General features: G+C 41.4%; 3 protein-coding genes and 1 long non-coding RNA gene across 7 annotated transcripts; 1 reads left to right on the plus strand and 3 right to left on the minus strand.

Moving 5' to 3' along the window:
- Positions 1 to 6,790: 6,790 nt before the first annotated feature.
- Positions 6,791 to 15,265, minus strand: LOC144719473 (uncharacterized). Its single transcript, XR_013585600.1, has 3 exons — positions 15,097 to 15,265; positions 11,710 to 11,775; positions 6,791 to 9,437 (listed from the first exon to the last, which is right to left on the minus strand). It is a non-coding gene; the product is annotated as an uncharacterized LOC144719473 (long non-coding RNA).
- Positions 15,266 to 24,926: 9,661 nt separating this feature from the next.
- On the plus strand, positions 24,927 to 92,815 carry LOC144719476 (phosphatidylinositol 4-kinase alpha-like). The gene is made up of 57 exons (XM_078595427.1): positions 24,927 to 25,075; positions 27,418 to 27,534; positions 27,976 to 28,069; positions 28,389 to 28,477; positions 31,341 to 31,410; positions 31,665 to 31,780; positions 31,982 to 32,125; positions 32,500 to 32,575; positions 32,974 to 33,122; positions 33,626 to 33,691; positions 34,006 to 34,105; positions 34,819 to 35,010; positions 36,185 to 36,285; positions 36,737 to 36,878; positions 37,177 to 37,306; positions 37,924 to 38,019; positions 38,801 to 38,984; positions 39,379 to 39,482; positions 40,238 to 40,406; positions 42,286 to 42,336; positions 63,851 to 63,959; positions 65,449 to 65,585; positions 67,397 to 67,530; positions 68,722 to 68,804; positions 69,033 to 69,103; positions 69,537 to 69,661; positions 69,847 to 69,928; positions 70,794 to 70,877; positions 71,218 to 71,307; positions 71,741 to 71,860; positions 72,512 to 72,535; positions 72,834 to 72,926; positions 73,434 to 73,590; positions 74,636 to 74,763; positions 75,231 to 75,389; positions 76,737 to 76,888; positions 77,738 to 77,845; positions 78,235 to 78,362; positions 80,063 to 80,221; positions 80,437 to 80,516; positions 81,452 to 81,645; positions 82,335 to 82,425; positions 83,394 to 83,561; positions 84,272 to 84,325; positions 84,693 to 84,813; positions 85,115 to 85,244; positions 85,930 to 86,000; positions 86,159 to 86,231; positions 86,543 to 86,613; positions 86,787 to 86,899; positions 87,092 to 87,196; positions 88,129 to 88,254; positions 89,226 to 89,346; positions 90,035 to 90,194; positions 91,179 to 91,268; positions 91,594 to 91,677; positions 92,128 to 92,815. Exons 1-57 carry the CDS (start codon positions 24,965 to 24,967, stop codon positions 92,177 to 92,179), a joined length of 6,348 nt encoding a protein of 2,115 aa, XP_078451553.1. The 5' UTR covers positions 24,927 to 24,964; the 3' UTR covers positions 92,180 to 92,815.
- Positions 40,794 to 49,750, minus strand: LOC144719474 (heparin cofactor 2-like). 3 transcript variants are annotated; one of them, XM_078595421.1, is made up of 8 exons: positions 49,599 to 49,750; positions 48,641 to 48,786; positions 47,287 to 47,479; positions 46,219 to 46,464; positions 45,150 to 45,486; positions 44,199 to 44,475; positions 43,819 to 43,966; positions 40,794 to 43,293 (listed from the first exon to the last, which is right to left on the minus strand). In XM_078595421.1, exons 1-8 carry the CDS (start codon positions 49,617 to 49,619, stop codon positions 43,102 to 43,104), a joined length of 1,560 nt encoding a protein of 519 aa, XP_078451547.1. In that variant the 5' UTR covers positions 49,620 to 49,750; the 3' UTR covers positions 40,794 to 43,101. The 3 variants fall into 3 exon arrangements, with proteins under 3 accessions (XP_078451547.1, XP_078451548.1, XP_078451549.1); XM_078595422.1 differs by having other exon boundaries at positions 48,641 to 48,791; positions 49,599 to 49,747; XM_078595423.1 differs by lacking the exon at positions 49,599 to 49,750 and having other exon boundaries at positions 47,287 to 47,411; positions 48,641 to 48,779.
- On the minus strand, positions 54,784 to 63,157 carry LOC144719475 (pigment epithelium-derived factor-like). 2 transcript variants are annotated; one of them, XM_078595424.1, is made up of 8 exons: positions 63,089 to 63,157; positions 62,571 to 62,654; positions 62,254 to 62,434; positions 61,098 to 61,253; positions 60,220 to 60,423; positions 59,715 to 59,857; positions 57,555 to 57,768; positions 54,784 to 55,852 (listed from the first exon to the last, which is right to left on the minus strand). In XM_078595424.1, exons 2-8 carry the CDS (start codon positions 62,634 to 62,636, stop codon positions 55,494 to 55,496), a joined length of 1,323 nt encoding a protein of 440 aa, XP_078451550.1. In that variant the 5' UTR covers positions 62,637 to 62,654; positions 63,089 to 63,157; the 3' UTR covers positions 54,784 to 55,493. The 2 variants fall into 2 exon arrangements, with proteins under 2 accessions (XP_078451550.1, XP_078451551.1); XM_078595425.1 differs by lacking the exon at positions 63,089 to 63,157 and adding an exon at positions 62,979 to 63,072.
- Positions 92,816 to 144,179: the final 51,364 nt, after the last annotated feature.

The following is a 144,179-nucleotide window of genomic DNA, read 5'->3' on the forward strand; positions in this document are numbered from 1 at the left end:
ATTTTAAGCCAAGCTAATTTCGGAGTTGTACAATTCTATAGACCAACGGTCCGCAACTTTTTTAGCACCAGGGACCGGTTTCATGGAAGACAATTTTTTCACGGACCGGGGGAGGGGGTGGTCATCATTGGGTCTTTTCCCCCTTTTCAAAGAAGCTTTGCAGTGACGTTTGTTTTTTTTACTCATTTTGGCTAGGGGTTAGCAGCTTGTGGGCTTGCAGTGCGGGAAAGAGGCGCGGATGGAAGTGGTAAATAAAATAATTGGCGGGCCACGTGCCGAATCACCGCTCACCTCCTGCTGCTGTGCGGCCCAGTTCCTAACAGGCCACGGACCGGTACCGGTCCACGACCCAGCGGTTTGGGGACCCTTACTATAGACCTTTAACAAGGAGTGAGCGTCAAATATTTGAAAACTATAACGATGAACAGACCACATACTGAATCTTTAAACATTGTAAACCGCGTAATTAATGCACTTAAGTCATCCAATGGCCAATAGTTGTGTGAAGCCGAGGCATTTAAACAAGATAGATGCAGCCCGTTTATTCCTGTTTGACGTTCTCACCCTTGCCTATGATCTTCCTATATAATTAAAAAAAGCTAAGCAGGTATTTTGCCTGGTTTCGGACTTTACTGCCTGGAAATATCAGGTGCTGTAGGTTAGGACTACAAGGTGTCCAGAGGATGTCAGTGTACAGCAATGGATTCTTGAATCCAGCTTTCCAAAGCTTTGAGTGTTACCTTCTCGTATGGATTGAATCTTTAACCATATACCTCTGCTTTCCTACCATAAGCCCAGCCCTCAATAATGGAATTTTGCCAAACAACGTCATGCAGTACCCTCTATAAAAGCTGTGTTAAGACTGGATATATGAAGAACACAATTGTTATATATTTGCGTTTTGACAAAGTTGCAAGCCTATTGTCAAGTGACATGCCTCTTCAATGTGTTTTCAGGTTAGCCGTACTACGTTTTGTTTGGCACAATGTCTGATAAAATCGCTCTGTGTGCTGGGAGATTCATCAGATACTGGTTCACCAAAACATCGTGCCAAACAAGAACGTGGCATAACCAAAACACATTGGGGGAACTTTCCAGCACAACTGCAAAACCGACATACTATATATCTATATGTATAATGCATCCCACCACATTGTACTGACCACTAATATGCACGTGTCATTATCTCATGGCAAACTTATCGCTATCAAAATGCAATTCCATTTCTTGCAGCCAGAAAAAGTACAGCAATTAAAGCAATCGCCAACAGTCCCAAGATGCCTAAGACAATGGCTGCGATTTCACCAGCCGTCAGCGGACCCGCTTGTTGGTTCGTTGTTGGCACAACAGGTGTCGAAGGAGTAGAAGGGGCATTTGTCCCGTTGGCAGTTATTCTCATGTCGTAGATGGAACGGAGGAACCGCATCATTGGCCCAGAGTTATCAGGCAGCTTGGCATTCTGTGCCAGAGGCGAGCACAGCTGCCAGGCAGGGATGGAGAGAAGTTTCACTCCACTGAAGTCCGGTGGCTCAATGCAAACCGGCTCATCGAGTACAACACCGGGATGGCTCCCGAGCCAGTTCTGGAGATAAAGAAGTGAGCAGTCGCATACCCATGGGTTTCCATGCAGAGTTATCAAGCGCAGCTTCGAAAGCCTGTTGAAGAACCCACTCGGGATCTTGGTGAGCAAGTTGTTATCAAGATAAAGCTCTTCAATCGATTTCAAGTCAGCAGCACCAGCGGTTGAATCGATCTGCGATATTTGATTGTTGGACATGTCAATGACTTTAAGGCTCCCAGGCAGACCTTTCGGAAAATGGGATAAGCGATTTTGGCTGAGGTTAAGATAGAGTAACTTTTCATGGGTTTCCAGGTGGCCGTCGACATTATCCAGCAGGTTGTGTTCCATGTGGATGTTTTTTATATGTATAGGAATCCTCGAAGGCAACACTTGGAGGGATGTTTTAGCGCAGTCCATCGATGTTAAATTGCAGCGGCATGTGTATGGGCAAGAGGAAACGAGAGCTAGGTTGGTGCAGATTAAAATCGCCAATAGTCATCGGTTTGCCCATCTTTGTACTTCTTTTCCAGAAAACAAGAAAACAAGAGGGTAAGAAAAACGTCAAGCGATTACACAGCATTTAACCTCCACTTCGTGTTCAAGCCTGGACACCGAACACGTGACATCCCATTGTTGCACACTATCTGCTGCTAACGGAGTGATTGTGCTTTTACTCAACACTAAATGTACTTGTGGGATACAAGAAAATTACACCATCATCTGCCCTGTTATTTGCTTTGAGGAATTTACACCGTTTCCATAATTGTTTAATATTATTATTATAACATTATGCTCTTGTCTAAAAACTTTTTATAGGATTCTTAAAATATTCTACTTGCAGTAATGTCAATTAGTTTCTGCGATAAGTCTCAACACTCCTTTGTTCGGGAAGGTCTGGCATTGTGTGGCCAATACCATTCATAAGCGAGAAGAAACCAGGGAACTCCGAACAAAACCCACACATACGAGGGAATTTATACTCCAAAGCACTGCACAGATGGATTCGATCCACAGACAATCCAGTGAGTGGACCAGATTTATCTGTGGACTGCATCCAATGTTGCACTGCCATCTCTTGGCACCTCGCACCCATCACAGCCAAAAGGTAAACCATAAATTACGAATATGAAGCGTAAGATGCAAAATTATATCTTTTATTTACACTGCTATCATTCCAGCAGTATTAAATCAAATATCTTGCCAGAGACAGGGTGATCTCGAGCATCCTGTCGTGGTGGCCCTTCCACCCACAGTGGCATGGACAAGCAATTCCACCTTTATCTTTTACAATATATGCAGTCGTTTTGTTATTCGGCGGTAAGAACATGAAATCACACTTACTTTTGGCAAGCTTCCTCCGGGAAAGCACGCTTGGGTATTTCGTAGGTGACGTTGACAATTGTTCGCGTCGGTGTTTCGCGCTCCCTTTTAAAGCCACTGATCCATCATTTATGGATTAAGAGGCTCGGTGCATTTACGCCAATTACCTGAGAAAGAATGGACGTATTCCATCTAATGTACAGCAGGAAAATGTGTTCCCATTATCCGCAGCATATCAGATTAATCTAATTACTGTGAAATTACAGAGCTCATCTAATCACAATGGGTAACTGCCCCTGTGTGGTTTTTTTTTTGGGGGGGGGGGGGGGTGCCGCACGCATGTTGTTTGGCTTCGCGTCCAACGTTTTGCGGCCACGTGCTGGGATCTTGTTTAGGAATGCAGCAAGGAGTTCCCAGCACGTGTGCGGTGAAACGTGGGACGTCGGTGCCAAACAGCACGCGGTATACAGCCCGAAAGCACAACGCGCCTGGACAAGCTGTATTGGACAGCACAACTGCTAAAATCTACACGGCAGCAACTTGCATTAATTTCATCCAAGTCGTATAAATCAGTAAACTTCTTAAATGGTACAATGTTGCATCTCTCGTGTTTAAAGTCTATCCCCTCCCCAGATAGTTCTTATAGAAATTGCATTGCATAGTTTGAATAGTACACATGCAAAATCAATGGTTGACTTACCTGATGGTTCAATGAATTGTCACGATTCAGGGTCGTGATTCCAATTCAAGAATTTATTTTATTTTTTAACATCGTTGCGAATGTAGCGGCCTCTCGTGTCTGGAGGTATGATGTGAACCCAACCTATTTTAGATTTTTGAACAAACATGATTTAATGCAGGTATCGTTTCTGTCAATAATCTATCGCTTTTATGATTTTGGAGGGGTTTTTTTCTCTCACTTTATTACAATTGTGTTATTTCCACCATGTCACAACAGTTTTATATTCACCTGATTATTCTCCTAAAATTGTACGATTTTAAAGTTCTATGATAATGTATGTACGTGCGCCTTGGTTTAAGAAAGGCGCCTTTAAAGAAGTAAACTTTTGATTTCATTTGAGAAGTCAATGATTCCATTCACATCGAGAACCCCTCCCCCCCCGAAAGAGATGTTTACACAACTTCTCCTAAAAAGTCCCCCAAGTGGCCGAGTTATGGTGTACGCAACAGGGGGACGAGCTTTCGCACAGATTCTGCTGTAAGATTATCTGCCCGCGTGACGAATCAAACCAATTAGTTTAAACTCCCTTTTCGCTGGAATTCAGGCAAATTAAAAGCAAACGAAAATGTGTTACGGTTTATTTTGTTGTTGTGCAGTTATCAGCGACCAGACCGAGACCATTCCCGTGCCACTCCTAATAACCCAGCTTAATCGCGCGTGGTTGCCCAGATTCACATTTTGGGATCTCTGCACTGCCAGCTCATCACTCCAATCCCCGAGCCTCTGAGCCGCCGCTTCTGAAGAATCTATATCAGTGGTATAAATCGTTGAATCCCTATAGCTTTTAAACCGTACCTCACACCACCTTCCAACATTGTATCTTCCTTGAAACTGTCTCGGTGATTCGCGCTGATTTATCAAAAACCGAACATGTCCGTCGATAATTCTTCCCTAAAAGGGGAGACAAAGATATATAATATGGAATGTTTTTGACAATTGCCCTTATTTATAGCACTTGTGCTCTGAGAAAGGGCTATTGGGCAAAAAACATTCCGTAATATATACTTTTTTCCTTTAATGGCAGCGTTATTGACAAATGTATTGAGTTGTCATTTGTGAATACGTACCACTGCCAACGTAGTATCACAAAAGATCGTGTTATTTAATGCATTTCTGTTTTAACGTTCTGATCTTTCACGATTCCATTCACATTTTCCACGTGCACGTTGTGTCTGCGCTAGTTGACTGTATCTTCTTCTTCCTTATTCTCAGCCCAATTCCTCATTCTCAGCCCAGTTCCTCATTCTCATTCCTGTTCATCATGACACAAGCTGAGTGGGTGTGCGTGACTTTGGGGTGTTATGCAGTTTCTCCGTGAAACAAAACGAAAATACCATTGTTCTGTTATGGGGATTTAAATGCTGCGTGGCAGTGTTGCGATTGCACATGTGCTATGAAGAAAGATGATTGACACTTATTGACGCTTAATTCCCCTTCACTGGCTACAGTGGCTGTCAGGAATAAGCGCAAACTGTAGTAGATCGTGGTTGGCAGGGCATGCTGCTTTCTTACATGTTATTCAAAATCAGAATGTGTATATTTAGACTAGAGGAGGAATCCGATGAGCTATGAAGCTTTTTTCACGAATGTCCAGTATGGGCGGGTCAGCAAGTTAGAACAACAAACAACACGAAAATACGATAGGAGTGCAAAATATAGAAAAATGCAAGCAAGTCACTAAATATAAATAAATACTACATTTATTACAGAAGTCCGATTTATCAAGCTTGGGCAAGGTAGAAAAAACAACACAAAAACAGGCCCAGACCACACCAAGATAACACACAGTCCCTCAAAAGAAAGGTTGACTACGTATGGTGCGAAAGAAGTTCAACTTATCATGGGATCTTTCTTGCCAGTATTCAAATACGCAGACATGATTCCTTGCGGAAGGTTCCCGTTTGGTGTTTTGACATCTTAACACCTGTTTTATTGCCAGAAAGGGTAAAACCAATTATTAAGCTCAACATACATACATCGCTACACAGGTGAGGATCAAAGTTACAAATTACATTAGAAAATGTGACTGTATCCGGCACTAACCTTCTGCTTCATGATATTCTTTGGAGGCAGATTTAAAATATTAATGGGCCTAAAGACAATAATTTAGAAGGATTCGTCCTTATGGCATTGTGGCCATGGTTAGCCAATCTGTGTAAGTATTCACTTTATTTATTATTATTTTATTGTTATTTTTCTATCTTCGTGACTTTACCGAAAGAACCATATAATATGCAACAACAACAAAAACACCTAAAAGTGGCATGTCCTTTTTCATACAAGTGTACGGACCAAAACAGTGCATCGCTCTCTTTGTTGGAGAGTTTCCAACCCCTTTTGGCAATCTCACGCTGGATGAAGTTCCCCCCATATACCACGTGAGCAATGAGAGACGTTTGGACGGCGGGTGACCACGCTTGCCGGTGCAAGGTGGCAAACGGAGGGGCGCGCAGGACTCTTACTTGCAGGCAATACTCGCCAAATGTGCAATATTCATCGGGCGTCTTCAACTGGCAGCCCGCGGGCCAGACGTGGACCACAACGATTCTTGGAGTGACCCTCCCCCCCCCCCAGGGGGGGGGGCTATAGCCCGCTGAGAGTCGTGGTACGCCAACACATCAAGAGATTAACGAGATGACAGGGAGATAAACAACAGGTTATGGTTGCCATCCGTCCAGGTTTCCCCGGGATTGTCCTCATTTTGAGGAACCTGTCCTAAGCTGGGAAATCTGTAATTTATAAAAAAAAAATTAAAGTCGCGGTTGTTATAAGTTGTGCAATAATACACCACTCAAGATCACAACATTTACAAGTAATCATCTCCTCTGGCAGGAATGCGAGATAGTATTCTCCCCATTATGTCCTGGTCGTCAACAGAGGGAGAGATGGGGAGGCTCAAGGCACGAGATAAACATGAGCGAGACGCCCATGTGACTTCATTGCATGTGTATATTCGGCATGTGACCTCACGAGGCTTGCCCACACACGCTAATTTTATGTTATCTGCTGGAAAATATAGTTGAGGATGCCTGCTATACGTGAATCAAGAGATTGTATCTTAATGTGGTGGATATCCGAAGCTCTTAAGTGTACACGTGTAGCCAGTACATACTTTGGTAAATACTGAGAAGACTTGTGGCTGGTTTATCAGAAATTGAACAAGATAATATGGATATAAAACTTTATTAAAGAACATACTTTGCAACATAGCGAATAACAACATTTAAGCAGCAATGCTAATTTAGCACATTTTAAAGCAGCTTTCAACGTGACACATCACATATTTCTTGTTAATCGTATTAAAAAGTATAACATATGTTGTTGAATTCAAAAGGTATTTTTTAAAAATTAAATACGATGTTTACAGGAGGCGAATAATATTTTGCCCCATTTATAAAAGTTAATCTTAAAATATTTTGTATTTCAATTAACTTTACTGAGAGACGTATGGCATTAGGTTCAATGTGGCAACAACATCATCCACGAAAATATTGTACCGTATAAGCATTAGAACACGTGCATACATTCAAGCAAACACACTTTATTGATACTGTACGGAGCTTATATGTACATCGATATTTTTGGAAAAGAGGCTGCAACGAAGCAAAGCGGCCAGGTAGTGCAGTGGTAGAGTGAGCAGCTCGCAATCGGAAGGTTTGCAAGTTGGAGGTTGACTCAACCCACAATCCTTCCGAGGTCGATAAAATTAGTACCACTTTGTTGTGGGAAAGGCGCCAGTGATTACCCTATGAATAACCTTGCCATCTGCGATATGAATGCAGAATTTTCACCACTGGCTCAATGCTGTAGACGGGAGATGAGCAGCACCATTAATTATCATATGAGCAAGATAACCACTAAATGTTTGACTTGACAATAAAATAGCAATGGAAATGTTTCGATATAAAATACTTTGCATAAATTAAAGCAATATAAGCAATTCACTTCGAAACAACACCGATTTGGATATTGGATCGTTTAAACACAGTGGAACAGAGTTTTGATTTTGCATATAATTTTTTCAAATTTGCAGTAAAAACATGTTTTCCTAAAACAAACATTTAAACACTTTAAAAATACAGAGATTAAACTAGTTTTATTGCATAAAAATCCACATTTGTTTCTGAAAACAAAGCGTAATATTGTACTGAAACGTTGTGCCGTTCTCAGGTGATATTTCCCCCAGATCGAATACCGAAAACAAGCAACCCCAAATCACACATAAAGGGATTTTAAATAGTAGGGTGCTTTTGCGAAACAAAAACTGTGCATTTATAGCTGTATATGGGCAATCATTTCAACCGGAGATGTCCGGGGCTGAGCTTTGGAAATTATTTCTCTGCCCCCTTCCTCCACACCACATCCCTGCCCGATGCTGCTGGGAATTTCGGGAGATGGGTCTGGTGAGTTGGGGTTTAGGGGGCCTCTAAAGAGATTCCATAAGAAGTTAAGCCCTGGTTTTTCACATGAATTAAAATGTCCCAATGTGATGTCAAGTTAATCCAAAGGTTTTTGAAGAAACATGTTATTTCTTTACACTTTTCAATGTAAAAAAAAAGTATGTTTACAGTATCATTGGTTTGTTTTCCATGCACAGTATAAACGAGCATAATATATTCAGTATCGATTTTATGTTGGAATTCTCTACAGTAATTTGCAAATTAACCGCGACATTCCTGCATTACACACCATTTCCAAAATGTCAAAAGTTGTCTTAAGCCAGGAGTAGGCAACCTCCTGCCTACGGCTTCATTTGCTACAGTCCACAACCACACGAGGCCAACCATTTTAAAACAGCCCTCAAATGATCTTTATCCATCACTGCAAGCATCTTAGCGGCATCAAATTGGGACTTGGGGGTGATCTTTTCGACATGGCAAACACTGTTTATAGATTTAGCACGTTCATTCGCGTCTGTCACTGCAAGGGCCTCTTTGTACAAGGTGGAAAAAAGCCCATTGTATTCGGCCCCCAGCGAAAAAAAATAATGTTCACCACTGCTGACTTTAGCTCACACCAATGCACGCGTATTAATCAAGCTCATACGATGCATAGACCCACTCTGCTCTGGCAGAGCTGCACCTGTAACAAGGTCAAAAGCAAACGGTTGGGTCTCTCCGGTCATGGCAGAGATACAGATGAGATGATCTTGTTGCACTTCGCCTTGTTTCGTGTCGGCTGAGAGAGCCACCTTGCAGCCCAAGATGATTGTCGACACCATGAATGCAATGCATATGAAGGTCATCACAAGTATGACGATCGCGTACGTCTTTTTACCACATAGAACATTACATTTTTCCACATTTATCGTTGCAGTTGTGACCTGTTGTTTGTCTTTTTTGTGACCTATTGTTTCTTCCTCAGAAGTAATATCATCGTCGCCAATGCCGTTAATGTATTCATTGTTTGCTTCAGTGGCCAGGTCATTGTTAGGACCCTCAATCGTAGAATTTATCGTAGCAGTTGTGACCTGTCGTTTGTCTTTTTTGTGACCTATTGTTTCTTCCTCAGAAATATTTTCGGTAATGTATTCATAGTTTGCTTCAGTGGGGTCGTCATTGTTAGGACCCTCAGTCATAGAATGTATTTTTAATTTGGTCAAAGATGTCTGGTTGCTAAAATGAATATTTCTAGCATCAACTTGGCCGTGCTTGCTCATCACCGGCTGCACGTGTTGATGTTGGTCATCGACGAAAGTCGTGGGTGTTGCGTTCTTCTTCACACTCACATTCGTGGTGCTTGCAGTCACATGAAGCCAAACGCCCCAAAAAATGGCAACTGCGTACATTTGATGCATATTCCTTAGAGGTGCGCCTGTTAAAACAAGTCACATTTAAAGCACGTGTTAGCATTGTGTAAAGAGACAATGTCTGTTCAAGCATGCAACACGGCAATCTTGGCATGCGACGATGCGTGAATTGATTTTAAATGGATTCTTACATTCACAATGCAAGCGTTAAAAAAAATGTGTGTGTGTAAAATTTTAGTATTTTATATTCGTCGTGTTGGATGGGTAGAGCGGTAGAGCAGTGGTTAGTGCACTGCACTATAAACCAGGCAGCCTGAGTTCGATTCCCGGCTACGGTTAACATCAGTGGCGAGTGATACTTGAACTGGTCCTGCCTTCCACCCACCTTCACCAACCCGCACTGCCCAGCATGGTGAAGTATGATCAAATACTGCCATGGGGAGGCATTCATCCAGCAGTGAACGAACAAAAGGATACAAATTTCGATTTAAAGCTTTCGTGACTGCAGGGATTCATCTTCTTGGTTCTTTCGGTAAAGTCACGTAGAAGGGAAGTAATAAAATAATAAAAATAAAACATAATAAAATAATTCTCACGACGTTTCGGCTACAACGCAAGCAGCCGTCTTCAGGTGAAGAATGAGACACTGCCAAGCTTGGCGCTTATATATAAGCTGGGTTGGAGGTGGAAGAAGAGCGCCTTAACAAATTCCTCTTGATATGCACATTCTTTTGTTAAGGCGCTCTTCTTCCACATCCAACCCAGCTTATATATAAGCTCCAAGCTTGGCAGTGTCTCATTCTTCACCTGAAGACGGCTGCTTGCGTTGTAGCCGAAACGTCGTGAGAATTATTTTATTATGTTTTATTTTTATTATTTTATTACTTCCCTTCTACGTGACTTTACCGAAAGAACCAAGAAAAAGGATACAAGTCATGATATAAAGATGTAAGTAATGGTAAGTTGTATGTGATTGGTTCACATCAAAGCAAGCCGCAGCGATAGCCACTTCACGCACCACAGCAAATAACAAATGATACTTTGATCAATTCGTGACTGCCAAATTGTGACCATTCGTAAAATCGTGATGGGGGGAGGAAACTGCGACATGCCTCTGTGAAACGTGAGACAGAGTGCAGGCCGTCATTGCTCTTTATGTCGAGAGGTTGCGAGGAGTATTGAATCATTGTCAAGAACGACGACGAACAACCCGTTTCTTGAGTCGGGTGTATCGATGAGGCAAGCTCGGTGGATCACACAGATTTGTGAGACTCACAACGCTCCTGTGCTGCGAGGTGGCTCGGAGTTGGCAGTACTGGACGAGCAAATGATTGTGGAATCTGCCTGTGCGTGCGTGTGAGTGTGCTGCCCTCATATCGCTGGGGTTCTCTTGAGTATGCGAGTTTTTCTCCCGCATATAAAACACTCTTTTCACAGATATTGAACAAATATCCCATTGCAGGACTCTACCTGGAAAAGAGTCTTGAGACTCAGTGAGGCTCTCTCTGTTAAATAGATTGTATCAATATTATTATTACTGCATACCAGGATGAGAAAATGTTAACAATCAATTGCATATTTTGACGATATTGCATTGGCAGTGCTTCACAAACACAAATACTCAACAACTTCAATCGTCAACACCGATGTTTCTTTCTAGGCAATGGTCCCTCTTCAAAGCACGCAACATGTATACAGGGACTCCTCTACTTACGAACGAGTTAGGTTCCGGAGGTCTGTTCGTAAGTCTATTTGTTCGTAATTCCAACTTTACTCGCATCGATTCCAAACGTTGCTACGGCATGCACACTAGATGCCACTGGTTCTTCACGCTCTGCAGATGTAGATGCCACTACCGCCAGTTGAACTTTCCAGAGTTGAACTTATGACTCTCGGTCCGAACAGGCAACTGGACATACAGACCAGATTTGTTCGTATCTCTGAAAGTTCATAAGTCAAATGTTCGTAAGTAGAGAAGTCCCTGTACAATGATTGTGCATGGTGGTGGTGGTGGTTGTTTGTGGAGAGCGGTAGTGTAGCGATTAGCGTGCTGCGCTACGAACCTGGCGACCCAGGTTCGATTCCTGCTCACGGCCAACACCAGTGACGATTATCTGAACCGGTCCTGGGCCTCCCCTAGGTCGACTCAGCCTCAAATTACTACCCAGTGCGATGTGTAAACATCGCCACTAGGGAGACAACGGCGGGTGGGCGTGGTGTTGGCCACCCACCCCCTCGTATTCCGTGCCGGCCTTCACAGGTACTCATTAACAGCACTAGCCCCAACAGTCTGTTACAGGCTATAAATGATCGATATTTGTCTTTGGTGGTACGCACCTGTATTCCAGTGGTACAGAGGTGGGGTAGTTGTATCACGAAGCAATCACCTTCCAGGACAGCACGCTGCGTGTAAAGAGATAGTAAAACATAGAGATTGCTGAACTGCGTGTGCAGAGTTTGCGGTGTCCAACTCCGTGTGTGTCCGAGCACTCACATGCAACATTTCTCAACAAGCAGCTGGCCAAGTATAGCAGGCAGTGGCGGATTAAGCTAGTGCGGGGCCTGTAGCATATGTGTCGTGAGTTCTACTGAGTCGCAGACGTCGTTCATTTTAGAGGCATCACATTTATTTGTAACACCGTGACACAAAGGGGTAACTGCCCCTTCACCAGACACAGCCTAAGGTGGTGACCACCCAGCTAACTACAATATATAGAGGAGTTACTGCTACGAAGGGTCGGGCCCTCACTCGGGTCCGCGATCACGTGTTTGCCTCGTAGGACGTAGAGCTTCCAGCTTGAGACGTAGAGCTTCCAGCTTGTAGAATGCAGCTCTCCCCGTCCCTCTCAGGGACCCGCCTTATATCCCCCCACGGGTCGGGGCCGCTCCGCCCCTGGGCCCGCCCACCTTCTGGAGCCTTCTAGCTCCCCCTCGATCCCTCTCGAGAGCTCTCCCCGGACACGTGATCACCCCCTAGTCCCCCCACCTGGGGGCCTCTCTGTGGACACTCCAGATCACGTGTCTGCAGGGTCAACCAGAGTGTCATGGCCCTGGGCAACCCTGTCCTTGGGCTGACACTCTCCCGCTCCCCCTCGTGGGAGCCCGCACTACACGCCATGCGTGGTGCCCGCGTTATCCCAGCGCTCAACAAGCCCCGCGAGGGCTGGTACTACACCCGCCACGGGGTGTACGCGATGACGGTGCATCGCACGCCACGGCCCTTTTGGGCCGGCACCATACAGTGACATCCCCGATGTCACTACATATGTTATAAAGGGGCCCTAAATAACAAAAACGTATATATTAAAACAAAAATGTTTTACTTGCATAGTGAAGTAATTGGATTTGTTCATTTGCTATACAGCCAGACAATACAACAAATCGCTCACCTTAAACGCCCAGTTCATAAAAGTTGAAGGCAGTATAGTACTATAGGAATAGAGCAAGTGCAGAATCGCTGAACCGTAGCATATGTAGCTACTTTGGCTACGTGGATAATCCAGGCACTGATCGCAAGTGAAATATGGTCGTGATAAGAGTGGGCAAATAAAAACAGTACTTTGCACTATAATGCATTGTAGAATTGGAGTTAAAACGATTATGATGACTCATTTACCTTATTTTTATCCTGAATAAAATATATCCTGGAACATGGTTTGGTTCGTGCACTGTGCTACAATCTTAGCGACCTGCGTTTGATTCCCATTCACGGCTAATATCCGTGATGGACTGATGGGTGATATATGGACAGGTCCTGGGTCACATGCCCCATCTATTACCAACCCACACTGATCAGTGCAATTAAGTATGAAGAAGACGATCAAGCAGTAGACTGAGAAACAGTTATACATTATTATTATTTTGACAATTACAGTTCCGTATATTTCTTGTTAATTTTTATACAAATAACTCTCGTGAGGAAACACCATTCTGTGATCAATTCCAACTTGTATGACGACAACCACAAGACGACGACAACAATTTACAAAAACAGCAACCACGGCCACAACAATTGACTGCGGCCACAAATGGGACCACAATCAAAGCAGTGGCAACTACTACAAAACCGCCACAACAACAATGCGGCAATCGGCAATAGCCACCAACACGAGAACAAATAACAACAGCAAGCAAAAACACACGTGGGTCTTTACCAGGTGAGGCTCAGTATTTTCAGAAATATAGACGTGGAAAGATCGACAGACGAACGCTCCGTGCCGTTCAGTGGTCGATCCAGTCCCCATCCCCCCCCCCCCAAAACCTCTCCTCTCTATCCGATCATAGCGCAAGTAGGGAAGACAGCCATCAATGCCCCCAAATCACCAGGCGCCCCTCAACTCCCCTCTCGGTTGCGTTATGCGCAGTTGGGATTTTGTTATTCGGCGTGTCGCGAATATCGAGGAAGTTGCAAAGTGAGAGGCATGGAATGAAAAGTTGGGCGAGAAGCACTGAAACAATGCATGACATCAACAAGGACTACCTCATAGATGTCAACCCGTTATGAGTGCCTATCTTATTACAGACCAATTCAGACACCTTATTGGTCACCCCGTGCCCCTTATAAACCTCAACGTTCATCCTGCAAAGTCCCATCACAAGGGAGAAACACAAACAAATAGACAAATTTATGTTGCCCGTTTTCAAACGGCTGTACGCCGAATCGACCTGCAAAACTAAATTTCCCTGTACAAGAATACGGATAAACCGTATGGGTTGACACGGTATGCGACCACAACAGCAACAATCATCACCGCGACTACAGTACCTGCAAGGTAAGGTAAAAGGTAAAAACAACGAGCATACCTTTACCCTACCTTTTACCTTACCACAATACAATCACTCTACCCTTACCTTTGACCCTTTAGCAAGGTAAGGTAAAAGGTCAAAAGCAACGAGCCTACCTTTTACCCTTACCCCATACAAATTACCCGATTACAGGGTAATTACTGGGGTACTACACATGAAAAAGGTTTATAGCAGGTAAATGCTAGGTAGAGTGCTTTATTCATATAGAATAGTCTTGATGATTCCAATTTTAAATGGAGGCCATGGACTGCGCCACGGAGCTTTTAGCGAGCGCTAAACATGGTATTTACTTGGCAATACTTTGCGCTACCTTTACCCTACCGGGTAATTCTTCCACGCTACCTTTACCCTACCCTTTACCTTACTCTTGGCATGTCGTCACCTTTACCCTAAAAGGCGTACATCACAAAGAAACGCATTATCAGAGTAATGAGGGCTCGGGGTGAGCATCTACATCATGGGACCTAATTTCCCATGATGTATTCATAGTTGTAAACAAAAAAAAACATTCCAACAAACGCCAATTAAATTACACTACTCTAATAACAATTTCAGCATTTTACAAATGCTTGTTTTTTTAAATTCGATTAATAGGGTGGAAATAATGTTCAGCCCACTGTCAATCCACTGCTGGACGAATGAAGACCTCCCCAGACCTTTCGGTCATGAGTGTTGTATGACCACGCTTCAGCACGTTGCTGGTGAGTGGTGAAACGGGAGGGGAACCCAGGACCAACACTCAGATATCGCTCAACACAAGCTGCTGCTGCTGTTGTTATAACTGTGGCCTGCAGGAATCAAACCGCGTCCATAGTGCAGGACACCGACCACAGCATCACCTTCTCAACGCGTCCGATCCACCCCTGTTTGAGACCGCACACGTGTGTTCGTTACAATGTCCATGTGGCAAGCACTTACCTTGTAAGCTTCAATCTGCTTTTTTTTTACTTGAGTGGGTAACCCGCAAATATAAGACCCAAGTACGTTCGGTTAAAAGAAGAATGTGGAGCGGTGCAGCTTAAACAGGCGAGCATCCACATGCGAATATTGAGCGTTCTTCCGCGGAGTAGCGATTTATAGCAAAAAACCACGAAGGCAGCCGCAGGAAGTTGCGTCCGTATGTAGAGCGCGCGCGTGTTTCCATACGTTGGTTCAATGCACGACATTTGCTAAATATCATATAGTGACTGATATTTAAAGTGTTATTTTCTGCCTCGTTTTACATTACTTTTTCACATATACAGTGCTGTGTAACAAAAAAGCTAGCAATACTCATCTCTAACTACCAGTTTTTTCAGACGTTCACACATGCTACCGTTTCGTACATGTCTGTATACCTCAATCCCCCATTGAGTCGGATATGCGACGTTGTATTGATGTTATACTGATATATTTATTGTAATACAACGCAAGTGTTAAAATGTGAGTGATATTACATGCTCTTAGGTTTTTCGGTAAAGTCACGTAGGTAAAAATAATAATAATAATAATAAAATAAATAATAAACAATAGCATTAATAATAAAATAAATAAAATACTAATTTTAATAAATTAAATTAAATAATTGTATTTCTATTATTATTTCTATTATTTTTATTATTTGTTTTTATTATTTATTTTTATTTTTACCTACGTGACTTTACCGAAAAAACCTAAGAGTATGAATCCTTGCAGTCATGAAAGCTTCAAATCTAGAATTGATATTACAGGGATTGTGCTTAAAAGGACAGCGCAATCACACTGATTTTACACCACCCATCACTTTAATATCGCGCCAAAGGAATTACGAGATGGGTACAATTATTGGTTGCACAAACGTGGCCCGTTTAACGTCAGACACGTGATCTACAGTATAAGTGCTCTAAATAAGCCTGAATAAGAAAATGCTCATGAAGTGATTATTGGAAAATAAAATGACCCTTTAATAGCAAGATTACTCAGCACGAATAGTGTTACTAACTGCAGGTGACCGATTTAAATGGGCAAATAATACAGATTTATCTAACAACAATTTCTCAATGCCAATTGCTTCTCCTAAACAGATACAGACGTACAATATTTTAATAGCAATGCGTAAGTGAAACAGTACGCTACAAACGTTTTGGCAAATGTTTTCGAATAATCCATGGTTATTCACTCTGGGACTTAAGCGGACTTAGGAGATGACATGGTCCATTAAACCCCACGGACCACCCACACAACTAACTTTCATATGACCCCATGGGCAGTTTAGCATGTAAAAAAAAAGTACACAAGATTTTATTGATTCGGCAATTTTACTGTACGAAACGCATCCCTTTGCATTACAATGCTTCGATGCATAAGTGCGCACTCCATGTCTTTCCGACATGCGTTGTTGTCCCTGCATTCAAGGTTTCCAATTCCTTAATTTAATTTCATGGGACCCTTGCCTCTGTGTCCAAGGTTTCCCATGGCTTAAATCACTCTCAATCTGCTGAACGGTGTGAAGGACGCGCATTACCTTTCAGAGCAGACTGACCTTCGGTGTGGTTGTTAAACTCAAACGTGTATCCTGATAAATCCAGTGCTCCACATTATACTACAGCACACCTCACAGCATAATCCAGCTCAGTTCTATTTGGCAGTATGATGGAAATGGCTGGTACTAAGCCATTCATGGCCAAATATTGCCACTCACATAACATAAATATGCAAGTGGTGACATATTTCAAGGCCATATCCTTAATACACCCATCAAACACCAATGTCATACTGGCAACAAGATGAAAAATAGAGGAATAAGCTTCATGGAGAACACAATTTTCTTCACAACTGACTGGTGGGATTTTAGCCTTTACTGCACATTGCAACGAGAAGAATTGTCCCATGTTGTCATTTGTCATGCAACAATATCCATGGCCATAATGTCATTACAGATTGTGTAGAGAATGATAACTTCTTAACAGTTTGTGAAGAGAATTGGCTCCTTTCAAATGTGCAATTTTATTTAATCCGAAGTTAATGTTATACTATAAGTTGACTTCAACTTCTAAAGGGTAGACGCTGGAAAATGAACTTTAGCAGTCAACATAACCTTTCAATGGAAAATGTTCAGTTCTGTTTGCTTTATGACAGTAAGTTATGACCACGCAAGTGCAGATTGTGAGTGTCAATGTTTCACAATGAGAAATGTACAGCATTGGTCAGTTATTTAACAGAATGATTACTTATTTAAACGTAATAACATGCATGCTATTAGCAAGGAACAGTAATGGAATTAAGTGTGATCTTAAGTGTTAAATGTTTAACATTGCTACATATCAGCCAACCGCAACTACAATTCTGAGAATACAGTGTGATGCGGTTGAGAATGTATTTCCCCCTTTTGCAAGCTTAGCATTGCCAATTTAAAAATTTGCGAAACAATTTTTTTTCAGATTTAACATAGAAATTATTTTAATGCAGCTGCCATAAAATGGAGACACCATTTGGTCCGTTTCTAAAGCACCCTGATTAACTTCACTTAAGCTGTGTCACATTTTCACCCACGAGCTGATAATTGTGTATTGTTTGTATTTGGTAAATGCTCAGCTAATACGTTGTCCTCAGAGCCGTCGTTTGTGACGATTGCATTCTTCAGAGTGGGAAAAAATACACGCGGCAACTTCGTCGTAGCTGTCGGTCGAACTCATCACAGCAGCCCGACTCACAACCTCCTCAATCCTCCTGCTCTCAACACAAAGGAGCAGGACCACCGTCACTGCTAGGCGTCGTGTCTCCCGTAGCAGTCCCCCCCCTCCGTCTGGAACACAGCCATCACCTCTCTATTTGCGCGTTTGGCTACGTACGGTGCGAAAGAAGTTCAACGTACAGTACATCGTCGTCGTCTTCCCTCTGCCACCCATTCCCAACAGCAGCAGCAGCATTCCATCTGTACGCCCACGTTGGAGAGACACTCCAAAAGCCCGTACCGATGTATCGTGGCTTTCAAGAGGCACTGCATTGATGGGCTCCGTGCTATTAAAGTTACCGGTCATTCATGTCTGTGAAATATCGTAGCGCGTTACAAATTACGTTGGTTTAATTGCTCTGCAGTGACGTCAAAACGCAAGGATACCACGTTGCTGCAATTCAATTACATTAATTATTCGTGAAGTAATTTAAAAGAACACAAACCAGTTCATTTTCTCTATTTTTCAACGTAAGTTGAAAAATACGCCTGTGCTGCACTTTAATCAACGTATTAATTCTAGATTTGAAGTTTTCGTGACTGCAAGGATTCATACTCTTTGTTTTTTTCGGTAAAGTCACGTAGGTAAAAAAAATAAATTAAATCACGACGTTTCGGGCGCAAGGACGCTTGTGTTGCGCCCGAAACGTCGTGATTTGATTTATTTAAAATGTTTACCTACGTGACTTTACCGAAAAAACCAAAGAGTAATCGACGTATTATCAATTAATATTACGTCACGCATCGAATCACGTGTATAGGAATTTGCTTTTTAATTCATATTCCGTATAGTACTTTCTGTTGTATGTAATGGGATCACCTGACCCTTGCAACAACTCGAGCCCACGACATTCACCAAAATAAAAAAACGGATTCTGGACAACTCAAAATGCCTACCCGATCGCTTTCCTTGAACAGTTGGCGACTCAGTCTTGTTCTGTCAAGGGAGAAATATCAACGAGAGTTTCACAAGAGAAATATCAAGAAGAGCATACTGCGGCCCATTCTTTGCATTGCCCTATCTTTAAGAGTCACGAGAAAGGAGAATGGTAATGGTTAATTAATTTGGAATGAATATCGGTCCAATCACATTCCACCTACACATAGAAAAGGAGTGGGCGCTCTGACACTATATCTTTGTGGAAACTGGCAATTTGCCAGGTTAGCAGCTCACAAGCTGGGAGAGGGCAAATGGTGCCACCAATACAGTGTGATACAGCCTACAAATGGACAAGTCTTACGCGAAATGTGAGACTTGAGGATTTTAGTTCAGACGATTTACGCCTGTTGTAATGGCACTCAGCCAAAAACACGACACTCCTCCATTTGACATTCCTAACGCATTCAGCTAAATTGGTCCATTATACTATTAACTATGCCCTGCTGTTTTTATGGTAAACAGATATAAGTGTCTAGCTGTGTTCAAATAAAAGCATATTGTGTTATTTAATTGTTGAGGGGTTTTTGTCAACAACAGATCTTTAAATATCACGTTAATTGGAAGCCACATTTTTGAAGTAATAACACAGCAGCGGTGGTGTGCTTTTTTTTAAAGAAAGAGACATAACTGCGCTCTGTAAATAGGAGTTTAACATGTATTGCTGGACGATCAATTGAGTGTGAGAACTGTTTGATAAGGGTCAAGTTGGTGGCGGTGGTTTCCTGTGAACTGCAGACTTTTCCGTAAACCCTTGTCCAATGCGACCACGAAACTTATTTATTTTAAATCCCCCCCCCCCCCCACATCATGATTCATGCATTGTGAGTCAAAATGGAACACGACAGAATCCAAAATACCGTGTCTTATGAAATAAAAACTGTGACCGGTACAAAATAGAAATTTTTTATGATGAAAATATCAGAACGTATTCAGAATACCATGTTTACTTTCGCCGTGTGCGTGCGCATGTTCATTGAAATGTAACGTGCCGAATTTTATAAGCGAAATATTTCGACAAAAAAAATAAAAGCACATTTTAAAACCGTGTTAGTGTTACACATAGCAAGCTCCAAAGTGCAGAGTGCCAAATGTGTTGCATCTCAGAAGCTGAACATTTCACAACAGTACATGCTCTCAATCATTTTGAGATGCAGGCAATTTTCTTTGGTAAACAATTCGGTGGACTTCATTGAAAGCTCATTTCTGTAGATTGAAAACTCTTTTCTTTTAAACTTATTTTTGTGTATAGTTTGTTGTCCTTCCATCACATCTCCGATTTGCAGGGTTAGCTACGTACGATGCGGAAGACGTTCAACACACATCCATACATATTAATATGTTTCAGCTAAAATAGAGGCGATCGTATTGTCATGTCAGTCGATCCAAATGCCAAAAAGCCAGGCTATTTAATGACACCGCATAAACCAAACCCAACAACGTCTGTCGTTTGTGGGCAAAAAAACAGTCTGAAACAGAAATCAACTGTTTTTTTCCGTGTTTAGTCTGGGTAACCTTGGAGCTTTTATCAGATTGAAGGTCAACGTTTTTTGTTTTTACAAATTGTATATTTAAAGAATAATTTCTGTTGCAATATATTTCATATTTATCACGGCTGGCTACATACGGTGCGAAAGAAGTTCGTGTTAAAAAAAGTTAATAATTTGGTTTACAACAGTGTTCTGTCCAGGGTTAGTGTGCAGTATTAATAAAAGGGAATGACTACATACATATTGAGGATGTCAAAACACATTGACACATTAGTAACATCCATGCTCAGGCTCCGATACATCGATGTTTGACCCCTCTGATAGCATTAAAACACCGATGATGTATTCATTTCGATGTGGTGTTTTTCACGCCTGAAAATTAAGCCGAAACATGTTTTGAGCTCCTTGATGGACAAAAAAAAACTGGTTTCTCTCCAAACGTCGTTGGCAGATGCATATGTAGTGGGTACAAATGGAGAGAGAGACTTTTCTGGAGTCAACACGTTTATTATAACAATAACAAACGCCCTAACAGAAAGGGGTATCTGCCCATTCCACCAGGTAACCTGAGGAGGTAGTCCCTCCAGGCTAACGAGCCCTAACACAACTGGGGAGGCTATCGGAGACCGGACCCCGACTCGAGTCTGGGTCTTGTCTTCAGGGCTTCTCTTCAGGGTGTCAGCCATCACATTAGGGGTTAGTTAATTAAATGTTTGACCAAATATAACAGGCTAATTTTTAAGTTGATCATTTTGTATGGCCCGCGAATGATGTTATAAATATCCAAATGGCCCTTGGCAGAAAAAAGGTTCCCCACCCCTGTTTAACACTTGAAAACATATCATGATGATTGTCAAGGAGGCCCCAACTCGTATCTTTGGCCACTAGAGGGGGCCAGGGAACCCCAAGCCCCCACGCTCGTCACGCTCCTGCATTAGGTCAACTCTTGACAGACGCCTGTGATCAAAGCAAGTTCTGAAGATGCCAAGTCAGAAATTAATATCTGGTACAAAATATGTATCACCGAAGCTATCAGCAGAAGGTGTGTACAGGATTAACTGCACGTGTGGTCAATGTTATGTTGGGCAAACAGGACGAATGATCAGTCACAAGACTAAAATAACATCAGAGAAATATTAAATTCTCCCAAATGCAACTGTCAGCAGTAGCAGAAACACGCGTGCCAACAAGGACACTCAATTGATTTTGATATTGTTGAAGTTCTACTCCTGGCAAAGACTAATTACAGAATCTATCGAAATTTAAAGAAATAAAAACGCTCTATGGGTCTTTCTATCGATGTGACTTTACCGAAAGACCCACGAAAGCTTTAGGTTAAATAAAAATTACTTTCGCCGTTTGGATAGCTACCGCCTTAGTGCTGCGTGGAAGCAAATCATCAAATAATACATTATTTAAATGCATGCCTACAAAGGGCAGCATACTTCAATAGGGATTACCGTTGGTCCAGCTATTTTACACGCTTTCTTTTAACTCACTCTGTCTGTTAACGTTAGTTGACCGTGGACAATTAGACCCAAGCCGAAACATAACATATAAAAAAGAATGTTTAAAAATATATATATTTTATAGTATTGTCATCAGTATACCAAGTTTGCAGTCGATACCACATTGGGAAGTGGGTTAAAATTGAGTTGGCTGTCATTGGCCACGGTCCATTACGTTATGGCAAGCTTCGGGCCACTTCCTGGAGTCGTGGAGTTCTGCCATTAATAAAAGCGTGTTTTTAAAAAAGTAAAAAAAAAACATTACTTATTAATAAACACAATAGACAGGAATGACAAGTTCAAAGGGCTCGCATAATGTACATGCATCATGTACGTTGCCTCAGTAATCCCCTCCCCCCCCCACGTGGCGCAAGAGCGCAGAAGCGTGGTCACCACATCTACGCCTCTATACAAGGAACGAAACAGGTGGACTTCTCCACAAATATGGCTGTCGCCTGATGAAGCTAGTTGTAATTACTGGCGAAACGTCGTACTCAGATTGTAAATGTTGTGGCTTGGCTCTCCAACACACTGGTGTGCTGTACTAGTGACGAATTGGCACGTTCTGTTTACGTGACAACCCTTACTAGTTGGCTGTGTCGGGTGGTGGCGGGTTTTAACGAGACATTTATATGTTTATGCGATTTAACCCAAAAACACCTATATTATGGAGGTTCTGAAGGGTGATAAAGTTGATGGTGTGACTCAAGTCACCAATGACAGCACACAAAATAGCACCTTAAATTTGGTTCTACAGTACATTTTATTTGGCTAAATTCCATCGTAAAAATTTTAATACAAAATTCCGTGTAATGTGACCAGGATTCTAGATTTGAAGCTTTCGTGACAATTTACATTCATATTCTTAGGTTTTTTCGGTAAAGTCACGTAGGTAAAACATTAAAATTAATAAAAGTAAAATAAAATATAAATCACGACGTTTCGGAGGCAACACAAGCTTCCGTCTTCAGGTGGAACCGTCACAGCCACGACAGCTGTATCAAGTAAAACCGCCACCACCTGATACAGCTGATCCAGCTGTCGTGGCTGTGACGGTTCCACCTGAAGACGGAAGCTTGTGTTGCCTCCGAAACGTCGTGATTTTTATATTATTTTACTTTTATTAATTTTAATATTTTACCTACGTGACTTTACCGAAAAAACCTAAGAATGTGACCAGGATTGCCCAATACCAGGGCTGGTGACAATGTGCTGCCCCCTGCTGTGTGAACCAGAGGTCACGTGAAGGATTTCAGATGCAGTTCTGTGATATATTCGTCCCTGGGTTGTTCTCAAACAGGAACGGGTACACTTCTCTGTTAGATTTGAATGGATAATTCACATGACGCTGAAATAACTATCAGGATAAAACTGTTTTGAATATTAAATACTGAATATTCAAGTTCATTTTGTAAAACCAGTTGAGAACTCAATAATCTCTTTTGCAAGTGGCCTTGGTCACCAAAAAGATAAAAACGAAAAAAATGTTTGACTTAAAATCAAATAAACTATAGCAATGAAGCAAATATAAATCAATGCAAAAACAATTGTGTCACATGTAAAATGTATATATTGCACAAACATAAATCAGTGGTAAATAATACATTTCCATACACTTATGTCGGATCGGGCAGACTATTTTTAGGCTAATCAATTTTGCCATGAGTAAAACTATTTTTGGCCAATTGGCATATTCATACGGGTTGCCCACCCTTATGAATATTCGTGAGAGTTTCCCACTCTTGTGAATAATCATGAGAGTTACATACCATTATGCATATTCATAAGGGTTGCCCACCCTCATAAATATTCATGTTTCCCACTATTATGAATATTAATAATGGCGACCGACCCGTGCTACTTCATGCATATGAATTCATAAACGTTTTTTGGAGTTTAGATCGCGTAAATATAAATGTGTTGTTAAACCCGCCACCACCTGACACAGCCAATTAGTAAGGTTTGTCACGTAAACAAAACGTGCCAATTAGTTGATAAGTTCAGCACACCTGGTGTTGTTTGAGAGTCAACCCGCAACATTTACAATTCCGAGTTCGACGTTTCGCTGGCGATTACATCCAGGCGGAAAAAAAAAAACCCCTACACAGTATTATGGATAAATCTTGACTTAAAGCTTTCGTGGCTGCAGGAATTCATATTCTTTGGGTCTTTCGGTAAAGTCACAGATAGGTTTAAAGAAAACCTATCTACGTGACTTTACCGGAAGACACAAAGAATGATGGATATCGGTCGCGAAAGACATACGCGTTAAACCGAATGTGCAAAACATCAATTTATCTTGACTTAAAGCTTTTGTGACTGCAGGAATTCGAATTCATTGGGTCTTTCGGTAAAGTCACGTAGGTCGAAAAATTAATAGATCACAACGTTTCGATCGCAACACAAACAACCGTCATCAGGTGTAAAGCAAACACAGCAGGACTGCTGACGTAGGAGGGTTTGAGATGGGCGTAGCCCAAGATGTCATAAGCGAAGTGGGCGGGGCTAGTGATGAAATTTGCATGTCAATGTAAGATCTTAGAGCCACCGCCACGTCGAGGAAAACGAGCAACGGTGGCTGTGTTAGTGAGACATTTAACCTGTTAATGTAAAGACATTTAACCTGTTAATGTAACACCACCCGATGACGATTGCTTGTGTACGCGATCGAAACGTCGTGATATTTTTTATTTTATTTTTTCCTATCTACGTGGCTTTACCGAACGACCCAATGAATATGAATCCATTCATCGTTTACACCAAAAAGCCACCCCCACCACCAACTCCGGCGGGCAGCCGCCGTCGAGACATCCGGTCGCTCCCGATTGGACGCTTTGGCGCGGTCACGTGCTCACACAACGTCGCTTTAGTTTGGCCGCCATCTTAGGTAGGGGGTTAAAAAAAACACCGCTTCCCCCACCCATCCACACCCACTCAGCCCCAGCCCCCACCCCCTTGAACCCCACCCACCCCCACCCCGGGGTCGATGACGTCACTAAGCCGCCACCATGCCCCACCCCCCACGCCAACCGCCGTCTCACTTACACACAAACCCTTACCCAACATGGCGCCGAGACGGCTTCAATTGCCACCCTCCCCCCCCGTGCGTCCCTCCAATCCTCCACCTCCAACTCGCCTTTGCCGCTCGCCTTCGTCAGCGATGGCGACTGCGGCAGGCGGCGGAATGGGGAGCGGCGATGGCTTCTATTTTAACACTGTGCTCAGCCTGGCACGCTCCCTGGCCGCTCAGAACCCGGCGCCTCTTGATAAGGTTCGTCTCGAAGCGTCCTCGCGGTTCGGTGCTCAGCAGGCAGAGGAACGAGGGGAGGGAATGTGGGGCACGATGGGGTTTTGACAGAATCATCCATTGGTGGTTGTAAGGCAGGAAAGCCAAACGCTGAGGGATAACCTCTTGGCCAGGTTTGACTGGGTTTTCTTTTTTTGTTAACAGCAATGCGATGTCTCGTCTCTATTTACATCGTTATCAGTATTAATGTCAGCGTGGGCACAGTCGTTATTCAGTATCACCACCGGCATTAATATCACCACCGGTATTAATATCAACACCATCATCTTAATAATCATTGCCGCCGTCAACTTAATATCGCAGCGTCATCATAAACATATCACCAGGTACGAAATAAGTTGAACATACATCTCTAGTTGAAAGTATATTGACGTAAACATCGTCATGACTTGTATTACCTCCAGCGGCACAATGTCCCCATCTCCGTCATCAGCATCATGAATATTATACTCATACCTTCGTTATCATTGCATTACTGTGTTCATCATCTTGATCGTCATCCTCAAAATGTCCACGTTCATCTACTGTCATCACCACTATTGCTCAAGTGTCTGTACAATAAACTGCACAATGAATGATGCTGCGTCTTTTGATGCAGAAGACGCAGTGGCACTCGTCATATGGATATGCTGGGCCCTGCTTGGATAAAATACATTGAAATTAATTTACAGAAGTGTCAATCCATTGCTGGATGAGGGTCTCGTAGATTTTACATTAAAAAACCGTCCATAAATGACGTCACATGGCGTCACAAAAAGTCAGACCCCCCTCAAATATGACGTCACAAAGCTCTGCCCCCCCTCCAAAAAATATGCTTCAAATCGCTTTAAGCTATTGTCATTGTAGTGCGTATTTAATGTGGCGCTGCACTCTGATGTAGGAGAAAACGTATTAAAAATATATTTAATTAAGTAGAACGTGTTTATATTTATTTAAAGTTCCGCATTGAAATGTGACATCCCATCAAAATTCGCAACTTTAAAGAAATATAGAATTGTTATAACACTAATTGTCATAACAACACTCCTACAACATCAGAGTGCAGCGCCACATTAAATGCGCACTACCATGACAATAGTTTAAAGCGATTTGTTTTAGTTTCAAAATGGAAATATGGTTTGGGGGGGGGGGGCAGAGCTTTGTGACGTCATATTTGAGAGGGGGTCTGACTTTTTGTGATGCCGTGTGACGAGGGGGGGGGGTCAAAAATCGTCCAAAATCGCGTGACGTCATTTATGAACGGCCCCTAATTTACCAGTGCGGGTTTGTGATGGTGAGGCCCAGGTGTAGTTCACGTACCCCTAGCCACTAAGATGATATATCCATAGCCAGGAATTTAACTTTGGGTTGATGGATTTATAGTGCAGTGTGCTAACCACAATTCCAGAGCTACAAACTGTCAGAGGAATGTGCAGTTTCTCCCCCAAAGACTCTGGATCATCAAAAATGAATCAGGAACACAGATCCACAAACATCTTCTGAGCATGTGAACGCCTTTCCTTTTCTGATTGTCCCACATGGTGCTTAGTGTTTGAAAACTGAATTGGTCCATGTATCTAGTTTCCTAAGCAAGAGGTATTTTATTGAACTGACCTATTTGGTGTGGAGCCTTGATAAATGCAAAAAATATACTGTACAGTATTTTGATACTTCGTACCATGGGTCTTGATTATTGTGATAACATTACTGTACAAAAACATTAAATGGCCAAACTTGTGAATCAATAATTATAAGTTATTATGTACAGTATATCAGTCAGATCTTTAATTATCTTTATTTCTACACCAATGTGATGTCCTTCCTGAGATGGATGGATGAGCAGAGAATGTATGAAATTACAGTATTATAATGTGCTAAATATCACACATGCCTATAAGATATGTATCATTCAAAGCAAAGTCGGACTGAAGGACTTAAATGTATTGTAACTATTTATATAATAAAAATCCATTGTGTTTCATGATGTACTTTAGATGTATCATTAACCTGCATGCACGTTAAATTATAATTTATATTGTGGGATTCTTAGGAAAATTTAAGGACACTAACAAACAATATTTTAGGATTTTCCTCTGAACATTGTCTGTTCCATGTGCAGTGTTTGAATGTTTTCATCATTTTTATTATTGGAAGACAGAAAGTGACTTACGTTAATCCAAAATAATGCTTTAGCAATAGAAATGGTGAAGATTCGGTATCACGACTGTGCAATATGCACTGCACTTGACAGAATTTCACATTTTATCGTATGGCTTTGTACAGTCGACAGTGCTTATGGATGTGCTGGTGTTGTTTTACATGTTCAGGTGCAAAAGGTGTTGGGCATGTGCCCATTGGATCAACAAGGGGCATGCCAGCTGGACCACCGGAGGAGGGATGCTGTCATCGCACTTGGGATATTTCTCTTGGAATCGGGTTTGCAGGTACAATAATGAGGCTTTCCTTCCGTCATCTTTTAGAGAGGATGGGGATGAATTAGATATTTCCACCTCTTACTGTCTTGCTTAATGCTTTCTTTTATTTGTCACCCTCTTAATTAAAACATCACGCTTTACTGTGTTCACTCAGTTCATCTTTGGTCATCCTCTGTTTCGCGTGCTTGTTTATGTCATGTATTGTTCCGGATTATTTCCAGATCTGTTCTAGACGTGTCCAAATCACCGGAGGAGTCTCTTGAAGCTTGACTATAAGTGTAATCATGTTATTACTTAATTTCTTATTTTCTGTAGTCTAGACACTCAATGTTTTTAATTAGTTAATTTTTTTAGTTATTATTTTCAGGCGTACAGGTAGAAATCGTTAAAAGGGGCTGTTGAAATGTTTTACTTTCAGTCTGGATATCTTAATTGTTTTTTTTATCACAGCACAAAGAACACTTGGTTCCTTACCTACTACAGCTGCTGAAAATGATTCCTAATGTCCAATGGATTGAAGACTATGTTGGAAAGCGTGACAGAGGTGAGGACTACATATCTTTTAAACATATGATATCACGGAGCTCCCGGTGGTCACTGAAATTGTAAATATGAATTAAAGCTGTGAAATCTTGTAAATTACGAAATGCGGGGAGTGGTCACCAACCCACCCTGACCTTTCTGTGCATTGTGTTTTATTCATGCGCATTGGCGGTGAATTTTGCCAATAATTACCATGCCAAAATCGTATGATAAATAATAACTGTTCGCCATTAATTAAGCCAGTGTTTTAGTGATGAACCAGTTGGTTTCATGATGCCAATGAGCTCGCTAATGTTGCGTTGTTACTTCTGCCATTACAGAGAGGCTGCCCGTGGCGGAGTCATTTAGCTTTTGTTTGGTGACGCTCCTCTCTGATGTTGCTCAGAGAGATCCGCACATTCGAGAGCAGGTGACAATTCATTGACACATTCCTGTAACATGTTGTGTCATTTTGTGAAACGAAATAATTGCCTTATACATTTACTAATACTCAACAGTGATTCGGTGAATCTGAATATGTTGATAGCCTCCTTAATTGTATGTCATTGCCCAATTCGCGTTGCTCTGAATAACCTGGTATGGCAATTGCTGTTGGTATGTTACTCGTGAATGCTGTATATTTCTGTCGCCAAAGCTTGATGCAGTACCGTAATTGTTCAAAAGTCAGCAATTGTAATTGTTCAATTGCCAGTATGGCAATTTAATGTATCCTTAAAATTAATAACAAGGTAGATTATTTGGATGATAGGGTATGCTATTCATTTAATCATAGTAATACAAAGTAATGTATATTTAAACTATTATGTTTAAATGTTTAGTAAAGTTTATTTTTTTAGTTTATTTATTTAGTCACGTAGGTAGAAAAAATAATAGATCACGAGGTTTCGATCGCAACACAAGCAATCGTCTTCAGGTGAAAAAAGAGGGGGAAATCTGGTGAGGCAGGCTGTTTATAAAGGTTTAGAGATGGGCGGGACAGCTAATGTTAAATGTAAGCTCGGCAAGGGCCGAGCTCGGCTAGGGCTTGGAAATTTGAGAGTCGGCTAATATTGCCAGGTAGGAAGGGAACATCAAAGCAATTAAAACTTTACCTGGTTGATGACGTCCTTCCAATGATTGCTTAATTTGTATCCATCTTCTCGGTTGAAGTTATGTCTGTGTTTATAAATCTGGATGACTTCATGGAAAAATCTTTGATGGTAGCCTGAAGGTTTGCAGAGTACCTTGGTCTCGGAAAAGACAATATCGTGTGAGCCCACCACGTTCAAACAGTGATCAGCCACGGCAGAGGTATTGGTTCTGCCGTGTTTCAAATCTGCCTTGTGTTCGCGAACACGGTCCGAGACATGTCATTTCGTTTCCCCAATGTAACTGCTACCGCAGATACAAATTAGTTTGTAGACACCAGGGTATTGCATGTCAGGAATCACATCTTTCACAGATGGGATCAAATCACGGATTTTGTGTACTGTGTTGAATCGAACCTGGATCTTGTGTTTGTTCAGAATTTGGGAATTTTTTTTGGTAACCCCTGCAATGTATGGCAAGGTGATGGTTTTGATTGGGTTCTCAGATGGTTCTCTCCCTATGGTTGGGGACACAGCTTTGCGGATTGTGTGATCCGAATATCCATTCATCTTGAGGGCTTGGCGTACGTGCTACAGTTCACTGGATAGGTGGTGCTGGTCGGAGATGCAACTATGTGTAGTGTTTTGATGAGGGAATTCTTGTGGGCTGGATGGTGGTGGGAATCAGGCTTTAGATAGGAATCCGTGTGGGTGGCTTTCCTGTAGATAGTGTCCCAACAAGCCATCAGGTCTCGATCAAAACATCCAGGAATGGTAGCTTGCCATCATTTTCCACTTCTATGGTCAATTTGATGGATGGGTGTATGGAATTGATGCGGTTGAAAAATTGGTTCAGTGCTGGCAGGCCATGTGGCCAGAAAACGAACGTGTCATCTACGTATCTCTTCCACAAGCAAGGACGTAGGGTGGATGTCTGGATGGCATCTGTCTCAAATTTCTCCATTAAAACATTTGCTACCACTGGCGATAAGGGAGAACCCATTGTGGTGCCCTCATTTTCTTTGTAGAATGTACCATTCCAGGTAAAGTAAGTGTTGGTAAGGCAATGCCTCACCAATGTAGGTGCATCAGGATTCAGTCCCTGTTGGACCAAGTCTTCAATGATTGCAATGGTGTCAGGTACAGCGACCTTGGTGAACAGCAAGACTACATCGAAACTGACAAGCAAATCATCTGGAGACAGTGAGATGTCCTTGATTAGAGAAACCAAGTGAGCCGAGTTAAGTACAGCTGAGGTGGTCTTGCCTGTGAAAGGAAGCAGGGTCTCAGACAGAAATTGGGCCAGTTTGTAGGTGGGTGAGTTAATGGTGGAGACGATCGGACGGAGCGGAGTACCTTCTTTATGGATTTTTGGTAGGCTATAAACTCTGGGTGGTCCAGCAGCTGAAGGTTTTAGAGAGAGCTGCTTGGTCGGTTCGATTAGAGAAGTCGAATTAGTGATGATATTGTTGGTTTTCGTAGCCAGGCAGTTGGTAGGATCTCTATTGATTTTGGTATAGCTGCCATCATTCAAGTTCAAATTCATTTATTAGGTATAGCCCTGTGAGCCATTCGGCTCTTGAATCGGGTGCAACCGCAACAAACAAAAAAACATGAACAAAAAACATCTTAAAGTGAATTTATTTTGAATTTATTTTGTTGTTGTAAGTGGTTTTATCCATGATGACAGTGGCATTGCCCTTGTCGGCTGAGAGGATGACAATTTACATTTACAAGCAAATTTTCCGGACCCTAGCCGAGCTTGGCCTTCGCTGAGCTTACATTTGACATTAGCTGCCCCGCCTATCTCTAAACCTTTATAAACATGCTGCCTCAGCAGATTTTCCCCTCTTTTTTTCACCTGAAGACGATTGCTTGTATTGCGATATAAACGTCGTGATCTATTATTTTTTCTACCTACGTGACTTTACCGAAAGAACCAAAGAGTATGGATTCCTGCAGTCACGAAAGCTTTAAATCAAGATAATTTTTTTAGCTTCAGCAAATTTTCAATCTGTACAGATTGAAAGTATTAATTAATACAATTGTAGACACTGGCAATTTTTTTGCGTATTTCATAAATATTTAACCTTTTACAGCATTTAAATGTAATAATTACTCTACTCAAATAATCTATTGAAATTATTGGCAATGTATATGTTGAATGTTATGTGATTACTCTTTTCACATGTTTGTTCATTTTAGATTCTGGAAGCATTACTTGATACCTTGCAAGAATTACTTCAAATTTGTGAGAATCCCCATAATGACAGAGGTGTGTTACTTTTTTAGCATTCCATTTTGATTTAATAGTTTGTGAATTGAATAGAATATATGGTTAATGGTTCTTGGTAGGTTATTCCGGTTGTGCTGTATAACTCTCAGCATGTGGAGTTAAACGTCTGAAACATCATGCTGAATAGCACACGGTTAGAATTTGAAAAGAAAAACATCAGAGATAAAAAAATGTGCATGATTTTTTTCTTATTAAATGATAGTCATTTGTGTTGTACATGTCCTTTTTTCCAGATGTCTGCCAGTATTCAGTGCCTTGCCTTATTGGCATGTCACGAGCATTTGGCCGTTACAGCAATGAAGATGATTCACTTCTTTCAAGGCTATTCCCAAAAGTGACCTTGCAATCGGTAACATTAAATTTATTTCCACCGCATCTGAGCTTGTTTCACAATGCTATAGCACTAAATCTCAAATAAAACTTTTGGGCAACCACATTATATAGCATGTAACATATCGCAAAAGGAAAGTTTGGTGATTTAGTGCCTGCAATTTGAATGACTTGTAGCAAATTAAAACCCAGTTAATCGATAGCTAATTTGTTCCTGCAGGTGGCACAAACAACAGATCCAGATGCTATTCGGAGGAGATCTTTCCACGATTTCCGCTCCATCATGCCCTCATCATTGATGCAATCCTGTGGGACAAGTGATAGCCTCCGACGAAATGTAAATAGCGTCGCCAGCTTTGCGCAGGTGAGTAAAAAAAGTTGATAACATAGTGTTTATATATTTGACACCTAGATTTCACACATTGATTTCAATAAAATTGTCAAATTATGCTGTTCAATTACACATTTACAGTTGTGAATTCATTTGAAAACTGAGTCAGCATTTGATTTAGATTAAGCTGCAGGTGCTGCTGTTCATTAATGCATGTTTACCTTAAGAAAATAAGGAACGCTGTACGAATGAACTATAGTAAATGGTATGCTCATTTAGAATAGTATTGTATATGTATGTGTTTTTATGATTAATGGATTTCATTTTTAAATATTTTAACATTGTGAAAATGTAATTTTTTTTTTTAATTAACGATTTTATGTCTGCTCTGGTTTTTTTTTTGTCAGTTTCAACTAAGTCCAGAAAAGGGTGGCAGTCAGATGCCAAGTTCCCCAGGCTATGCCACACTACAGTACTGGGAAGGTATGTATGTTTTCATCCATATTACTGTATTTACTTGTAGTGTGCTGATTGATCAATTCAAATTCTGTTCTTACACTTATCACAACGTACGAAAATGCATTTCTGTAGGAATTTATTATTTTTGTAAAAATCGTACGTAAATATTTTACATAACCTCTGCTGTCACTAGAAGCTGTTATAGTCACAATATATATTTTTTCATTATTATTTAAACATTTGTATTTAAAAAAATGAATGCATTATTATATTCTTTAAAAGCATTTTCACAAACCTGTATCTTATGTTTTTGTTAGATAATGGCATGTTCTTTAAATGTATTTCAAATATCTTGAGTTTCTAAAGTTACTATGGTAAATAATACGATCTCTTGAATTGCTGCTTCTCTAATTGCTTTACAGGTGCGTCATATAATGATGCGCCGGTGAATGACCCAGACTTTTACTTCACCGTCCTAAGTTCCAGCTTCTCCACATCGCCTCTCAACACAAAAGACACCTGCCAACAAATGGACACTCCAATTCTACTGCTAAAGAGACTTTTGGACATGGTCTGTGTATTTTTTAATTAACATTTTTACCCAAGGATTATGGTTCATACCAACTAATAATCCAGAAAATACATGTTTGCCATTGTCTGGCATGCAAATAAAGCAGAGAAGATACAATTATGCATTCATTAACTGATCTGTGCTATTTTTAAATATCTTTGTTAAATGGGTATAGATTGAGATAGATTGACCGTATTCATCCAATTCCAAGACATTCAGTAAAGTAAGAGCACCTAAAACTTGTGACCAGTGTCAAAGTTATTCAAATTTGTTTACACAATAGATTATAATACGCACCTCCATATTTTGATTTGAAATACAGAGATAAATCGTGTATCATATAATCCAGAGAATATCGTCACATCTGTAACCTTATGGATCCACTTACAGAAGAATGGTTATATGAAAGAAATAGCATTCTGTATTGCAGTGATTTCTGGTAAGATAGAATATTTCAAATAAATTCTCGACATTTTCTAATTATTAATTGTGTGTGTTCACAGGTAAAACGCTTGGTAAATGACAACATGCTCAGAACTCTGGACAAGATTTTACTTGAAACAATTGATGTAGGTATTCATTTACATTTAAACACAAATTATTTCATGTGACTCTGTGGACAAAGATAATACGTTAATATATTCTTATATTAATGCACAATGTGAAATAAATGTTGGGTTCTATACTTGTCAATATACATTTACAAAGTGGTAGTTTATTGCACACTAATTTTAAACTTGTATAATGTGGCATAAAGTTGGGAATACTGTTTTTAGACGTTTAAACCAGAAACATTGCATTACACTTCTGGCTTTTTGAAATGTAATCAAATTACCGTGCAACATTTTTGTTGGTTAATTTTACATTTTTACATTTATTGCAGTGTAACCCATCAACATACCTTTACTACAGAAACTTCAGCAACATCCTTTATGTAGCAGCTTTCAAGATGCTGAGGGACACCCTTTTAAACTGTTTGAAAGGTAGGAACTGTGTATTTTATGCGGCGGTGACAAAATGATTGCGTTATCACACTTTGCCAATTCACAGCTGCATAGAGGCTACTCCACGTAACGCCTTATATGTCATGGGGATTTGTTCCTTATGCGAGTCAGTGCAGGTTGGTAAATGTGGCTTCCAGGACTATTTCAGATATTGCCTATTCTATAAAATACATTAACTCAGATTGCCAAGTTCACAGTGTAGTGTGCTTACTACTGCGTGGCAACTACCCAGTGATACTACCATGTTATCATTTACAGCTTTCTGAAAGTGCTTTCTTTCTCCATCTGCTATGACTTTTGTAATGCTACTAGGACACTGGGTATTTTAATTTAGTTTTAGTCAAGGCTTTGTAAGCTATTCAGAATGTAACAAGGGTGGTAAAGGTGCAGCACTGCATTTTCTTGAACTTTTGATGGAAAGGCCTCCAAGAAAGGGAATTCTAGAGAACCCCTTTCGAGAGTATGTGGCATTCTCTTTCAAGCTGGCCAAATGTCTTCCCTTGAGCCAGCTCTGATCATTGTCCCAGCCACCTCACCACATGCGACCTACCGATCACCAAACTATATTGAGGATGACATAAAGAATATTCTTGGATAAAAAATTTCAGTTTTGTAGTATTGTATTTTTCATGGGAGTTTAATTGTAAACTACTTCATGAATTTTTTTCAAGCTTATTTTTTTCTTTTCACAGATCTGCCTTCAGTTTTTGTGAAGGAGGTACATGACTTTGTTTTGGAGCAATTCAACAGCAGCCAAGCAGAGTTGCAGCGAATGCTGCACGATGCCGATCGGCCTCATGGGGAGTCGAGCTCACTCAAGCTCCGCTGCCAGGCAAATGCTGCCTGTGTGGACCTTATGGTGTGGGCAGCTAAAGACGAACAAGGTACATGCAGCAGGACTTATTTACAGCCCTGAGTCAATCCACTGATGCATGACGGCCTCCCTAGGCTGTGTCAGTCAGGGCAGTTGTTTGATTTCATGTTATCATGCTGGTCAGTGCAAGTAGGTGAAGGGAGTGTTCACGACCAGATATCAGTCGCCACTTATGTTAACCATAGCTGGGCATCAAGCTCATGTGGCGGGGTTAATACTGCAGTGCACAAACCACTGCTACTGCTTCACCCCTATACAGCAGCAGGATGTTGCTTTACAAAAGAATGGGTATTCAATAAGAATTGGCCCTGTAGGTGATAGTTTTTTCTTTGGGCCAAAAATGTGTGGAATGCGTCAAATGATTATGTAAGTGTCACCCTTTGCAGATTTCAGTTTAAACTGGTCTCATGCAGTAAACGAGGTCATACAATGACTGCAGTGATGGACAATATTTTTTAAGATATGGATAATAGATGTTTTGATAATTGTTTTAGAGAATTGATGATCAATTCCAATAATCATAGAATCGATAGTTAAATTTGTTAAACAACTTAAAAAGCATTGCTAAGTTGATAGGAATGCTAAATGACTGAAATTTAACTTAAAATATTTCAGATATCTATCAATGTACACTTGTTGTTGATGTTAGTTTTTTTTGTCTTCAGATGCTTTTACTGTCATTGAGGTAACATTTGTATGGGGGGCCGTATGTTTTTTAAAGAATGACACTAAGGCCCATATTCTTAGTCAGAGCTCGACTCATGCTTGGCTCTAGCTCAAATGGGTGAAACCTGAGCTGAGCCACGTGAACGGCCAAGTCAGAGCCAAGGTGCTACTTAGAATACAGCCCGAAATCTTACCCAATGTGTGGTTATGCTAATTCTTCCTTGTAGTCTTTTTTTAAATGCATTGTTACTACTGCTCATGTTTTCACAGTTGATTTGGATTTCTTTCTGTCGCTTTTTGTTGGGTTGTACTATGTGTTGTTCGACGTTCATGCCCAATGTGTTTTGCTCCAGTATGCTGGGAGCTTAATCTTTTATTGAATTCAGGAACACACGGTACAGTCTGAAAAAACGTCTGAAAGATCAAAGTTGTTTCGGGTAAATCTTTCAGTGAAGTAACAAGAATGAGTTTGTATGAACGTGAAATATCGATTTAGAAAACTTTCAATCTTTCTTCAGGTGCTGAAACCCTTTGTGTCAAGTTGTCTGAGAAATTACAGACAAAAACATCCAGCAAAGTGATAGTGGCACACATGCCTCTTTTGATCTGCTGTCTGCAGGTATGGTCTTTTGGGAGAAATTGTGAAAAATGTTTCTATTTTTCGATTTCATTTAATACATGACAGATGTTCAATGCCATAAATAACTTTTGTAGACTTATTAATGACTCTACAAAGTTGCATTGACAAATAATATGTACATCAGTATGCCTCTGCATGTGTGTTAAATGTGGTAATGTTTTAGCATGCCTGACAGACACTAAGGGATAGCTCACTGATGTGCTCTTAGATTGTACCCCATATTTGGTATGAGGTGCGTCGTTTTGCTCCTCATGCTGATTTTATACATTGCATATAATGTAGAATATTTAACATATATTATGAATAAGCCCCCAGGACGTGGACCAAAAAAACTACGGACAACCTGGAAACACAACGGGAGGCTGTACAGTACACAGATGAATTGATGTTTTATATTTTAACACACCCCTATGTGCGTGCGGATCATCAGGGCTTAGGAAGGCTCTGTGAGCGCTTCCCATCTGTGTCCAACTCCGTGACTGTGTGTCTGCGGGACTTCCTTGTTGTTCCGTCCCCCGTGCTGCTCAAACTCTACAAGCTCCACTGCCAGTTTCAGAGTGGTAAGGAGATGGGTAAGCCATAATAACGTATATTGAATTATTGCCTCGTGTGTTAGGGGGAGTCTACTTCAAAGGGCATAGAAAAACATAAAAGCATGTATCTTGTGTTACGGCAGGATTTAATTGCAATAAACCTAATCGTGAATGCCATGGATTTTGTGTGTGCGTGTATTTATCACTTACGTTGATGCCATATTTTTAGGCTGTAGTGTGACACGGACAGAAAAGAAGCAAAGACATGCTTAATTCCTATTCGTTGTAAATGCCTGTGTTTGTAATAACTGTATGTCATGCCTAATTGTTTTATTAGGAGGAAATGACATAAAGATCAGTGTGACGAATGAGTTTGCGGAATCCACTGTCAATGTTGTGGCCAGCAAGAAGATTCAGCCCTCGATGTATGAACAGCTGAGGGATATGGCTATTGACAACATATGCAGGCAAGTCATTGACAAAATAAAACAAATTTTGTCAAACACTGAATCAAGAATTGTGGCTCTAGTCAAACTATCCACAAGAACTATTATACATTTTATTATAGTGCAAATGTATGATTGACAATCATCACAAACTAAACATGAATACTATGAACAACAACAAAAGCAAGTATGACATCTGTATATAAGCCGTAATCAGCAACAACGGCTCATTACAAATAAATGTAATTCCTACATTTTGTATAATCTTCTTGGTTCTTTCGGTAAAGTCACGTAGAATGGAAATAATAAAATAATAAAATAATTCTCACGACGTTTCGGCCACAACGCAAGCAGCCGTCCTCAGGTGAAGAACAGGTCTTATCGAGAAGACAGGTCTATCGAGAAGACAGAGTCTGAATTTCATTCAGACTCTGAATGTCATTCAGACCTGAGGACGGCTGCTTGCGTTGTGGCCGAAACGTCGTGAGAATTATTTTATTATGTTTTATTTTTATTATTTTATTATTTCCATTCTACGTGACTTTACCGAAAGAACCAAGAAGATGAATCCCTGCAGTCACGAAAGCTTTAAATCGAAATTTTGTATAATGTTACGCGTAATGCAATGCAATTTTCAGAGCTCTCAAGGGGGGTCTTATCGAGGAGCCAGTGATTGTGGAGGCGTTTCTTGCTACACTCTCCAACCGTCTCTACACTTCTCAAGACAATGAAAAGTAAGTCTGGTTTATGTGATTGGTATTAATAGAGTAATGTAAATCTATTTAAAGGAAATTAGTATTTATTGCATAATAAGTAATATACAGAGTTCGTTGATGTGGGTTTGCCTCTTTGAGTATGCAGAATTTTCAATGAGAATGTAAAATGATAATGTATTTACTACAGGAATGCCTTACTGAGTCTAAAGACACCTTTTATGAGGCATAGCATTAGGAATTGTATTTATTTCAGGTAATGGGTGTTTGGCATGTGGAAAGGAAATAGGAGTACCGGGAGAAAACCCACACATACAATGGGGTAACACTCGACAATGCTCTGTATAGATAGTGAAGAATTCATTAATGTACTGCCATATTTTGCCATTCCCAAACTTACAGCACCTGGAATTCCCAGGCAGTCTCCAATCCTACTACTAACCAGGCCCAAAACCTGCTTATTAATTCATAGTGATTTGAATGATTTGGTGATGTAGGCGAGTGATGAATGATGATGATTGATGGTATTATTTAAAGGAGTGACGATGATGTGGATAATAATTATGATGTTGATACTGCTGTTGCTGATGATGTATGTTGAAAATTATGGCTGATTTATGGTGTTGATAAATAATTTGTTAGCGATGCAGATTTTGGTGTTGGTCGTAGGGCTCATGATGTTGGATACTGATGTTGGTACTGATAATGGACAAGATTCTTATTCTTTAATAATAAAACAAGAAATTAGCATGGGAAAATCTGCATTGTTACAAAGTGCTTTGTGTCTGTTGGTGGTGTTTAGAGATGGTCAGCTGATTCACGAGCACACAATCCGCGCCTTGGGGCACATCGCTGTGTCTTTGCGTGACACCCCACGCACAATGGAATCCATCTTGCAGATTCTCCAGCAAAAGTTCTGCCAGCCGCCCTCTCCCCTTGATGTCCTCATCATTGACCAGCTGGGGTGCATGGTTATTACTGGCCCTGTGAGTGTCTATATCTCTAATTTCATCCATGTAATTAATTTGTGGAATTGGGTTGGATTTAATCTACATTTGTGATATATGTCAATTTTTTGAACTCATGTGAAAGCTATATTACCTTGTGCTAATCGGAGGTGTGGGAAACATTTACACAAGTAAATGGCTTCAGCTCTTCACAGTGTAAATGACAGTTAATTGGATGATGAAAGTTGTATCAACTTTCGTGTACATTATGCTATTAATATGTGTAGTGGATACATTCACACTTAATGTTTGGCTTTAACTGAGTTTATTTCACTCCTCAGACAAAGAATAATTAATTTATTTTAAACTCGATTATTTTTTTATTGCACTACGATCAGATGCTTAAACCCATTTTTGTTTATTTATATTTCAGCAACACATCTACCAGGAAGTACTGAACCTTTTTCAACAGATCAGTGTAAAGGCCAGCTCTGTTGTTTATTCACAAGCCAAGGATATGAGAGACCATGGCTACAGGTTGGTGTACCACTCTTAAGTGACGTTTTGCAGCCGGAGGTCATGCTGGTATCGCTTTTTGGAACATTGATATTATTTTACGACAATGGTTTTGAACGTCAAGTGGACCAGTGGCACAATGGTTAGCGCTTTGCGCTCCAAACCTGGCGAACTAAGTTCGATTTCCAAGCATGGTTAACGTCGGTGGCGAATTATATCTGGACCAATTCTGGGCCTCTTTGCACCAACTCCCACTGGCCAGTATCATGAAGTATGATCAAATAACACCCAACATGGGGAGGCCTTAATCCATTTGTGGATTGACATAGGACAATAAGTCATGATATAAACCATCAGAACACCATTTTGAAAAAAATGTGTTGTACTGTCGTTGCTGTGTATTTAGATTTCATGCTTAATCTGTCATTGTTCCTAGTCATATAATGCTTAATGTAGAGTCAATATTGACCCCCATTTAAGAGTTTTGGGGTGCACACAATAGCTACAATAATATAAATTCACTGTTGGTAGCAATTATAAGTTTATTCAAAGTATTCTCCCAAGTGATTTAATGAAAGGTTACGATTAATTTCAGCAATCTACTATTTTTAGACATTGCATTGAATTTAGCGGCCACATCAGCCCATGGCATGTATCACATCCGAATCTTTGCATTCACTGTGTGCTTACGAATCAATATGAATCGGTATGAATCCATGCATCGTTACAACACCCTTGGTTAATAGGTAAAGTGTGTGTGTGTGTTTTTTAACAAGGCATTGTTCTGTGGCGGTCATCAATGCACTGGCAAACATCGCGGCCAACCTGCAGGGGGAGCAGCTGGTCGATGAGCTGCTGGTCAATCTCCTGGAGCTTTTTGTGCAGCTGGGCCTGGAAGGAAAGCGTGCGAGCGAGAGGGCCAGCGAGAAAGGCCCTGCCCTAAAGGTACCACCAACAGCGGTGTATCTATAAAATACACATTGCCCACTCTCCTACTATTTACTATTTTTTATTTTACCAGGTAAGGCCCACTCAGCTATATAGTTATTTTTTCCGAAGCGACCTGGCCACAAATCATAGCTCAGTGGAGTGGCTTATCACGTGGAAATGTAGAGCAGCCAAATACTCGTAATGCACGTTTATTCCAAATTGGGGAAGGAAAAACCAGAGGACCCATAGAAAAATCGATGCGACCACGGGGAGAACATACGAACTCAAAATATACATGTGCCAGGGTCGGGCTCGAATCCACGACCTCCTGTATACCACGCAAGGTATTTAACATCTCGGGGAGGGGCCCAAGTTCCAGGCAATGAAACATGGAGGAAGGTGTAAAGGAGGGGGGAGGGCTTTATTTAATTCCTGGCACCATTGCCCATGCCAGCCACACTTACACCACTGACCGCCGGTACACATCCCCAAATGGCAATGCCAGCATGGGCCTTGGGTGGTGACAGCAACACGTGGAGGAACACATGATTTTTTTTTACGTCTTAGTTTTTTTTTAATGGGTTGCATTAAAACGCGATGGAGCAGTTGCAGCACAGTTGTTTGCACACCGTGGTATGAACCGGGTGACCTGAGTTCAATTCCCAGTCGTGGCTAACACCAGTGGCCGGTAATATCTTAACCAGTCCTAGACCCCTCTCCCTTCACCAACCTGCACTGGCTATCGTACAGAAGTATGGTCAAACAAAGCCCATAACCGACATGGCTATGGGGAGGCCTTCAAATATGTTTTTTATGAGTACAACATGTGATCAAAACTCGCATTGCAAACAATGATAGATTTGTGATATTAATTGATACTGATATATAGTTAAATCATAACTTCAAATTACGGCAAAACATGTTTACATTAATACCGTTTCATGTATAGCATTTCAATCCTTCCATGCCATTGTGGAATGTTAAGTTATGATTTGATATCACGTGATATCGTTTTCAAAGATACACGCTCTTGTTTTTATTAACAAAAGAGCCTTAGCGTACCATGCTGCAGAAGAGAGAATGCTAAATATAAAAAAGTAATACTCTTGTTATATCATCATCAGCCATGATCTATCTGCTGCAGGATGAAAGCCTTCCTCAACCCATTGCCATAGATTCATGACTCCATATCATTAAATATAGCGTTAAAATATGTCATTATGTTTTGTTATGTTTTATTGTTTATACGTTTAATTGAAATGCTGAAGGTTAATCATTTTAAAGTGTACATTTTAACCATAGGGTTATGAATGTGTTTGAGGCAAAGTGGGCAGCTGGTTAAAATGTAACTCGGTATTATTTAAAAGGCCAGTAACTCTGCAAGAGATAAGTTTGTTTGTGACATTCCATCTGATAATGTTTCAAACAAAAATGAGATAACAAGGACCAAAGTGCATTTTTCATGATAAGGCTGTAAATCAATCTATAATTGTCATTTTTACAACGTTTGTCTGTAGTTAAAATGTGGTTGATCCTTTTTTATAGTTTATATACTTTTCGTAATAGGATATTGTTGTTGAAATGATCGCATATGAGTAGAATATACTATTAAACTTCAATGCAAAATATGAACTGGTGTTACCTATGCTGAGAAGAAGTTAAATTAATAGGGAGGAAATATGTTTAAAATTAAATACTTATAGATTTTCGATGTTTTAGTTTGTTGCTTTTTTAGAATCAAGCTTTTATTTGAATCCACTTGTAAATGCAATAAAATATATATAATCATAAATGCTAAATTAATTTGTTCACAATTGTTTCTAGAAGCCTCAAGCATTAACGTTTGCCAAATGGGAAATACATGTTTACTAATAATGAACGTGGTTGTTTACAGGCCTCAAGCAGCGCTGGAAATTTGGGAGTACTAATTCCAGTAATTGCTGTGGTAAGTACTAACATCTAATTCTTTATTGTTAAATTATTGAAGTATATATTACTTTAATTATCTCTACGACATCATAAAGATATTTCATGGAGAAATGGAATGGGATTATCATAACGAATAATAAGATAATTTGTTACGACACTATCCTTTGCAAAGCATCATGGGAGACATTGACAGCATCTGACTCACCACAGAACACTTTTATGTCATACTCTTAGTTTTTTCGGTAAAGTCACGTAGGTAAAAAAATGAAATTAAAATGAATTTTTTACCTACGTGACTTTACCGAAAAAACTAAGAGTATGGATCCTTGCAGTCACGAAAGCTTCAAATCTAGAACTTTAATGTCAGTTTGGTCTGTATAATAAAACCCCAGATTGATTAAGTTAAATAAACATAGTACATTATTTTAATGAAATTCAAAGATGATTTTATTTCACATTTAATGCAATGCCACTGCCTAAAGGTAAATGAAATGCTTAATATACTGGATAAAAGTGAAATGGCATGGATGTGGTTTAAACTAATCCTCGCCATGCGATACCTCTTACAGCAAATGCTTAAGTGCTGCTGTCTGACATCCTGTCTTGTAACTCAAATAGCTCTTACAAAGTTCTTGTTTTATAGATTCAGCAGAGCTTTCCTTGGAAATAATGTTGTTTGGTTTGGCTCACTTGTAAAATGACATTGAAAATCCATCATGCGTTCTCTGCACTTTTTAGCCCTTACCTATACGTGCATACTTTTTTATTTATTAAACCTTGTTCAGTTCTTAGCTGGGTTGGACACCTGGCCCAAGAAAAGCACACTCATAGTGTGATGCTCGTAGACAATGAAAACAAAGGGGCGGTCAGCAACGAAGCGGTTGTGGGATGTGAGCGGCGTGAAGCCAACTGTAGTGACGGCCGCTGCTTCACTCCCCTCCTCGTCAATCTTTATGAAGCCCTGGTGCTGGAACTGGTGTCAAAAAGAAAAATGCACAGCTTAGCACCCTCTAAATGAGCGCAATATAATGTTACGTATCTTTCATGAAAGTTACATGTTTTTTTATTGTTCATTTATACCTCCGATTAGCATGGTTGGTTACGTACGGTGCGAAAGAAGTTCAACATACATATACACACACGTATGACACTGGTAAATCTAGTGCCAGATGAGAGCCTCCCCAAGCCGTGCGAGTTATGGGGGTAATTTGCTCACATTTCTCCATACTGTTCAGTGCGTGTTGGTGAGAGTGTGCAACATAGATTAGGCATAGTATAGTACATCAAAGGGTTTTGCTTTAACACCCTCGGCTCACAATGTGGTTAGTCCCACAGCAACCTATAATACCGGTTTTATGAAAGGCGGTCACCAATCTAAGCCCTATCCTGGCTCAACCATGGTTGTCATCTGAGATCTGACTAGATCAGGCACATTCCAGGTAATTTGGCCAGAAACGTACTTGGACTCATATCTGCTATTTAGGTAAGAGCACCATACCGAGCTAACTTGCACATCCTTGGCACCAGTCATCCCAGACAGGTCTGCATTGGCTTGGAACAACTCAGTCACTCCCATCTCTTTCAAGTTATTTTTGAGATCGTACTTCTGCTGCAAGTTGAATTTGGGAATGATGACATCCCGTGTTCTGCAAACAACCAAAGAAATAGTACATTGAGTACTCTGTTTGCTTTTTATAATTCCGTTTGTACATCACAGCCTGGCATCAAGGAATCATGCAGTGTTTGCAGGAAAAAAGCCAGAAAAGTACAAAGCATACATTTCATGATGATTTTTTTTCTTGGCATACATCATTTCATTGTGATTAAAGAAGAAAGGATTTTTATTGAGCCGGCACAGAATTGAAATCACTTGCTTACCTGTTAGTCATTGCTTGGAGCCACTTCTCTAGGAGATCAAAGGAAAGGGCACGTTCCAGTGTTTTGAGGCCACCCTTCAGCTTGTGTGGTACTGCCAAAATCATGCTCACATTGCCCTGGTACGCAAGCTGGAGGATATCACAGCCCAGCTCATGGTCCGTGGTAACCAAAAAGCTCGCCTTGGTTTGCATCATTTGAACCTTGACGGACTCTTTGTCGTTCAACCGAAATGACTGCATGGAGGTCTGATGTTTTGAGAACTTAATCTCCCATGGCCCTGGAAAATACAGATTTGAATAATTTTTTATGAAAAAATTTCCCAAAGTATATTTTGATGGTTAAGAAAAGTATGTGGGCTTGGGCAGCACACGTCGCTAAAAAGGATTATGGCCAGTGGTAAAGACCTATGTCGGAGTAGCATTCAAAGGAGGGAAAGAACCACGTGGCCAAGAGAACGGCCACCGTGGAGATGGAGCAATGATATCGGGATGTAATGATGCTAGATGGATGTTTGCACTGCATCTGCGAGGGATGGCGATGGCTTGCAAAAGCCTCCATCCTGCAGTCGAAGGATCGTGGCTGATGTTGATCATGATGATACATATGTATGTGGAACTTCTTTCGCGCCGTACGTAGCCAACAGTGCTAATCGGAGGTGCGGGGAAGGACAACAAACTAAACACGAAGAGTATTTAGATTTAAAGCTTTCGTAACTGCAGGGATTCATATTTTTGGTTCTTTCGGTAAAGTCACGTAGAAGGGAAATAATAAAATAATAAAAATAAAACATAATAAAATACAATTCTCACGACGTTTCGGCCACAACGAAACGTCGTGAGAATTGTATTTTATTATGTTTTATTATTTTATTATTTCCCTTCTACGTGACTTTACCGAAAGAACCAAGAAGACGAAGAGTATTGCTAGGTATTCAAATGTACACTACTGTACCTTTAAAATACACGCTGTTGATGACCAGGAATACGGTGCTCGGATCAATGTTGGTCACCGCATCGGATATTGTCCCCTTGGTGGAACTTGACACCCAGTGATTGATACGCTGCACCGTCGCAGGGTCTTTAAAGTCAACAGTGTGAGCCTCTGCAAAGTATGTCTTCCGGAGGCATTGTTGGTAGGATGGCAGCAGAGGCCACCTGCGTTGTAAATATAGGGCACTTGCCGACTTGAGCGTGTAGCCAAAGTTGTGGCGGAAAAGGCGGTGATTCAGTCGGTGAAAGAGCTTGTGCACGGTCGAAATGTTGTACTTGGAGCTAGAATTTACCAGGCTCTGTAAACAAAAACAAATGAACAACATACAGATGTATTTCTTATTAAAAAATTTGATCTTTTTATATAAAAAAATGGTATATTAGTGATGAGTACGCTCGCACGGCTGAGGCTCTGGCTGACGTTGAATCTTAATCTAATTGCCATTGTGTTATGCCATCCAATATCTGGTGGTATATAAATCCCTGAGTCAATGAGATGCTAATATTAAGATAAAATATCAATAATGTACATCGAGGTGATTCAGCCGGTGAAAGAGCTTGTGCACGGTCGAAATGTTGTACTTGGAGCTAGAATTTACCAGGCTCTGTAAACAAAAACAAATCAACAACATACAGATGTATTTCTTATTAAAAAATGTGATCTTTTTATATTTAAAAAATTGTATATTAGTGATGTGTACGCTGTCACGGCTGAGGCTCTGGCTGACGTTAAATCTTAATCTAATTGCCATTGTGTTATGCCACCCAATATCTGGGGGTATATAAATCTCTGAGTAAATGAGATACTAATATTAAGATAAAATATCAATAATGTACATCGAGTCATGTAAAATAAATAGTATCTCTGGTATGCTGTAGAAACTCGTGTAAGCTCTCGAATGGACTGCTTGTGCAAGCTTATGTTTAAATCTTGCCTCATGTCACTAAAATCTATTGTTATTGTTCATTTTGTTGAACGTCGTCATTGATGTGTAGCCTTCACCAATGTTCTGGGTAACATTTCACTTTACCTCGAACCCTAAGGCTCTGTAGATTTCTTCATGTGTGCCTCCATTTGCTCCGAGCGATATCATGCCCAAGGTAGAAGAGATGCCCAGAGGAGCCAGAAGGAGGTTCTCCCCAGGTGGAGTGGACTCGCTTACGGATCGGTACAGATTGAATGCGAAGTCGCTGTTGACAATGGAGAGTCGCTGGATTCGCGTTTTCCCCTGGAATCTTCTCAGGAATAACTTTTTATTGAATGATGCATCCACTAGCTGTGGGATATTAAGTAAGACTTCAGAGATGTTCACATATTAGCACGGTTGGCTACATACAGTGCGAAATAACTTCAACATGCGTGCATATATATTCTCGGGTCTTTTGGTAAAGTCACGTAGATAGGTTCACATGCATACAAATATTTCCCTTACGACAATTTAGGACGTGGGAACCTATACGCATAGACAGTTCTGGGTATGCAACTGTTAATTGTGTTCTCTAAAGGCTAGGAAACTGAAATATTATGCAAATATAGTCCAGTGTATGCTTTTAACTTTTAAAAAAATATGTTTCACTTTGAACCCCCAAATGTTACAGGAGGTTGATTGGTTTCACTCAACTAAAGTTATTAAAATGCTTCAAGTCTCATACTAAGCACTTAGACGAATATGGTGCTCATCACTGAACCAATTAATAACGACTCCCATCACGTGTGACGATGCCAATAGAAAATGGGTATGTAATTATAAAGTTTTACTCGCTGGTAAATCAGGGAACTTTTTTTTATTAAAAGTCTCCATTATTAAATATTTGCCAATTTTGTATAAAAAATATATAGTCAAATTGAAACATTTTATGTTATCCAAATGTAAATAGTTGTAAATTAATAATGTGGATTAACTGCCGCTTTTTTATGAAAATGAATTGGTGTGGCAGATTTTTTTCATCATTCATACATTTCCTAGATGGTTAACTATTCTTTGAATTAATTTAGTGCTGCAGTGGGAAGCGTGCATCATCATAAAGTGTCTATCGACATACGTCTTTAATTTGAGTACTAAAACTCAACGTGAAATGTAATATATCTTCAAACCAACTTTTTCTGCATTAACTGTCACGCCGGTGGAGCCATCTTCATTTATGTCATCGATTTCGTCTGGGTAGTCCTCATCTTCATTCAGCAGCTTGTCAAAATCGATGTAGTCTTCAATAGAATCCTCATCTGTGAAACCATTGAGGTCCAAAGCTAGTGTGTCATCCATATAGGAATCTGAGGGATTGTTTGGGTACCTGCAATGTAATATTATGCCAACGCACTTAGACAAAAGCCCATCACAACATCACTTGGAATGCAACGGCTCTATTACATGTCGGAAGTGAAACAGGATTAATCTCGTTTTGTGCTTGGATTTGTGACCGCCATGCATTAAACAATTGTTATAGACTGCTACAGGGGCTGCATTGTTAGCCAGAGGGCAGTGCAGCAAAATATGTTGTTGTACTATACTATGTTCCAATGTAAGTGCTCCCTGCTTTCACCAACTTAGTGACCAGCTTGGTGAAATTTGGTCAAATAACCCACATGGCATGGAAATGCCCTCATCTGCAGTCGATTGCAGAAGAGCTATTTATGTACATTTACTACGACGTGGGCTGTCAAGAGTGTTTAAGTAAAAAAAAACATGCTTTTGATCATATAATATAATTCAGTATAATTGCAATTTTTTCTCTCTAGGTTTAGCGGTACCCTCTGTGCCAACTCATAACTAGGATCAAGTATACAGGAAGGCAACCATATACACAGGTTTATCGATTTGCTTACTACTTTTGGTTCTCGAGTTAAATGCGGAATCACAGACAAACAATTGTTTTTCAATCCATCAATAGTTGTATGATAATAAAGTTGCACACATTTCAATATATCAATATATCAATATTAGTTGATCATCATTTTAAAAAACAGTGTTATTTAGCTATCCGTCAATGCTTGTCTCTCGTGAGAAGTCACAAACAACAAATCACTTTTTTGCTGATTACTTTTTAGGGGTAATGTGCATCATTTTACTATGATAGTTCTCAGGTTATAAGGAGAATAACACACAACGAATCAAAAGTTATATGAGCTGTGTATCTTAGCAAGATGGACACATTTTATTTTAAGTGTACATTTCACATGGTAGAGCAAATGGATAAGAATAAAGCAGTGGCCGGCATTCTTCGGCAATTACTTTTGCAGCCAGTTAGTTTTGTCTTGAGATGTATAGATGTGTTAAATACTTTAGTAATTTTATTAAAAAAAAAACACACATTTGTGTAAATACAATAGTCATTCTAAAAAAGCAGTGTTTTATTAACAGATCACATTTAGGATACTTCTCCGATGTTTCTATTGTTGTGATCACCATTATTGCCTTTGTTTTACACAGCTCTTTTAACATCAAAACAACTGACCTTGAAAAAGATAGCTGTGCATCTTTGTTGACATCAACAGCTGTCTTGGTTTGGTCTTGTCCCTCAACCCATTGTAAGAAGCTCAAAGCAAATATGAGCCCATACAGAAACATGGTGGCAGGGCTTCCTTGTTTGGTTTGAAATTTCTATACTGAGCAAAACATTATATATAGCACAACATTTAGGAGTCGTGATACAATCACATTCATGTATTAATATTCGTATTATATTTCATAATCACATCCAGAAATGCATCACTGAGTAAAAATAATTCTTCAGGATTGTCCTGCATTTTTGAATCTTTGACAAATTCTATGTTTTTGAGTCTTTTGTGTGGTAAGAAACTGGAGTGTACGAAGAGAAACCGCACGCTTATTTATGAGGTGATACTACAGAAAAGGTCCACACAGACCGGTTCCGAAGCGGCAGTCACAAATCTGCGTGATCCACTGAGTTGCCTCCAAACGGCAGGAACACAGACACGTGCACTGCCATGCCCAACAAATGAGTGCAGTGGCAGATTGCAATTATAACAAAAAATATATATCGCTTACGTATTTTGTTATCGTACATATTTTACAAACCTGTCCCATATATGTTGAACTACATACATAGTACGAATATTTTAAAGTTACATTTTTGTACAGCGTTGAAATAGCTTAAGTTGTTAACGCAAAAAAAAACCTGTTGTCATTTGTTTAAACTGCCAAATCTGGTTCGGGCTTTGCCTTGTTTCAACAAATGTTGCTGGAAAACATTCCCCAGAAATGTATTAAACACAACCTCCCTGGTAATTTATTATTCAGTCGTGTTTATGTTACTACGTACTTTGTACGTTTAGTCACTACCATATATCAAATTACAAATGAATAGTGGGCCGTGTTAAAATGCTAGTTTAAATATACGGTTGCGTTGGAAGTACGATTTTGAAATATTGTAATAAATGAAATATTCTCACCGTATCAATACTTGGAAACATCCGTAGAGGCAGCAGCCTCTGTCATTGCAGACAGGTACAACATAATAAATACCGTCACTAGATGTGTGGGCGCCTTTCCTTCAGTTTTTCAGATGATGCACAAATATTTGTCACTGCAGATATGACATTTTGTACCAGGGTCAGCACTTTTTTTTCACAATACCAGCCCGTATGTATCATCGGTCAGCTTTAAAATATGTTTTATGTATTCGGCTAAGATGCACATATTTACATAGTTTTATAGTGATGGTGTTATGGAATTGTGTATGTTTTGTATTTCATCAAGAGCAGTAAGTTAACCTTATCCGGTTTTGCAGTTGGAGAAACATACTTGACATTTATGAGTAAATTTGCAATTACATGTATTTCTGGTGATCTAATTTATTAAAAAGCATATTTGAACTTTCATGCATTTAGGTCGATAGGTTAATATGTTGCAGTCAGTGAATATATTTATTAGATGTATATGGATGCGTTGATTCATTGATTTGTGTGTTTTTATGCCTTTATACTTGGAGAGAATGGCTTTTTTTCGATTTGTATATGTTCTATGTAATGGGTTCATTTCACCCCCGAAACCACGAGTGACTGTTTCACTGACCAGGAAATGTAAAAATGAAAGTCGAAGTTTTTCACTCAAACGAGAGCACTCGAGGGCATCACAATCCTCTGCCATGGATGCCACCAAACACCACAGTTGTTTCTCTCTGCTAAATACCATAATTGTTGCAAAGTCCATAGTTTATTTCGAAAGTCAGCTATTACAGTATCCTACCACTGTATCTGGCTTAAATAAATATATATGGCAAACATATTTTGATAGCTTGCTCAAACAAATGCTGTTATGAAACACAAGTCAAAACAGCTAATAGACCTATGAACTGTTACCCACAATGCATTATGAGTTTTATATCTGCTAGGCTTTTGCTTGCACTTAATTTCCTATCTGAGGAAACTACTGTCCTCTATCCGATACCACCTTTTGTAATCTCCTCTTCCTGACTACATCTACAATAATTTATTGTGTTGTATATGTAATCCAAACCTAAGTGCTCAGCCCCAGTGCCTTAAACTGCCAACATCTATGGTGCCTGCTTCAAAAATGTAGCTATAAAATCTTAATCATCGACTCCTAGTCTGTCAGTTTCAAATGACCTATTATCATCCGTGAGTGCTGTCTATCCAATTCTTGATTTTTGTGAATATGTGGTGAAGAACAATATTGAACAAAGTTGGCAACAAAGTATATGTCTGATCAACACCAGTCTTCTTTCAGTTGTGCATGTTCTTAAGTGCCCTCTTGCCTTACAATTAGTGTTATAACAACATAGAAGTTCCCCTGAACTTTTGCTACAAACAAAATCACGTACTTGCTTAAAGTCCACGAAACAAACCAAGGATATTGCATTTCATCTCAGCTCTTTTCTTTCACCTGCCTGACTAAATATTGCATTGCTACAACACATATTCTTGGTTCTGTCGGTAAAGTCACGTAGATAGAAAATAAAACATTTATTTTAAATTTGAATTTTATTTTTTATCTACGTGACTTTACCGAAAGAACCAATAATACGAATTCCTGCAGTCACGAAAGTTTAAAGTAAAAATTTGCTCCAACACCTTTCTGCTGTAAATTCACCCTGGTTTTCCCATAAGCACATTTATATTTGCTTATTTGTTCTGCTCCACAAAACTCTGTTAAGCACCTTTCCTCGTATTCTCAGTAAACATATCCCTTGTCTATCATCCTTCTTATGTAATAGTATTATAGTGGCCTATTTCCAATCCTGAGGAAACTGTTTCTGCATGCTTTACTGCATGTAGCCTCTCGAGCGTATGTTGGTCCCCTCCTCATTTAACCATGCAGTAGTTCCTTCTGCCTTCGAAGGTTTAATCTCAATAATCTTATCTCTAAGGTTACTTATTTATCCTTTTCTTGAGCATTGCCTGCCTTTTGTAAATTACTTTTCTTCTCTTGCTTGATGCTTGCTCGGTGATTGAGAGACTCGTGACACACTTAAACCTTATTACCACAAGATAAATTCTACACCTGCTTTGTGTTGCCCATCCTTTATCACACTGCCTACGGATGTACAGTCATACCTCGGGATACGACCGCTTTGGAATACGTCGAATTTGGTATACGTCGTGTCTTGACGAAAAAAAATGTCTTGGGATACGACGTCTTGCTTGGAATACGACGCGCTTGCTAGAACTTGTATGGGTCGGGATGAGTCACCGCGTTCCCGCGTAGACCCCGTTCACGACTGAAACAAAGCGCCTGTCCTCAGTCTGCCTGTACAGTAGTTTTAATGGAAGGGGACTTTCCTTCCAAAAAATAGCATCTCCTCCTCCTCCCCTTCCTCACCACCATCCTCGTATTCTATCAACTCCTCTCAGCACGGTAAAGTGATGTTAAATTGTATATTTTTTTAAATGCATTTTTATTTATGTATGCATTTTAGTAATACGTGTCTAAATTATTTTATACAACCCCATTAATGTATAATATGCCATATAAAATATAATTTATACTCTGGAACGGATTATTTCCTTTCCCTTTATTTCTTGTGGGAAAAATTAGTTTGGTGTCCGTCATTTTCGGTATAAGTCATACCTTCTGGAACGAATTAACGACGTATACCGAGGTACCACTGTAATTGTCTATCACCACCTCACGTGAATCTATATCGCCTTACAGACTCCCAAACAAAAGCCTTGTGCATATTTGCTTTACTCACTTCATCAAAGGTGCATATGTGGCCAAACCTCATTATTGTCTGTGTCGTACTGTTTTAAACCATGTCTTATCAACTATGGGGCAATGGTTTTATGCTTCTCATTTTATAGCCACCTGTGACTTGAGTGGACTGCAGATACTTGTTGATCTTGTCTGTCTGAGCTTGCCTGGAAAATATGTTTAGAAGCCATGATGTGTTGCTTGGTTTCAGGTCGAGTACGGAGCACCAGCTACTCATTTTCCAGTGTATGTGGATGCTATTTTGATTACTGGGTTCCCATCTGTAATTGGCAATGCTATTATCAAATAGGGATCCCTTTTGTGGTTGTCATTAGCTTATGTATAGTAGGCCTATGTTCTTTTGGTGATGCCATCATTACCACTGCGCTATTGGGGATGCCATTGGCGACTGGAGACTCATCTATAACATTGGTAGTTATTACACCAGGGATCCCATATCCTTAAACCAAAACCCCTTTAGCCACTACTTTCACACAATGCCTGTACATGATGCTGCCCATCTCCAGTGGATTTTAGGAACCTCCAGTGGTGGACACTCGACATTTATATGGTGGAGTCGGCTATCAATCTTTATTCACTTCTCACAAAAGTGCTCAGGGCTGAGTTGACTCCTGATCTTGATTTTAACTCACAACCTCATAGGGAGCTGCCTGCTGTTATCTATGTATGTTGAACGTCTTTCGCACTGTACATAGCCAACCGTGCTAATTGGAGGTACGAGGAAAGGACGACAAACTTAATATAAAAAGCAGTTCTAAAGAAACAGCTTCAGTGGCTTTCTAATATCGGAAGAAAGAGCATTACAGATGGCCGCAGAAGCGTATCTGAAAGCGCGCGATGCAGTGACCATCTTTGTTCGATGGCTAGCCAAAAGCCGCTGCGAGGGTGGTAGTGTCTGCTTCTTAATGCGGTTAAGGAGGGAATTCAGATGGTATGTTAACGAAACACAAATTTTGAATTGGATAAACATTGGCGATGTAACATCGGAAGTTAATGAAAGTCTGAGTGGAGTGTTGTCAGACATTTTTTTGTGATTTCCTGAAATGCATATGCTTTTGAAGACCAACAAAAGCATACGTTACAATTACTTTACTTCGGACATTATGATAAATAGTAGATTTTTTTCCTTAAATTACAGTTAACATTATTATGGACACAAGCTTTTGGAATGCTTCTTTTTTATATCTTCTTTGCTGGAGACGTTTTCACATAGACTTGAGAATAAATTAAACTTTTTATCTTAATGGGATTAAATTAAACGTGTTTAAAGTGCATTATTGTCCCATGGTTTATATGCATTTTCTGCGTAGTAATTTTATGACTGCGTTGGAAAAATCACTTGAATACTAGTTATTAGTTTATATTCCCAGTAGTTTATTGCACTTGGAATCAAATCCAGATTTTCGTACACTTGTCCCCGGGTATTTTAAAGTTAAAGTAGAGAGTCTGTCCTATAATCATATGCTTACTCTTTGTTTTTTTCGGTAAAGTCACATAGGTTAAAAAAGAAAAAAAGAAATTAAATTGTGATTTAATTGAATTTAATTGTTTTCTTTTTTTATTGTTGTTGACGATTTTTTTGAATCTGGTACATTTGTGTGTGAGCGAACAGATTTAATTAAATTTATTTGTTTTCTTAACCTATGTGACTTTACTGAAAAAAAACAAGGAGCATGGATCCTTGCAGTCACGAAAACTTCAAATCGAGAAAAAATCATATGCTTATTTAATAAAACTGGTACTTTACAAATATATTTTTAAATTATGTTCTCTGGGCCCCACCGTGTTAAATGCAGTCTCTTAAATCCTTCTTATCTCCATCTCTGTGGCCTTTTTGTTTGAGTGCTATGAAATAAGAGGCACTGCCTGAAATGCACCAATTATATAAATGTATATATTTTTTTCTGTTCATTTTATTATCTGGTACATTTGTGAGTGCGTGAACAGATTTCTTTTGTGACTTTGTTGACAGAAGCCACACATTTTGGGCATGGCTCTACTTTCTGGAGCATATAATCTGGAGAATGTGAATTATAAAAGGTTTGAATAATAGTGTGATTTCTGTGCTGTGTAAGAACATGTGTTGTACTCTTGAAGACATTAATTCGAAAATGTAACCAGATCTTGACATTCCTTTGTATCAAAACCAAGAAAGCTTAAATTTCAGAATATAAATTTAAGTATCAAATAACTTTTGAAAAAAAACTGCCCTTAAATGTAGTCCTTTGGTTAAATTACAATCGTTAAAGAGACCCTAAGTAAGAAACAAAATGTACTTTTCATAGAAAGCAAATTGTTCCTGTGCGCAGTATACCAACGTGCTCATAGCTTATACACATTAGAGTTAACTCTTGAGAAATATAAACATTGTAACCATTTTTGAGGCAAGAAACTCACACGAACTTCACTCCATTTGTTATATATTTGCCTTCCCTAATTACATGTTTTTTTATCATTTAGCAAGGTGTGACGTTTTTGAAACATAAACACAACATTTTTTAGAATAATAGTTGAACAAGGAGTTAAATATAGTGATAAGCCTTGATATTATTTGGGACGTTGTCATTTTCGTCTATCAAAAAAACAATTTTGCATACACCTTTTCCCAAGGACATTACACTGCTTGCATGCAACACGTGGTGTCGTATTTCACAGCTAGTGTTACAAATATAATGTGGCATCCGGATCCATGTGTTTGTTTAATTTTGTACTTAGTCACGCTTGGATAAGAAAGCAAACATCTGCTAATATTGCATTTTAACAGATTAATTTAAAATAATCAAAACAAATCCCATATAAAATAATATTTATGACATTTTTTTACCACATTGAAGATCTTGAGTAAAATAGGGTGTCTGCCAGTTGTATAACATGGAAGAGATCATTTACATGACTGTCAAGTGGAGAATTATGCAGGTACTAAAATGACAGATTGTCTCTTCTAGTACATTTCCTAGATGGTCGTTTACTCCTCGTGTCGAGCTAAAAGAGAGATCCCTCTGCGGCCAAATTGACCCCAACGTCGCTGCAGCACTTTGCGTATACTTAACAAAATGTGAATGTGCATTGTGATTTGTGTACGCCCTTGCCCGGGGAGGGCTTTGATCGTGCAATCAGTGCCCTGTGGTGGGGGTTTTGTGCAGGCGTTTGCCGTGCCCGCGGCGACGCTTCCCGTGATTGCCCTCCGCACCCTCCTCTTCCTCCTCGACGGCTGCGTCGGTCGGGTCCATGACCCGTCCGAGGAAGAGCACGGTGCCTGTAGACGTGTCACGAATGAGGAAGAGGAAGGGCCGGTCCACTTTGAACACGGGGTAGATGGGATTGGTACGGGAGAGGAAAACGCCGGTCACCGCCGCTGCCTCTGCCCCCTCCTCCGTTAAGTCCATGGTGGCTACGTGGGTAACGGCAGAAACTATCAGGGGCTCCTCGGATATCTTATGGAAGTCCGGTGCCATGAACAGGTCATCCAAACCTGTAAATAGGTTGGGAGAAAGGGGGAATACACAATGTTATTAATACTATTGTTGATAGCTCAAGAACACATCTACATGTGCAGGCGTTTTGTGCAGTGTGTAATATTTGTGCTTGCCTGCATGTTTGGAATGACACTGAGAGACAAAACAAGCAACATGTGGATTAGCGAACAAATGCAAGTTTTAGAAAAATTTACATTCAAGAAAAGTAAGTGGCTTTGGCGGCAGTGCGCGTCTGTACGAGGCATGGTAGCCAGTGGTCGAAACTTAACAACAGAGTGGCAACCAAATCAGGAAACAGTTTAAGAGTGAAGCCAACGCAGAGATGGAACGATTAAATCAAGCCATGTGCACTTGTTAGAAGTTCTTGTTTGCAGCAGGACCATGGGAGATGGTGACAGCTTAAATAGTGGATTGTTCATTTTGTATTATTGTGATCAATAGCATCATCATGGCTGATGATGGTGATGTATGTATGTTGAACTTCTTGCACACTTTACATAGCCAACTGCGCTAATCTGAGGTGCAGTGCTGATATTCTTGATTTGTATTCAGTTACTTTCGAAGTAAAGGAAATTAAATGGTCAATACTTACATGATTTTACATCTAAACTCGTTGCTAATGACTACAGTACGTATAACATTCAGTGGCTCCAAGAGTAAAAATAGTCCACACGATTCTCCTTTTAAGAAACTGTCAAACAATATCAACATGATATAGTTTGCAAGCCTACTGGCTATCAACAAAGATTAGTTCATGAAGCCATCCATATATACAGACACAGACACAATTTCAACCGAGAAGATGGTTATAAACTCAGCAATCATTCGAAATATGTCATCAACCACTTTGGGTCATCACTTGATTTGTGTTTTCTTGTCAACCTCCACCATCAGCAGTGTGGGTGTGTGGAGCGAGGAGCAATGATCGCTTGGAGGCCATTTTGGTGGAGACCTACTGCCGGCCTACATTAACATTAGCTGCCCTGCGCATGCTGCTGACACACTTGGGCTGCACCCATCTCTAAACCTTTATAAACAGTTTGCCTTTAGAGGCTAACTCCCCCCTTTTTCCTGATGACGACCGCTTGTGTTGCGATCGAAACGTCGTGGTTTTTGTTTTTATTTTATTTTTTATTCACTTTATTTTGTGTTATTATTTTTCTATCTACGCGACTTTACTGAAAGAACCAAATACCTTTGGAATTATACCAAATAGGATTATTTCCAAATCCATATCTCACTTCACTTAACCTGCTTTAACATAATTAAGATGTTTTGGCGTTCACGTATATTTTTAACACCATTGGAACGTCATTTGCCAGAAGAAAAAATATGATAATTGTTTTTTTACCCTTTTTATCTGGCAACAAAACTGACACCTTTTTTTACAAGGAGTCATGTTTGCATAGACCACAATACCTGCAGTCATAATGCAAACATCTGGTCCAACACCATCTGAGACTAGGCTCTAAGGAAAGCTGTCTCGGGTGTGGACCAATCAACTTCAAGGACAGTGCATACATTATCAGAGTTATGTTTTTTGTTTGCATTATGACTGCAGGTATTGTGGTCTATGCAAACATGACTCCTTGTAAAAAAAGGTGTCAGTTTTGTTGCCAGATAAAAGGGTAAAAACACAATTATCATATATTTTTAAGTTTGTTAAGTTGTTCATTCTCAGTGCAGCATTTTTCTAACCAAGGTGGTTGAGTGCAGTTGAAAGGTCCTTTTTCATTTTGAGGCGCAGGCGAGGAAGATAAACTATGCGATTTCCTGATTTCAGCTGTGACTCGGTGAGGTTGAGCAGCAGATCGGAGGACAGACTCTGCTCCAGGGCGGTCAGGTTGGTCGTCACTTCGTCAGGCAGAAATATCAGCATGTTTTTGTCACCCTGGAACTCAAGTTGTGCAACCTGAAATCAGAAAAAAAACAATGTCCTGTGAATGTTTACAGATAAAAGCTTCACCAAGTCTGAATACTGTAATTCCAGTGTGTGGCTCGTTTGGGATACTCTTTGAGTTGTTTGAGGTTTTTATCGTTATTATGAAGATAATATCGTGAAGTGAGAATCTAAAGGCATCAATCAAACTGTTAAGAAAAGTAAATGGGCTTGGGCAGGGCATGTTGCCAGAAAGGATGATGGGCAGATGCTACAAAATAATGATGGAGCATATCTGAGAAGTACATCCACCCAGGAAATGGAGAGATTAAATCTCCTCCTGTGCAGGATTGTAGGTGGATCGTTGCATTGATGAAGGACCATGAGGGATGGCAATGGCTTGCAAATAACTTCATCCAGCAGTGGATTGATCGTGGCTGACGAGAAAATTAAAGAGCATGGGACGGTGCTTAGATAGTTTAGAAACCTACTAGTTATTTATTTTTGCCAATACATATTTAACCTGCCAGTGTGTGAGGTATCACAAGATGACTCTCTATACGTGATCCACCAAACACACCTCCAAGTACGCATAACCACCTCAGGCATTTATCTTGGTAAAATGATTAAGTTGATTCTAGCCATTCAGATGTTATTTCACACTGACGTTCGCCATGATGGAGACTTGCACTTGGTCCGTAGCACAATGCGCTAACCACTGCATCACTCGGCCCCACCATTTAATCATGATACTTTCATGACATGGATTAAACAAGACATCGTGTAAGCTGAAGTTTCAGTGATTGTTCCTTGGTATTTTTACACTATTAGTAGTACAGATTCAATTGAATCCTTTTTTGTGTGAAAAGGCTGTCATCGGATGAGGTGATTGGATCGACTGAATCTATTGTAATGTGAACCAAAATCAGCACATGTTTTGATTGTAAGGTTATGAGTTCGATTCCCACGTGGGGATATTGATTCAGGTTATTTATTTCTGACACTATTAAAAAATACCTTCCTTCCTTCAACTTTAAACATCAATAATAACGGAGAAAACTACTTAGTTTTAATCCTCCTAGATTTGAAGCTTTCGTGACTGCAAGGATTCATACTCTTAGTTCATTCGGTAAAGTCACGTAGGTGAAAAATGAAATTAAAATTAATAAAAATAAAATAATAAAATCACGACGTTTCGGAGGCAACACAAGTCTCCGTCATCAGGTGGGACCGTCACAGCCAGATTTGCTGCATCAAGGCTGGATGCAGCTAATCAAGGCTTGATGCAGGGATTCAAGATGCAAGCTCTTAAATACAAGTTAAGGGGGAAGGGGAGGGGGGAGGCGCTTATCTATATAGTTTTAATCCTGAATACACATTTAATAAGAGCACCTTCTCCACATAGGAATGGATCCCAACAACTTGTACAATGAGTGAGAGGTCACCCAGCCCCTTACATTACAGTAGAGCTGGAATTTGGGAGCTTATTTTAAAATATCTTGTACATGTATATACAACCAAGATCTGGTTTTGCTGTGGAAAAATCGGATCTGACACAACTTGTTTCAGGCCCATTCAGCGCACATGTGGCCAGTGAAATACAATATTACAATAAAATGTACTTATAAAATATCTAAATGTGACTGCATCCCAAATAGCTGTATGCAACAAAAAACAGAAGAGGAAGACATTTATTATTTGTAGCAAATGGAAAAATTAGGGGCAGGGGGGGCTGTATGAGACATTTTTATAGATGGAAATGGACAGCCAGATTATATGCCTAAGTTTCAGGCACTTGTTGGCAAACTTGATGCCAGTTTTTCTTTAGGAACACTGGTGGATGTGGAGTCTTTGTCAGGGATTTATTATTTTGTTTGGCAGTATATTCGGTATATTGAGCCTCTTTGTCATGTACAGAAATGTCAAGTAAATCAAGTGTGGAATTTTAGGTCAATAAAGCATTTAGTGATGCAGCTTACTTTGTATGGCAGGTATGGATGACGTCCTGCCTTTACTGGGTATATAGAGTCATACATCATGTCCACCATGGTTTTGTTTTCTTCATTGACATGGAACCAGACTGGTGATGTATTATCTTTATAGAATTGCTGTTCCCACTTCCCTAAACACATAAATAATCCATAATACAGGGTTTTTTTTAGACATAGCTTCAGTACTTCGCTTTTAAAGTTAATTTCAAATGCCTTCTTACTTGTGAAACTATAATTGCAATGCTATGTTTTCCAATGTATTTATTTTAATGTCCACAGATAAGTTACAGCATTTATATTAACAAAGATGCACCGCTATATAAAACATTACAACTGTCATAGAATGCAATATTATTTCTCATTATTGAACACATTTGCTTGCACGATAAATAGTTGTATTCAATGGTTTAAATAAAGCAAGGTATTTTATGCAGAACATGGAAAAGTGGATGAATAGGAGGCTCATAGACGGCCTCGTGTGCCTCTCTTATACCCTTGAAGTAGATAGCACTCAGGAGTAGCATTCTTAAATTGCTCGGTAGCTCCTGAAGAAAATCTTTGATTTTCCCATCCGTCTTTTCTTCCACCCAACTATTTATTCTTTTTAGGTCTTTTTCTTCAGGACCATGGAGGTTTTCTGGTTTTGCATGGTAGTTTTGTTCAACTACATCCAAAAATTCCTTTTTGATTTTAATGTCTGAAAAGAGAACACATTATGTTACTTCACAGATAATCATTCGCAGCACATTGTCAATCCACTGCTGAATGAAGTCATTCTGCCTGCCACGTCGGTCAAGATGTTTTTTTTTAATCACATTTCCTCATTCCTAGTCAAGGTGGGTAGGTTGATGGGGCTAGGTATTGTGCAGAACCAATTCAGATATCGCTGACGTTCACTGTGGCCAGGAATCAAACTCTAACCGCCGAGCACATATTGCAGTGAGTGTGGTGCATCACCACACCACCTCTACTCTTTGGTTCTTTCGGTAAAGTCACGTAGTTAAACCACACCACCTCTGCTTTTTACAGTACAGTACTTTATGCTAGTTTTCAGTCTTGTGTCAATGCACTGCTGCACGAAGGCTTACCCACGCCGATATATCGCTTGAGGGAGTTGTTTGACCATACTTCACAACACTGGTTATTGTGGATTGGTGAAGTGGTTTGGATCGGGAGGGGGGGGGTCCACAACCAGTTTGGATATCACCGACCACCAATGTTAGCTGTTGCTAGGACTCAAACTCAGGTTGTCAGTTTCATAGGACAGTGTGCACAACCACTTTGCAAATGCTCCCTCATTTGTGTTACATTTTTGTAATCATATCCCTTGGTCCGTTTTTTGACAACAAATGGAAAACAAAACATATTTACTTCTTGCCGCAAAGATGCGAGCTGCCATTTTGGACACACTTTTCCCGGACGTTATTTTCTGGATGAGGTCACAGAATGTGCTGTGCACGTTGGGGTTGCGAAGATGAGAAAAGTAAAGAGCTCTGGAAAGGGCTTGTTCTGTAGTTCCATGAGCCCCTAAAACACAAGACACAATATCCAGTTTACTATCCCAGTCCAACGGTACGATTTAAATATACTTGCATCATTGATATTTTTGACTTTGAATGCAGAATATACAGTACATTTGCGTATACTTACAGCAAAATTTACTTAAACATAATTACGTTGTTCATATGTATAAAAAATACTTGTACAAGTGGGATAAAAGTTAGTGACGCAGCTGTGATAGGACAGTGGAACACAGATGACGGGCCACGACATGGCTGTAATTTACCCTTCAAATAAGTACATTTTAGCTCAGTAATAGCAAGTCACAGTTATTCAAGATTGAAGTTTAACGTCAACAAATATACAGCCTTTCAATGTCATGGTTTGTCTGTGATGTATTCGTGGCGGATTTGTCTGAAAAGAGTGCCTGATAACAAATGGTCTAACTTACATTACACTATGCAGTCCATTATTGTCACGGATGGTGCATTGTTAGATGATCAATGAACATGCGTAAATGTGCTCACAAAAGTAGCAGCACACCATCATCGTTAAGCGAAAGTTGATGCAGAAGCAGCATCGGGCAGTACAGCCCGTAAATGGCAAGTACATCCATTATCTTCTTGGTTCTTTCGGTAAAGTCACGTAGAATGGAAATAATAAAATAATAAAAATAAAACATAATTAAATAATTCTCACGACGTTTCGGCCACAACGCAAGCAGCCGTCCTCAGGTGCAGAACAGGTCTGCTTGCGTTGTGGCCGAAACATCGTGATAATTATTTTATTATGTTTTATTTTCATTATTTTAATATTTCCATTCTACGTGACTTTACCGAAAGAACCAAGAAGATGAATCCCTGCAGTCACGAAAGCTTTAAATCGAAATTTTACATCCATTATACTGTGCAGTGCGTTGCTATCATGGATGGGGAAACGGTGTGTTGTTTAATGATGGGTGAACCTTCCGTATGTGCTTACAAATTAGTTATGCAGCAGTAGTGATAACCAGTGAAGCAGCCCTTACCAGCAGTAAGCATGGCAAGTACCAACGAAGTGGTCAGGGGAGACATGAAGATGTTTTCTCCAGGGCTTTCTTGCGCAACGGCACGGTACAAATCGAAACCGAAGTTGGCTTGAGACATTGCAAGTCGGGTCATGGCGAATGAAGTCGTGGGTTCTACCATTTGCTGTGGAAAGTCATGTTCCTTTGAAGTAAAAACAAAAGACAAACAATTGACACCAAAGTAGGCGATAACACTCTTCAATAGACTTCATGAATGTGTGGCATAATGTACGATCACCATCGCTTTGTGTTTACTGCACGACGCTGTCGCGAGTTACCTTGTGTTTATTTCTTGAGGACGTTGCAGACGTCACCAAGAGAAGTAAAGTCAAAATCGGTAGCATTTTTTTTAAACTGAAGGGCTGGAAAATACAAAATATGGTTTAATACTGCTCAGCTTGTGTACATATTGTCCACAGTTGCATATGCAATGCTCGGGGGACTCATTCCCGTTGAATCATTTGAATATGGTTTTACTAAGACATTTTCTTAAATATACATCGTTTATTTAACAAAAAACTAATTACATTTCTATTCTATATACTTTCATCTTACAAACAAAACATACACGGAGAAATACAAATGTTAAGGAAATAAAAAACTACTAAAGTTTGCTAACTGCCACTGTCTACCAATGCAACACGTCAGATTAGTTGAGTCAATGATTAATAAAAACACATTCTTACAGTATAACCCAGCAAGGTTTTTGTTCACGTAAAGTAAGACATTTCTTGCATATTTAAATAAAATCCCTGCTTTAAGTGTTGGGTTATTTTGTTAGAAGTTAATTGCTTACCTGACTTGTGGAGTAATGAATTTCCTGTGGCCCTGGATCCCACTGTTTTATGCCAGAGATCTTGGGTAAATATTTAGAGGGTCACTGAATAAACGTTTGTGACCTTTCAAAATTGCAGCCTTAAGCAGAATTGGCCTGACTGCTTATTGTGTAAAACATGCAAACGTATGTTTGTTACCTTATATATTACTTCTTTTTATGCTGCTTTTTCATTCAAGGAAAGTGGGGGGGAAAAAATCACTATTGTGGGACAGTGGTTTTTAAGGCTTTTTTAAGCCATGCTAAGTATTTTTCGTTACCGAAGAATATACAATTCTCTTTTACGAGAGTTCCCGTGTCTCCCATGTCTTTGAATCACAACGAGATGTCACGTTCACACACAAAGTGGTTTTAAGATCCCCCAAAATATCCTAAATACCATCTTACTTGGTGTGTGTTGATGAGCTCTGGGAGTCTCAGTGAGGCCCATTTCGTTAACTATGGACAAATGGCTAACGTTTGTGTAAAGACGGAAATACATGTTCCTTTACGATGCAAGCCATCACTTGATCCTCATTTAGATACTTTTGTTTGACATTAACATCAGCATCATTAGCAGTACTAATTAATCCCAGAACACATTTGATTACATCATGGGTTGTGTACATGATCTTAATTTTTGTGTACATGATATTGGAGAGTTTACAACATTTTTCGGCATCTACTTTTCTGAGTTATTAAATAACACAAATTCTCGTTTTGTTTTTTGTGTGTTTTTATAAGCTGACACGAAGGCTCCCTCCGATTAAGGAAGCCAAGCCAAGACTGCACAAGCTCTTCAGAGACTTCTGGTTCTACTGTGTCGTAATGGGCTTTGCTGTACAGGGTTCAGGTAAAATTCAATAACACGTTGTTCATTTGGTTAGTCTTTTTCAAAAAGTTTCCACACATGGCTTATATAGAATGAATCACCCTTCCAGCGATATGATGAAATGTCACGATCCAAGGCTGTGGCTCGATTTAAGAATCGTTTACGTTTCACAGTCGTAATTTGGAGTGTTTCTATTTTATATCGTTTGCGTAGTTCTATTCACTCAATTAACCGAAGGATAACACGAGCATATAATTTACAGAAATCACAATAGATTATCATTTCATAGTTTGTAGAGCAAGAGTAAGAAAAGATTTAAAGCTATGATATGCTGCTTCATGCCTATTGCACAATGATCAAAGTATTTGCTTCGACTTACTGCATGTCTGCATATGTGCAATGAATATAATGTGAATATACCGTTCAGTCAACGAGTTAATTTTAATTTGTTTTACAACCAAAATGATTACTTAATTTTGATACATATACACTGCATACTTCAACGCTCCTAAGCCTATGCTGGCCACCATCACCGACGCACTCCGACCCAATTGTGTTGAGGCCCTGTCAAAATAACCCCCACGAACAGCATTGCATAGGGATACCTTTATCCAGTGGTGGTTTGGTATATGCAATGTACATTGCATATGATGTAAAATTTCCATAATAATTCTACAGTTTAGTTGCATATACCTTCACCATGATGAATGTAAAGGAATGGAAGATTAACATTAATTATTAAACACGTAGAATGATGATGCTTTGATTTTACATGTGGTGAAATTTATAAATAAGTTGTTCCTCCTTTGATATTACATACCAATACAATTCCACTTGTTATTGAACTTCATGGCAGTGTGATGGAACTATTAAATGTGCACCCTGAAATGTAACTTGAGTAATCTATTTTTTTCAAAATGATATCTGTAGTGTTATTGAAGTCATAATAACAAACTAAAATATAGGATTAACGTTTCATGTACAGTATTTAAGTTAAGGTCCTTTACATTTGTAATCAAAACTAATTTATTAGCTCTATCGAATGTATATTTTAAAAGTACTGTCATTATTTTATGATGTATTATGCCCCTTAATTTTCAATAAGGCTCAGTTTTGTTTCATTAATCTGCCAAATTTATTAAATATATTCCAGCTCAATTAATATGTATACCACGTGAAAAATTACATTAAAAAATCCTCACAAAAATCTCATATGCGTTGAACTGACACATTTAACAATCATCATGTAATGGCTACACCATTTACCTACATTTGCACTCCACTTTAAGAGTAATATAACATCAAATCTTGACTTAAAGCTTTCGCGACTGCAGGAATTAATTTTCTTTTCCTGAAGGCGACCGCTTATGTTGCGATCGAAACGTAGTTTTTTGTTATTTTTCGTTATTCTTTGAACCTATCTACGTGACTTTCCCGAAAGTCCCAAGAGTATAATAAAACATCAGTTGCTTAATTCCCGGTCATGATGTTGTATTTGTTTTCACACTAGGGCTTTGGCCAGAGGAATGGTATGAAGGAGTTTGTGAAATCGCCACCAAGTCTCCGCTTTTGACCTTCCCAAGCGGCGAGCCACTGCGATCGGAGCTGCAGTACAATTCGGCTCTAAAAAATGACACGGTGTCTCCGGTAAGTCGACTCATCAGGATTTAATGGTTGGCGATGCTGGGCGATTTCCCAGGGTGTGCTACTTTTTAAGCTGGTGGTGCCAAAGTGAGAGCTGGGAAAATCATTGAGGGCCACAAAAAGAGTGATGGAGTATTTTAGAGGTCTCCGAGAGAATTTTGTGAACCCGTCAATATATGAGGGATGGCAGACATGCGTAGTAGTAACAATCATGTAAGAGCATACTTTATTTTTAAATCCTTTATATTAAGTTTGCTTGCTTGCTTAGGACCGTGCAAATCTTTCGGTCGTTTTTTAACCCACTTCCCGTGATCCAATCGAGCTGACATTTTGCACACAGACTCGTTGTGCGTGACAATTAATTTTCGTGAAAATTTTTTTCCAAATTTTTACACTTTTTATGAAAAAAAAAATTATATTTAATTACCAATTGCTTAATGGTTGCAGGCAATCATCTGACCCATAGGTGGCAGCCATCTCAAGCCAGAGGACGAGAGGACTCTAGCCACCACGCATATAAAGGATTTATAGTGAAAAACTTTGTTTTTACGGGTTAATATTTTACACTATTCAGCCTGAGGCTGGTACTGCTACTAAGGGGCACTGGTGCTGTTTGTTCGATCCAAGAGTAATTAGGAATCTGAAGTGATTTAATGTTGTGTACCATTATCACACAATGGGGGTAGTGGTGGCACTGTGGTTAGCAAATCACACAATGAACCTGGCCACACGAGTTTGATTCCCAGCTGTGGCTAACATCAGTGACGAGTGATACCTTCATTCGTTCTTGGACCCCTCCTTCACCGGTCTGAACTGACCATTGTGGTGAAGTATGGTCAACAAAACCCTATGAGCAACATTGAGTGGGGATGCCTTCATTCAAAAAAAGATTGACAAAGAACTGGAAATAATAAGTGACTGAAGATGAACTTGTTAAAATTAATGTATTTTTTCGTATGTATAACAATTAGCTTGATATAATACATTAATGCACAATAATGAGTCAAGAATTTACACCAAATGGAGATGTAGAAAGGGTATAATTGTGAAAAATATATATTTCAACATTTGGCTTTTACAGTACACGCAGTATTGCTTTTCAATATATTTTAATGTTAGCATACACATACAATGAGAAACATGTCTCATTGTGAAGTATTTATGTTTTCTAGTTGCATTATCCTCACAGCTCACAAAAATGTAGTTTAATCTTGTCGAAATTGTAATGGTTGTCTCCAGCAAACCAACTCACAGTCGTAATGGAGCTGATTCTCGCCTTTTTCCCCGTGTGTCTCCACCTCTCTCTGGTCTTGCACGACCGTTCGCTTGGGAGTGCTATGTCCCCTACTGGCCAAACAGTAGTTTCACCTACAGCACATAACTTATAGCCATTTCAGAGATTTATTGTTCAGATATATTTCTCTCTCTGTATTAATTTCTAAAGAACTGATATTGATTGATGTAGTTGCAAAATAAACTTGCGTTGCCGATAGCGGTTTATCGATGCATCAATTCGCCGATTAATATCGTTTCTTAACCCTCATGATTTGTTCATCGAATGGCATTTATAGGAAATTAATGTTTCCCATTTTTTGATGTTGTCTGTGATTGTTTCGTGTGACCTTCCAGCCCCGAGGAGCTCCTTAAAATCACTAAAGTGTTGAAGGAAATAATCTGCACTGGAATGAAATCACTACCCGGAATTGTGAAAATGTTTACGAAGCATGAAAGGGGGCGAGTCAATTACACCTCCAATTACTTATATTGCCTACATTTTTGATTTACCTAGCTGTATGTTGTCTGTGTGCTTCTAGGCGGAACTGACTGAGCTGCGGATGAGCAACACAAACCTTCTGGATCCAATTCAGGAAGTAATTGCGCTCATCAACAAGCTGGATTTTGCCATGTCCACCTACCTGCTGTCTGTGTACCGCCTTGAGAACATGCGGTCAGTTAAACTTTCACGCAACACACAAAACAGAACTAGGCATTTGTACATTATGCAAACACCATGGTCCTCTCGCCTTTCTTTCTCGTCATATGACAAAGATGACATTGTATAATGTGTGGACATGAGAACATTTTAAGACCTTCACACTCGCTTAACTGCCACAGTCCAGCACACTTTCTGGGTAATTGTTGATGCTTGTTTGGGACAGCTGTTTATGCTGTTCAAGAGGTGAAGCCGGTTTGGTTCAATCTGCAGTTATGACTGCACTGTGATAAGGGGCCATCCATTTAGTACGTATGCATGGAGGGGGGAGAGGGGTGTTAACCCAAATGCGTACGCTTGTGTATGGGGGGTCTACTGACAATGTACGCACGCATAGGAAATGGGGGAGGGGGTGGGTGAAGCCTCGATAAAAATGTCTACATTGACCTTCAAATGAGTTAGATAGTCCGGTGGTGGACTCTCTATTTGCTTAAACACGTTAATATTAATAATCCTTGATCGTTTCTGCGTGGATTAAATATCGGCCGTTCTTTTGGATTGGGGGGGGGGGTGCGTACAGGGAGGGGTCAAGTTTTTACAGATTTTAGCGCAAGTACTAAATGGATGGCCCCTAAAGTCTGTGACTTCAGCGTGGGGAGAAAAAAACATGTTTCACAAGTATAAAATAAAATATGAGGCATATGGGACAAATTAAATGTTGATGTGGTTCGACATGTAACTTCTGGTTGGCATACGAGCCAACACCCTGTGTGACACAGCTGATGCTGCCAATGATGTCATCAAGCACACCCCCCCCACACACTATTACCTCTCATCCAGCCACACGTGGGAACATAATTGAATAAGTTATAGATTTAAATGCGTGTATACATGTAATTTACGTGTCATTTGACACCATGTACACCCTTGAAAAATAGATTGTGTTCATCCCCCTTTCAATTCTTTGTCCTGGTAGAGACAGAGTGTATTGTACGTGCATTTCTACAATGTCACTCCTCACCACTTATCTTGCTCCATCCACATTTTCTCATTTTCAAAGCAGCATGCAACTTCTCTTTATATGATCTTAATTAAATTGAATATTTCAGAACATTCCACTGTCCCGTTGTCAGACAATGTAATTATAACGATAAGAATGAAATCATGTCTCTTTTAATACATATATTTTTTTAAATGTAATTACAGGGTGTCACATTCAGTGGACCAGGATAGGTTTCAAGTGATGTTCCTTTATCTGGAGGACAGAGCCATCCAAAAGGATAAGGCAGGCAAGTGGTATATGCAGAACACTTCATTATGAACAGTCTAATTTTATGTAACATTTATCTTATTTACCAGTTATCTACTTCAGTGTAATGTTTGCTCCCGGACCTTTACTGGAATAAAAATATTGCTTAAAGATGAGGTGAAGCATTTTTATAGCATACTCATAGTGCCATCTTGTGGATGCGTTGTTCCAGCGTACGTGGTTTACAATTTTATTTTCTGTTCTTCAGGGATGATGCAGTGTGTGGCCGCTGTAGCAGACCGAGTTTTTGACGTATTCTTGCATGTTATGGCTGAGAAGGTACGTTTGAAATTGTACATACAATTAAGCACTTTTAACATAAAAAAAAAATTGCCGGACGTTCAGGTATATATGTGTGTGTGTGTGTTTGTATGACTGGGGACCTGTAGTGGTTAGTGCACTGCGGTACAAACCTGGCGACCCGAGTTCGATTCCCGCTCATGGTCAACATCAGTGATGAAATTTGAGCCAGTCTTAGGCCTCCCCGATGTCGACCCAGCCTTAAATGAGTACTTGGTGCAATGTGTCTTTGTCTCTCCACTGGGGAGACAAAGCCAGCCAGATGTGTTTCTGGCCACATCACCCCATCGTGTGTCATGTTGACCTTCGTAGGTCATCGCTAGCAGGACTTTCCCCAAGAGTCTTGCATCTGGCTATAAGGGTGGTCTTCGTATTTGTTTGTGTGTGCCTATCTGTCTGTGCATGTTTAAAGCCGAAGACAAAGGAAAATGAGCAAGAGTTGGAACGACATGCACAGTTTCTCTTGGTCAACTTTAACCACATCCACAAACGCATTCGGAGAGTATCGGACAAGTACCTTTCTGGGCTGGTGGATAAGTCAGTATCACATATTCCTGCAGCATACAGCATTTAAAACATCAACATGAGATTAGCGTCGTAATATGAACATCATGCAATCGTCATGATATCAATTATCGCAGCCACAGCAATTGAAGCTGGATTTTAAATTAAATGTACTGCTTGCAATTATAGCACATTGAAAACAAATTATGACGTTTCAGGTTCCCACATATGCTGTGGAGCGGAACTGTGCTGAAGACCATGCTGGACATTCTGCAGACTCTCTCCCTCTCTCTGAGTGCGGTACGAATTGCAATTGCATAAATACAATCAGATGACTAAACTTAATAACAGGTGTTTGTTTAACTGCACGTGAATTTGTATAGTCTTTTGCGTGGATGTGAGGAAGGGCATTTGGGTATTCCCTTCAAGGCTAGACACTAAAACCTACGTTTTAATTCTAGATTTGAAGCTTTCGTGACTGCAAGAATTCATACTCTTTGTTTTTTTTGGTAAAGTCACGTGGGTAATTTTTTTAAAAAAATAAAATAAAGGAAAACAACTAAATTAAATCCCGACGTTTCGGGCGCAACACAAAGTTTTTTTTACCTACGTGACTTTACCGAAAAAACCATAGAGTACCTACATTTTTATTTGACCCGTTACAATTATTTGATGAATCGACTCAAAATTGTCATGGAATATTTTGTTGTTGTTGTTCACTCGGACCTCAAAATAGTTGCCTACTCCACATCCTACCTCCCGAAGGTGGGAATCGCAATATTAGCTAAGCCAGTCCCTGTGTGACACGGCTTATGATGCCAATGAGATCATTAAGCTCGCCCATTACCTCTCATCCAGCAACACACGTGGGAACAGAACTGAATAAGTGATAGTTTAAAATGCTTGTGTACATATCATTACGTGTCACTTGTCAACATGGGCGTGATTGAAAATTAGATGTTCCATCTCAAGGGATTTTCCAGGTGAAATATGTTAGTAATAAAACATCTAAGGATTCAAACAATTATTATGTAAAGTTAAGAATTACTTTACTAATCGGATGGATAGCTGTGCTGTAATTTTTATAGTTACATGTTGTCTTATGTATCTCCATATAGACCGCTAATTAAAGCCAAACTATATGTTGTGTGGTGTACTTCCACAGGATCTTCACAAAGACAAGCCCAATTACTCCATTCCTGACACACCATACATCATCACAGTTCCTGACACCTTTGAAGCCAGAGAGGTAATGAATCGTTTGTCTCGTTATATGAGATAGAATAAAACATGTTGAAAGTGGCACTTCGGATTTTGTTATGAAAAGTGACAATAATGGAAGATCAATGAACAAGCACACGTTTCTATTTTTTTCGTGAAATTCCCGGGTGATTGAAAGATGCATTCACTATGAGCGAGAATGTCGGTGTTTTCAAGCATAATTAGAAATAGTCTCTTGCATTATAAACGTTAATTTCAAATGGCAACTTGATTCCCTATCTGCCAAGGCAATACATGCATTATATACGAAGTTATTCAGCCGCGTACAACGCGAATTGAAATAAACCCAAAGGATGTTGTGTTTTCAGAGCATTGTGCGTGACTTTGCTGCTCGATGCGCTGGCATTTTGCAAGAAGCCATGAAGTGGGCTCCTTCAGTGACCAAATCCCACCTGCAGGTGTGTATCATAACCAGTATCCTTGTGATGTTGACTTGAACTCCCAGCCTCAAGGGAGACTTGTATTTTAAACATATTGCAATGTGTGAAGGATGTAAGCTGACCTGACGAATTCGTCTCTTTGTTTATTTCTTAACGGTTAACATTCCACTGCTGGGGCAAGGCCTCCATCATCAATATATTCAACTCTGAGTGATCTCTTGCCACCGACTGCATCCATTGCTTTCGTTACAATCTTCTAATCCCACCCTGCCATTTAATTTTGAAATATTTGTCTCCGAATACGCGTTGGATGTAATTTCGAATACTCTATTGTCACATATATAGTTAGAAGGGAAAAAAATAACATGTTGATTGTATGCCATTGTAAATAATCTTTTGATGTCGTTTTTGCTGTATGATTCCTAAAATGTAGTTTTTTCAAAATTTTCAGGAATATTTGAACAAGCATCAGAATTGGGTTGCAGGACTCACGCAGCACACTGGCCTGGCCATGGCGATCGAAAGCATTCTGCAGTTTGCCGGCTTCAATCGTCAAAATGCCAGCCTCGGAGTGAGTATGCATCGCCTCGTTGAAAATATTCACACTATCCCCGTCACAGTTGTTCCTGTCCCCCATTTAGCGATTTGATAAATGGTCACAATGCAGGGGTCACGATTTGATTAAAACATTTTATTCAACTATTGTCTCGTTTTTAACGAATTTGTTTTGTATTTTTCTCATTTGTTCTGTCTCATTTGTTCCGGCTCATTTCCCTCACTTTAACCGCCATGTGATATAACATTTACATATCGTTTGTATAAAATGTCATTAATCGGTTCTTACACATATGATTCGATGCACGTATCATGAGCATGAAGATCGACATTAAACTATTAGTTGTTGCATCATTGCGTGCCTAATTTACACATTCTTTAACGATAATTATTCAACTCCGTCTTATCATTTGTCAAGTCACAACAGCTATGGTGGACAGTAACTAATCATATCATACCAATAGGAAGCTAAGAATGTTAGGGAGCCTTTTACAAAAAATAAAAATTTGAGGGATTTGGTCAATGTAATGAAATTGCACGATCAACATTTTGGCTCCCTGTAACATGAAATAGCTCATTGCATGCTGCACTGACCCATATGCGTTGGCTTTTTTCTGACCACATCCCCTCCCTTTTTCCGCCACGCTGCATACTTTGCTGCATTTAGTCAACTACGTCTCTGTTGCCTCAGGTTTGTTTGTTTTGATCTATGGCCTTTTGCTTGCAAATTGCACATCGGCTCAGCTGAATTTTGCACGCAGGTCAGGTGACGGAAAATGAGCCAACTTTCTCACCGTGATTAGAATTTGACTTCTTTGACTGGGGTGCACTTCATGCTTTTTTATGTTTATCGTTTTGGTCTTAATTATTAAAATAATTAACGTTTCTAACAGCCTTCGATATCCGTAAGGGTAAACAAAATCTGGCATGTGTTTTCCATTCCTTACTCGATCGTTCATTGATAATCTCAAACTTATTTCTTAATACAGAGCAATTTATTGCATGACCGGCCGGGCTGTGTGAAGAAGGATTACTCCAGTTTCATGGCATCGCTCAATCTCCGCAACAGATATGCAGGGGAGGTAAGGCACGGATTGAAAATGCTGTGCATAATTGATACACTTAAACCAAATTGCTGCATTAAGGAAAGATAGCAACAAAACATCTATTATCACTCTAACCTGTCAATCATTTTGTTGATTGATATGAATTATGCTTCTGAGTGATATTTAGAAATAGCCCGATTGTTTCCATGAATAAAATATTTTGAAGATGCTTATACTTCTTTGTTACATTTATTTTCAGTTATTTATTTAATTGCTTAGACAGAAGCATTTTAGTAAGACATTATGGATAACATAATAATTCTAGTCTCAGTGGACATTGATAATTTCCTTAACTACCCAATATTTTTTATATTTTGTGGCCATAATTTCTGGGCATATAAAATTGTCCAATTCAGAGTTTAGCACAGCACTCAAGTCGGCATAAAAAAATGCCCCTATTTGCCTAAATCTCAACACAGACACATCCCTACTGGGAAAATTCAGTGCTGCATCTGTATATGTTCCTTTCCTTTGGGTTGGTAGGTTTCGGGGATGATGGAGATGTACACCATCATGGGAAGTCAAGGCGACCTCAATCGCCTGCTCATAAAACAACTCAATGATGCTCTGAGCACCAGAAACCCAGAGGCTTACACGCAGGGAATGTTCAAACTCGCCGCTCTGCTCATCAACAGCAAGGGTAACCGGCGTGGTCTCTGTGCTACGTGCACTTTTCATTTGTCATTTGTGCACGATACAAACTGATTTAATCGCGAGCTATTTTCATCCACGTAGTTAGAGGCATTTAATACATTTACAGATGCCCAAAGTATGAATATGGAAATTATATGTGTAAGCATTCACACCCTTTGCGATTCAACTAATTACCATCTGCTGCCCATAATATAGCCCCAGAGCCTACAACACCCTGTTTTGTGCATTATGGTCAACATTGCTTCACTACGCTAAGTCATCACACTGGTCAGTGTGGATTGGTAAAGTCGGAGAGCATCGACTTTGGAACTTATTACAGTTCATCATTGCATGTTACTGTCCTCTGCTGCCCAGAACGTAGTACAGCCTCGCTACAGCCTATGACAACCTGGCATTCACGGATTGTTACCATTCCAAACACTCTCCAGACTCAACCCGGGTTAGCTTCCAAGATCTGATGAGAATGGGCACATTTCGGCTGATTTCGCCATTAGCTACACTTCTGTAAAAGTGACATCTGCAATTCAAATAATGTATACATGTGCAATGAGTGGGGGGGGGGAGGTTAAGCAAGCCTGAAAGAAAACTTGTCAAAGCATACGGGTAGGACTTGAGTGAGGCTCAATAATGTGTCATGCTTTTTAAATCCTTTATATTAAGTTCACTTGCTTGCGCGCTTACGACCGTGCAAATCTTTCGGTCGTTTTTTTAACCCACTTCCCGTGATCCAATCGAGCTGACATTTTGCACACAGACTCGTTGTGCATGACAATTTCTTTTCGTGAAATTTTTTTTCCAAAATTTTACACTTTTTAGGTAAATTTTTTTTTTATTTAATTACCAATTGCTTAATGGTGGCAGGCAATCATCTGACCCATAGGTGGCAGCCATCTCAAGCCAGAGGACGAGAGGACTCTAGCCGCCCGTTTCAAAGACCAATGTGGGCTGGGTTGTGGCCCATTGAACACGCATATAAAGGATTTATAGTGAAAAACGTTGTTTTTACGGGTTAATTTTTTTTTCTATCTCAGAGTGTGATTTGCAGCTGCTCCATCATCTCAGCTGGGCGCCACAAGAGATGTTTACTGATGCTGGCATGGAGGCAGCCATTGCCTGCTGGGAGTGGCTGCTTGCCGCGAAGCCATGCCAGGAAACCAGGGTGTGTCTCGTTGCAAAACAGAAAGTGTGTGTTTTCCCATGCTGTATGAAATGCAAGGATTCTTTATTTAGGGCAACTAGATAGCTGTGAGTTGCTGAGGGTATGGCCAATTTAACCCTGCAACAATGGACTGTTGATGGATTTACTGTACTTCCGATCCATGAGATGTTATAAAAAATATACTCCTAAGTTAAATACATTTTTCTATATTTTTTATGCTTGATTGTCTTCAGTGGACCAGACATATAATCCTCATTACTGTCCAATACATTTTTCTTCAAGAAATGAAAGAAAAAGTTCAGAGTAACCTATTAACCTTCATATTAGTTACTACGGTGCAATGTATAAAACACTAAATTTACATGCCGTCAACTTGTCATTGCAACGGACTGTTGTCTCCTTCAGCAAAAATAGCCCGTCAGCTCTGCCATTGTTACCTGAGTCTCTCTCTCTGTGTTGCTGCGCAGTTCTTGCGGGAGGTCGTGGGTGCTTGGCAGATGACGGTGGAGAAGCGCATGGGACTTTTCTCCCCTGACCAAAAGGAGGCAGACCCTCTGGCTGCCTCGGAGGAGAGCCAGCCATGCCCATGCCCTCCTTGCATCACCCCACACCAGCTGTGGATTGAGGTGTCAATTATTCTTATGCATCTTTGCTATCTCTCGGTGTATCCAAACAAGATGTAGGCGTGGCAATCAGATACATGATAAAGTGTGGTTCTGGGGTGTTACAGAAGCCACGACATGCTGATCTCAGACTCACTTATCTTGATTAGTTTTGGCAACAGGCTGGGACACCTACAACATTTAGACATGACTGTTCCTCTTCTTGGTTCTTTCGGTAAAGTCACGTAGAAGGGAAGTAATAAAATAATAAAAATAAAACATAATAAAATAATTCTCATGACGTTTCGGCCACAACGCAAGCAGCCGTCCTCAGGTGAAGAACAGGTCTGTCGAGAAGACAGAGTCTGAATGAGACTCTGTCTTGTTTTTATTATTTTATTACTTCCCTTCTACGTGACTTTACCGAAAGAACCAAGAAGATGAATCCCTGCAGTCATAAAAGCTTTAAATCGAAATTTATGACTGTTCCTGTAACAAATCAGTCTCTTTGTGTAATTGAACTCCAATTAAATCGGTTATCACTTTCTGTTATTCATCACGAAGTATTTGCATTCAGTGTGTGAATGCCACGGAATCTGAATGCCCGTTACAAACCACAGTTGAGAAAAATATAGTCGGATAAAAAAGAAAACTAAACAATGACACGTAACAGAGCAGCAAGTGAAGGACATCCCAGACACGTTGATAAACAGTGATTCATACACATGCACGCAAGGGCAACAGACAGCCTTGATAGATTGCCTTGCACAGTAAAAGTATCACAAAGCATGTATATCATAATTTCCATTAAGAGATTGGTGCCCATAACACATGGGTATGACAGTGATATAATGTCATTGTCATTAATATCATCGAATAATCATCAGCTTTTACGTCATCTTTACTTCCCTATTTTCTAAACATGATCATACAGTATTTATGGTATATTTAGATAAATTACGTTTCAAAGTTCATTTAAATTCGTGAATAATGAAGAGCTGCTTTAGTCTAAATAATGTAATAAATACAACCAACAGGCACAGGTGTAGACCGGTCTCATCCTTCATTAGGAATCATCAGTATAATACAGTAATTAATGCCTGTTGGTTGATAACGTTTTCTCAATTTATCGATGGTGATCTATCGATGACAAAATTACCAGAATGCAGTTTTTCTGAACTGGTGGTTTCCTGTGTAAGTCCAAGAGCTATTTGTACACACAGTGCAAATTTGCTGAGTCAGTGAAACCCTTTGATTTCCGGCGTCCACGAGCTTTTCTGTTGCGATGCGTTCTCTCGTCATTTACATGTTTTGAACCCGCTTGTTGATTTCCACTTATTTGTGTCATTGCGTTGTTTTCACCTCTCGCAGTTTTTGGTGCAGCGGTTTGAGATCGCAAAGTACTGCAGCGCCGACCAGGTGGAGATCTTCTCCAGTGTCCTGCAGCGCTCCCTGTCTCTCACCGTGGGAGGGCCCGACAGTGGTATCAACCGACACGTGGCTGCCATCGGCCCGCGCTTCAAGTCAGTTTTTATTGACTTACCTTAAACACGTCAGTCGCACTTGAGGACACCCGAGTTTAATTTGCATAATAGTATACTCTCCATTTGCTCTAGTCCTGAATACCTCCAAAACCAAGGTGCTATGCTTCTCACCAGGACTAAAGCAGGAAGTTATTTTTCCCCAATTGCATTCCTTAAATAATTATCAAATAGAGCAAGTCAAGATCTATAAGTATCTTGGGGTCATCTTTGATTCAAACTGAAGTTTCAAGATCACATTGATTATATTGGTAAAAAGACAAAAATAAAAATTGGTTTTCTTTATCGACACACACATTGCTTCCCCCCTATGTTCCGTTTTTAATTGATAAAAGCTACCATACTTCCTCTACTTGATTACTGTGACATCGTATATAAATCAGCCCCCAGTACTGTAGCGTAGTCACTTCATGTTTTTGTTTGTTGCGGTTGCACCCGAGTCAAGAGCCACATGGCTCACAGGGCTATACCTAATAAATGAAATGAAAATATGCAACTCCGTCTTGTAAGAGATGGCAATGGATTTATCATGGCTGATGGTGCAGATGAAGATTGTTATCAAAGTACTGAAATATTCCACAGCAGCGCTAGATTACTTGTCTTGATTTTCTGGGTCAGTTGTAAAATAAAAAATCATTCAGGTGGCAATTTTGACGCTTTACAGTAAGAAAATTCTTATAATATTCAAAGTTAAAACGAGTCATGTTCCTCGTCAACGGCATGGTTTTATTTGTCTGACGTTGTCATGTGAAGCTCTTGTGCAATTCTTTGTTACGTATTACCTTCATGGTTTAATGACTAAATGTGTGCATTTGTGGCTATCTTTTGCAGGCTTCTCTCTCTGGGCCTGTCAATGCTGCATGCGGATGTGTTGACCAGTGCCACTGGCAGGAATGTACTACGGGAGAAGGTCTACTCCACAGCATTTGATTATTTCAGGTGAGTTGCAAAGCACTTTGTGGTCCTGTTTACACTTATCCAGATGGTTCTGATGAGTAAAGCAAATACATTGCCATGAGTTCACATTGGTAAAACTGACATGCTTTAATTTTGTTTCATTATCAAGACGTGCATGCGAGCCCAATTGAAATTGTATTTTACATAGCATCACAATACAACACAGTACAACACATTTCAGTAGATGTCGCTGTAACATACGTATTTTATTTCACTTCGCATCCTAAGTAAAGGTGGGTAGTATTTACCAAGTACATTTATTGCTGATCCGTTTAAGAAAAAGGTATTCATCAAACGAATCGGCCCTACATATTATGTATCTCATAGTCGAATACCACTATATACAACTTATCTTGTTTTGTTCTGCTCAGTGTTGCACCCAAGTTCCCAACACAGACCACCAAGGCTCTACGCGAGGACATCAGTGTGATGGTCAAGTTCTGGATGGCTATGTATTCTGACAAGAAATACTTGAATGCCAACCAGTTGGTACCACCTGGTGAGTTGGGTCTCTACATAACTATAATTCATCTTCTTGGTTCTTTCGGTAAAGTCACGTAGAAGGGAAATAATAAAATAAGAAAAATAAAACATAATAAAATAATTATCACGACGTTCTCAGGTTATTTCCCTTCTACGTGACTTTACCGAAAGAACCAAGAAGTTGAATCCCTGCAGTCACGAAAGATTTAAATCGATATATAACTAGAATTGATAACTATGAAGCCTCGAGGACTGATTGGAAGGAATTAATCTGAGTGTAATTGGATTAATTTTACATCAAAAGTAAATTAGTAGAGGAATAATGATTTCCGACAAGGTAAGCTGAGCACAGATCACGTTTAAATGGAAAAATTGTGTTATTTTTTATGAGGCCACACTGCTAGTAATTGTTGATCAAACTGCAATGGATTAAATTTCCATGTAGCTGTGTGTCTTTTGCTGCTTTATATATTGTTAATTCACACTTAACTTGATGTTATTAATTATTGATACATTTTTCATGTTTTCAGGCTGAAGCATTTCATCCTTTCTTTTGTGTTTGTTTTAATTGTTTTGCTGTCGTGTACCTTGCTCATACTTCCACGAGAATGCAGTAATGCCCATCAAATTTTACTAACTTGCTCTAAAGTGCAACTAACCCTAGTGCCTTTCTCTCCTGTTGATTGCCATGCTGACCGACACCACCTGACCATGCAGTTCACAGGGAAAGCTCAGACTCAGGTTGTTGCTTCTTCAGCCCAACCTGTGTCTCTTCAACCTCTTCTGGGCCTCAGAGCATGCAAAGCCACTCCTCTGAAGGTTTTAGTCTTTGAAGTGCAACTTCATCCAACCATTGAAACCAGCATGACTTGGCCTGATCATCACTGCTCTAATGCCCCATTACTTTCTTTACCTTTGTGCTATTTGTAAGTTTGCATTCATCACTATTCTACAATGTGGTCTCTTATGATTTGGCCTTGGTAGTGAGCAAGGATCAGGTGTGGTTAGGATCAGGGTGTAGTCCTGGAAATCTTTGACTGTGATCCGTTATCCAGTTCGGAAATGAGTTGGCGATTTCATTGCCTTGATATGCACACATTGTGAGCATCCCATTCTTGGTGAATTCAAGATTCAAGATGTCACATGTTCTGTAATCCTGGCCAGGTTATATATTTTATTATTGTTAAATACACATTTGATATAAATTCCTATCTTAATCAAAACTAGTAACAGGTGTTGCAATGTGCCTTTGAAACTCACCGACCTGAAACACTTATATATAAACACAAAAGTATTATTTTGCTTTATTTTACTCAGTGTAATCCGCCTGATGAGAAACTCTCAAAGATATTCCATTTGGTTAAAGAGTACAGCATCTGTTCCCTGTGAACTGCCATGGTTTGGTCTGGCCATGTTGGAGGCATGATAAGACTGTCTTCAGAAGCTGCCAACTGCATGGCTCCATGTTTAACCTTCTTCTTATCTCTGCAGTCACGAAGCAAAACAGCTGGCATGGTGGTTACAGACAGCACTGTTATTTTTCTCATCGTGTTGTTGTGGTTTTACGCAGGTATTGATCACCTTTCTGCCATATCGGTCAATAGTACCCTGAAGAGCATAGCAATGTCATGATGGTCATTCAACACGATCGATGGGTTTTTGTGGGAATTCTAGTGGTGAAGTCTTGTTGTGTGAGCTCTGTTTTTTCTTCTCCAGACGTACAAGACTTCTCCGCAAACAGTCTAACCGTCATGAACGTTGGAGATTCTCGTAACAATTTGGATGTGGCCATGGGCTCTCGGCAGCCGGCCAACCAGGGCTGGATCAACACAGTGCCTCTCTCCAGCGGAATGTCCACTCTGTCCAAAAAATCAGGTTCATATGTTTGTGTGGTTGTCATTAGCAAATGAACATAGCTGTATGAATGTCTGTTTAACTTCTTCCGCACCGTACGTAGCCAACCACGCTAATCGGAGGTGCGTCTGAAAACATAAGCATCTGAAAACATAACATTGTATCACCGGTTGTATGTTACGTTTACAATGCAATTACATTTTGGTCTATAATTTACATGGATGTTCATTTCACAGGTGCATCTAAAAAGACCAACCGTGGTACCCAGCTGCACAAGTACTACATGAAACGGCGAACCCTGCTCTTGTCTCTGCTGGTACGCGATCATTTGTAGGCAGGCGGAAGTTCATGATATCCCCTTTAATGTTTTTAAAAGTTACTGGGCAAATAAAGTTATGTCATGCCAGTGTGCCTAGGTTTTTTTTCTCCAAGGCTATTCTCGGCAAATGTATGCATGGTGTAAAAATGTTGTATAATCTTAATATGTTAACTGAAGCATTTGTGTATAGTTTTGTACATAATTATGAAATGGAGACTTCTACACCTTTTCCACTTGCACATCCGAGCCTGACCAGTGCAGTGCCCGTACGGCATGGGTGGTTTTCCATTAGCTATTTGCTGTGCCAAGCCAAAACCAAAGTGAGATACGCTGACCTCACAAGAAATCTGAATCTGGCTTGGGGACAAGCAAGTCCACAGTGCTGGGATAATGACGCTTTAATTGCATGCGATGATAGTCAGCGCAGTGGAATAAGAACCTGGCGCTTCCTGAAATGCATCGGGCTGGCTCAGTACAGCCCCCAGTGTGGCTTGGCTGTGCAGTGGAAGAGAGGTTTATGGAACACTGAGCTTGTTTTCTTAATTTGGAGCTTTCATGACTGCAGGAATTACTCTTTGGTTCTTTCGGTAAAGTCACGTATAAAGAGAAAATAATAAATTAAATACTAGCATACGACGTTTCGATTGCAACACAAGCAATCATCACCAGGTAGAAATGAAATAGAAACACAAATCTAGTATACTTAGAAACGTAATGTAATACAACAGAGAGTCGGATAACATAACAGTCAACACCCTACCTGGTTGATTACGTTCTTCCTGAGAATGCTAAATTTGAGAGAGATAAAACACAGAACCAGAGACATATAGACAGACATATAACAGACATATAAGCAGACAGATATCATAGAGATACATAGAGACACATACATGTTTTCTGTTCTATTTTTTTTCTTTCCTCCATTTTGGCAGGCGAGCGAGATTGAGCGCTTGATGACATGGTACGATTCTCTGTCTTCGCCTGACATGGCCATCGATACGGCCGGCGAGGAAAACGTGGCGGCTTGGCGCACCAAGTACACCAACCTGACGGAGAAACAGTGGAGGGACAACGTCAACCTCGCTTGGACCATCTCTCCTTATCTCGCCATCCAGCTGCCAACCAGGTTGGTTTTGCAAATGGTTTCTCACCTAGATAGGCACCGATAAAGAATAGTATAGTGACTCTGGGTATCCCATCTGTATAAAACACTTCACGTTACATTTTAAAACACTTCAGTGATGTGATTGGCCTTAGCCTACATGTTAATAAAGGTTAATTAAACTATTATTGTAGACAGCTGTCTGGTCTGTACTTATATAAGCAGATATTTATTTTAACGGCTGGAGTAAAATATTTGACAAAGTGAATTACATGGAGTCAGAGACTTCTAAAACTACCATGCATTAATCACATGTAATAATAATCATGTTGAGCCCTTTGTCCCTGCTGGATGAAGACCTGTCCATGCCTTGTTGTCAGTTAAGGGAGTTGTTTTTAGCAAACTCATCAATGCTGTCAGTACATGTTAGTGAAGGGGTGGAGGACAACATGGTTTCAGATCCCACTTGCCATTGATGTTAGCTGTGTTGCTGGGAATCAAATTTGGTTCATCGTGCCCTAACCACTGTGCCACCACTACACCCCAGTTCCATATACACTGTCTTTAACAAGTGTTACAAACATTATCACAGTAAATCATAATTCACGTGTTGGTTTTACTGTGCATAGAAATACATACATTTCTCTCTGGACAAAGGGAGTGATATGAATGTCATGTTCATAAGTACGTTGATTCGTTTGTTTCGAACTTAGATTCAGGAATTCAGAAGCCATTTCCAAGGAAGTGACTCGTCTGGTCCGGTTAGATCCTGGAGCCGTGAGCAACATCCCTGAAGCAATCAAGGTAACAATTCTTTACGGTTTTACCTTTCAAATAAGAATAGGTGGAATCAGGGGACCTCCTTCAACTACCTGTTGGATCAATTAGTCTGTTTAAACATTTAGTTTGTACATATACAAGTCAGCCCATTTGTATGGTAAATACATTCTGTGATTACACTTCATCCATTATAAAAAAAAAACATAATCATCCTGAATTACCCAAAATCATTATACAGTAAAACCTTGGATTGTGAGCATAATTCGTTCCGGAAACGTGTTTGTAATCCAAAGCACTCGTATATCAAAGCACTCGTATATCAGTTGTGATCACGTGACGCTCGGCAGACAAAGCGTATACACGTACTACTCGTATTGCAAGACCTCGCTCGTTTATCAAATTAATAATTATTTTAAAATTTAGCTCGTCTTGAAAAACACTCGCAGACCAAGTTACTCGCAATCCAAGGTTTTACTGTGTTGTGGAAGATATCCAGGACGGAGCCTGGTTAGTGCTTGGATGTGATACTGCCTGGGAATGCCAGGCGTTGTAGACTTAGGCTGTGAAGCGGCTAAAAGATCGCAGCACAGAGATAGATTTTGAGATGACCCGTGCACGGATTTTTCTCTGGGTATTCCAGTTTTCCCTCTCACGTGCAAAACACTCATGAAGATAATTGGCCAAAAAATTCCAATACAGAAAGAGTGTCTTGAGATTCTAGATTTGAAGCTTTCGTGACTGCAAGGATTCATACTCTTAGTTTTTTCGGTAAAGTCACGTAGGTAAAAATTTTTAATTAAAATTAATAATAATTATTATTTTATTTTTATTAATTTAAATTTTATTTTTTTTACCTACGTGACTTTACTGCAAAAAACTAAGAGTATATAGTGTCTTGAGACTCAGCTTTTCGTGGACAAACATGTGGAATTACTCTTATTAATCCAAGCGCAGTGGCTTCATTGTATTAAATGGGCATGTCGTTGTTTCAGTTCTTGGTCACGGAGCACACAGTGGAGGCCGACGCGCCGGAGCTCAGCCACATTCTGTGCTGGGCCCCGACCGACCCCCCTACGGCGCTGTCGTACTTCTCACGCCTCTACCCACCGCATCCGCTCACGGCGCAATACGCCGTGAGGGTGCTGCGCTCCTTTCCGCCGGTAATCCACAGTTCCTCTTGCACGTCACACTTTCTGACGAGCACAAAAGAGATCAGCGCAATTTTGCCGAGAGTTGCCCCGAAAGATTTCGGAGGTCAGAGCACTTGGCCGGTACCTATGATCCTGTGGTCGAATCCAGGCAGCCCCCTGTGATGAAACTGGGTTTTCAAATATAGTGAGTTAATGGTCACAGCCTGCTCACTAAAATAAATTTCTATTACATTTGGTTGGACACTTCATTTAGGAAACGCCATGCCTGACACTGCCATGCATGGTATGGTAGGAAAATATAGCGCCCCTGGAGCGTGCAAGAAGTAGTACTGTAATAGAATCTCCTGCAGACACTTCTCTAACACAAGGTGTTGCACTGCTTTGCGAGACTTTTGAAAGTATAGTTTGTTTCATGGCATGGCACCAATGGCACAATTGGAATAAGATTTGGTGGATTTTGTTTTATTCGTGCATTGGCCACACTGCAGTTTGTGTGTTCAATATGCATGGCAATCTATTTAAAACTACCGTCTCTGATGGCAGGTTTGTGTTATTCTTTCAGTTGTTTACATATTTAATGCATTATTATATTGGTTAATGAAATGTGTCACTATGTTAGCACACACCCAAGTTAATTACAAATTTCTAAATTTTCTTCACGACATGCTTCATGATTTGCAACACTAAAGTTTGTGTCAAATGTGTGTCTTTCTTTCCAGGATGCCATCCTGTTTTACATTCCCCAGATTGTCCAGGCAGTTCGGTATGACACGGTGAGTTGCACAGCTGAATATTCTCTGCCAAGGGACTTCTTTATTACCAATGTAATAAAACATGATTCTTGTGTCTAGATTTGAAGCTTTCGTGACTGCAAGGATTCATGCTCTTAAGTTTTTTCGGTAAAGTCACGTAGGTAAAAATAAATAATAAAAATAATAGAAATAATAGAAATAAAATAATAAATCACGACGTTTCGGGCGCAACAAAAGCGTCCGTCATCAGGTGACGGACTTTACCGAAGTAACCTAAGAGTATGTTTCTTGTGCTAATGAATTTCATAATCATAATTACATGGACATTTTTGACAGCGTGTACACAAATGTTGGTTCTTGAGTGCAAACTACTCCCCGTGTTTCACAGATGGGGTACGTAAGAGAGTACATACTCTGGGCTGCGAAAAAATCTCAACTGCTCGCCCACCAGTTCATATGGAACATGAAGACCAACATCTTCTCAGATGAGGAAGGCCACACAAAAGATGGTTTGTGCCAGTTATAATATCGGACTTAAGTCCTTCCTTGTCTTGTCCATTAATTAGTTTCTCTTTTAAAAATACTTTCTCTCGTTTTCAGCACCCGATTGTCTTTCCTGAGCCATTGTTTTCTGCTGGATTGCCGCTTCTTCACATGTTGATTATGGACGGAAAAATGGTTGTTCGTCCCTTGTGTTTTTTATGTTATGTATTGATCCGTAGGGTGATAGGAATAAATTGAGGATTGGTTTGATGGTACATTCATCCCATCTTATGACGGTGAATGTGTTGTGCCCGTGTCCGTTTTCAGTGGAGATTGGGGAAACTCTGGAGAGCCTGGTCGATGAGATCACAAATGCGCTGTCCGGTCCAGCGAAAGAGTTTTACCAGCGCGAGTTCGACTTCTTCAACAAGATCACCAATGTGTCTGCCATCATCAAGTATGCTCCGTAAATCTGTGGAATTCTAAAATGGACTTCAGTATAGGGCACTAGGAAAATAGAAAACCTCTGAATATCACCCGGGCAGTGGTGGCACTCACCTGTAATCAAATACTGAGTTGGTAGATCGCACAAATGTTGCGATTACTCCCTTACAGTGGGCGTACCCTTGTTTGTCAAGAGAAGGCAATACAGAACAAATGTGGGCTCCACCTGTTCTATCTGTATGAGATAGGTGTTTCCCCGTCGCACGCGTGGGTTTTCTCTGGGTGCTCCAGTCTCCTTCAAAATCTTAATGCTCTTTAAGTGGCCGATAATACCTCGATTATATAGCAGAGCTTGGGCAATTGTTGGCACCAGCTCATCGTTTGGCTGCCTTCCTGCTTGTCTGTGGTTCCCCGTGCCTCTTGAGTCAGTCTCTACGAGAGTTAATGAATACTGTGTATGTTACAAGTTGAAATTATGATGAAAGCTGTTTGCCTTAAACTGAAATTAGTTACCTTTTTTAAATAATGTTTATTATGGTATTTTTTGTACCTAATTACATACACTTTTATGTGTTTTTGCGAACTGGAGTAGATAATTAAACTTTTAAAATTATTTGGTTATTGTAATGTATACAAAATGTTGTTGCCCTCATACTTTAATGATATAACAGTGAGCAAAAAATTATATTTCATTACAGACCCTATCCAAAGGGCGCAGAGAGAAAAGCTGCCTGTTTGAAGGCATTGTCTGAAATCAACCTTGAACCAGGTAATACAAAACGTCGCTTTCTTTGCTGACATTCAGAAATGTGTGAGTAGAAATTAAGGGAAGGCCTAAACTTTCGAATCGGTTTGATGACCCTAATATTGCATATTTGACAAACTTTGGAAGAAGTGTATGAGTGAATGTTTGTTCTTTCATGACAGGTTGCTACCTTCCAAGTAACCCTGAAGCTATAGTGCTGGATATTGACTACCAGTCCGGGTTGCCCATGCAAAGGTGAGTGCTGGTATATTTGCTTTGCGTTTATGTTCAACAAATATATAGCGGATAAGTTAACACTTTACATTTCAATTGAACCAAACCCCCTTTTTGTCCAGAATTGTCAAATATACAGACCTGTACATAAATACCGGTATTCCTAATATATACATATACTGTATATAATAGTGACACTAACGGTTTGGAATTGGCTGGGGATTCTGGGATTGCTATACATTGGGCTTGCTGATACTCGGCCATGATTTCACATCGTGGTACGAATGGCTTGGCGGTCGATGTGTTCATCTGCCACCATTGTTTTGTTTCAGCGCGGCTAAAGCGCCGTACCTGGCCAAGTTTAAAGTCAAGCGATGCGGCGTTTCAGAGCTCGAAAAAGAAGGTACAGGAAGTGCCAAAATGTTTGTAATGCTGCATTTCCAACTTGTGTATTGCAATCAACGGACAGATTCTTAATGGTTGGCTTCCTTCAAGATCAAGTACCAGAACTTGTATCCATGAATACGCTCACTCTCATTAAAACCCGTTTCCTCTTCCGCTTTTGAAAAACACCAGGTTTGATGTGCCGGCGAGAGTCGATATCCGGCACTGGTGATGACAAGAGGAAGGTAAATGAGGACATTTACTGGCAGGCAGCAATCTTCAAAGTCGGAGATGACTGCAGACAGGTCTGTGTGTGTGTGTGATGCAATTCCTCAACATTCGTTACCACTACGTGTTATGCAATGAAACACTTTTACTTACAATACAGATTGAATGTGTCATTTGCAGTGCTGTCTTACTGAAAATAACAGCGTGTTAATTATCGTAGTCCTATGCTCATCCATTATTTGTCCTTGCCGTTATTCTTTGTAACACAGGACATGCTGGCCCTTCAGATCATAGGGCTCTTCAAGAATATTTTCCAGCTCGTTGGGATGGATCTGTTTGTGTTTCCATATCGAGTGGTGGCCACTTCTCCTGGGGTCAGTGATAACAGCGTTTGATTGTTGGCATTTTGCTAAAAAATATATGTTTCGAGATTAATAGCTCAGCTGTAACATGGACCATTGAAGCATAACTGAATACATTCATGAGCACTCACAGAAAGTCTGGAATATTTACATTCCTTAAAAATGCAAGTGTTTATTAACTACAATTAAACACGTATATGTTGGGCTAAACCAGTGGTTCTTAACCTGGGGTACACGCACCCCCTGGGGGTGCGAGATGCCCTTTCTGGGGGTGCGAGACTTGGCCAGATTTTGTTTAGAAGGTAATTAATCAAAAGCGTAAATTAAGCATGGGCAAGTAACTACAACTGCTTTGTATTTAGTAACATAATTTTTTTACGATTGAGAACCAAATCAGTGCAGGCTGCAGTAAAAGTTAAGAACCACTGGCCTAAACTATCTTAGCTATGTAAACAGCTATTAGAGCATGCGTAGAATTTATCTTTATCAAACACAACATATAATTTCGATTTAAAGCTTTCGTGACTGCAGGGATTCATCTTCTTGGTTCTTTCGGTAAAGTCACGTAGAAGGAAAATAATAAAATACTTAAAATAAAACATAATAAAATAATTCTCACGACGTTTCGGCCACAACGCAAGCAGCCGTCCTCAGGTGAAGAACAGGTCTGTCGGAAAGACAGCGTCTGAAGAAGAACAGGTCTGTCAGGTAAAGACAGCGTCTTCAGACAGCGTCTTCAGACGCTGTCTTTACCTGAGGACGGCTGCTTGCGTTGTGGCCGATACGTCGTGAGAATTATTTTATTATGTTTTATTTTATTATTTCCCTTCTACGTGACATTACCGAAAGAACCAAGAAGACAACATATAATCTCACGTGTTTGGTTGATTTGACTCCCTTCTCTCTATTGGTAATGCTCAAGGCTGTTGCGTGTTTGCCCTCAGTGTGGTGTCATAGAGTGCATCCCAGACTGCAAGTCCCGTGACCAGCTGGGTCGCCAGACAGACATCGGAATGTACGAGTACTTCCGAAACCAGTACGGAGACGAGTCCACGGAGGCCTTCCAAAAAGTGAGCAATCTCTCTCATGTTCATACAATTAATAGATAGACAAAACATCTGTTTCACCAAGCTATTATAACGGTGAACACGTATAGTCATGCCATCACCAATAGTCCTCCACTACCAACACATGGTTGAGTTGTATTGATATAATCTCTGAATGTGTATTGTCATTATCAGTTAACTCGTACAGGCTTAATTATATCATTATGGTAATTGTACTGATGAATCGTTTTGTACCTTACCAATCATTCAGGCCAATCTGGTGGTTGCAGAATGAGACCTTTTGTGCATATATTTATTTTATCGTATTCCTCTCGTCTTTGTCAATACCAATTAGATACACCAGGGGGTGGTATTGAGTTGCCTTTGGACCTTTATTCAGAGCCTTAAGTAATACTAAAGAGCTAAAATGGTTATTGCTACTTTTAGAGTACTCTTAAGACGTTACAGTGTTACAACATGGTGTGCGGTCATGCTGTAGACTACATTTTCGGGTCAAAATGGGATGTTTCGATTGTCGTTAAATTACCAGAATAAATGTGTGTATATTCTTGGTTCTTTCGGTAAAGTCACGTAGAAGGGAAATAATAAAATAATAAAAATATTCAACAATCATCAGGTGATGATGATTGCTTGTGTTGCAGTCGAAACGTGAGAATTTTTATTGTTTTATATTTTTATTATTTCCCTTCTACGTGACTTTACCGAAAGAACCAAGAATATGAATCCCTGCAGTCACGAAAGCTTTAAATCAAAATATGTGTATGTTGAAATGATTTTGCACCGTACGTAGCCAACTGTGCTAGTTGGAGGTGCGGGAACTAATTAACACTGCTTGAGTAAAATTATTTCTGCCATGCTAAATATGAGCATTCATCACTTTATTAAATTGACTCTACGTGTATTGTCTAGGCTGTTGTGGTGCGTCTGTCGTGAAATTTGTAACCGTTCACCGCTTTATATTTGTTGTTCCACAGGCTCGTTACAATTTCATCCGCAGCATGGCAGCGTACAGCCTGCTTCTCTTCCTCCTTCAGATTAAAGACCGCCACAATGGAAACATCATGTTGGACAGCCAGGGGCATCTCATTCACATCGGTACGAGACAATTGCATTGTGTACTTGTGTGCTCAGTGCACTGCGATGATTGTCAAGCAGTATTGGAAAATTAAAAGTGTGGTTTCGCTTTAGAGTGGTACATTATCACAGAAATGCATTTTTGCGTATTGCGTTACTAAACAGTTAACTTACTAAATTTTTATTTAAAGCGTTCGTGACTGCAGGAATTCATATTCTCTGGTCCTTTCGGTAAAGTCACGTAGATAGAAATAATCAAATTAAAATAATAAAAACCATCAGGTGCCTGATGAAGACCGCTTGTGTTGCGCTCGAAATGTCGTGAGTTTTTTTTCATTTTAATATTTCTATCTACGTGACTTTACCGAAAGAACCAAAGAATAGGAGTCCATGTACGCTACATGTTCTATCTTTAGAATGGTGACATGTCCTTGTGTTCACTGCTTTTTTCACAACTTCATGGGTCGAATCTCTCTGAAGTCATTGGCAAAAGTAAGCCATTGTGTGCTGGATTCAGGGTTCACATCTGCCAAATCTAAAATTACCTGCAAATTACTCAATTAGGATTATACACCGCAACCATCACCCTCTACTGGCAGACTAATGCCCCAAGTCAATCCTCTGGATCAGACTGCCTTGGTCTCTTGAGTCCTGACCTGGTTAAACAAATGACACTTGAAACATATCTGTGTCTGTGCTTGTGTGTTAGATTTTGGGTTCATGTTTGAGAGCTCCCCGGGCGGAAACCTCGGCTGGGAGCCAGACATCAAGCTCACAGACGAGATGGTGATGATCATGGGTGGCAAAATGGAGGCCACCCCATTCAAGTGGTTCATGGAAATGTGTGTCCGCGGATACCTGGCCGTCAGGTACAAGTTACTGCGTTATTTGAGAGTTTTTTAGTTTTGAGGTGGCCGAGTGGCTCAGAGTTTCCAAGCGCTGATTGAACCGGGGTTCGGGATTGTGCAGTGAGTTGATTGTCCAGAGGTAACGAGAAGGCATTTCGGAGGTATATCTGTGATATACACTTCTGTGGGCCAATCTGTAACACAATGCTACGCAACCAGTGTGCCTGTTGTGCCGTGTTATTTTCAGAATTATCGAATAACCTCACATTTCGCAAGCTAGGACAGTCAAACTCTTCATGCCATTCAGTGGCCGATCCCACCCCCACCGCAGACCTCCTGCCCTCCCCTCACCATTGGTTGCAGTGTCAGCCCCCACCCCTCTCAACCCCCTCGTGCCCAACACCCAGAGTTGGGCAAGCAGTGCGCCGTGAAGATATGGAGCAAGTTTGAAAGTGTGCCGCAGAATAAAAAATGTTGAGAAGCACTGCTCAAACACAAAGGGTTGCGCTGCTCTGCGAGAGATCCGAACGGATACTTTGCCTCGTGGCAATGACAACGATTGTACAATCACAATTAAAATGGGGAAAAGAAAATATATTTTGAATAATACTTGGCTTTTACATTGGGTGAGACTGAAAATCGAGCATTTCTTGGAATCAGTGGAATGAACATGTAAATTGGCAGGCCCTTGTGCAATAGGCCATCCAGGTCCACTTACTTTTTTAATTAATAGTAAATGTTTTTTTTACAGTCAACGTGGTACCTCAAACTCGGGCATGTTCTTTGATACAAGTAGGCCTTTTATTACTCCTGAGAAGTCAATTAATGCCTAAATATTCAACCGTCAACAGATTGCAATCACATTACGTTTCTCATCCTGTTTTTTCTCCATTTTTACGTGCAATAAACATTACAGCATGCTAAAATAATGTTAGTGTTACAAGATTTGTAATATTGATTGCTGTTGGTATGAACTTAATTTTCTGTATATTCTTTCATTAACAGACCATACATGGATGCAGTCATTTCTTTGGTGGCCCTCATGCTTGATACTGGTCTGCCATGTTTCAGAGGCCAGACCATCAAGCTTCTTAAGTAAGAACAAGTACATGGCTTTACACCGAAGCATTGACGTTCGTTGTAGCATTTAATATATATGAATATGCCTTATATGTTCTAGGATGGAGTACCCACCACATTTTCAGTTAGAAAGTTCCACAGATAACCCACAGATGTCATACGTTCTTCTGAAAAGGTTGTTGAGCACAATTAAAATCGTGCAGAATTTGGTTACCTGCAGAAGGTAAAGATGCCGTAACCGTATTATTAAGAGCAGATCAATTCTTGCCAGTGTTGAAGCAAAAGTAATGACCATTTAGAATTGTGGTTCACATTTACCTTTATTTGATTCCCTAAACAGACAACGATTTGCACCAAACCAGAGCGAGCGAGATGCAGCAAATTACATGATCAAAATCATCCAGAACTGCTTCCTCAGCAACAGGTACCTGTTACCTTTCACTCGTGTGTGTTCGTGTTATCATCCTTGAACGCCTGTTGATCCAGATGCGTTTGTGAAATCACCTGAACATTGCATATTTTCGTACTGTTTCTTTAATTGAATTCACATTCCTTAAAATATCTTCTTGGTTCTTTCGGTAAAGTCACGTAGAAGGGAAATAAAAAAATAATAAAAATAAAACATAATAAAATAATTCTCACGACGTTTCGGCCACAACGCAAGCAGCCGTCCTCAGGTGAAGAACAGGTCTGTCGGAAAAACAGCATCTGAACTTTACTGAAAGAACCAAGAAGATGAATCCCTGCAGTCACGAAAGCTTTAAATCGAAAATTTTCCTTAAAATAGTTTACAATTTAAAGACTTGTTTTCTTACATTCTACAAGATGATATCTTGACCGTTTTGCTCACCGCCCTTTCTTTCTGTGTTCACAGGAGTAAGACGTACGACATGATTCAGTACTACCAGAATCAGATTCCATATTAGCTGAATGTTCACACGTTGGAGCTTTGCACTTTCTTGTTTCGTTGTAATAAAGGATCTTTACCTCCCTAATTATTTTGAAATTATGACTTCCTACTCACATTCTTTTCCATGCCGCCTTAGTTCAGGCCAAGAGCATGATAAACTAATTATCATTTATTCCATCTTAAAATAGGTGATGCAACAGATGTACTTTGCATGAAATTGTAGTTCGTTGTATAGCTCTTAAGTTACAAAATGATAGACGTAATTTCGAAGCACTTTGCACAAACCTCTTGTTACGATTCTTGAAACTTCATCCCGTGATTGCGAACAAAAAAAACACCTGTAGCAACTCCCGTTCATGTTTTGTTTCTTCAAAAGATCAATGTGTGCTTGGTTTTACATGTCTGATGATATATCATGAGCCCTATAGTTTTCCTCACCTTTTATTTTATATGTCAAACATATCAAAAAGGTGTGGTAGATTGTTCAGTAGTTTACAGTAAAATTATGAGTGTGCAAATATTGTTTTAAATTAAACTTGTGATATGAAACTTTCTTGAGAATAAAATATAATTAGAAAATATATCTGTGACAAATACCGGCATTGTTCTAAAAATGTACAAAATAATAAAAGCGACCACTCTTTGATCACAATACGTGTAAACTTTTGTCTGTACAGTATGCCCTCGCTTGTGTCAGTATATCAAACAGTTTATAGACTTTTCATAGGTCTGAACATTACTTGAGGGATTAATTCCAATTATTATTTACCCAGGAAATTTTTAACAACTCTAAATATTTTTTTTCAGGAGGGTCTGGAATTTGATTATTTGGCCAATTCAATTAACATGTGTTCAGCATGTGCAGGGAAACCAGAAAACCCAGAGAGAGCTCACCACATATAGGAGGTGGTAACGAAAGTCAGACAGACTCAAGAATCCATTACTCAACTACCATCTCCAAATCACCTCGCAGTACCATGCTTTAAACATCTGGCAAGTCCTGGTCGTTACCCATCCAAGTCAGCTTTGCTTCCAAGATCGGGTGCACTTAGTGATTTGCTTTTGGCCTTAAAATAATTATAACCTAGGCCGATTGTGTGTGTTTACGTGTCTTTTAGTTTAACCGATTTATCAAACCAGCAGTTCTTTATGTAAAATAATTATCTTTGAATATCTGCCTCCTTCAAGGAATACTTGTTTTCAGACATGTTTGTCCTTGAAAGGTCAGCACCTCGCATCACCGAATTACACCAAAACCTTCACCGGCGTCAAGCTTCAAATCCACGCGGGCCTCGCTTGTTAGACGACTTGCATTCCTTGATGAAAAAGTTCTTTGATTCTCAAAACTTTCAGCGTTGGAATTAATGCCCAGTGGAGCGCAATTTGTAATTGCCTGCTCTTGAAGTAATAAGGGACAGCCTCCGTGTGGGATTTCCTTCATCCAAACAACCGGCAATTACGTGCTCTGACTCACGCAATGGCACACGATACCACACACGATACTTCCTTGGTGGTCTCTCCGCAGATACGGCAAAATCGTATTTTTAGCGCGGAGCTCATCAGCCACAAAACACCGCCATATGGTTGACCAGTACGCCGCTAATGCTTTAATGTATGCTGTGGGGTGACTTTATATTTAAAAAAAATATGAAGCAAAATAACTAAAAATAGAAAACTAAAAAAATTAATCGTTTAGCTCAGTATCAATCTAACTGCTGGATGAAGGCCTCCCCACACTGTGTCAGCCGTGGAGGTTATTGGACGATGCTGGTCAGTGCCGGTTGGTGAAGATAGGGAGCATAGACATTGCAGCAATAATCCGGTAGAATGGCTTTTGTTGGGTTGCCTTCAGCTGACAACGCAGGCCCCTCAGGTGGCCTGGTTAGTAGCTCAGCACTCGAGCCATGACGGCACCGCTCCGCCAAAACTAGCCTATAGGAATGGCCGCAGTCATTTTAAGATAAATATAACTGTATAGCAGTGTGATCAGTTTATTCAATATGTATTGTTTCAACGTGAACCTTGATCGTTGTTTTACCAAACCCAGCCTCCCACAAACGATGCCTCGTGTTTATCTCAATGTGGGCAGCATCAGTATTCCAGTCAAGCGGCTGAATGACCGATACGCATTCATCACGGCAGGCAATGACCAAACGTTTGTGTTCATGTTTCCACGTGACAAACACTCAGTAATATACACATTTGTCAACCGCATTTGGCAGCATGGAATGTACGAATTTAGTAAAGCCAGACGGGCTGACAGACAAACGTTTGTCACAATCCCACAAATCTGGCTGTCGCCTGATGAAGCTAGTTGTAATTCCTGGCAAAACGTCGTACTCAGATTGTAAACGTTGTGGCTTTAGTCTCCCAACACACCGGTGTGCTGCACTAGTGACGAATTGGCCACGTTCTGTTTACGTGACAAACCTGACTAATAGGCCGTGTCGGGTGGTGGCGGGTTTAACGACACATTTATATATTTACGCGATCTAACCCAAAATAAAACCCTGCATTATGGAGACCAACGTTTGTTTTGCCTTCAGTGGCGTTTAAAGAACAAAGCCTCGCTCGCACTCGGCATTATGTTCTACAATGCGTGACAGCAACGTCCCCCACTCGTGGCGTGGCTCACGAGATATGAGCCCCACTCCCAAGACCTCACCGGCACTCCGCGTGTAGGCGCCGCCTATTGCCGCCGGGCTGCCTCATGGCCATTGGAGAGGAAGGGAGACCCCCCCAACCAATCACGAGCTCACACAGCTCGGTGACAAAACACGTATGAGTCATAGGGCATTGTGATGATTCAACGGCAGCAACCAATGGGTTTTAACCCTGTGTGTGCCCGCAAGTGCGCGCTTGGTTGAAGGATATATTATACTGGTAGGAACCTCCTGGTTCCATCAGCCCACAGGGGATTATTGTGTCCGTCCGTCGTGCAGGGAGGGGCTGGGTGGGGAGGGTGGGGAGGGGCGGGGAGGGGCTGGGTAGGGAGGGTGGGGAGGGGCTGGGTGGGGTTGGGGCTGGGTGGGGAGGGGCTGGGTGGGGAGAGGCTGGTCACCCCGTGGGTGCCCTTATAAAACTCAACGTTTAACCTACTCACGCCGGCTTGTGCCCGCCCTCACAGTCGGGCATATTTGCGGGATACACCACACCGCCGTTGACCCTGGCTATTGACCGAGCAACCCAACGTTCCTACCAGCTCCCTCCGCAGGAATGTGTTTTTAGAAATGTTTGCAAACTTCTTTGTTTTCCTAACAAAACCATCAGAACGTAATTTATACGAAGTATGCTCGTACTGGTGACAGTAATTATACAATTATACAATAGTGTTGCAAAATTCACAAAGTCTTTTTTCCCCCGACGTTTTTATTTACTTCAACATTTTACGTACGAATTAATTGCCCGTTGTAATGTTTAGGACAGGAAAATCAAAGAGTCTAGAGTCTAGACTCTGTATCTGAACAAGGAGCCATCATGCAAAGCGATGTAGGGAAGTCCCTTTGTGTGGTCATTTATTTTCTTGCAATGTGGTCAACAGACGTTCCTCGACACGGCAATAACAGGCCCGCCAAGCCTCAAGAGACACAACACCTTTGCGTTCAACATTTCCATCCGATACAAAGTACACACAGGTGGGATTAGCACATTCATTTAACACCCACAGCTTTAATGTCCATCATTTATCCATTTGTTACCCACGCACCGAGTCTCAGGACTGGTGTGTTTTTTTCCGTGGGCGTTTCACGCTGAGATGTTTAGATAATCCCATTCGTGAGCGTCGCATTTATTTTAGCAGGTGAATCGTTTAAGATCGAATGCTCCCATTTTTTTTTATCTTCATAATGTTTGTTTAAACATTTACATCTTAATAATAAAAATAAACTACCCTCAAGTGCATTCCTGTTTTGTGGTTTTGAGTCACAACTCATTTTAGTACAGGATTTCGTATTCGCCCATTCACATATACAAGGTTCCTATGAAAGTATCATCCATAATATAGGTTTTTTTGGGGTTAGATCACGTAAATATATAAATGTGTCGTTAAACCCGCCACCACCCAACACAGCCAAATAGTAAGGTTTGTCACGTAAACAGAACGTGGCAATTTGTTACTGGTACAGCACACCGGTGTGTTGGAGAGTAAACCCACAAGATTAATAATTCGAGTATGACTATTTGCCAGTAATTACAACGAGCATCATCAGGCGACCTCCAGCTTTGTGGAGACATCATCCTGTTTCGTTCTTGAATAAAAAGTAGCATCCATTATTAACGAATATGAATACATTAATATATATACAATAGATCCTTTAATTTCGAACACGCACAGTTTTGGTGAGGTTCAGAGGCACGGACGGCAACAGACAAGCAGGGTAGGCAAACCGACGGAAACAATTGCCCAAGCTCTGTGGCCCTATATTCGGATGTTTGGTCAACTCCGTTAATGAGTGGTTGGGAGGATATCGGAGTACCCAGAGAAAACGCATGCATGCGTGGGGGAGTAACACTCAATCCTCAGACAGATGAAATGCAGGCAGAAATGAATATATACTTGCTGTAGAGTACTGTGTAACCGTGGTAAGCCAGGGCATCACGACCATGCAAGCCAGCGAGTTCGGGAGTATCACAAATCTGTGTGATCTACCAAACCCTTGCACCCAGGGTGCCAGGTCGTAGGTGCGTGCTACCAGCGCCCAGATAATTAGCGGTTTGGACTGCGTGGTTGAAATATTGGCAACGTTTTCACGTCGTAGTGAAGCATTTTGTAAACAAAAGACCGTGAGTGATCTTCCAACAGCAATTCGATTAGAATCGCACTCGCAATGTTGGTGAATACCTGCGACTCTCAAATCCCAACGTGATGTGAGTCACCAGTGCCACGTTTGACATGTGGATGTATAGAGGGCTGACACTGATGCGATATCATCTGCACGCTACCACGTCTGCCCTTGTGTCATTTTAGTTCTCCAAGCTCAGGTTAATGTATACGTATTGTTTAGTAATGGATGATACCTTCATGGACGTCCTGTATACTGTGTTCAAGGAAGCCCCTGTAATCTTTGTAGATATAATCCTCGGCTCTCGTTAAAAAAAAAGAAAATACAACGGATAAGCATTCAACGCTGGCTTTCTACTTGAGGAGTAAAGTTGCATTGATTAATTGGCTTAATGTCGAATTTTGCGTTGTGCAGGTAAGAATATTTTTTTTTAGATTTAGCAAATCCTACGCTGTTACATTTAGGCTCGGTCAGCAAACAAAACTAAACGTGAAACAAAATAAAAACAATGCAAGTGAGGTGGTAAAATACCAAAAAACATTAATCGAATTGCTGTGGGGATGGGCGGAAAGTGTTGGCCCGAGGTTGAATTGTTCTTATACCCTTATTGTTTAAACATTGTGGAACGGTAAACTTAATTCCATATTCCATCCATCAAGATTTTAGGCAAAAATTCATGCTATCGCTTATTTTTGTGGCTGACCAAGCTAATTCATTTTAATTTGAATTACAGTACTGGAAATGAGTTAATTTTCACAATGTAAATCCTTTACGTAATTACCCCATTAAAGTTTCGGTTTAAAATATTCCCCGATTGATATTTAATGGCTCATTAAAAACACAAAACTATTTAAGAACATTTACATGTATCAATCGATTCCTGTGTAAGACTCAATGTACTTTAATGTGTTCAAGATCTATGTGAGCCAAGCGGTAGCGCAATAGATAGTACACGACCTGCCACGAACCCGGCCACCTGAATTAAATTCTTGGCCATGGCTAACATCGGTGGCGAGACGTTATCTTAACCCGTCCTTGAGCGTGCATTCACCAACCTCGACTAACCAGCATGGTCAAATGACCACAATGAACCGACACAGCGACCACGGAACGCGGATGCCTTCATGTCTCGAAGTGCATTGACAAAAGTCTGGCGATTATTAGCGGGGGGGGGGGGTGAATCGGTCTCCACTACGAGTAATTAACACAACGAAGTTTAATTCACACACAGTGACTGTTAGACAGTAAATCATGAACGCTTAAGAAATTACAGATCTAAAGTTATATACTCACTGCCTCCTCTGTCCTTGTGGGGTTCACACTGCTCAGGAAAAGACTTTTTATGTGGTTCGTAGTTTTGAGATTGAAGGTAAAAGTTATTGATGATGTCTTCAACTCTTCATGCATGGATTCATGTGGTGCATGCAGTCGATGGTGAAACGGATCTGTAAAATATGGTTATTTGTATTAACGCCAGCATCTTCATTCAATACACAGAAACGATATTGTCATTTTTCAAATGGGCTTGTGACAAAGACATTTCACTTGCGTTTTGCTTAAACGTATGAATGAAGAAATTAGTTTTCAATCTAGATTTAAAAGTGCATAACTCCAGTGGCTTCCTAATTTTGGAAGAAAGAGCGTTCCAGACGGCCGCAGAAGCGCATCTGAAAGCGTCCAATGCAGTGACCGACTTAGTTCGATTTCCAGCGAAAAGCCGCTACGAGGATGACCGGAGTGCCAAATTGAGAACAGGAATTAACTCATCATCTTCCTTAACAGCTTAATTTCCCGTCAGAGATTTCGCGAGTTTACACCAAAGCCAGCATTCACGGTGCCACAATTAAGCGCCGTGTGCCTTTGTGCAGCTAATTACACGACCCGGGTGTGTGCACGTGTAACTGATGGAGAGTGGTGGCGGAGTAGGTTTGTCCACTGCGCTACGAAACCCAGTGATGTGAGTTTAAGATCTGAACAGGTCTTAGGTCTTGCTATAGATATACTCAGCCTCAAACGTTCACACATCAGCGCTGAGGAGGCATTCAGCAAGGCGTGTTTGCTAATCATATTACTTCCTTGTGTATCGTGCCAGCCTCGATAGGTGCCCATTAACAGCACTTGTCCCAAACACTCCAAATATATAGCAAACATACGTTTTAGTCCATCTGCCTATTGGCTAATCAGCAGCATATGTTTAAGCAAGCATACCCTGGACCGGGTGTGACCGTCTGGGTCTCATGAGTAGATTAAGGCTTGTTAAACAAATGCAGCTTAGTTGCCAAATGTTATTGGCAAAAGCACTCCATTTCAACAATGGGGCCGGCCCTGTTCAACGCAAATAGCAATTATTGCACACAAATGCATTCCGTGTCATTGTGGAGAATTATGGGTCAGAGCATACACATCACCGTTTAAATCAAACCAGGAGGGAGACAGTATACAAGCAGAACGGAGTTCTAAACACTGCAAAGTTACATGGGATACATGTGTGTGTAACGGTGTAAACGTGGGGAAGGGAAAAACACGTGTAAAGTCAGAGAGAGGTTAATAGCCAGAAGATAACTATAAAAGTTAACCTTTTGCAACGCAGACGCAGAGCCAGCTCCTTCAGAGACGCTCTGGTCAATTTGCTTCCAATCAAAAAGATGACGGGCGTGCTCAGGGTGTTCAGAATCCGCAAGGTGTTGAGCGGGTTTTTGGCATTGTAGGGCGCTGATATGCACATGTTAAATCCTGCGCATATCGCCATGCCGATTAGGCTGGGCATCCAGAGAATGATGAACATTGTGGACGCGATGATGACGAGATGAGCCGCGCGCGCCTTGGATTCTGCTCCAGGCTCGCGACTTTGCTGACGCCTGGTGGTTATGTAGATTCTGGTGTTGATCACCACCATGACCACGAGGAGGAATATGCTGACAGCGGTGGTTGAGTAAGCTTTGTAAGTGAGCTTCGAAGACGTTGACATGTTCGAGTTCATGAGTAACGTCACAAGCGGCACGATCCAAGTGAAACCGATGATTAGCATGGTTTTCCCACGACTAATTTTTTCCACGTACTTAAAAGGCGAATGCACGGCGTAATACCTATCGAGCATGGAAGCGAGCAGAGTCAGCAGGGATACACCGTGAATGACCGGAATGACAATCGGCGGGCTGTATGCAGGACCAAACTCGTCCTTGACATCGTAGAGGCCGTTGTAAAAAAATCCGGCACCGACGAGAAAATCACTAATGGCGAGGCTCAGGGTGTAGAGATAGTTGTTTTGTTTCAATAGGGCTCTCGAGTTCACGAAGGCCGCGATCAGAATCAGGTTCGACGTGACGATCGAGGTGGCTAAGCACGCCATGAGCACGAGCAAGAGCGCATCGCCAGGAGTCTCCACTAATTCTATCAGCGACACTGCCATGTGTGTGACCCCACGTTGCAATGTGCACAATGACCATTAGCCAGGTGCGATAGCGTGCAAAAGGCTTCGGTAAATAGCCCAGGCGGCCCTATAAGAACCGTTTGCATTTCCTTAGAGGCTCATTAGGATGATAGGTATAGAGGCAGGTATCATCGATGTAGCCCCCTGTATTTGCTAACATTTTTGGAAGGGCACTATAATTAACCGCTAATTAAAAATTCACGGGGGTGTAATCGTGGCCCAAAACAACACAAGGGCGAATCGTCGTTGGAGGTGCCGAAAAAAGGGAATTCACATCAGCGTGTATTACACCTCGAGAGAATATTCCAGGCGGACCTGGATGAAACCGATGAAACAAAGCGAACAGCGAGAACGGGTATGGAGTACTTTTCGACAGTGTGACGTACGATTCGCAAGCTCATGGCGATCCTGCTGCTGCTGCTACTGCTGGAACCTGCATGCGCGCAAACCTCGCGCGGCGATACGGCGAGCGCTGTGGAAGCAATGCCGGATTATCGTCGTCGCAAAAGTCGCTACATATGTAGTAGCTACATAAGTAGTAGCTACGGGCCCCGCACTTTCAAGGGCCCCGCGCTAAATGCTTTAAAGCTATTAATTCCGGTTCAGTGATTCTGCACTTGCTCTATTACTATAGTACTATACCGCCTTCAACTTTTATGAACGACTGGGTGTTTAAGGTTAGCGATTTGTCATATCTGTGGCTGTATAGCAAACGAAAAAATACAATTACTTCACTATGCAAGTTAAAAATGTGTTTTATATTTACGTGTTTTTTTAAAATTTAGAGCCTTTTTATAGCATATGCTACAGGCTCCGCACCAGCTTAATCCGGCACTGTGTGGAGGGGAGTCTCCAGCCTGAAGATCTTGAGCCAGCAACCGGGGTCAGTCCTTGAGTCTGAGCCAGTTTTGGCGACAGAATAAAAATAGTGTTGTTGTTATTCTATAAGAGATTGGTACGTGAGCATTCGTGACAGACTGGTCTCATGACCGTGCGTGATAACAAATGTTCAGACGTACTCACTTGGTTGACAAAGAGCCGATATTGAATGAAAAGCAGCGCACAGGCGTCCGCGTTACCTTCTATGCCATGGCTCGGAAACAAGGACACTGATGAAGACAATCGTTTAGAACATAAGATGATTAGTGCACTGCATGGAGACATGTATTCTGGGAATTACAAATGTAGATTATTCAATTATTTCAGTAGTCGTAAGTTGCAGCTGTATACTTTGACATTGTATATGTATGTCAAAACCGGTTCAGAGTTTGCTCGTCTCGAAACAATGCTGCTGAAATTACGCACTCCCAGAAGGCCGTGCGGCTGATGGGTAGTGCGAGAATCATTTTATTTGTGGAAAGATTAAATTAGTTTTCAATTTATTTTAAAAATTTGCAACAAGCGACCATGTCGCTTACTGCATATGCATGGTATTGAAAGGTTGAAACATTTCACATTTTAGTACCCTATAATTTGGTTTGGTGTGAGAATTTTGAGTTAATCGTATCATCAGTTTGTGTAAATTGTGTTGGTTGTCTTAATTAATTCTCACTTAATAAAATAATAACTTAAGCCCTTGGTCAATCCATGGCTGGATGAAGGCCTCCCCACACTGTGTCAGTCATGAGGATTGTTTGACCATACTTCACCACACTGGTCAGTGTAGGTTGCTAAAGAGGGGACCCAAGACTGGTTCAGTGATGCGAGCCATGGACAGGAATCGAACTCAGCTCACCGAGTTAATCGTGCAGTGTACGAACCACTCCACCACCGCTCGTGCCCGAGAAAATGTGATTTATTGAACATGAAACAAAGACATTTAATAATATAGTATATTAGCAAGTCATATGCTATAGCGTCCTGCTCACATTTAATCTTCCCGTGGTTATGTTATAAATTTGTATTCATAAATGGCACAACAGTTTATAATGTACAATAACTTTTGTTAAAATGTTACGTTTGCATCAGTTAGAAGAAAATACTGCCATTATTATTTACGTGCATAATTGTTCTTAGTTGACGTTACATTTATTTTATATTCTGTTGAAGTCCAACATTTAATGATGTTTTTTTTAAACCCGGATGGAATGAAACAAACTTCATTATTACTCCTGCCTCTGATACTTGCTTCAAAATAATGTGCACATCTGGGAAACTGGTTTCATGACTCCGCAATTATTTCCTCATGTATTCAACTGCAACCACAGATGATTAAAACACACGCATACCATTATAACACTAAACTATAAACTGTTTATTTTATTTTTAATACCAGCTAAGGCCCACTGAGCGAAATGGCCCTTTTTCAGAAGCGACCTGGCCACAAATGGTAGCCCAACGAAGTGGCTTAGACACGTGTAAATGTATCGCAGCCAAATACTCTAAACGCGCGTTTAAAGTACAACAACAAAGAGCCATCAAAATCTTTAAAAAAAATTGCGAAACATTCATCCTGCTAAATCTCACTTGTCTAGAGACTTCACTTTCCGGGGTCAATTAATTGTCCACTGGCTGGCACCGGCTATAGCTTAAAATACCCACGCCGTGGTGTGCTTGTTAGACACCCTGTTTACCTTTGAGGGAGGGATAGCAAAGGCTCTGAGTAGTAGTGCATGCCAGAGCGAATGCCCAGAAGAACGCCGTCTTAATTGCCTGCATCAGCACGTCGACCTCCTGCCGAGAGCCCTGTTGACCAAGTCTCAGGATGATGGTAAACAAGAGGGCGTAGTGTGTGTTGGTGTTGTCGCCTCACTATGGATACCGCTGCGCTGGTATTTTTAACCCGATCCTAAGCGATCATCTTAACAAACAAACGATAGACAGACGTTGGCGTATAAAATACGCTTTCAAACGTGTGTGAAATATTTATTGTTTTTATTATTATTAAATGTATACACATAGTCGTGTGCTGTGCCACATTGTGTGTGCGTGTCCACCTGAGGTCGACTCAGCCTCAAATGAGTACCCGGTGCAGTGTGTAAACATCGCCACTGGGGAGACAAAGGCGGCCGTGCGTGGTGCTGGCCACCCACCCTCTCGTGTGCCGTTCTCGCCTTCATATTTGCTCGCTAAAAGCACTTGCCCCAATAATCTGGTGAGGCTATAGGGGTATCTTTGTCTTCCCAACAGTCGGGTAAAGGCTTTACGGGAGATCTTTGTCTGTGTGGTTAGACGTGGGGAGCGGTGCCCCGGTGATTAGCGCGCTGCGCTACGAATGCGCGTAGTTCAGTTGAATTCCCAGCCATGAAAAACGACAGTGGTATCAGAACGTGTCCTGGGCATCCCCTAGGTAGACTCAGCCTTAAACGAGTACCCTGGTGCAGTGTGTGAACATCGTCACGCAGGATGACAATAGGGTTGTTCAGAGTGGTCCCAACCACATCCCCGCTACGTGCGCTGCGCAACGACCACAATGTGTGCTCGCTAACAGCACTTGCCCCGACGGCTTGGTCAAGGCTACACGGGGGATGTTTTGTCTTTGTGTGCTCGCTAACAGCACTTGCCCCTAGGGCTTGGTCAAGGCTACACTGGGGATTTTGTCTTTGTCTTTGTGTGCTCACTAACAGCACTTGCCCCTACGGCTGGGTCAAGGCTACACGGGGGATTTTTGTCTTTGTGTGCGTGTCCTCGCTAACAGCACTTGCCCCTACGGCTGGGTCAAGGCTACACGGGGGATTTTTGTCTTTGTGTGCGTGTCCTCGCTAACAGCACTTGCCCCTACGGCTGGGTCAAGGCTACACGGGGGGTTTTTGTCTTTGTGTGCGTGTGCTCCCTAACAGCACTTGCCCCTACGGCTTGGTCAAGGCTACACGGGGGATGTTTTGTCTTTGTGTTTGTGTGCTCGCTAACAGCACTTGCCCCTACGGCTTGGTCAAGATTACACGGGGGATGTTTTGTCTTTGTCTTTGTGTGCTCGCTAACAGCACTTGCCCCTACGGCTTTGTCAAGGCTACACGGGGGATTTTTGTCTTTGTCTTTGTGTGCTCACTAACAGCACTTGCCCCCAACAGCCTGAACATCTGTACGGGGGGAGGGGGGGGGATTTCAGAATGTTTCTGTATTCATACCGGAGGAATCCGATGATCTATAAAGCTCTTTTTTCACAGATGTCCAGTCGAGGGAGCATGCATCTTGGTGCGTGTGAGGGAGAGATAATGGAGGATGAAGGCAATTTATTTCACCGCAGATTGTTTTGCTGACACATTACATTGCCGGACGTGCGCGCATCACGTGAGTGGTTGTGGGTCTGTCTCCCCTTTAGGTTGACTCGGTACATCGTATTAGGGGCCGTCCATAAATGACGTCACGCACCTAGGGGGGGGGGGGTCAGACATTTGTGACGATGGTTGACGAGGGGGGGGCTTGAGAAATGTGACGTCACATAAAAATGCGCAACTTTAAATAAATATAGACAACACGTTCTACTTAATTAAAGAGACTTTTTAATAAATGTTTTCTCCTACAACATCAGAGTGCAGCGCCACATTAAATACGCACTACAATGACAATAGTTTAAATCGATTTGAAGCATGTTTTTTTAATGTAAATATGTTTTTTTGGGGGGAGGGGGGGCAGAGCTTTGTGACGTCATATTTGAGGGGAGGGGGGGTCTGACTTTTTGTGACGCCGTGTGACGAGGGGGGGGGGTCAAAAATCGTCCAAAATCACGTGACGTCATTTATGGACGGCCCCTTCGTTCCAGTTGTTTTGGAGGGAATCAAGGCAGAGTGAGGTGGCGACACCCCCCCACCCTCAGCGCCGTGTCACTCATTGCCGCTGATCACCACGATCCGTGCCGTCATCGTGTGTCGGGCTACACGGGGCGGGGGGTGTTTTTGTTTGAGTCCGCATGTTGGAGCTTTGACACGGCAGCAAATGCAACTGCGCTGTGAACGCGGCGGTCTAAGGTGGCACACAATTGGAAGAAAAAAACACAAACGGGCAGTATCCCTTCTTTATAACCGTTCTTTGATGCGCTATGAATGAAGGGCCGTTGGCCGAAACGTCGCCGATTATAGAAATATTTATTTGAAGGCCACAGGGTTATTTACAAATGCGTTGTGTTGAGTTTCTCATTGTTTTACGATCGCTCGGCCTATCAATCACGAGTCGCGTGTGTATGCGTGTATGTGTGCATTTGCGTGCGCGTGCGTGCATGTGTGTGCGCGTGTGTGCGTGTGTGCGCGTGTGTGTGTGCATGTGTGTGTGTGCGTGTGTGCGCGTGTGTGTGTTTGCGTGCGTGTGTGCGTGCGTGTATCTGCGTGCGTGTGCGTGCGTGCGTGTGTGCATGTGTGTGTGCGTGTGTGTGTGTGCGCGTGTGCGTGTGTGCGTGCGTGCGTGTGTGTGTGTGTGCGTGTGTGTGCGTGCGTGTGTGTTTGCGTGCGTGTGTGCGTGTGCGTGCGTGTGTGCACGTGTGTGTGCGCGTGTGTGCGTGTGTGTGCGCGTGTGTGTGTGCGCGTGTGCGTTTGTGCGTGCGTGTGCGCGTGTGTGTGTGTGTGTGCGCGTGTGCGTGTGCGCGCGTGTGTGTGAGAGAGAGAGCTGGCAACACCGCCACTAGTGGCTCTGGGGTTTTCGGCTCCACCGAATGACAAAGGCAAGCAGAGTGTCCAGTCGGCTGACAACAGCTTGGTTTGCGAAACATCGCCTTGAACTATCACCATTCGCCCCTCCCGCCAGCTCGTTAGCGACAATGGGGCCAAATTAATTTCTGCCCCGGGTTAAATTTCTTGAGCTGGCGTGAAATCAAGCGTGCGAAATAAATCCGTGCAAAAGTTTTCGCCAGGTTCAGGTTTTGCGCGAAAGCCACAGGCTAAGTGTGGGGGAACGACAACAAACGCAAAGCTAAAAAAGCAGTTCTAAAGAAATGAGTTTCATATCTAAGTTTAATCGTGCATAGCTCCAAGTGGCTCCCAAATATTGGAGGCAAGAGCGTTCCAGACGGCCACAGAAGCGCATCTAAAAGCGCACGATGCAGTGGCTGTCTTTGTTCAATGGCTCGCCAAAATCCGCTGTGAGGATGACCGGCACATTTGTTTGCGTGCCAACTTTATTAATTGGCTGCGTCGAGTGGAGGAGGGTTTACAACACATTTTACGTACGCGGTCTGATCCAAAATAAATATATATATTATGAATAATAACAACAACGTGTATTTAAAATATGTGTATTGTATACACTCTATCGGTTTTTACCGCACTAAAATGTAATGCGTAGTAGTGATTTGAACGGTGTATATTAACCACAACGTTCACGCCCAACTCTGACATTCATATGGGATTTCATGTTTTTCCATCCGGCCCTTGCCAAAGCAAAACACGCAGACGCAGCTGGTCGCTCAAGGGAAATGCAACATTTGACACACTCAATGCGAAGGTCTCCGCTGGGAATTTATAATGCGTTGTTGTTGTGCGTACAGGGTAATAATCCATGTTTAAGGTACCCCCACGGAAGACACGTTTTAATTCCAAGCCTTTAGCGGCAAACGTCTTCTGCTGACTACGCCCGCAATCGTACGTGGCGAAACTCGGGAGGAGAAATGCTCAACACGAATCGCAAACCACAACACCGCACTTGGACAAACAGAGAAAACCAAAGCAACACCGCACTTGGACAAACAGAGAAAACCAAAGCAATGAAGTCCACGTGAATGTTTTGTACGGTTCAAGCCAAATGGGTTGTGAGCAGCAGAGGGCAGTACAGGTTTCCCTTGCCCTATGCCAGTTCGGTTTGTGCGATTTCGCGTACATGCGGCTCACCAATTTATCCGCAATATTCATTCTACGCACCATTGGAACTTCCTTTGCCAGTAGAAGAATATGATAATTGTTTTTTACCCTTTTATCTGCAATAAAAATGCTTACCCCGAGCTCTCATACTCTGATGGTGCATTGTCTTTGAGTTGTGCGCCTTTTGGCGTCATCTGGTCCAACACCATGTGAGACTAGGCTCTAAGAAAAGCTGTCTCGGGCGTGGACCAATCAACTTCAAGGACAGTGCATATCATTATCAGAGTTGTTTCTTTTTGTTTGCATTTTGACTGCTTGTGTTGTGGTTATTGCAAACATGATGCCTTGTATAAAGGTTTCAGTTTTTATACCAGTTAAAAGGGTAAACACCTATCACTATAACAAGAAGACATTGATCTTCTCGATTTTCAAGGGCCGCACCGCAGCCCTTAAAGAGCCTCACGCGGCTCCGCAGCCTCAGGTTGCCCACCCCGTGCCCTCCTTGAGCTTCCTCTCGCGAAGGCCCTATCCACCAACAGTGGTGTGAGCGAGCAATTGCGGGACTGCGCCTACACCTTTTACCTCGTTCATAAAAAAATTTACCCGTAAAAACAAAGTTTTTCACTATAAATCCTTTATATGCGTGGCAGCTAGAGTCCTCTCGTCCTCTGGCTTGAGATGGCTGCCACCTATGGGTCAGATGATTGCCTGCCACCATTAAGCAATTGGTAATTAAATATAATTTATTTTTCCTAAAAAGTGTAAAATTTTGGGAAAAAAATTTCACGAAAATTAATTGTCACGCACAACGAGTCTGTGTGGAAAATATCAGCTCGATTGGATCACGGGAAGTGGGTTAAAAAACGACCGAAAGATGTGCACGGTCGTAAGCGCGCAAGCAAGCAAGTGAAGTTAATATAAAGGATTTAAAAATCGTGTTGCGTTGCAGGGTGCTCTTTAAATATCATGTCACCGTGATTGCTGTCCGTCATCGTCAGTCCACACGTGAGGCGTTAACATTTTGGCTTCATAGTCCTGAAAAGGGGTTTAGGGTTGCTTTGAGTATTCACGGTTGTCGTGAGTGAGTGGATTCCTAGAATTGTTGTGGACATACACCACACGCACACAGTATTTTGAAGCCGGTGCACACGTTGTACTGAAATAAAAGTTGGGCACCCACGTTGTTTGTAAAGGGCGGATGATACAATAATGTGATAAAAGCGGACATGTTTTAATTGACCCACTGGAGGCTACCACTATGTAGTCATTTGGCAAATGACAGGCATATGTTAAATGCAATTATAAGTACGTCAAAATAATTCTCCACCAGTTTTATAAGTTCAAGGACCGGGTTATGACATGCTAGGGCCCTAAGCTATGCGTAAGAGGCCCCATGGAGGAATGCCTCGAATTTTTTGTCATATCGAAGTAAAAATAACCGTTTTAGAGAGTCTGTTTTGCCTATCGCCTTTATCTTTCAACCGATTATGTCAAACTTGAAGCTTCGTATTGTTTGGTTTTCGTGTTTAGAGGCCCCTCATAATGTGAGGCCCTAAGCTGCAGCTTACTGAGCCGGTGCCTAAATCTGACCCTGTGTAAGTTGCATGCTCGAAGCCATTGCTTGTTTCAGAGAGAGTTGGCATCAGGCAACGTCTGTGGGGGGGTGCATGTCACTTTCATATTCCCCTTTGGCTTCCACTGCGGCTCGCTATTCTAACAGGACATGAAGCAACAAGAATTGACGTAGCCCCCTGTATTTGCCTACACGGGTACAAGATAGGCCCTACAATTAGTGCTGGGACATTCAGAGACACGTTTAAATGTATGCTGATAAATGCACGCACATTGCAAAGTTACGCAAACGTGTGTTAGAAATGTCTTTTTAATGTTGTGAAACGTTATGAGATTATGTTACACTCCCTGATGTTTCACCGTGCAATTACATTTTTGAACGCATTTAAATCAGCTCTTGTATAACGTGCTGAGTCTACTTTATTCCCTTCAAGTATTCATATGAGAAAGAAAAGAAAGAAGCATGACAACAGCTTAATAAATAATAACGTCCTTTATTTATCCAGGAAAAGCATTCTTGATTATTTTAAGGAGAACTGCATTGAAATGTGGGTAGCTTTGCGTGGGAGGGAACCAGAGTACACGGATAAAGTCATGCACGAGAGGGCTAACACTCAAAGCTCCACGAATATAGATTCCATGCCCCATTGTGGTGTTGCTACCTATACTCGCTAGCCTGCAGCCCAAGCATATACGATTGTTGGGAATCGCCAAGGCAGTTTCCCATGATTACCAAGGGTACATTGAGGGTGATTTGGCCACAGGTAAAATATTTCCAAACGTTCTTGGGGAAATGCTAAGGTCTGAGCACAAATAGTTTTTTTTAAAAAAATTTGGGAAAAATTAAGCATTTTTTTTCAAATGTAGCTGACACACAAAATGTACAATGTAACACATACCTTTAAACATTATAAGCAACAATTGATTTTTTTGAAAGCAAGTTCTTTCATACCTTAAAATCATAACAATATTGTCCAATTCAACATCAATGCAATATTCAGTGCACACAAACGTGCAGGAGTTTCTATGGATATATGCAAGTTTTTTTTATCACTGGTTGAACAGATGCTTGACTGAGATTTTCTAAATGATTTTCGGCAGCGTTTATAAACAACCGAAATCGATATCGGTAAATAGAAGTGTGAACGATTCAAACTTGTAGAGCTATCATATTTTGTTCCGACCCTCTGGTATTTTCCCTACCATTTGCAACTATAATGTGTATAAAGGCAACGTTTATGATATATTTGCGTTTGTGTGTTGTGTCCTGTAAAATGCTATTGCAGTACTGTTTTTTTTTGTCTTTTACACGTGTTTAGTTGTTGTTTGGTGATGGATCATTCAACGTGGGCAGTGGCTTCACAGTTCTGCAAAACAAAAGGAACACACACAGTTTAGCTGACATCGGTTGCGTGTTGTTTGTTATATTCCAAGGCGTATTGGAAATAGTAAAGTATTTTAAGTAGCAATTCACAGCTCCTTTGTTAACCCGCTGCTGGAAAAAGGCCTCCCATTGCCATGCGGGTCATGTTTGGCCATATCTCACGATGTTGATCAATACGGGTTGGTGAAGGGTGAAAGCCCAGGTAAAGGTCAGATATCATTGCTGCCGATTTGTAAGAACTCGGGTCGCCGGGTTCATCGTGCAGTGCGCTTACCACTGCGCCAACGCCCCACCCTATACTGCAGTACGTATGCTGAACTTCTTTCGCACCGTACGTAGCCAACCGTGCTAATTGGAGGGGGAAGGACAACAAACTCAACACACAAAATCAGTGCTAAAGAAGTGAGTTTTCAAATTTAGAGCACAGTACTGACCTCAAACAAATCTTCCTCGATGAGCCTCATCTTGTCGGATCTCAGAAGCAAAGTCGACTTTTGAGCCGAGTTGCTACTTGTACGGATGATCACCGGTGCCTTAGCAGGTGTTCTTACAAGGCTTGGAGCTACACGAAATGGCTGCGAGGTGCCAGGGGAGATGGAAGCACGGCAATGGGTGTTGTCCGCGGTTACACAGGGTGTCAGAAAATGAATATACCGAAAAATAAAGTTACATCTTTCGCTATATTTCTTCCTGCCTCAGCTGTATTTTTTCACCTGAAGACGATTGCTTGTGTTGCGATCGAAACGTCGTGATTTTTTATTTTTTGTATTTTTCTATCTACGTGACTTTACCGAAAGACCCAAAGAGTATGAATTCCTGCAGTCACGAAAGCTTAAAGTCCCATATTTAAAGTTAAATCGTGTTATCGTTATTCGATTGGTACTTTATTTTTTAAGCGACACCCCATTTTCGGCTATAATGACAAGTCCGCCCCTTACAGCCGACTTAACACCATTATATTTGTTTTATCTCCGTGGTTTTTATTTTCAAGTAAAGCCTACACTAGCACATCAAGGGACCTTGCAGAAATTAAACATCGTGTTGTTGTTGATGCTGTGTCATCATCCATCCCTACGGCTGTGTTGGAAAGCGTTGTCTCCGAGTTTTAACGCCGAATTAGATTGATCATAGTGAACGATTGTCTATAATGAATGATGGACGACATGCAGAAGTGTATTAATCATTCAGGAATATCCAAGCAATACCATAACATAACTAAGTATATTACATATATTCTTATTACATTTTCGGCATCTCGAATAACAATACAACTATTTTTTTTAAAAATTGGTATATTCTTGTTCGGACACCTCGTACGTTTGTCCAATCGTTGGATTTTGTTCAATCACTGGATATTTTTCCTCCAATCAATTGAGTATGTCTATACCTCTGTGTGTTTCTTCCTTACATATCTGTAACCTTGTGGCACCATCGACACGAGCTCTATTGTGGGTTTCCCATCGGTGACGGCGTCTAAACACAATCACAATTCTCCACCGCCGGAAAATCCCTCGGCACTGACCCTTAAACAAATCAATCGTCCTTTATTAGCCTGACCGCGTAAAAATCAGCGTGCCACAGCACCCACGTAATTTTTCGGAGTTCGCTACCTTTTCTCGCGTGCACATCGCGATGCGTGTCTCCGATGGGCGAGATTCGTGGACGGATCGCTACTTCGCGCGATGCTTGTTTTGCCCATTCTTCGTGCCGTTGCTGTCCCGGTAGTTTTAACGACGTTGACGCGTACACGAGTTACATAAAACCCGTGTATGTCACGAGGCACGCACCACGTTGCCATTTGAGAACGGGGCAGTGCATTTCCCTTATCAGAGACATTGCGCTGAGATCTGGAACAGATGCATTATGTGATTATGGACGTAGTCGTGCGTTCCAAAGCACGTTTACTTCCAAGCGCGATTTGACCGTGTATACAATGACAGCAGCAAGCGGCACACTTTTAATTAACCCCGCGTCCTGAGTGAGATGCCCGATCACGGCTAACATCATTGGCGTGCGGAATATATCTGAACCGGTCCTAAACCGTCTCCTCCTCCCCACCCTCAACCCCTTCACCAACCCGCATTGACCAGCGTGGTGAAGTATAGCCAAACAACCCCCCCCCACCTCTCTCTCCAACATGACTACCGAGTTCGTTTTCGCGGTTGTGCTCTATAGCAGCAATCCGATCTGTCGTTCGGTGTGATCTCCGACCTTTCCCTCCACGTGCTCAGAATCTGAATATGCATTTGTACTGGAGGAATCCGATGAGCTATAAAGCTCTCCCCCCCCCCCCCCCCCACACACAGATGTCCAGCAAGAGCTTCAATCAGAAAACGCGCTGGGAGCTTCAATTAGAGAGCTGTGCCTCGTTATCGAACTTGCCACTGGCGGTGACCGTGGCAGGTTCACCTGGGGCAGATGTCGTGCACCTGACGATTGCTCAAGGGCTGGCCTTGTTGCAAGCAGCCTACCTTTTCCTGCCCAGGCGATGCGTCAGCTCCTTGAAGGCGGCCCTCGTGGCGGGACTCCCCATCAGGAACACCATCGGGGTGACGAGGGTGTTGACCATCCGCGTGGTGATGAAGGGGTTCGAGGCGTTGTTGGCGAACCTCAGGCACGCGCCGAACGCCTTACAGATGCTCGAGTGGACCATGTTGGGTGACCACAGGAGGATGAAGAGCCCCGAGGCGACGATCATGACGTTGGCCGAGCGGTCGTTGGACGACGGCGTCCTCCGCGCCTGCCGCCGAGTGACCACGTAGAGGCGGACGTTGAGGACGAGCATCACGGCGAGGATGAGGATGTTGAATATCATCGTGGTGTAGCCGTTGTACGTGAGACTCCCGCCGCCCGGGTTCATCGACATGCCCACGTTGGTCAAGATCGGGTAGAGCCACGCGACGGAGATGATGATCACCACCTTGAGGTTCGTCATCTTCTGCGCGTACCTGAACGGAGACTGCACCGCGTAGTAGCGATCGACCATCGCGGCCAGGAGGGTGAGCAGCGACGTACCGTGGAACATCGGGAAGAGAGTCTCGGCGTAGTACGCCAACCCTGGCCCTTCGTGCACGTTGTAGAGCCCGTTGTAGAACCAGCCCGCGCCGACGAGGAGATCGCTCAGGGCGATGCTGAACGTGTAGATGTAGTTGTTCTTTCGGAGGAGCGTGCGCGCCGACAGGAGGGTGACGATCAATGCGAGGTTGCTGGCCGTCATGAGGGTGGCCAGGCACACGTGAAACGCGACGAGGGCCACGTCGCCCGGAGTTCTTGCCAAGCTCGCGAGCGACTCCGGTGCCATCGCTCTTGTCCCTCCTTTGTGTGTGTGGGTTTGTCTCTTCCTCCTCTTCTTCTTCCTCCCCGATATATATAAAGGCGTCGTTTTCAACAGTGGTCGTCGTGACGGTGGTCACGCGAACCGTCGCTGAGAACCGCAGCAGCAGCAGGGATTAATTAGCGCGATGGGGACCACGCCTGTGGGTTTCGCTTAGGATCACCGCAGTACCGTTCCGACACCTATTTCAAAGGGGAATTGGCCGATATCACACCTCCATTCTGCCGGAAGATTTCAGCATGGGCGGTCGCTTGCGCGACGCTGCCTCCTTGGTTTGTTTTTTTTCTGCGTTGGACGCGAATCAACAGGAGCTCGCTCGTGTAGGTGCAAAGAAAATGACCGACGGTTGTCGTCAGCTCCCGCCACAAATTGAACTTCCAAGACTTTTATTTCGCACACGAACACAATTCACGCGGACAAGGGCACACGCCGTTGCCTACCGTGGTTGCCATACCCATGGTTATTTAAAAAAAAACTAACAACGCGTTTACGTTTCTCTCTCGAACTATGACGAACATTTACTGGGATGTCATAATGCACCCACCCACCCCTCAAGAGCGTGGAGAGAGTCTCCCAAACGAGCTGTACAGGACGAGGGCTGAAGGAGCGAGTTGTGTAAGTGAATATGATTCGTTATCTTCACCAGCCATGATCTATTCACTGCTATGTGTATACAACTGCGTAGACCAAAAGTTAGTTAACCGAGATAAACACGCCTCGTTATTGTCTCAATTCCGTAGACAGTACTAACTTTCAGACCAACCCGTTCTGTGTGCTGCATAGCTTTAATAAATTGAACACGTACTTTTTTGCGACTAACAATAGTGTCATTCATGACCGATTTTTTTTTTTGCACCCAATTGTTAAATGTTGTGGATTGCTCTCCGACACCACCACTGGTGCTGCTGTAGCGGCAATAAATTGGCACGTTTTGTTCATCACGTGACAACTATATGAACTGGCCCTGTCGGGTGGAGCAGGGGCTACAACACACATTGTGCTCACGAGATCCGGTCCAAAACCAATGATCAATCGTAGCTTTAACATTTCAGTTATGCACACATCCAGATTTAGGCATAACTGAAAATATTAAATCGCTCAAAACAAAATCTCAATTAAATGTAAATGTCGATTCAAAATCCGATGTGCAGTAGAACTGATTCTCGCTCATTGATTGCATTGTAAACCTTCGATATCCAAACAGAAACGTATATGTTGACACAATTTTTTCAGACACGCAACTCAATTCTCCTGGCTGTATGTCCCTTACCACATGGGTCATTTCTATCTTCAGTCCATCCAGGGACTGACGGCCAAGAGGGAGGGGGGGGATGACTAATTTATTGCAGAAATATGTTCCATCACCCTGTACAGGCATATAAAAAATGTCGGTTAAAAAGCCTAATAATTTAGAAAGTAAACTCATATATTTATTTGCTTACTTTATGTACTACCTATATCAGATATTGCATTGCCTATTCCCCACTAGCTTGATAATATAATAAATAGCAATAATAGTAATATATGCCAATTTGTCAATACACTGCTGGATGAAGGCCTCACCAGCGCCATTTCGGTTCCTCAACGCTGATGGAGAGGACTGGTGCACCGTTAGAGGAATCACTTTTCACCGATGTTAGCCATGGCCAGGATGAAAAACTCAGCCAAATTGTGTCAGTATATCCTGAAGCAGGCCAAATGGTCAAATAGTTCAGATACATCTTGAATGTCATTTCACAGTAGATGAAGACAAAACACCCATTGTTTTATTGTATTAACTTGCGTACATTGTTGTGCAAATGTGAGTAGTTGTGGTAGAACAATCAAGTTCTTGCCAATCTCGCAAGATTAATTTGTGAAATATGTACGACTTAGAATTTTCCTGACCCACTGATGTAAAAAAAAAAACATAGAAAGGAACAGCTAAACGGTTCAATTGAAGCGTATGATGTGAGATTGCTCTGTTGCACGAGGTGTTTGTGGGGCTAAAGCTGGAGGTGTATTTGTATAAGAGAGTGCGGCGTAATTGGAGGCAATGGCTGTTGGGTATACATTGCCTCTTGACAAATGTACCTATACGTGACTTAACCGAAAGAACCAAAGAGTATAAATGTAAGAGATTTTTTTCGATTTAAAGCTTTCGTGACTGCAGGGATTCATCTTCTTGGTTCTTTCGGTAAAGTCACGTAGAATGGAAATAATAAAATAATACAAATTCAACATAATAAAATACATTATTTTATTTTATTACTTTATTTTATTATGTTTTATTTTTATTATTTTAATATTTCCATTCTACGTGACTTTACCGAAAGAACCAAGAAAATGTAAGAGATGTTTCATGCTCTATGTTCCACCACTGCTACCATCGATCCACCGCCGTCCTTCCGCTCTCTTGCACCAACATTTGGATGAACAGATCTGGAATGAAGCACACAAATCGTTAAAACAATACCGCAGATCTCATTAAATGTATTGTCATCATGAATATGAAAAAAAGCGTACAGTCCTAATAACAGTTTAACACGCAGGCTTTCGCGACCAATATCATCCATAAGAGGTTTTTTTTTGGGTTAGATCGCGTAAATATATAAATGTGTCGTTAAAACCCGCCACCACCCGACACAGCCAACTAGTAAGGGTTGTCACGCAAACAGAACGTGCCAATTCGTCACTGGTACAGCACACTGGTGTGTTGGAGAGCCAAGCCACAACATTTAGTTTGAACGACACGTTTATATATTTAACCCATAAAAACGCACTTATGGAGTACTAATAACAGTTTAAAACACGGTCACATTATACCTACACGATCTAACCCAGAATAAACTATGCATTCTAACAATGGTTGAGAAAGCCTACGTTTAGAGTTACAACCCTTTGTCAAGTCACTGCATGCTGGATGAAGACTTCCCTTTGCTGTGTCGGTCTTTGGGATTTGTGTGGCCATACTTCACCACTCTGGTCAGTGTGCTATGGTGAAAGGGGTGGCCCAGGATCATGGTGAGCTATTGTTCACCACTGAATGCAATCTGTGCCTGGGAAATCAAACTCTGGTCGCTGTTCCATCCCTATGCGATTATGACACTATTTTTTTTTTAATCAACAACAACTAAAATGGAACAAATGCACCACAAAACACACAGTGAAAAGATTTTGCCAACTGTAGTATGCATTTATGCATCTCCAAATAACTAAGAATGTCTGTACGCTATATTTTTTGGGAATGTAAAATGTTTGGTAATCAATTCTAACCTGTAATATATATAAAATATATATATATATAATTTCAACTTATAGAGAGAGCTCGACTCAAAGGCATGAGGAACCACAGACACGCGGGAAGGCAGCAACGCGATGAGCCGGTGCCAGCAATTGCCCAAGCTCTGCAGTCCTCTATGAATGAAGGTGTTTTCAGCCAAAAAAAACCCACGTGTGCGAGGTGGAAACACTTTATCCCGCACAGAAGGACAATGTGCAGTCCACGTGTTTTGCTGTATTGCCTTCTCCTGGCAAGCCAGGGTACGGGCGCCTCCTTGACGTCCAAATAAAGGCAAAAAACGTGCAAAGCATCAACTCTCTCCGAAGGAACTCGCCGCGCCTTGACACCATTCCCCAAAACAAGGCTCTTCCTCCGCCAAATCCGCGCAAGCGTTACCTTTTGCAAAGCAAGCGGCGAGCGAGGTTCTTCGCGGAATCCCTCAGCAGAGGGCTTCCGACGAGGAAGATGATGGGGGAGCTGAGCGTGTTGAACATTCGGATCACGTTCACTGGATTGAGGTTGTTTCTACGCGGAGGGAAGCACAGGCCGAAGCCGCCGCACACGCTCGAGTTGATCAGGCTTGGCAGCCAGAAGGCGATGAAGACCGTGGACGCAACGATAATGAGCCTCGCCGAATTCTTCTTGGACTCCCCGTCGTTGGCAGGGTCGCGGTTGAGTTGCCTTTTGGTGATGAAATACAACCGGAGGTTAACCACCGTCATGATGACCAGGAGACAGACGGTCACCACTATTGTCGTGTAACCTTGGTAATTGCGAGCAGCGTCCGCCTTCACGAAAGCCATGCCGAACGCTGTCAAAAAAGGCCACAACCACATCCAGAGGACGACCATCAGCACCCGGGCGCGTGTCATTTTCTGCGAATAGCTGAACGGAGAGGACACGGCGTAGTACCTGTCCATCATCGACGAGAGCATGGTGAGCAGAGAGATGCCGTGAATCGTTGGGAAGACGTTCGTCACGCTGTAGATGGAGCCCACGTTGTCGCGCACGTCAAACACCCCGTTGTAGAACCAGCCGGCGCCCATGATGAAATCGCTGACGGTGAGACTGAACATGAAAATGTAGTTGTTGTGTTTGAGAAGTCCCTTTGAATTTAGGAGAGCGCCGATCAGAATTGCGTTCGAGATCACGATGGCGGCCGCCAAGCACACGTTGAACACGATGACGAAAACATCGAGGGGAGTTGCTGCTGCCAAGTTCTCCATGTGTCCTGAATGTCGTCCCTTCTTCGACGGCGAGCAAAGCTTTGTGAGGCCGAATGGCTTCGCGCAAAATCGTGAGCTCATGTGGGGGGGGGGGGGCACACTCGACACTTTAAATAAGGAGGCTTTATTATTCCTCTGTGGCCCATTAGCGTGACATTTTAAGTGACAGAGAAGGGAGGTGGAAGCCCCATGCACCTACCTACATTGTTATGTCACGGCCACTAATTACTCATAACCGTGTGCACGCATATAATTCATGTGGGGTTGATTAAGCATGTATGCTGCTCCACTTGGCCTGTGCACATCACCTTCGTCTCATGATAATTTCACAAAACGATAGCACCGTGGATGATGTTATGATGCACCGTAATTTTTTGCAAAGGTGTATGCAGTTTGTGTGCGTACAATGTCCCTATACTCTTTGGTTCTTTCGGTAAAGTCACGTAGGTATAATTTTCGATTTAAAGCTTTCGTGACTGCAGGGATTCATCTTCTTGGTTCTTTCGGTAAAGTCACGTAGAAGGGAAATAATAAAATAATAAAAATAGAACATAATAAAATAAAATTCCCACGACGTTTCGGCCACAACAGACAGCTCTGTCTGTCTTCACCTTGTGTTGTGGCCGAAACGTCGTGAGAATTTTATTTTATTATGTTTTATTTTTATTATTTCCCTTCTACGTGACTTCACCGAAAGAACCAAGAAGATCACGTAGGTATATTAATAAAGAACTACAATGTCTCTGTGTTCCATTTGAAGCGTCGAGCTGGCGTGGAGCGGTGGCACAGTCATTTGTGCACTGCCCGATGAACCCCCGGCAACCTGAGTTTGAATCCCAGTCACGGTTCCCATCTGAACTTGTCCTGGACCTAACCCTTGATCAATGTAGTCTTAAATGTGGTGGTTTGGTAATGCTATGTATGGTTTAACAAGCCACATGACCAAACATGGTGTGATGAGGCCTTCATCCAGCGATGGATTCACAAAGGGTGGAAGGATTTCGATAAAGCACACACAGTACTGCAGTTGGCATGGGTCACACGTATAGATATGGTTACATAAAGCATTATGCTTAAATTATTGTTTAAAAATGTTAATGCCTAAGTGGCTAACAACCTGTTACGTATCTAAACTAATGACGTTTTCAATTGGAAGTGTTTTTTATGTTTTCCAAACTTACCCAGCAGGTTCTAGCTCACATTACATCCCTCTGTAATAGCACCCTTACAATGCCCTGCAGCACTGTAATCGGTGCACTGTGTACACGTTTAGCACACGCGTCCACTCCATTCAGTGGCGTAGTAACGACATTATCAGCGGCGTTCGGTCAGTTGGGGCCCAAATATTTGATTTGTCTCGCACGGTCGCACCTCTCTGCCCACTCGCCTCATTGCGCTCACGGTCTCGAACATGTAACGCTGTAGGGGCGCTCCGGCTTCGCAAAATGCAGCCACCGCAACTCCGTATAGTCACCTCTTCGCAATACGACTGACGCGTATCTCGTGAAATAAATATCCCAGAAACGGAATGCTACGTGGAAGCATTTTCATAAAATAAATGTAAATCGCATATGAAATAAGTTGTTGTTCTTCTACACAGCTGTTGATGAAAACAAATCTCATGATGGTTGTCTAGGGGGCACTAACTCGTCGCTTTGTTCACGGGGGGGTGGGTGAGCGGGGCACCCCCTGCATGCCCCACACGAATTATGCTCCTGACTCCATCGCTCCATCTCCATGGAGCTCGATGGATTGTTGCCATTTGTGAGGTAGAGGCCTGCGGCCTCTACCTGAGATTTCCACCTCGCTCTCCCAACGACCCCTTAATATAACCCCTCATAGCCACCAACGTTACTGTCCCCTCTTCATATGCTCATCATATTGCTATCACTCTTTCCACATTCATTCAATCCATTCATCATCATTTACTGTCACCAGTTTCGCTCTCACCGAATTCACACGTCGCAGATTCGCCCCCATTGCTTCCTCTCATCGATTTTTTTCACCTCATCACCACCATTACATTAATAGGTACCGTTCTTAATTCTCTGGGAAGTGCCTAGGTTAAGGCTCTATATAAATTACATTAAGATAAGATGTAATTTGCAGATAAGAGGAGGTTATCTGCAGGGTTATCCGTGTTTTTTGTGACCGCGGATAAAAGAATAAAGGGATTCGTGATATTCATCTCCCGACACATTATGTACCGTGGATAGGATGAGTTAATTACGGCGGATAGGGAGAAGTAAATTACGTTTGACAACATCTGGCTTAAAACAAAGCAGGTTTTATTAGATGCATTTTACATGTTTTAAAGTAACAGCAATATTCTATAACAATTATTTGAAATGACATTCAGATAAAAAAGCACATTTATTGTACCTTCACAAAACCAACGGCTGTAACTGGGATTACAATCAGAAGTGGAAGAGATACATTGCATAATATAGGTTTTGTTGGGTTAGATCACATCAATAGAAATGTGTCGTTAAACACGCCATCACCCGACACACCCAATAAGTAAGGTTGGTCACGTAAACAGAACGTGCTAATTCGTTACTAGTACAGCACACCGGTGTATTGGAGAGAAAATCCACAATATTTACAATCTGAGTACGACGTTTCGTCAGTATGTACAACTAGCATCATCAGGCGACAGCCAGATTTGTGTAGAAATCCTCCTGTTTCGTTCCTTAAATAGAGGGACAGATGTGTGATGTGGTCACTTGTGAGCCCTGCTTGTGCGAAGGGGGGGGGGGAGATTAATGAATACATATGAATGACAATGTGTTAAACAGAGATAACTTGGTTTTTTCAAATCAAAACGTATTTAAACTTGTACAACTTAACATTTTCTCATACGAAATCGATCTTATTTAACAGTTGCGCCCGGTGCCCATAATCTTTATTCACCCTGAAAATAAATCCGATGAGCCATGAAGCTCTACTTCACAAATGTCCAGTCGGGGCAGGGTCAGAAAGTTACAACAACAAACAATGCCAAACCCCCCACCCCTCACACAAAACGATAGGAGTGCAACGTATAGGAAAGCTAAGCAAGCCACTCAACAATGAATCACGTTTATTAGGTCACAATGACATAACCACTCTGATTAGAGCTATAAAAGTCGTCGGCGCTTGGCACCCTCAGGTGGCCCTAGTAGGCGGTCACGGTCGGGCCTGTTGCGATGGAGACATCGCTGGGACATCTCTGCTCCATCGCTTCAGGGTTTTTTCAATCCTTTATATTAAGTTCACTTGCTTGCTTGCTTGAGCGCTTACGACCGTGCAAATCTTTCGGGCGTTTTTTAACCCACTTCCCGTGATCCAATCGAGCTGACATTTTGCACACATACTCGTTGTGCGTGACAATGTATTTTCGTGAAAAAAAATTCCAAAATTTTACACTTTTTAGGAAAAAATAAATTATATTTAATTACCAATTGCTTAATGGTGGCAGGCAATCATCTGACCCATAGGTGGCAGCCATCTCCAGCCAGAGGACGAGAGGACTCTAGCCGCCACGCATATAAAGGATTTATAGTGAAAAACTTTGTTTTTACGGGTTAATTTTTTGTTGTTCCTTGGTTGTTTCTAACAATATGAATCCAACTGATCTATTCGCACCGCGAATAGATCAGTTGTCCGTCCCCCGCACCTCCGATTTGCACGCTTGGCTGCTATGTACGGCGCGAAAGAAGTTCAACATACATACATACATACATTCTGCATTTGTGAAAGGCGCTCTTGAGAGCCGTTTGCATTTTGAGCCTCACAAAAATGCAGATCCGTATCCTTAACATGTATTAACTACATCCTATATATGCATTATAAATTACACATGCAGAAATTCGGATGTATAAGATGCTATTTCTTGTTCACGAGTAGGCTACGTTTTTCTCAAGGACGTTCACACTCTACCCGTCATTTCTAATTTTCAAAACAACGTTTATTTCACTGAACAGCACTTACTTGAATAACAAACGCGTAGACTGTAAGCACAGTACCATGTTTAAACACACCAGGTTCTTCGCAAAACTCCGTGATACGAGCGATCGAGCAAACGAATTAACCTGTCAGATAAAACGCCTCCCGAAATGACCCATTCCCATAATTTATCAACAAAAGCCACAATTGTACACAAATCACTCTACAGTCCTTATTTGGAACTAAGTGAGTGCCTACTGAGATAATTGGAAGCATTGAGTACGGGAGACTTTTGGGTATACACGAGCATAACGAGACTTACAGTCTACGCATCCAGTACAGGCCATTATATACATACAGCGTATATATAAATGAGTGCACATTAACTTTAGTGTTCGCTATATAGACAATGTCAAGTTGCGCTTACAGCACTTTGCATAGCCAATTCTGTGATTGTTTTATATTTGTATTTCTCAACTCATTTATACCTCAATTTTGCATTGAGTCACCTTCCAGTTAATGCTACGGTTTAAATCACCCGTTGTCATTGCAAAGCTGACTAAAAGTCGCAAATGACAAGTAATTTTTTTTTCCATGTTGGTCAAAACTTTCCAGCCCAAGTTTTTTCATAGTTGAACAGTTTTTTACTTGGCAAATAAATCATAAGCAATGGCATAGAGAAATAATATGGTTCATCCGATCTATTGCATATTTCATACACCTGGTACTGCCATCTGAAAAATATTTGTTGACCTTAATTTGGGTCTTGAGAAGGTTTCATCGATCAAGTGCCTTGGCTCCCAGGATCAACGGCAAATCTGAAGGAACATTAAGACAACGGACATTCATTTGAACCTCGATAAATACTCTGCTGTGTTCATAGTGTCACGCACATTCATAATAATGTTAGAGCTCTTGGTAAATCCACTGCTGGATGAAAGCCTACAACATGCCGTGTCGGTGATTGGGGGTTGCTTGACCATACTTCACCACGCTGGTCAGTGTGAGTTCATAAAGGTGGGCTCAAGATATCACTCGCCAGCTACTCATGATATCTATGGCCAGGAATCAAACTCGCGCAGTGCACTAACCACTTCGCTACCGCTGCACCCATCATGCATATTAACATCTGTGATCTGTAATGCAAAGGAAATGTGTAAATCATATATATATAACATATACAACATATAATCAGCGCCATTGCATGTTTACCCTTATAATGTTAACATATATTACGGTAACATCCACGAGTATTTGACACTATCCTATACTATGATGACGACGGCGAAAGTCTTTATGCTCCTTTCATTTAAGTTGCAAATGGTGAACGTTTTGGAAAAAATCGCAGTGCAGTACTGCACAGACTATTCACATCCTCAGTCATGAAGACAAAACTATTTCAAATCTCAGTGTGAAAAATAGAAATCGGTTTTACCCTCTCTGGCAATAAACAGATGTTAAGATGTTCAAACACGACGTAGATACCTCCTCACATGATATTACAAACCTCAATGCTGAGTATATGTAGAATAGACTTTGTTATTTACGACCATATTTCATATTCGACATGCTAAGGAGCGTACCGAGTGTATGGTCAAACACAATCTACAACAAGCACAGTGGACAGGCCTTCATCTCGCAGGGAATTGACAAAGAGCTCAGAATAATGAATCACTTAACAAGCAGCGCGCTTCTAAACAATAACATTCACAACGAAAATCCATGCATCTACACAGTTGTTGCCGTGCCAAGTTTTTTCTCAAACGGTTCATGATGTTCGATTCAATGTAAGCACATACTACTGCATGCAGTGACGACGTAATACATGTGCGCTTTAATGTAATATATAAATACCCATTTGTACAAAATCCCAATGCAAGGTTTTACCTTTTAAAACGGAAGATCCGAGCCAGATTCTTGAGAGACGCTCTGGTCAACGGGCTCCCGACGAGAAAGGTGATGGGAGTGCTCAGGGTATTTAACATCTGAATGATAATGAGCGGGTTTTGTCCAACGTCAATAGAAATGCATCTCTTCAATAGCGTACAAATGACCAGATGTAATAAAGCAGGTGCCCAAAATATAATAGAAAACGTGGCAGTGATTATGATGAGCCAAGCAGAGCGATTATTGGAGTTACTGCTTCTCTGTTTCTCTCTGTTTTGTTGACATCGAGCAACTACGTAGAGTCTGGCGTTGAGAAGTATAATAATTCCTAGCATCCCGACGGTGAATACTATGGTGATGAATCCTTGATAGCTTGATGCACCGTCGCCGGGATTCATGCCCTGCATGAATAAGGAGATGAGTGGAATCAGCCAGGTGAAGGCAATTATCGCCAACGTCTTCGCTCTTGTCATCTTCTGCGCGTACCTGAACGGGTGCTGCACTGCACAGTATCGATCAGTTATTGCAGCCAACAGAGTGATTATTGAAATGCTGTGTATTGTTGGAAAGATTTTCTCGGGACTACCGTAAGCGGCGTTATTGTAGCGAATACTGAAAAGGCCAAGATAGAACCATCCGGCACCGACAATTAAGTCAGTCAGTGTGATGCTAAATGCGTAAAGGTAGTTGTTTCTCTTCATGAGTTCCCGTGAACTCAGAAATGCAGAAAGCAGCATTGTGTTGGTGAGAACAATGCTCGTTGCAAGACATATGTTGAATACCACAAAGACCACATCCTTCGGCGTTCTTGCGAAATCAGCGAGCAGAATGGGCATTGTGCAATATTTAAAATGATAGTGCCGTCGGTAACCTACGCGCATAGACAGCTCTTTAGAAAAGACTTCTGATAGGGTTGGATTTATATAGACGAATTTCATCCCCCCTTGGTCAATTACGGTGTTGGCTTTGGGAATAGAGAACGAGGAGGTTATTTTTTGTGTGCGTGTGGGGGTTTTTATGCCTCATGCACCCCGAGGAATAGTGATCGAGTTTGATCGTGTATTGAGCAAAACTCCTCAGGAATATAACGCGATAAGAGCAGTTATACATCCACACGGTTGCAAATCTTCGTCTTCATATGGCTGCCGGATAGAGCAACAACTTTACTTTACATTAAGGCAGATATTGGCGTCAAGAGTATCGTGAATATAAACGGATTACGATGAATCAAACATATTTTAAATAAAATGCTGCGGTCCATTGTCAATTCCACACTGGATGAAGGCCTCCCCCACACTGTGTCAGTCACGGGTGTCCTTTGGCCATATGCCACCGTGCGGGTTCAATGTGGGTTGGTTGAAGGGGTTTAACTGAGAACAATTCCTATAGGCAAAACCCCACCCACCCATAACCACACCAGCATTGACCTGCGTGGTGAGGTATGGGCTCGGGCTGAACGATGAATCGATTTCAAATCGAAATCGCAATTTGGTACAATGCGATTAGCAAATCGCAAAGGCTGAGATTTTTTTTCGATTTGAAACGTCCTATTACTTTCTTATTGGAATTGTTTTATTTTTTATTATTATCACTTTTTTTTATTTAACTTAACAATTGTTCTATGAAATAAAATAAAAATCACATTCTAGATTTGAAGCTTTCGTGACTGCAAGGATTCATATTGTTAGGTTTTTTCGGTAAAGTCACGTAGGTAAAAATGTTTAATTAATAAAAGTTAAATAAAAATAAAATAAAAAAATCCGTCTTCAGGTGGAAGCTTGTGTTTTTTATTTTATTTTTATTTTACTTTTATTAATTTTAATTTTTTACCTACGTGACTTTACCGAATAAACCTAAGAATATGATCATCGATCTCCCGATCTGCAGAGCAACAACGCAAGAAGCTGAAATGAGTACACAGCCGAACCATGCTGGTGGTGAGTTACCCTCTAAACATCACGTGCAGTACCGAAGCCAACGACTGGATGTCACTCGGGAGCTTTATAAAATCACAACACGTATTAGCATTTGTCTACCGATCAATTGTACACATTTTTGAAGAGCCTCCACTCACGAATAACTTTAGGGGCCGTCCATAAATGACGTCACGCGATTTTGGACGATTTTTGACTCCCCCCCCCCCCTTTCGTCACACGGCGTCATAAAAAGTCAGAGCCCCCCCTCAAATATGACGTCACAAAGCTCTGCCCCCCTGAGAAAAATAAAACATGCTTCAAATCGCTTTAGACTATTGCCATTGTAGTGCGTATTTAATGTGGCGCTGCACTCTGATGTTGTAGGAGAAAACATTTATTAAAAAGTATATTTAATTAAGTAGAACGTGTTGTCTATGTTTATTTAAAGTTGCACATTTTGATGTGACGTCATATTTCTCAACCACTCCCCTCGTCACACATCGTCACAAATGTCTGACCCCCCCCCCCCCAGGTGCGTGACGTCATTTTTGGATGGCCCCTTACCAGCAAGGGCAGCAGCGTCTGATACGACGTCTTCAGCGAAACTCTGAAGAAATTAGGCCATGCCAGGCAATCTTTAGAGGTCCCAAAGGTTCAGAAGCTGTGAATGATTATCGTGGTGTTCAACATTTCAGAATAACCACGCTGGGCCCAAACTCGTTGTGCTGAGACTTAACCTCTCCACACGCACTTTCAGAAGGTATTCGGGACAAATGTCAATGCATTGACTCATTCATTCATGTAGATTCTTGTAGCTCGCAAGACCACGGACATAAGAGACAAGGCTTGTTTCTAAATTCGTACAGTGTTTATTTTAAATGGCTTCGCATTCCTATAGCCACGAGGGGCGGCTACGTTTACCACAACGTACTGTAAATAAATAATTTTATTATGGAATCTAAGCACGTCCCTGAATCTCAACAATTTCATAATATTGTTTGCCAAATAGTTACCGCTCTTATTGTTACACAATTCACATTAATCTAAACGTATCGTATATTGTAAATACACATATAGATCAACATCACTTCGATACTACACATGATAAAAATGACACGAATCTCGGTGCACTATGTTAAAATGTATGTATCACAGCAATTGGCCTCTCAGTGTTTACGTTGTGGAATGATTTGCCTGCAATTTGTCTATTACGAGTAACGCGTTGCTGTTGTAATATTGGCGACACAGATCGCATAAGATAACACAATGAAACCAAATGAAAGAATTGCATGAAGAGATATGTTCTCTCTCTCCAAAGATATTTACAGGGAGTTCAGAAAGTATGTTTTGCCAAAATGGCATTGGAGAAATAAAGGCACAATAATCATTAGAGGAAAGGATGAAACCATCTCAGATTTTTTTGGCTCAAAGCTCCAGTGAATATAAATAAGGTGCAGGGCAAGCACAATTCTAAATAAGGTTTTTAAATCGGTTTGTCACATTTTAATAAGTTGATGTCAAAGTTGGTCTGCCCAATGTGGTGCCCATACATTGTGATTATTACGCAAAACCGCTTAGGTTGTGCATATAACTGTCCTAAATATGTATTTTTTCGCTTTATACGTTTGACTCATATTGCACCGTATGGGTTTTCACTTCTTAACCAGTTAACCGAGTCCACCCTGGAAGGAGAGACCTCAAGCCTCAATGGGTTCTCACATTCGTCGCCATCTTACCAGAATGTAAAATGTAGTATCGAATGTAAAGGTTGCAAAGTGCGGTTGAGAATTGGTTTTGGAAGTGCCTTCCTTCATCGGTTCTCTCTGTTGCCGCTCAAGAGCGATTTACATGGTGGTCCAGATGTCTTGTGACCCATATTGATTTGACCCCCTAACATTTTTTCTTTTACATAATAATAAACGTTTTAAATGAACTTTACTTTAACAGAAAAAATAGTTTTAGAGCATTAAATTGGGGGAGGGGGGAGGGTGGTCACAAGACATCTGGACCACCCTGGCGTTCAAAATCTCGACGCCCTCCAGTGATCAGAGCGGACAAAACGTTACGAGACCGCGTTTCAAGTTTCATTGATTAGGTATAGCCCGTGAGCCATGCGGCTCTTGAGTCGGGTGCAACCGCAACAAACAAAATATGAACAGAGAACATCTTAAAGCGACGACGCGCAACAGAAACATCCTGGATAAACCAGCAAATCTTCCACAAACAAAAACCCACCGTATTACAACGCTGTGTGCAAAAATCCCAGGTTGCGCCGCATTGCAATCGTATCGTGTTTACTGTATGTTGTGTTGAACCTCTTTCGCACCGTACGTACACATCCGTGCTCATCGTCAACGGCGGCACCGATACATCCGATCGCCGTTATTTTATTTACCGCATGTGCCTCGACGCATGATGCCAACAACCACCATTGTTGTGGCTTTCTAACAAGGGGGGGGGGAGATCAGGTTAGCAATTGGAGTTGTTTTCCAGATCGCAACAAGCGGTGGGCCACCCCACGATCGAGTCGCCGATTGCGCCTCTTGGCGAGTGGCGGGGTGTTGTTCTCTTTCTCCGGGAGAGGAGGAATCTTGGAAGTTGGCATCGCCAGTGGCAAGAAGAAGCAGAAGAATGGAGTTTCACGACGATAAATGTGCAACGTTGTCAGTCGCGCATCACCGCCGCCGCGTGTCTTCACCAAGGGCCGTGCCGTGATGTGCTCGCGGTCTTACGCGAGGAACAAATGTCACGCGTTGTGTTGCACGTCTTTCTCACGGGAACCGTGCCGGATTGTCCTCGTAGCGAGAGTAGCTACAAATGCAGCGACGGGGCCCAGCGCTTTCAAGCTATCAATTCCGGTTCAGCGATTCTGCACTTGCTCTACTGCTATAGTACTACACTGCCTTCAAGTTTTATGAACGAGTGGGTGTCTAAGGTTAGCGATTTGTCGTATTATCTGGCTGTATAGCGAATGAGAAAATACAATTACATTAGTATGCAAGTTAAAAAAAAATTCGATTTAAAGCTTTCGTGACTGCAGGGATTCATCTTCTTGGTTCTTTCGGTAAAATCACGACGTTTCGGCCACAACGCGAGCAGCCGTCCTCAGGTGAAGATCAAGTCTGTCGGGGAGACAGCGTTCAAGTCGAGCGTTCAGACGCTGTCTCCCCGACAGACCTGGTCTTCACCTGAGGACGGCTGCTTGCGTTGTGGCCGAAACGTCGTGAGAATTATTTTATTATGTTTAATTTTTATTCTTTTATTATTTCCCTTCTACGTGACTTCACCGAAAGAACCAAGAAGAAAAACAAATTATGTTTTTTTTTTATTTAGGGCCCCTTCATAACATTTTCAGTCCCCGCACTCGCTTACTCCGGCACTGCCGTGCTAATCGGAGGTGCAAGGGAAAGGGTAACAAGCTGGACACAAAATAGAGTTCACTCTGCATGCACTCTCTTTGTGCACGATCGAGTCCGTGGATATATACAATTTATGTACTTCCCTACAGGCCCATTATTGTGTATTCTTGGGGGCATTGAGATCAGTGTGTGTGTGTGCGCGTTTGTGCGGTGTACAGAGGGAGTGGCGGTGCAGTGGTTAAACGCTATCCTGTGAACCTGGTTTACCAATGTTCGATTCCCGACCACGACTAGTAACCGAGTGCTGGAATCGCGTGATACTTCACACATTAACTATATCAAATATCAAAGATCTCCCCTATAGCCTTAACAGACTGTAGGGGCAAGTGCTGTTAGCGAGCACCTACACACACACGATACATACATACACGTGGGTAAGCATCTGCATGTACACGGCGGAGTGAGCATCCAATAATCTGATAGTCCAGGCGATCCTCGTGCGAGTTCTGCTGGTCGCAGTGTTTCTGACGGTAGTTCGGGTGGTCCCGGTGGTAGTAACAGTGGGCGAAGTATAAACCCTGTGGTTATAGCCAAGGCAGTACGTGTGAGATGATCCGCGTATATGCGAGGCTATACACTTGCGTAATTGCTCTGTGTGTAACCAATGCCTCGACTTGGCCATTCAGGACCCCGTGAATCCAGGTGCCAGGCTGGTGAGTCCCGCGCGCTCGGACATAAGTCTCGATGTCGATGCCGGCGATCTTGCTGGCTGGTAAGCGAGATCGTCAACATCCAGCGAGTATTTACCATCGTCGCAAGGGAAAGGTATGACCTATGCCTGTCCATTACGTTTAGATGGATGGCGACTCTGGTGGGCAGCCGGTATATCAACCAGAATCACAATGAGCTGTATTGCATATGCATCGGCCATACATTTCAGTGGCAATTCCTGCTACGTAGGCGATGCCCCAAGATCTCTTCCGTCTTTGTCTCAATGCCACGCCGGGCTTTGTGCGGTCCAGCCCTCCCTTGATTCCACATTTCCGATCCCGCGTGAATTTAGCATTTGGACTTTGAGGAATGAAATTGCATTTCTAGACCACTAACATCCAATACGCTGTATGACTACATGGGGTGGGGAGGGGTATTTGTGTGTATTGCCATGTTCACCCTGATTATTGGGCAATTAAAACTTAAACAATCACATGCTGGGTTAAACAGAGTAAGCATTTTATTTGTGGGTATTTTTCCGCTATGTTTGCTTCACCGGTAACCGAGTGAAAAACAACAAAAACTGATCAAAGATTAAACAAAACAGTGACCGGTTTTGCCACGCGTATATAATTTTCTATCTAGGAACATAATGTTTTTACTTAAACAAACAAACGATGAGAGCTGCCGTGGAGCAGTGGTAAGCATATGCAACTTTGGCAGTATTGTGGGTAATAAACAGTATTGTGGGTAATAATAAAATAAACATCGCAACGGTAACGGTGGAGCCTCACAATGCGTTGCACTCATACAGCTTGGTGGACACAAGCGTGGACATTTACAAAACTTGCCACATGGTTTACCTTTCTCGGCAGCCAATTGAACCAGCAACCTCCCGATAAACCATGGCAGCATCCCATTATAATCACGTGTCATCATACAACGTAACATGGTTAAATGTATGACAGTATAGGGCTCGATTTGTTCCGATGTTCATTAACAAAGGCTCAAACTGAGTTTTTATAGATAGAGCGGAGGAATTTCTAGATGTCACAATTGAATAAGTAAGCCCTGCCCCTCATAAAATTTAAGAAGGGAGAGTTTCTGGACAAGATGGAATAACTGAACATCATCAAAGGGGCAGTAGCCTGGCCTCGTGGTAGCACTTTGCTGCTCGTCACAGAGGTTTACGGTTCAATTACAGCGACGGCACTGGTTATTTCCGCGGGGTGTATTCACCGTAAACATATGTCCACTGTTTCAGAGTGGACGGAACAGACCCCGTGACATAATTTGCAAGAGCAGGCCATTGTGTTCTGGCGTCCAAATTTGCCAAATTACTCTCATTTTACTCAGTTGGGAATGTAAGTTCCAATCATATTCAATGGTTCTTTTGGTAAAGTCACGTGGATAGAAACATAATGACAATAAAATAATGAAAATAAAGTGAATAAAAAATTATAAAATATCACGACATTTCGATCGCGACACAAGCGGTCGTCATCGGGAACTCAAGTAAAAATTTTGTTCTAATCATCTGCAGGACCTTCCAGGAAAGAAAGAGTCATGAGACTCGGTGAAGCTTTCCTGGGTAAACAAGTGTCATGATAATCATCATCATAAGTGGGACCAACTGTTGGTAGAAATTTAGCAGACAAATTTAAATGGAATCATGAAATGATGAGTTAATAATTTTATTAAGAAAAGCTGACTTAAATTACAGACCCATGTTGATACATTTCTCACAAAGATCACTGGGTACAGGATAACAGTCTAACCAACCTCTCGATTATTCACATACAAACTATCGGATTCTGGAAAAGGCTAATTATTGCTAAACACAATTATTGCCTAGCCTTTGCAGACTATGAAAATGTATACCACGCATTATAAACGGATAGCCACACTTTTTCAAACAAGCCAAAGCCTGGATAAAAAAACATGTAGAAAAGAAAGCATTATAGTAATGGCACATCTACACTGAGATCACATGAATGAAGTAACAAATTGCAAAGCAGAAGGAGAGTCATGCCAGGAGGAACGCCGTTGCCAGAGTTATTCACGGTAACATTTACACATGCTGTTCAAATAATGTTGGAGAAATAAAGGCATAAGCATCTGTGAGAAAATATTAATCATCTCAGATTTGCTGATTACATTTATTGCAGGTGGAGGATGAAAATGCTCATAAATAGGCAGGCAAGAGCAATTAGTACTTAAGTTGGAAAACTGAACCTTCTATTAAAAAGCAATATACCAAGCAATGCGTCTAATGAATACAGTTTTTAATCGGTATATGTTTCCTGCTGTGACATGGATCGCAAGCGTGCACACTAACAAACAAACTGGAACATAACGTGAAAAGTACGCAATGAAGCATAAAGAGGCGCGTGCTTGGAATTACACTGAGCGACGGAAAGAGAAACGCGTAGACCAGGGATCAATGCAAGTTAGAGACGTTCACGTTGACTGTGAGGAAGAGTAAGCGGGCTTGGGCAGTGCTCATCGCTTGAAGGGACGATGGCCGATGGTCGAGACTAACGGCGGAGCGACAGCCAAAAGTGGGAACGCACCGGAGAAGGCTTCCACCGTGGAGATGGGGCGATGAGATCAGCTCGTGTGCCGGAGCCTCTATGGATTCCTGCATTGAAAACTGATGGGAGGCAAAGGCTTGGGAGGTCTTCATGCAGCAGTGAATTGGTCATGGCCAGAAGTCGGCAAGCTGCCTCCTTAAGGACTGCTGCTTCGTGACGTTGTTTATTGGGGGCCGCTGCCTCGTATTCAGGTGCGTTGCTGCTCTTGAAATGTTTAGTTTTTTACTGAATTCGTAAAAAATGTCTCTTCTTGTTATTTTGCTTTGCCAACCCGTGGTCATGGCTGATGATGATAATATTTATATATCGGACTCTTTTTTTGCCAATATTAAATTGATGAAAAAATAATAGGATTTACCTTTTCCGGAAATCATATACAAAATATGTTTCTATTTGGTATTTGAACATCTTAACACCTGTATTATTGCTGTAAAGGTTAAAGTATATTATTTCGTCATCGTGATGATTAGTCTTGATTCATTATAATTGTTTACAAGCTCTTCGTACTGTTTTTTTTAAGTCATCTGATAATTCTAATGCCAAAATCCGTTACCATTGTACAAAATATTTTTCACTTTGTTCTTTGTTCCAGAATTAAATGGAACTTTAGAATCTCAATTAATTGGGAATGAAATCCATAGCTTTAGGCAATATCAATGGTTCATAAAGGAGAATGACAATTTAATGTAACTCAAAACAAGCATCTACAATATGCGAATACTAAAACACTCTGTTAAAATAACACTCCTTTAATACATTATTACTGTATATAAAAAAAAGCATCAATGAAAATATGGTTTGCTAAAAATCATTTTACCCAGTACTCGTGCATTGTTGGGCCAACGTTATTATGTGGTTCAAACCTTTGGCCCAACGTTCCATGTCTACTTGGTATGTGTCGGAGGAATCAGCCTCCTTCAACTGTTTTAGCATCACACCTTAATTTACACCACAGATGATTGTTAGGAAGCTTCAATTTCGGTTTTCAACGGGCTCCACGTGCGATCTGAAAAACAAAACAAATGTTATCAGGACCACTGTAGTTGTTTTCTTTTTCAAAACGTATTTTCAACGTTGATAAGCTATTATAATGGACATGACATTTTTGGCTATAAGCTGTCGATCGATTTGGGGTGTGGAATGTTTAAAGTGTGTGCACACAGATGCGTATTGACGTCACTTTGCAGTGCACTGCAACGTATCTTTACAACAAGTTAGAAATGTTCACCCAGAAGACTGCCAAGGTCATTGCCGTGTGTCCTACAGTATTTTAAATTGTTCTTCATAAAGGACGTTCAGTTGTTTTGTGCTTTCACACTAATCATCTATCCAATCTAGGGTAACCTATGCAGCGCTGTCTGACTGATTGCTCATGCATAAAAGAACGCATCTGTTTTTGTGCAGGCATTGCTCACTCCACTGCTGGATGATTTCTTCCCCATGCCGTATTATTAATTGGTGGGGTTATTTGACCATATACTTCACCACGCTGGTCAGTGCGGGCTGGTGAAGGGTAGGGTGAAGCAGCCGGGAACGGTTCAGATGTATCACTCACCACGGACGTTCGCCGTGGCGAGACATCATATCGCTGTAGTGGCTGCCGCAGACACTACACACCAGGCGTTTTTAAATCCTTTATATTAAGTTCACTTGCTTGCGCGCTTACGACCGTGCAAATCTTTCGGTCGTTTTTTAACCCACTTCCCGTGATCCAATCGAGCATTTTGCACACAGACTCGTTGTGCGTGACAATTTATTTTCGTGAAAATTTTTTTCCAAAATTTTCCACTTTTTAGGAATTTTTTTTTCATATTTAATTTAAAATACCAATGTGATAAAAATGAAACTCTTACTCAAGAAAAACAGAAATGAATAATAAAATAAAACCGATGGCACGCATATTAAGGATTCATAGTGAAAAACTTTGTTTTTAGGGGTTACATTTTTTTTTGTTAAAGCCACCACTCAACCTATACTTAATGGGAGATTGCTTCTTCTCCACTGGTGCCCCCACTGTCTGGAGCTCTCTGGATGGCCACACAGCTAACTCCATCTCCCCCTTCACGTCCAGGCTTGAGACGTTACCCCGTATACTCTGCCTCTGACTAATCCGTCTGTCCAAATTGTCGTATTCAGTAGAGGAGTCCTGCTCCCCAGAACTTTCATCTCCCTTCACTTAATCATTGAAGCCCTCGATGGCATGATGCTAGTGTCTTTTTTGTGCAGCGTTTATAGGTGCAGTACCATTCAGACGCTTTATCAATTAAAATTGTGTGTACGTGTATGTTGAACTTCTTTCGCACTGTACGTAGCCAACCGTGGCAATCGGAGCTGCGATATATACATAAGTATAACAATAGGTAACAAAACGAGGTGGCATCAGATGCAATGCGGTGCAATATATTAAACGGCGCTTTCAACTATCCGCCATGGTATGTAGAAATATTCATCGCAGCACCTAACAAACAAACCAAAAAAAATGTACGCAAGCCACAGAAGATCAGGTTACCTTTTGCAACGGAGACGCTGCGCCAGGTCCTTCAGAGAAGATCTGGTCAGCGGGCTTCCCAGCAGGAATATGATCGGCGTGTTCAGTGTGTTTAACATGCGGATGAACACAAGCGGATTTTTTGCATTGTTCTCGACATGAAAACAGGCTTTGACGGTGTAGCAAATGATGATATGAAAGAGGGAGGGTGCCCAGAAAATGAGAAAGGACGTTGACGTGATGATAATGAGCCAGGCGGATCTGTTTTTGTGAACGTGCTCAGAATTGGTTTCTCTGCTCTGTTGCCGCCTGGTGACGATGTAAAGCCTCAGATTTAGAAAAATCATGACGAAGAGCATGAACATCGCAAAGAAGAGAGTCGAGAAACCTTGATACACATCACTCGATTCGCCTAGCAGTGCACCTTCAACAACCAGCGTTATTATCGGAAATGCCCACGTAACACCGATAATTAAGAGAACCTTTGTCCTCGTCATCACGAGCTTGTATTTGAAAGGAGATTGCACGGCGTAGTAGCGGTCTAAAGTCGCACACATGAGGGTGACCAGAGACACGCCGTGAATGGTGGGAAAGATCTTTGCCGGACTGTAGTACAACCCGATGCTGTCGTTGATATCGTGAAGGCCGTTGTAGAACCAACCGGCGCCGACAATTAGATCGCAGACCGTGATGCTTAACGCGTAAAGGAAGTTGTTTCTCCGCAGAATGGACTTCGAGTTGCAGAACGCAATGAGGAGCAACGAATTTGCCGAGACGATGCTCGTCGCGTAGAGAATGTGAAACGCCATCAGCAAGCCTTCGCCAATTGTGTCCACCTGAGCGATGAGCGACAGGGCCATGTCACCGTCTCTTCTTCTTCTTATTGGCAAGGAAAAGAAAACGACAGACCGCATGCAACCGGCACACTGTTCCCCGAATGGCTTCCCTCACAAGATGAACAAATTGTCAGGATTTATAGATTTTGGGGAAAATTCCCTAGATGCGCGACACAGGTTATGCTTGCGGGAATTGAGCCAAATATGGATTGTGTGGCCTTATATGTGTGCCGTGAGTGCTGCACTCTATTACTATCGTGCCCGTTAATTGCGGTTTTCAGCATTTTATATTACATTGCAAAGATTAAACAGTCAAATTGGCTTGTTCTAAATGCAATTTAAATTTAGCTGGGAGGGAAGGGTTTTGCGAACTGTCAATGAAGACGCCAGTATTATTGCGTGCGCATTGCTAAGTCGGCGTGATTACGTCTTAATGACGACGGCTCCCGTGAAACAGAACAAAGCTCGTAAGTGTTTCTCGCGTGTATTTAATAATAGACAAGAATATACGAGGTTCACAATTCATGTTATATATCCCGCAGATTAAAGAGCCACACCCCATATGAATACAGCAGGAGACATGGGGGGGGGTTACTTTGTTCTTAAGCAACGCGATAGATTGGATCTATAATTTGTAAATGAAAACGAACTCTTCAGATTTCACAACACAACTCGTGCAGTTCGTATGCAACAAAGGACATGTCAGCAACATATCCCTTCCGTGTGAACGACGTTACATGTTTTTTGTTTTTATATAAAAAAGCGATTTTAAAAAAATGCATGGACTTCAAATGAAAATAATTGCTCATTTAAACTGCCAAATTATTCGAGGTGCACAGAGCAGTGTTTTACAATTTACAAATTACCAGTCAACAGGGCACAGTCCCACTTAATGGAGTTGGGCAGGAAATGTGAGATGGGATAATGTCCAGCGGTAGAGACGAAATGACAGTGGCAGCCAAAGGAGGGAGGACGCCCTTGAAGGACGTACTCCGTGGAGATGGAGCAATGAGGGCGGCTCCTGTGCAAGGGCTGGAAGGAATCTCGCATCGCGGGACGCGTGAGGTGGTGGTGACCGTTTGGGGAGCCCATCATCCAGCAGTTGCTAGACCGTGGCTGATAATGAGAAATTCCTGAAGCGTAATAGTTATACGTTATAATAATGTGCCCTTTTTCTTCTTGGTTCTTTCGGTAAAGTCACGTAGAATGGAAATAATAAAATAATAAAAATAAAACAATAAAATAATTCTCACGACGTTTCGGCCACAACGCAAGCAGCCGTCCTCAGGTGAAGACCAGGTCTGTCGGGGAGACAGCGTCTGAATGAAACAGCACCATGCTTGGAGCGTTTATCTATTTTATTTTATTATTTCCATTCTACGTGACTTTACCGAAAGAACCAAGAAGATGAATCCCTGCAGTCACGAAAGCTTTAAATCGAAATGTGCCCTTTGTCTGCACGTATATATGTATGAGCGACTTTTATTTATTTATTTAGTGCTATGCAAAAGAGTCACGTACAGATATCAAGCAATATATAGAAATGTGTGCTCCGTAAATCATGTCGTCATCATCATGATGTGGTGTGGGAACACGGGAGCACAATCGCAGAACCACGTCCCCATTATATTTATGAGTTCATCTGGCGGGCAGGGGCTGCTCCAACTTGACAATCACCGGGTTGGACTTGGGATCTAAAGAAAAACAATCACAATGTCATCACGTTTATCTTGAACTTATTTTTAAACATCGGCCTTTATTTTGCAAGTTATATTCATGTCGGTGTGCGACGGTTTTTTTTTTATAAGATGCCGAAGGACATCTGCTTGTTTTTACAAGCCCAGGCAAAAGGTGTGAGGTTAACATTTGCATTTGTATGTTCATTTCTAACTACACTCAGATATAAACTGTTATATGTTTAACCATTGAACCATAAAATAACCCCATTTGGATGTATCATATCGCATTCACGCGCCTCCTGGTGTCTTCAACTAAAAGCGACAGCCGATAAAAATTAATGACGTTTGCAGCTTATGCAAATTATTTGGTGGTGCTTCTGCTACATTAGCAGCGGTGCACATGCACAATTAACGAAAACACTCAACACACTCGTTCATAAAAATGTGGCTTTAAAATAAAAAATATATATATATAATCGGCGAAGATTCGGGTAATGGCCCTTCATGGCTGATTTTATACGTATATTTTCTTTCTATACTCTCTGGCTCTTTCGGTAAAGTCACGTAGATAGAAAAATAATAAAAGAAAAGACGACGTTTCGGTCGCAACACAAGCGGCCGTCTTCAGGTGAAAAGGCTGTGTTGTTGATAAGAGAGTTGAGTTGTTTTTCATCTTATTGGAAATCATTCCATGTTGTTAGTTTAAAGGTTAATTGTATAGATCGTTTAGCATGTAATGATATACCCCAACCGTCTGGATGAATTGTTTCCCATTTGGCTTCGCGATTCTACACGAGACAATTTTTCGGGTCTTTTCACCATCTTTTTTTAAATATTGTTTTACTTTGCTCTACGTTCGTTTTGGATCATTTTTGCTCCATAGGTCTCTCCATTGTTTCGTTAGTCACCATTTGCACAAATCAGAAATGATTGATTCACACGCGCATGGTTTGATGCGTGCATTGTGTACCGTGAGAACGCATTGTTATCGATGAGTTGATGCAATGTCACATGCCTAATGATCATCATAAGCAAAACAAACTGCAGAACTGGAGACTTATTATTTAAACAATTATATACATTGATGCGATAGAGTGTGGCGACATGTTTAAACAAAACACAAAATACCTCTCGTATTTACCTTTTGCGACGTAGGCGATTTGCTAGGCCGTTGAGAGACGCTCTCGTCAGAGGACTTCCGGCCAAGAAGATGATCGGAGTGCTGAGTGTGTTCATCACTCTTATGTTCGACAAGATGAGTAGGTGTTCTTTGGGGAAACGTTGGCAGACGTTAGCCGTGGAGCAAATAGCTGTATATATCATCGAAGGTGCCCAAAAGGTGATGAAGATAGCAGCGGCCAATACAATGAGCAAAGTGGAATTGTTTTTGGAGCTCCTGGCATTGTACCCGTCCCTTTCTTGCTGCTTTTTAACGATGACGTAAATTCTCACATTTAAGGTCACAATTGACCCAATCATCAAAATTGAAAAGGCTGTGGTGGAGTAACCTCGGGAAGCCACGCTGTAGTTTGTCGGCGCTAGCGACTGCAGGCTGAGGAACGTGAGCGGAATGAGCCAAACGAAGGCAATGATCACCACAACTTTGGCCCTCGTCATTACCCGCACGTATCTAAACGGGTGCTGCACTGCGTAATACCTGTCAATCACAGCGCCCAGAAAGGTGATCATGGAAATGCTGTGAATTGACAAGAAGACCTCCTCCGGGCTTCTGTAAGATATGTTGCCATCGTCCGCGTTACGGTGCAGCCCGTTGTAGAGCCAGCCGGCGCCCACAAGAAAATCGCTGAGCGAGATGCTCAACGTGTAAAGGTAGTTGTTTTTTCTCAGAAGGGTGCTGGAATTCAGCAACGCTACAATCAGCAAGAGGTTTGTCAGGACGATGCACGTTGCATAGACAGTGTTGAGCGTCACGAGAGCCACGTTGTTGAGTGTGTAGGACATGTCGTGCGAGAAGAGTGAGTGCGTGCGTGTGCGTGGCGGTGTCTTTACGAGGCAGGGAGACTTAAGTGAGCTGTAGGCTTCCAGCCGGACCGTATGCGGATTGCTCGCGTCACAAGAGGAACAGTTAGAATATATAGGTTTCGAAATTCCCTGCAGGCCTTTCAGAGGCTTGCCTTGTGGGAATTGCATTTGAGACAAACGTGGGTTGTGTGTGTGTGTATATTGTGGGGAGCGGTGGCACAATGGTTAGCGCGCTGCGCTATGAACACGGCGATCCGAGTTCGATTCCTGCTCACGGCCGGCACCGGTGAGGATCATCTGAACCGGTCCTGGGCCTCCCCTAGCTCGACTCAGCCTCAAATGAGATTCCCGATGTGGTGTGCGGATATCACCACGAGGAAGACAAAGGCGGCCACTCACGCCCTCATGTGTCGTGCCGGCTATCATAGGTGCTCGCTAACAGTTGTGTAAGGTACCCCTGATTCACAGCGGTGACATTGAAAGCTCCAGGTGCAGTCTTTGTGGTGGGGTAACGGTGGCGCAGTTGAAAACAACACTCCACCAAGAACCCAGCAACCTCAGTTTGGTTCCCAATTATGGCAAACATCAGCGGAGAGGGATTTATTGACTGGTCATAGGCCTCCGTTCACCAGCCCACAAAGACCAGTGTAGTGAAGTATGGTCAAACCCCCATGACCGACATGGTCTGAGAAGGCCGTCATCCAGCAGTGGATTGACAAAGGCCTGTACATTATTGCTTTCATGATTATTGCTTACATACACAGCAGATCATATGTCAAAAGTTTGTCCATGTTTATGGCCCTTAATATTTCTTTGGTATTGTGTGGCGATACTTAATCACACGATAATCACCTACTGGAACAATTGTCCACAAGCTATTATTGCATGCAACAGCTGTTTTTTTTTATTTTGTTCTTGAAATTATGGACATGAACCCATCTGATAGGCCGTCCTTCGAGGAGATGAGGCGATTAATCAGCTGTGGATTGTGACATGAGATCACGATGAGATGGTGACGCCTTGGAAAGGCCTTCAATCCCGCCGTTGATTGTTCAAGGCTGATTTTCTATGGCAGTGACTGTAAGAGGGTCTGTGTGTTGCAACTGTTTTATGTGAATCGACATGGAAGCATTATTTAAATCGCGTGGATTTTTTTCCCGGGTGCTCTGGTTCTTCCTTCCACATTTAGAAACGTGCGTTTAGAGTATTTGGCTGCTATACATTTCCACATCATCAGCCACTTCGTTGAAGCTATCATTTGTGGCCAGGTCGCTTCTGAAAAAGAGCTATACAGCTCGGTGGGCCTTACCTGGTAAAATAAAAAGCTTAGTTTAGGTCAGTAAATTGGTATTATTTTTTTACGTGTGTGAGTGTTCACGTCAAAACGTTCAACTTTAGACTTCTTAAATCACTTTGTGAGATATTTAAAATCCTGTCACAGGTACTGTACCATATGAAGTGCAATTATTTCACGTGCCAAAATGTTACCGCTCTTGCCACGTGGTAACCATGAATTCATGATGCCTCTGGTCAGTTCTCAGAAGCCAAGCGGAGTCGATCCTGCGTAGTGATTCGATGGGCAGCAACCAAGCACAGAGAGTTGTGTTATATAGTTCTCACCTCTACATAATAATAGGCTCAGTCAACCATTCTACACAACAAAGGCCCATTCCTAACAGCGTACTTCAGCCGCACCGAACTTCACAAAAATAATATTCAGGGCCTCCCACTCTCAACCAGTATACTGTATATACAAATACTGTGTTCTTGGAATTTCTCTCACTTGATACAGCTATCGTGCTGTGACGGTTCCACCTGAAGACGGAAGCTTGTGTTGCCTCCGAAACGTCGTGATTTTTATTTTACTTTTTATTAATTTACATTTTTTACCTACGTGACTTTACCGAAAAAACCTAAGAATATGAATCCTTGCAGTCACGAAAGCTTCAAATCTAGAATTAATGTTATATAGTTGTTGTGTTCTGCGGGTTTAGCTGGTGGCGAGCAGAGGGCAGTTCAACACAGTGTATTGTTTTACTCTACTATACTGTACTTCTATGCTCCTACATATATGCGGTCTCTCTTCACCAGTCTACACAGTGTGACCAGCGTGGTGAAGTATGTGATCAAGTAACCCACCCACGACCCAAGTCAACCTTGCTGGATTGGAAGGTGTTCATCCGGCAGTGGATTGACAACCGGCTGGAAACAACAACAACAACCGCCATTCGCCACTTTGTGGCGGTGACGTCACCACGGCGGCCATTGTCACGACTCCCGCTGTTTGAGCATGAATCCCACACTTTATTTGCAGTACAATAACGCACGTGACATCTTCACAAAGTAGATAACACAACACTTCAATAACAAAAATCAAGTCCAGCCAGCCTAAAGTGCCTATTGTCAAAGGGTCTAAAGAAGTTGAAGTACTGTCTATCATTCAATGGTGTCGCCATCATAAATCGTAACAATACATGTTTCGTGAAAACCGCCTTTGTGAGGCCATTACTGGATGATGGTCCTCCCCATGGAGGATTTGACCATACTTCATCATGCAGGTCAGTGGGGGGGGGGGCGGTGAACACCAATTCAAGTGTACAAATATAGGCCACGTTTAACAAATGAATACAGTCCAATGCGCATAAGCCGAAGTAAACAAAAAAGGTAAATGGTACCTACATTTATAAAAATAGAAAACTGTAATAGAGTAGGGCCAGGAATGGAACTCATGTTCTGGGTTCATAGTGCAGTGATCTAACTCCTGCTTAGCAGTATTAAATTAGCAGTTATTGATGATAAAAAGTACCCCGTGATGCACAATTTTATTTTCGGATGATACATAATTTCCACATAGAATGTACACATTTGCTCAATGTTCATCATCAAGAAAAACAATCTTAAAAGTGGCTGTTAGTGAGCACTAATATAAAAAGCACATGTTTAAAATACAGTGTTTAAGATGCTTCATAATTTGTTTTGGGTTCGACCGTAATTTTCAGCTGTGCCTTCTGCCACCCGACACAGCCAATTAAATAAAGTTGTCACGTGGACAAATATGCCAATTGATTTCGGGTTTTCAGCAAACCGATGGAATTGTTAGAAAGCAAGCATGTTTTTTTCAAATATATAGACAAAATAATAATAATAATAGTCGTGAAGGTCTACGTGTCTGCATTAACAGCTACAAAGCACTCTCTTTAGAGTGCTTGACTAATAAAAAAAAATGTTCAAATCCCAGTCGAGCCAATGACTCATTGGGAGGTGAGGGCCATACAATTAGTAGCACTTTGTGTGCAAAGTCGAAAGTGGTAATATTTTATAGAGTTTGTCCCCACCATAGCAATGTGGAATTTACACCACTCCTGGCCCAGTCTCCAATGTAAGCGCCTCCTTGTTGCTCGTTTGACGGAATAGTTACTGTCAATGTACGTCTAAACTGCGAGTAGAGCTAACATTAGTCCTTTGATGTTGACGTCCTTTTACATATATATTCCTGATTCTTTTGGTAAAGTCACATAGATAGAAAATAAAATAATAATAAAAACCACGACGTTTCAATCGCTTGTATTTATCATTTATTTAAACTTTTATTTTCTATCAACGTGACTTTACCGAAAGAACCAAGAATATGAATTCCTGCAGTCACGAAAGTTGTACGTCCTTTTACATATGTTTAGTGGATACTTTCAAATGTAGGCTGGTATACTGTTATCATTGAAGCCAATATGCATGCTTGTTTCTTTTTCATGATTGTAGGCATCCAATTGTGCTATCCTGTAATTCTTTATTCTACGGTATACTGCATCTCCATGAATTCATCTGCTATTTACGCTTTATTAGCGAATTGAAGTGAACTAATGCCATCTGCTGACAAGACGCAGTATTGAAATCTTTAACCTGTCCTGCTAGCATGTTGTTTACTTATGTACAATATAAATTAATATGAACTCATACGAATTCCAAATGCGTATTAATGGTACAGATTTTTACTTTTCGATTCTTGCAACTGTATTTATTTACAGGCTCTAGTCTGGGGAAACATAATAGCCACACGTCAATAAGTACATAATTTTTACATTGAGACAAAGAGGAATTATCCTATCATCCATAGTGCCAACTACAGCTGTGCAATTGCATCATGGGAAACGGTTAAGCGCTGTTTCTCATGCAGTGCTTTTACATTACTCATGAAATTTGAACGTATGTACTTTATGTATGCTAATATGGGTTTTCCCCTTTTTTCTGGCCACAAAACTGACACCTTTTGCAAGGAATCATGCTTACATTAACCACAATACTTGCAGTCAAATGCAAACAAAAAACAATACTCTGATAATTTATGCATTGTCTTTTAAACTGATTGGTCCACACCAGAGACAGCTTTCTTTAGAGCCTAGTCTCATATGGTGTTCGACCAGATGACGCCAAAAGGCGCACAGTTCAAAGACAACGCACTACCAGAGTAATCAGAGCTCGGGGTGAGCAGCTACATACTTTATGTATTTTACGGATTTATGGTCTAAGTGATTTGCTGACCTTTCCTATACTTTTCACTCCTATCGTGTTTGTGTTGTTTGTTGTTGTACTTTCTGACCCCGCTCCTACTGGACATCTGTGAACACAGCTTCGTAGCTCGTCGGATTTCTTCCAGGATAAATAAAGATTCTGATTTGCTTTATTTTCATATTTTCCCCTAATTTCATCCCTTTCGTGCAAAATCAGCATCACCTTCCGAGACGCAAGTCTCCCTTTCGGGTGTCTCTCATTGAGCAGTACAACCCTTAGTGTTGGAGAAAGGCCGGCGGAGCCACCTCTCTGATCCCTTCAAGTGACCCGTGGTCCACACACAACAGCACTTCCCACTCGCTCTGCATATGAGAGTGAGGTTCTTTGAGTGAGATTCGTCGCACGAATGTGTTAAC

This window comes from Lampetra planeri, chromosome 6, assembly GCF_965212315.1.
Source record: "Lampetra planeri chromosome 6, kcLamPlan1.2.h2, whole genome shotgun sequence".
NCBI lineage: Eukaryota > Metazoa > Chordata > Hyperoartia > Petromyzontiformes > Petromyzontidae > Lampetra > Lampetra planeri.

Bases quoted from the DNA above. Each gene is read 5' to 3' on its own strand.
- LOC144719475 (XM_078595424.1), bottom strand. From the start codon at position 62,636: ATGCTACCGATTTTGACTTTACTTCTCTTGGTGACGTCTGCAACGTCC. The intron at 59,858-60,219 runs GTATAAGAGAGG...TTATGTGTTTAG, and splicing joins GAGTGCTATCTACTTCAAGG to GGAAGTGGGAACAGCAATTC. The intron at 55,853-57,554 runs GTTAGAAAAATG...ACCTATTTACAG, and splicing joins AACTGCACTCAACCACCTTG to GTTTGGATGACCTGTTCATG.
- LOC144719476 (XM_078595427.1), top strand. From the start codon at position 24,965: ATGGCGACTGCGGCAGGCGGCGGAATGGGGAGCGGCGATGGCTTCTAT. The intron at 28,070-28,388 runs GTGAGGACTACA...CTGCCATTACAG, and splicing joins TGTTGGAAAGCGTGACAGAG to AGAGGCTGCCCGTGGCGGAG. The intron at 84,326-84,692 runs GTGAGTTGCACA...CGTGTTTCACAG, and splicing joins AGGCAGTTCGGTATGACACG to ATGGGGTACGTAAGAGAGTA.
- LOC144719474 (XM_078595421.1), bottom strand. From the start codon at position 49,619: ATGTTTCCAAGTATTGATACG. The intron at 45,487-46,218 runs GTAAAGTGAAAT...TTTTGTTTACAG, and splicing joins ACAGAGCCTTAGGGTTCGAG to AGCCTGGTAAATTCTAGCTC. The intron at 44,476-45,149 runs GTACAGTAGTGT...TGTATTTTCCAG, and splicing joins CAACAGCGTGTATTTTAAAG to GGCCATGGGAGATTAAGTTC.